The sequence below is a fragment of the Synchiropus splendidus genome, chromosome 1 (assembly GCF_027744825.2).
Source record: "Synchiropus splendidus isolate RoL2022-P1 chromosome 1, RoL_Sspl_1.0, whole genome shotgun sequence".
Classification (NCBI taxonomy): Eukaryota; Metazoa; Chordata; class Actinopteri; order Syngnathiformes; family Callionymidae; genus Synchiropus; species Synchiropus splendidus.
In genome coordinates this window covers 6278329-6416569 of record NC_071334.1, presented here as the reverse complement: position 1 = coordinate 6416569, position 138241 = coordinate 6278329, and the positions used below count along the sequence as shown (strand labels likewise).

At 44.9% G+C, this 138241-nt stretch overlaps 13 protein-coding genes across 24 annotated transcripts; 8 read left to right on the top strand and 5 right to left on the bottom strand.

Moving 5' to 3' along the window:
- Positions 1 to 11238: 11238 nt before the first annotated feature.
- LOC128748011 (ELAV-like protein 1) lies at positions 11239 to 18739 on the bottom strand. Of its 3 annotated transcripts, none has more exons than XM_053846362.1 (8): positions 18586 to 18739; positions 17927 to 17997; positions 17631 to 17699; positions 17380 to 17548; positions 13825 to 13928; positions 13205 to 13358; positions 12906 to 13137; positions 11239 to 12039 (listed from the first exon to the last, which is right to left on the bottom strand). In XM_053846362.1, the coding sequence occupies exons 2-8, from the start codon at positions 17972 to 17974 to the stop codon at positions 11712 to 11714; spliced, it is 1104 nt and encodes a 367-aa protein (XP_053702337.1). In that variant the 5' UTR covers positions 17975 to 17997; positions 18586 to 18739; the 3' UTR covers positions 11239 to 11711. The 3 variants fall into 3 exon arrangements, with proteins under 3 accessions (XP_053702337.1, XP_053702346.1, XP_053702356.1); XM_053846371.1 differs by having other exon boundaries at positions 17939 to 17997; XM_053846381.1 differs by lacking the exons at positions 13825 to 13928; positions 17631 to 17699; positions 17927 to 17997; positions 18586 to 18739 and having other exon boundaries at positions 17380 to 17522.
- Positions 18740 to 19476: 737 nt separating this feature from the next.
- On the top strand, positions 19477 to 24691 carry stx6 (syntaxin 6). The gene is made up of 8 exons (XM_053878266.1): positions 19477 to 19639; positions 21156 to 21325; positions 21493 to 21587; positions 21666 to 21716; positions 21909 to 22031; positions 22873 to 22979; positions 23158 to 23252; positions 24079 to 24691. The coding sequence occupies exons 1-8, from the start codon at positions 19605 to 19607 to the stop codon at positions 24153 to 24155; spliced, it is 753 nt and encodes a 250-aa protein (XP_053734241.1). The 5' UTR covers positions 19477 to 19604; the 3' UTR covers positions 24156 to 24691.
- Positions 24692 to 27154: 2463 nt separating this feature from the next.
- Positions 27155 to 42628, bottom strand: ccdc102a (coiled-coil domain containing 102A). Of its 2 annotated transcripts, none has more exons than XM_053876490.1 (10): positions 42437 to 42628; positions 36233 to 36633; positions 35720 to 36094; positions 33138 to 33361; positions 32699 to 32807; positions 31633 to 31749; positions 30978 to 31187; positions 29319 to 29489; positions 29138 to 29241; positions 27155 to 27829 (listed from the first exon to the last, which is right to left on the bottom strand). In XM_053876490.1, the coding sequence occupies exons 2-10, from the start codon at positions 36593 to 36595 to the stop codon at positions 27697 to 27699; spliced, it is 1806 nt and encodes a 601-aa protein (XP_053732465.1). In that variant the 5' UTR covers positions 36596 to 36633; positions 42437 to 42628; the 3' UTR covers positions 27155 to 27696. The 2 variants fall into 2 exon arrangements, with proteins under 2 accessions (XP_053732465.1, XP_053732475.1); XM_053876500.1 differs by having other exon boundaries at positions 33138 to 33253.
- A 197-nt stretch (positions 42629 to 42825) lies between these two features.
- txlng (taxilin gamma) lies at positions 42826 to 57876 on the top strand. Of its 4 annotated transcripts, none has more exons than XM_053844271.1 (11): positions 42826 to 42866; positions 48443 to 48551; positions 49502 to 49637; positions 49708 to 49799; positions 51277 to 51447; positions 51514 to 51708; positions 52550 to 52669; positions 52740 to 52814; positions 54654 to 54746; positions 54815 to 54910; positions 56365 to 57873. In XM_053844271.1, exons 2-11 carry the CDS (start codon positions 48459 to 48461, stop codon positions 56683 to 56685), a joined length of 1392 nt encoding a protein of 463 aa, XP_053700246.1. In that variant the 5' UTR covers positions 42826 to 42866; positions 48443 to 48458; the 3' UTR covers positions 56686 to 57873. The 4 variants fall into 4 exon arrangements, with proteins under 4 accessions (XP_053700246.1, XP_053700256.1, XP_053700236.1 ...); XM_053844281.1 differs by lacking the exon at positions 42826 to 42866 and adding an exon at positions 45435 to 45457; XM_053844261.1 differs by lacking the exon at positions 42826 to 42866 and adding an exon at positions 45453 to 45592 and having other exon boundaries at positions 56365 to 57869.
- Positions 57784 to 64715, bottom strand: hdgfl3 (HDGF like 3). Of its 2 annotated transcripts, none has more exons than XM_053844303.1 (6): positions 64409 to 64715; positions 63752 to 63828; positions 63074 to 63212; positions 62702 to 62857; positions 61561 to 61687; positions 57784 to 61352 (listed from the first exon to the last, which is right to left on the bottom strand). In XM_053844303.1, exons 1-6 carry the CDS (start codon positions 64490 to 64492, stop codon positions 61312 to 61314), a joined length of 624 nt encoding a protein of 207 aa, XP_053700278.1. In that variant the 5' UTR covers positions 64493 to 64715; the 3' UTR covers positions 57784 to 61311. The 2 variants fall into 2 exon arrangements, with proteins under 2 accessions (XP_053700278.1, XP_053700288.1); XM_053844313.1 differs by having other exon boundaries at positions 61556 to 61687; positions 64409 to 64709.
- A 1276-nt stretch (positions 64716 to 65991) lies between these two features.
- On the top strand, positions 65992 to 72199 carry dok4 (docking protein 4). Its single transcript, XM_053847602.1, has 8 exons — positions 65992 to 66486; positions 67563 to 67670; positions 68531 to 68645; positions 70488 to 70607; positions 70736 to 70925; positions 71075 to 71213; positions 71818 to 71917; positions 72060 to 72199. The coding sequence occupies exons 1-8, from the start codon at positions 66406 to 66408 to the stop codon at positions 72119 to 72121; spliced, it is 915 nt and encodes a 304-aa protein (XP_053703577.1). The 5' UTR covers positions 65992 to 66405; the 3' UTR covers positions 72122 to 72199.
- Positions 72200 to 73118: 919 nt separating this feature from the next.
- On the top strand, positions 73119 to 82725 carry nadsyn1 (NAD synthetase 1). Of its 2 annotated transcripts, none has more exons than XM_053854047.1 (22): positions 73119 to 73357; positions 74074 to 74134; positions 74265 to 74381; positions 74752 to 74805; positions 74874 to 74960; positions 76090 to 76141; positions 76216 to 76304; positions 76408 to 76525; positions 76597 to 76728; positions 76956 to 77027; positions 77153 to 77271; positions 77666 to 77714; positions 77982 to 78084; positions 78202 to 78370; positions 78509 to 78644; positions 78831 to 78937; positions 79874 to 80005; positions 80085 to 80154; positions 80518 to 80646; positions 80714 to 80890; positions 82449 to 82480; positions 82580 to 82725. In XM_053854047.1, exons 1-22 carry the CDS (start codon positions 73273 to 73275, stop codon positions 82593 to 82595), a joined length of 2106 nt encoding a protein of 701 aa, XP_053710022.1. In that variant the 5' UTR covers positions 73119 to 73272; the 3' UTR covers positions 82596 to 82725. The 2 variants fall into 2 exon arrangements, with proteins under 2 accessions (XP_053710022.1, XP_053710023.1); XM_053854048.1 differs by having other exon boundaries at positions 80714 to 80899; positions 82580 to 82692.
- Positions 82726 to 84331: 1606 nt separating this feature from the next.
- shcbp1 (SHC SH2-domain binding protein 1) lies at positions 84332 to 91134 on the top strand. Of its 2 annotated transcripts, XM_053854050.1 has the most exons (13): positions 84332 to 84478; positions 85225 to 85419; positions 85500 to 85615; positions 87110 to 87318; positions 87381 to 87476; positions 87541 to 87771; positions 87830 to 88007; positions 89346 to 89466; positions 89528 to 89659; positions 89728 to 89846; positions 90239 to 90325; positions 90399 to 90495; positions 90559 to 91134. In XM_053854050.1, exons 1-13 carry the CDS (start codon positions 84382 to 84384, stop codon positions 90816 to 90818), a joined length of 1938 nt encoding a protein of 645 aa, XP_053710025.1. In that variant the 5' UTR covers positions 84332 to 84381; the 3' UTR covers positions 90819 to 91134. The 2 variants fall into 2 exon arrangements, with proteins under 2 accessions (XP_053710025.1, XP_053710024.1); XM_053854049.1 differs by having other exon boundaries at positions 90399 to 91134.
- A 547-nt stretch (positions 91135 to 91681) lies between these two features.
- Positions 91682 to 97871, bottom strand: spg21 (SPG21 abhydrolase domain containing, maspardin). Of its 3 annotated transcripts, none has more exons than XM_053854256.1 (9): positions 97517 to 97871; positions 96459 to 96521; positions 95323 to 95484; positions 93822 to 93902; positions 93621 to 93766; positions 93454 to 93562; positions 93291 to 93398; positions 93083 to 93223; positions 91682 to 92170 (listed from the first exon to the last, which is right to left on the bottom strand). In XM_053854256.1, the coding sequence occupies exons 2-9, from the start codon at positions 96519 to 96521 to the stop codon at positions 92045 to 92047; spliced, it is 936 nt and encodes a 311-aa protein (XP_053710231.1). In that variant the 5' UTR covers positions 97517 to 97871; the 3' UTR covers positions 91682 to 92044. The 3 variants fall into 3 exon arrangements, with proteins under 3 accessions (XP_053710231.1, XP_053710230.1, XP_053710228.1); XM_053854255.1 differs by lacking the exon at positions 97517 to 97871 and adding an exon at positions 96785 to 97103; XM_053854253.1 differs by lacking the exon at positions 97517 to 97871 and adding an exon at positions 96749 to 97102.
- pdcd7 (programmed cell death 7) lies at positions 96394 to 99990 on the top strand. Its single transcript, XM_053854252.1, has 5 exons — positions 96394 to 98283; positions 98389 to 98527; positions 98858 to 99088; positions 99163 to 99250; positions 99802 to 99990. The coding sequence occupies exons 1-5, from the start codon at positions 97429 to 97431 to the stop codon at positions 99932 to 99934; spliced, it is 1446 nt and encodes a 481-aa protein (XP_053710227.1). The 5' UTR covers positions 96394 to 97428; the 3' UTR covers positions 99935 to 99990.
- Positions 99991 to 100599: 609 nt separating this feature from the next.
- Positions 100600 to 105306, top strand: LOC128751611 (uncharacterized). Its single transcript, XM_053852750.1, has 6 exons — positions 100600 to 100662; positions 103029 to 103134; positions 103271 to 103741; positions 103866 to 104015; positions 104840 to 104941; positions 105012 to 105306. The coding sequence occupies exons 2-6, from the start codon at positions 103030 to 103032 to the stop codon at positions 105144 to 105146; spliced, it is 963 nt and encodes a 320-aa protein (XP_053708725.1). The 5' UTR covers positions 100600 to 100662; position 103029; the 3' UTR covers positions 105147 to 105306.
- A 474-nt stretch (positions 105307 to 105780) lies between these two features.
- On the bottom strand, positions 105781 to 108124 carry LOC128771797 (cytochrome b-c1 complex subunit Rieske, mitochondrial). Its single transcript, XM_053887559.1, has 2 exons — positions 107836 to 108124; positions 105781 to 106585 (listed from the first exon to the last, which is right to left on the bottom strand). The coding sequence occupies exons 1-2, from the start codon at positions 108044 to 108046 to the stop codon at positions 105975 to 105977; spliced, it is 822 nt and encodes a 273-aa protein (XP_053743534.1). The 5' UTR covers positions 108047 to 108124; the 3' UTR covers positions 105781 to 105974.
- A 1064-nt stretch (positions 108125 to 109188) lies between these two features.
- vstm2b (V-set and transmembrane domain containing 2B) lies at positions 109189 to 113813 on the top strand. The gene is made up of 5 exons (XM_053881428.1): positions 109189 to 109675; positions 109782 to 109954; positions 110512 to 110541; positions 111368 to 111806; positions 112237 to 113813. Exons 1-5 carry the CDS (start codon positions 109609 to 109611, stop codon positions 112317 to 112319), a joined length of 792 nt encoding a protein of 263 aa, XP_053737403.1. The 5' UTR covers positions 109189 to 109608; the 3' UTR covers positions 112320 to 113813.
- The last annotated feature ends 24428 nt before the right edge of the window (positions 113814 to 138241 follow it).

Genomic DNA, 138241 nt, shown 5'->3' with positions numbered 1-138241 from the left:
AAACAAAGGAAAACGTTTTTTTAATATTGTTTTTTAAAAGCTATTTACATTGTCTCAAACTTTATTCCAGACTATTCCCGAGAAAAAAAAGGTGAAACATTTAAGAACCACATTTGATGTTCAGTATTCAGTCCGACGTTTCATCTACGTCTATGACGTCTACGTCCACAAATTTAATTTCACTGCATCGCTGATACTATAATATCAGCGGAGTAGAGACAATGTGGACGTGTTCCAGATCTACTTTTCATCCTGTTCAACAACAAAACATTGTTGACTTCGGTTTAGACTCTCTGCTAAGCTTTTCTATCTTGCCTGGGCCCCAAATTCCATGAAATGGCCCCCATCACTAGTACTGTTTTTTGTGCTTAGGTGTACAATAATTGTGTTTGATACAATGATCTTGCGTCACCAACCTGGCAACACTTCATCTAAGTATGTTATATGGAGCTGAATCAGGGTGAAATTGAAAATATTTACTCTCATATTTCATTAACAATTGTATGTAACAGAAAAGAAATGTTATTATTATGTTATTACTGTTTGTCAACATTAGTGTCACAACCTTTTACGTGTTTTGTTTTCACAACTCTGCTTAAAACTGAGCGTAATGAGAAGGTTTGAAGTGACATTACTCAGCTCTAGTAATTGAAATAGCCTGCGATTACATGTCAAACAGTGAACTACTGCTCTCCATCTCTGCTTCATAGAGATGTTGCATGGAAGGGTCAAAGATGTGGTGTCATTCCAGACAAAGAGAAAATGGAATTATCTCCGTCCTCTGAAGCCACAAGTGGCCGACTTTGTAGAAACGCTACTTTAAAAAATCAGCTCCATACAGAGATAAAAAAAAAGCTTCGTGTTTCCTACGAGCGGAGTCAAAGGTGACATGTTTAATATTTCTCGTGCAGCCAGAGAAAGAGCCGGAACCTTCAAGGCTGTGACAACAGCCGTTCACCAAACATCATTAAAAACCGTGCCGAAAAGCAGGCGCTGAATAATAACTCCATTTCCCGGAGCTGCGACCTTCACGATCAAACATGTCAATACGCTACAGAGAGTCAACGCGAGGCTGCGTGGGAAAATGACCAGGACCGTAATGAGCCGACAGACGGGTGAGCGGTCAGAAAGAGGCGTCAGACAGGTTTTCATTAGATTGTTTTGTGGCGGGGTTTATAATTAATCCTTCTGAGACCGGCGCCCGGCGCCGTCCTGACCGCCGGAGAGCCCGGCCTCCGCCGGCTGAATGCAGATGCCAGGCTTACCATGCTGCCGGGGTCCGGCGCTGCCTTCACACGCAGTTTGGAAGGGACACGTCCTGGACTGGACGCTGGACTCGGAGAGGATTGGGGCGCAGGGAAACGCTGGTGTGACAGAATAAGTGCTGATCCTGTGGATGTGGAAGGTCAGCGGTGGAGACAGAGGCTTGTCAAGCCAGTTGCCCTCCTGTCAGAGCGGCTGAATCTTCAGGGATGCAGACTGACAAAGACGTTCGGGAGTGACGTGTGACTCCATCCAGAGAGGAGGGAAGTAGCTGTTACATCTGTACATTACATCCTCAGCATGTCTGCTCATCTGAGCTCCACATGGAGAAATAAATGAGGACGTCGGTTCACAGACACACGAAGGAAGAACCTCAACGCCGGCTCACAGGCTGAAGTGGTTCGCTGAGTCGCACAGGGAGGTGGAGCTGACATCACGCTGACGTCGGATCCTGATGCAGGCGATGGGACGCGTATCTCAATAGTGGTGATGGGAAGGTGAGGCTTCATGAAACAGATGATTTACAGAGGCCACCAGAGGGCAGTGTCTGCTGCAAAATGCTTGGACTTGAACAGCTCATTCAGTGAAAGCTGCTAGTGGCCACACACAAAACACAAACGTATGCAAGTGCTTAATGACTATATATCGATACAGTGCACTTAAAGTGTTGATACACAATTGTGCCAGAGTGTCGCAGTATTTCAGTGTATCGATATTTTACGTTCAATGTTGAAAACATTTTCCTCAGATAACAAAATATTTCACCATTAATGCCGCTACTAAGGCAGTGCATTTTTTTGGTTGTTTTTTGTTTCCATTTGCTTGATTACTTTTTCTTAGATATTCACATTTTTTTGTTTGTTTGTTTTCAGATAAATGCAGTGAAATCATCTGCATGATTTTTTAAATACTTTTTGTTTGTATGTTTTTGTCTTTTTAAATGTATTGAGTAAAATTTTTGTCTTTATATTTTACTGCATTTTTATGTCATGTTTTTAAATTTTAAATTTTTTAAATTGTAATTTAAGTCTTGACTTGTTTTTGTTAATGAATTTTTTTATGATTTATTTTATCTAGTTCTACTTTTTCTAGAGCTCCCGATCAACACTCGAAAAAAGCCCTAAATACGTCTTAATTCAAAACTAGTATGAGTTTAAAAAAGACAAAAACAAAGACAAAAAGACCAAGCAAGACTCGGAAGAAAAACCCTGATCCGGACAGTGAAAACAACATGGCTGAACGGGATGAGTGCAACATGGAACCTGGATGTGGGGAGGTGGTGAGCGACATGCTTCACTCCGGTTTGAACTACATTAGCAAAGAAATTCAGACGTTTAAATCAAATTCAAAGATGTTTCAAAACGGAAATGCGGACAGAAGTCGAAACCTTCAAGTGTGACATAAATGGAAAACTGGACGAAACTTCCAGAGAGCTGACAAACCAAAAGGCTAGACTCGAGGAAGCAGAGCAGAGAATCGCGGAAACAGAAAGCTGGAACTCGGACGTGGAAGAGATGCTCCTCCACACTTTAAAATGGCAAAAGATTTTGCAAGAGCAGCTGGCGGACCAAGAGGGGAGAAACAGGCGACACAATATACGGATGTTTGGATTGAAAGAAGGAACCGAGGGAAACGTGATGCCGCAATTCATTGAGAACTTTTTACGTGCACACAGAGCTCTTGCTCCAAGACCGACCGACCGATGATAAACCTCCAAGGTCTGCTGTGGTGAACTTTCTACAATGTAAAACAAAAGAAATGATCCTGAAGACTGAGGCTTGGAAGTGAAAAAGTTATGCACCAAAGTGTTTTTTGACCACGATTACGCATCTGACGTGGTCCAGAGGAGTTCGACTTTTTCATTGATTTTTTTTTCTCCAGTTATTTCTTCAGAGGTGGGTTACAACAAAAGTCCTGCCTCTGACTCTCTCCGGAGGGCAGGTCTTCACACCTCTATTGGACTTTATTGGATTGACAGCAGTGAGGGGGCGGGACATATGGCAGTCGAGTTTGGTCACCATATCACCATCCAGTCATTTTGAAGGATTCGGTTAAAATGAGCTGGTGTTTTCATAGTATCGCAAGACATATTTGTGTGAGAGCGTTTGAAAAAAATGGCCTCTGGTTTTTGGTAAGCTAAAATGTTTCTCTTTGTTTTTGCCGTGGGGCACTTGTTTTTAGTTGAAGATTTTCCAAAAGCTTCCCCCTCATCCATGATGGTATTCCCTGTTATTTTCCAGTGGATGTTCATCTGGCTGGGGTCTTTGCCTCCCCGAGCTCCCTCCCCCTGCTCCCCTCCTCCTCCCCCTCCTCCTCCACTCTCTGAGACTTCCTGGACTGACTTCTTCAACTCTGGTTCTTATGTGCTGCTGGAGAAAACCGGACTCTCAGCAGCCTCCTGAATCCAGTGAAGCAACCTATCACGCGGCTCCCTGGGGTGCCGGCGGTGGAGGAATGAAAATAAGCTTCTGTTCCCCTCTAAACCTCATTAGAGGCGAACAACACAAGCCAGGTTCTACCTGCCTCACTGTATCGAACGTGGGCCGCACCTTCCCCTCCTGATGGTGCGCCGGCCCTCACACACACCTCAAACTTTAATCACCCAACTGTGTAGAAGGCTGTGTTTAATACCTGCAGCCTCCACCCTCCCGGACCTTCCCACACGGCTCCACCAGCCCACTGCTTTCATGCTCCTCTCTGCTTAATGTGATCACACCTGCAAAGGTCAGAGAGAGAAAGCAGCGCAGGATAAATGAAACATTTCACAGGCACAGACGGGAATACAGACGAGATGGAGAGGAAACGATCTTCCTCGGGTGATTGAAATATGTATTTTAGGCCAAGATATGAGACCGAGGTGAACATCGGATCGGGTGAATTTGAGGCTCGGAGAGGAACCTACACACTGTTAACAAAGAAACTCCCCTGTTGGTCACCTCTGCATCTGACGCTCACAAACTCACAGGACACAGATGGATGGGTGGATGGATGGATGGATGATGGGTGGATGGATGGATGGATGATGGGTGGATGGATGGATGGATGGATGGATGGATGATGGGTGGATGGATGGATGGATGGATGATGGGTGGATGGATGGATGATGGGTGGATGGATGGATGATGGATGGATGATGGGTGGATGGATTGATGGATGGGTGGATGGATGGATGATGGGTGGATGGATGGATGGATAGATGGATGGATGAGGGATAAATGGATGAATGATGAATGGATGTATGAGGGGATGATAGATGGATATGTGATGGATGGCTGGATGGATGATGGATGGATGGATGAGGGGATGATAAATGGATATGTAACATCGGCTCGGGTGAATTTGAGGCTCAGAGAGGAACCTACACGCTGTTGACAAAGAAACTCTCCTGTCGGTCACCTCTGCATCTGACGCACACAAACTCACAGGACACAGATGGATGGGTGGATGGATGGATGGATGGATGGATGGACGGATGGATGAGGGATAAATGGATGGATGATGAATGGATGGATGAGGGGATGGATAGATGGATATGTGATGGATGGATGGATGTGTAAATGATGGATGGATGGATGAGTGGGTAGATGGATTAATGGAGGGATAAATGGATGGATGAGGGGATGTATAGATGGATGAATCGGTGGAGGGCTAGCTGGGTGGATGATGGATGGATGATGCGGAAGCAACAGATACTTTATTGATGAGTGGCTGGATGGAGGGAGGGATAGATGGATGGATGAGGGGATGATAGATGATGGATGAAAGATGGATGGATGAGTAAATGATGGATGGATGAGGGGATGATAGATGGATGAATCGGTGGAGGGCTAGATAGATGGATGATGGATGGATGATGCGGAAGCAACAGATAGTTTATCGATGAGTGGCTGGATGGATGGAGGGATAGATGGATGGATGAGGGGATGAAAGATGGATGGATGAGTAAATGGATGGATGGATGAGGGGATGGATAGATGGATAAATGGGTGGAGGGCTAGATAGATGGATGGTGGATGGATGGAGACAAGCCGGTAACCAATGTGGTGTCATCCAGTGATTGTGTCCATCTTCAGCCAGAGGCAGTTTAATAAGGAGAGTGGTGCCTCCGTGTAATCGCTCTTCTCCTGTGGACGTGTCACCAGGAGCGAGTGGATCTGCTCCGGCTCCACTCCACTTTTCTTTGTGCCTCCCGCTGATAAAGGCAGACTCATACCTGCTAAACATCAGCCGATAATAAATGGGCCTCCCTCGGGACCTTTGTGAGAAGGTGGAGGTGAAGCCTGCGACGTCGTGAAGGCTGGAGAAAAGAGCGCACAGGAGAGAACACTCTCGCCAGCCCTTGTCCTGCACCTAAACCGGCGTTTAGAGCCTCAGCATCTGAGGAAATACGACGCTTCCACTGAAGGACTCGGGCTTTTGAATGCAGTGAGGGATGATGGGAGTGTGAAGGACAGAGAGAGACGTACTGTCACTTGGTTGGTGGCTATTTATAAATCCGCAGCTCTCCTTCTTAGTGACGGTACCGAAGGTCCTAGTGACCTTTGATGGACTTAAATACCAAATGACACGTTGCTACACGTAGAATGAATACAGCGCCATCCCATGGCTCACCTCACCCCAACCTCTGCTTTTTCTTCCACACTACTGATGCGTCAAGATGTGACGCTGAAGGCTGCCGTTGTCGTCGGTACAGGACGCAGAAGTCCACTTCCATCAGTGTATGAGGCCGTGGGAGGGAGGATGGGTCGCTGCATCTCGCGTCCGTCTTCATTGTGAAGTGTTCCTGAACTGTTGAGTCGCGAGGGTCCCAGAGCCTCAGCCATGACTCCCCTTGCTGTGGACAGCACAGAATGGAGTGATGATGTCACGACCAAGTGACTCGTATAGGGGTGAGCGACTCATTTAATGGAGGATTTTAGTTTAGTCATTGCAATCCCAATAGACATATTACGTTCTAGCGCTGGGAAATGCATGAAAAGTCTCTCACTTCAAAGACATAGGACTATGCTTTAAGACAATCAGATGAAGGAAGGCTGGAAGAAAGTCGTTGGCCATGACCAAAATCTACCATCGGGTTGGTTTGACTTAAAGTCCAAACTAACCCAAATGTCTGAGCTGACATTTCTCCCCCCCAACACGAGCACTTAACACTAGCACTTGGTTCTGAGCTCCCTCCATAATGAAGTGAAGTGAGTGACGTCCCTCAGAATTGGGACACACTTCATGACGTCACGTGTAAAGACAGCGTGTCATTGGCAGCCGTGCTGTGTCTTGTTTCCTTCATATCCAGTGTTGGAGACGGTTTGGAAATGACACCTCCAACGTTTCTGCAACCTCTTGCATCGGCGCTGATCATCTCACTTGGTTTGGTGAACCAACGGGGGAGAAATGGGCGGAGCCTATGTTGCGGTGATAGATGTGTTAGAGGTGTGAGGATGCTAACGTTAGCCTGGATGCTAGCCCACTGTTGTTTGTTCAGAAGAAGTCAAAACTCAGTGTTGTACATCCATGTTGTATTGTTCATGTTGTGGGACATGGTCAACCACCGTCCTTGTCCAACACTGTTTTGAAATCAAGTACTTTGGTCTCCTGGAAATCTCTCCACACTTCATATTCCCACTTGGTTTCAAGTCAGCTCCGCAGGTCCCTGGGTTTGAAGGGATCATTCCGAGTGGTGAACGGCGAGTGTCCTCAGTCTGAGGAGGACACACTACACTGACACGTGACGCGCAGAGCCCAGTGTTGGGGTGTGAAATGGGACGCAGCCTAGAGACAGTGATGTCACAAGCTTGGTCATCGATCAAGAAACAAAATGACAAAGTCAGGATTCTCTGAAAGTAAGAGAAAGATAACAAGGCCAACACAACCGAACAAAGCAGATGCTCATATGTCGAGCGGTTCGTCTGCGCTTCATCGTGACTCACTGGGAAACGTGGCGCGGGAAGCGGATTCTTTGTGATGTAATGAGGCAGCGACATACGGCAGTAACCTGTGGCTGGCTCCACCTAAAGACCTGTCTGCTCCCCTCTTGTCTTGAGGTGCAGCAAAGCCACCTGTGGGCTCCGGTCGACTTCAGCCCATCTGGCGGTCGGAGCTCCCGCCGCGCCGGGAGCACCGAGGTGTGTGAGCTCCACATAAATCACACCGACGCTTTAATCTTCATGCAAAGCTGATTGTGAGAGCACCTCGCTTCTGTGTGGACTCTCTCTCTCTCTCTCTCTCTCTCTCTCACACACACACACACACGGGTCGTGCACGTCCAGCTGCTCCACTTTATATTCTTGACATGTTTCACGTCCACCGTGGCCCAGAACTCTATATGTGAGCAGACAATTGATTTCATACAGTTTCTAAAGCCCCATGTGGCTAAATGGAGGTCAGAGTCTTCGTCCAAATATTCAGTGGCCGTTTCTTGCGAGTCATTGGCTGCTGCCGATGCTTTGGCTGAGGTTAGCACTCGCAACGTCTTTAGCCACAACCTTTTAGCCCAGTTTGTTGTTTTTAATATTGTCGAACTGAGCGAATCGGTGAGACCCTCAACCTTAATGTTTAATGTCCGGCTTTACGTGCACGGCCTTCTTTCCCTCTCTCCTACACTGTCTGTTAAAAAAAGAGTATATTGTATTTTACATTTTCATTTTCATATAAATCCATTATTGTTGCTGATCGAGCATGGTAAGTTACGAAGTCGGGATTTCCAAAGTATTTCTGATTTTCTATAGTGGCGATGTGTGACCTAAATGCCGTCACATCCTCAGACTGTAGGGGGCAGCACTGCGCAAAAGTGTGTCAATTCAGAAGAGGAAGACGAAGATTAACAAAAGATGGTAAAATAAAAGCAAATATCATGCAACAATGAGGTAAATGATCCATGAAATTGCATATTAAGTTTGATTTTTTCAGCTTCATTCTGTTGGCTTCATTTCTTTCCTTTTTTGGACGCCAAATTTTTGCTTGGCTAAAAACATGCAAAGCATTCTGGGTAGTCTGGGTATTCCTCAATTCTAAGGTTGGTGCTGGCGAATCCCAAAACTGAGGAAGATATTTTCCTCGGGGTTGAGGCAGGAAGTGGAAGACTTGAAATGTAGAATGCGAATTTTAAAAATGAAGCATCTTAAAGTGTCTGGAGAAAGCAGTTAAATATAGTTTTTTATTTTCAGTGAAGGACACAACTTCAAACTGAAACAACTTCTGGCCACTGAACGATTCAGTCTCCATCACGTACTGTTGGCAAAGTCAGAAATACGACCAAAAAAAAAAAAAAAGCCTGAGCTCTGAAAGAACTTTGTGACTTTCCAGACTTGGATAATTATCCGACGTTAATTTGAAAACTCAAACACAAGTTATTTTAAGCTTGTTAGAGAGTCGCCTCAACGGGAAGGGGAAAAAAAGAAAAGGAAAAACACCAGGGACGTCTGGCTGCGCAAGTCTCCCGAGAGTCTTAATCTCCCTGTTGGAAGCGCTTCACCAGACTCCTACTCAAACTTCTGGAAGCCATTGTTTGGAGTCTGTCAGAGGCAGGCGAGAGCAAGGTCGCTCCTCTGGAGCTGTGGTGCTCTTCCAGTCAGGCTGCGTGTTGGTCCTCAGCTGCAGATGCAGGCTGATACGCCACTGTGCTTCTGACACACGTGTGGAAAGTTCCTCTTGCTCTTCATTCTCAGTGCTTTAGCGACTGATCAGTCCCAAAGATGCCTGAGGGAACGTCTATATGTGCGTCTTTTTCCTGCCTTTTGTCCTGTCTTTAGTATCTTCAGTCTCTTGCGTGACTGTATAAGTGACTGAAAGGCACCATTTGATCAAAAATTGACAGAACGTATTGCCGACCCAATTCCAGTCGAGTGAGTTTCACTGGTCAATTTCATTACCTGTACAGGGCGCAACGAATGGACTGCAAACCGAGTGAGACGAGTGATGGGTCGGTGAGGCTTCATGAAACAGTACTGCAGGCCTTGTTTTCAGAGGCCACTAGATGGCGCTCTTGATTGAGAAATGTTGTGAGGTTTCATTGAATCAGTTGTTCAAGTCCAAAGATTTTACAGCAGACAGCGCCATCTGGAGGCCTCTGAAGATCAGGACGCTGTTTCATGAAACCTCATTGACCCTTCACTAGGTGAGACCTCTTTGAAGGCCAAACTGTGAAGCATAACCAATTCACATCCTCCATCTGCTGCTGCAAACATCCTAGTGACACAGTTGGAAAACACCGTCCATCCCTGAGGGACGCTGTGTGTGTACGGTACCAGTGGCACCAGTGGCACCAGTGGCAGAGTGCTCCACCTCCTATGTGTCAGGGACAGATCCCGCAGACAGATCCTTCCAGCTGCTGTTAAACTCAACATGTTCGGTTCTCGGTATATATATATATATATATATATATATATATATATATATATATATATATATATATATATATATATATATATATATATATATATGACGTGCACGTCTCAAACAAGTGGCACAAGTAGCTTGATCTACAGTGGCCTGAAGCGGACAAAAAGTCAGCCTCGGTAATTCAGGGATTCATGAGGAAGGATAGAAATTTACATAATTATCATATTTACATTTGACTGTAAAATAGAATGTGTCACAGATGCTTTAATTTGAGCCTAATATAAAATCAAACCTGTCACAATAATCCTCCCCACCACGTCTCAAAACTCACTTTTCTCTGCCCCACTTCTCAATACAAACACATCGATTTTGCTTGTGTGGTCCGGCTGAATAACTTAGACCTGATCATGAATCAGACGGAGAAGGGGCCCTGGTCTGAATGAGCCCGGCATAAATGGGCGTTTCTATTGCTCCACCAGCGCACAGGTGAACCGGGACGTATGAGGAAAAGTGGAGTCACAAAGCAGCAGAATTCATAGTGACGGTCGGTTCCATGCCGACCCAAGTGAACGAAGCAGAAGTCGTCACCTCACTTGATCCCCGGAGCCGACAGGCACATTTCACAGATGGTCGACCAGGTGAAGATGGAAGAGGAGCCTGCAGCGAACGCTCACGGGGAGCACGACATTTGAAAAGCTGCCACTTTGCTGACTTCTCACTTCTGCAGCAGGAAGAGTTGTTGGTGTTAAACTGCCCAGTTTAGCAGCTCCTGTGGAGCACGGGTGAGTCTCGCAGCACCTGCAGACACCTCTGCACTCGTGACATGATTAATTCAACCCGTGCGTCTGGAGACGGCGGCTGCAACCATCTGCTGCTAACACGCTGATGCCGGGGCCCCTCGCTCCTGATGGACCTCCTGTCTTCAACAGCAGAGAAAACACGGCTCAGGCGACAGGTCGGAGAACACACACCACGCCTTCACTACAAGAGACGCGTCACTCTTCTCTTCACTGTGACTGAAACACACAAGCCAGAGCGTCTCAAAACAAGCCCCATAACGCACTGCAATAGTCAAAGCATCCGGGAACGGGATTCAGTTCAACCACGTTTAGGGGTGGAACAGAACCTGAGTGACCCCGGGCCGCAGCACCGCCCACTCCGCCTCAAGCGGCACAGAGCAGCAACATACGTCCGTCACATTAAAGTTGACTGTTTCAGTGACAACGGACACAGCAACAACAATATGTATTGTACCGGTACCTCAGACGGCGCTGTCGGAGTCAGAAGTAAGGAAGCAAAATCGGGGCAACAGTGACACCCAGTGGGCAGACATGAAACTAACCCGCCACATCCACGAAAGAGAGCATCAGTACATACGCGTTCGCTCAGACCTTTGACCTTTCGATCAAACACGGACGAGGACTAGTTTCAGCATCAAAACCGGAAGCTATATTAAAATATATATGAAGTTATTTCATTAAAGCATGAGCTAAGGGTAAAAGCTATGGTCACATGACACCATCTTCACAGCGGCGGCGAAGTCATTTTCAGGATATGATCCATGACAGTGAGTGAAACAGCTTCCCATCCAGGGCACACACGCACGCCTCAACACAGTGGAACAGGAAACAAAAGTTTTCATGACTGGTTTATTGTGTTGACTATCACAAAGATGCTGCTACGAGACAGAAAAAAGCCAAGTGACAGAAAACAAACTGAAGGTCACCTTCCATGTCGCTCATCACATTTTGTCAGGAACCAACACTCGTAAACAAAAATAAAAACGTCCCACTCTGCAGTTTCCATACGCGGCAGACGTTCGTGAATTCATTTCCATTTCTTTCAAACACGGGGTTCGGTGGCAAATAAAAATATCTGTACACAAAAACACTTTCGACCTCAGTTTTCTGGCTGTTGTACTCGTGTCCTTCGTAATTAAGTTTATTCTCCCCATAAAAAGATCAAAAACCTCTAAAACTCTGTTAAATAAAACATTTAATGTTCCCCAAAAAAAGTATTCACAGAACTTAATAGAAAAGAAATTAAAACTGGGCATGCTGAGAATAAAAAAAAACAAAACAAAACAGGCGCGCCCCAGAGGAACGCCACTTCCTCTACTTGTGTCCCTTGTTGGTCTTGAAGGACACCTGCAGGACTTTGTCCCCCATGCGGTAGCCATTGAGGTTGTGGATGGCCATGGCCGCCTCCTCGTAGTTGTTCATGGTGACGAAGCCGAAGCCTTTGCACTTGTTGGTGTTGAAGTCTCGGATGACTTTCACGTTGACGACGGCACCGAAGGGCCCGAACATCTGCCACAGCATGGCCTCATCCGTCTCCGGGGCCAAGTTGTAGATGAAGATGCACCAGCCGTTGGCTGAATTCCCCCCGTTGCTCCCCCCGCTTCCTCCTCCACTCATGTGGTCCACGCTCATCGGAGAGAATCTGAAGGACACCGGAGAGACTTCAGGTCCAGAGCTTTGAATTACAGTCATCACCTGGGGAGCACTTCCAGCAATGAGTGGATGAATGAGAGTACGACTGAATGCAGCATGCTTTACTCCACTGTGTGCAACACAGCTACTTCATGGATGTTTCCAGGCTAAAGAGCCTCATTGAGCCTGGTCACATCAAACCCATAACATCACAGGCGTTTTATTGACCTTAAAGCGTTCAAAATGCACTGTTTTCACCCGCGTGTCCGCAGCTCCGCCCACAGAGCCAATCTCCTGGAGGAACGGAGACCAGAAGCAGCAGCTGAGACCAGCTGTGGTGTCGGAACTTGGGACACATTTTGAGCGCTTTAATGTCAATAAAAGATGTGAGGAGCTGATGATTCCAGTTCAGAACATTGGCCAGTTTGTTTCATGAGTCAGTCTCCATGCTGGAGCCCGTTTTCCAAACTAGTTCAGAAGTGATCCTCATGCATTTTTAAGCCTTTCTATGGCGCAGACAGCACCACTGCACCTGCGGCTTATAGAGCACTGCAGTTCATGTAGGAACAAGATCTATTTTGCTTCTCAAGTTTAGTGTGCGGGGCTAATATTCCAGTGCTCTCTAGTGCAGAAGTTACGGCAGGTATATGTTCGGTTAGGAGTCCTGGTTAAGGTTAGCCATTTATTGTGGGTGGTTAGCTTTAGGGTGAGATGCTCTAGAGAGCATTACAATATAATGATCGGTCCCCACAAGAACAGAGAAACAAACACGTGTGTGAGGATGTGCCAGTGGAATGTGAGTGCTCCTCAACTATCAGTGGCTGCGTTCTACTGTATGTGCATGTGTCTGATGTGCACCATGTCTCTGGCTGGTACCTGAAGCGCTGCTGCTGGTGGTGGACCGGGCCTCCATAGCGACGCGACTGGCCGTGACCATAGGCGTGTCCCGCACCACCCTGGGAATTCCGGTTCTGGTTCGGATTGCCAGCAAACTTGACCGTGATGGGCTCCGGGCCGCCGAATGGCGTGCTGCCGTTCAGCAGTTTGACAGCGTCTTCGGCCTCTGACCTTTTGTCGAAGCGGATGAAGGCAACTCCGCGAGACAAACCTGAACCACCGAAGCACAGACAGATGAGGGGACGCTCTCTTGAACGCCCAGAGCTGCAGGTGTTTACCAGAGGCCTGATCCACGAGGACACGGGAGTTGATGATGTTTCCGTAATGAGAGAACATGTCCTCCAGCTCCTGCTGACCCATGGTCCTCGGCAGCCCGCTGATGTACAGGTTAGCATCCTTGATAGTGTCAGAGCTCGGGCGGGCGAAAGACACCTGCCGGCGGAAACAAAGGCACATCAGCGCAGCACAACACCAGAGCATCACAAGAAAGACTGAACCCACAAACGTGTTTCAAGAGTTACATTCAGCTTAAAAAAAAATAAATAAATTCAATCGACTTAAGTATTGCTGAGCGTTTCAATGTTTAGCAAAAAAGAAAAGGTTTATCCATAATGTTACATAAAAAAAGAAACCAAAAGAAAAGAAAAACAACAGTTTTCGGCAGAGTAGCAGTTATTTCAAAATGAAAACATCAATTAGAAAAAAAGACACAATTTCACACTGAACAAAGAAAGTCGCAGATTCAGTGTCGAGTGTCTGATAAATTAACAAAAAAAAATTAACAAAAAAAAAGACAGTTTAAAATACCTTGAGCCGTCAGACAGAGAGTGGGAGAGCGCCCTCGGAGAACATACAGCAGATGAGACACGAAAATCAAAGAGCTCCTGGGGAACTTTACCTTGATAGTTTTAGACTGTAGCCTCAGGCCATTGAGGGTACTGATTGCCCTCTCTGCATCATTAGGGTTAACAAAGTTAACAAAGCCGTAACCTAAACTGTGGCCTAGAGAAACACAAAGGAAAACCAAATAAAACAGCAAAACTCGGCTGCCAGAGGTAGCACAACACAGTTTGCAGGGTCAACAGTTACATTTTCTGCTCTTCAACAAAGAAAAAGACAGCAGCAGCCTGACACTGGAAGATTCCTCAGATTGAGCTTCACCACTGAATAGAAGACGTGGGCACGGTGAATGTGACAAAGCACATCGAATTCCAGGCTGGGCTCTTAAGTCGCACAACAATTCTTAATACAACAGAAGGGAAACGCATGTTTGGGCGATCCTCAATAAAATGGCTTTTCTCTGTCCCTAGGGAATACTGCCGTAAATTACCGTAAATCCCAGACTATAGAGTGCGCCGGAATATTAGCCCCGCCCACTAAGCTTGATGCAGAAGCGAAAAGTTGCATGTCAGGGACCCCATTTCTATTCAACGATGGTCGCATCATCTAATGCAGTGGTACCTCAGTTCTCCACCACAATCCGTTCTAGACGGCCGTTCGAGAAGCGATTTGTTCTAAATCTGAACCGATTTTTCCCATTACAATGAATGGAAAAAGCAATAATGCGTTCCAAGCCTTAAAAGAGGCTTTTGTCGGAGTGAATGTAGAGTGTCTGCTGCAGGTGGCTGTTCCTCTATGTGTGTGGCCGCTGCATGTGGGAGGGGTTGCCGAGTGAGTGAGGTCTCTCCAGAAGTGAAGAGGTGCCCGGTGCGTGTCCAGCTCTGAATGTGCGCTTCTGTGCAGTTTGGCTGTGACAAAGTCATAAACCAAGTCACGCTCTGTCCCAGACTCTCCTCATCCCTGTCCCAGCTCCAGCCCACAACAGGACATCAAACCCTGGAGTGAGCGCTCCAGCCTCAGAGGTCTGGAGAGCGAGCACCTCCCCAGTGACATTCTACCACGGTCTATAACGGTGTACACGGTGTATAACTGCGTTATACACAATAACAATGTGCGTCGTGGGTCAGCTGATCGGTCCGCACACGTTAGGTTTTTTTACAGCTTTTTTTGGGGGCATTCGAGTTCTGGATTTTTGTTCGAAATCCAATTTGTTCAAATTCCGGGACGTTCGAAAACCAAGGTACCACTGTACTTTCAACCAAAACACGTGCAAGGGACGAAGGGATATGAGCGCTCAATATGAGGAATACTTGGTGAAACTGGTGAAAATCTCTTTGAACTCCATCAGTACAATGAAAAGTACATTTCATCACAGATTTAACAAAACCTGAAAAATAAAAGAAAACAGGTCAAAGACAGCCATTTCCATCAGTGCACATCAACTTTAGTCCAAAAATAAAATCAGATGATTATCATATGCAAATGTAGAAAAACATGCAAAATTAAAGGTGAAAAGAAAACAGTTATTCAGTAACTGAGATGTTTCTGTTGGTTGTGAAGTGACTCTTCAGAATAAATAGATGACAAGAAGAATTTCACAAACTTCAGATGGCAATGATGTCATCAATAAAGTCATGAAACATCACAGGCATACGTAAAAAAAAAGAAAGAAAAAGGTGTGCGGTTGTTCAGATTGTGAGGCAACTGAGAAAGTGAGGATTTAACAAAGCTAAATACAAGACTATATAATATTGAATTGCAACTATCTCTATGTAACTGTATAAACTAGGGATGCACCGAAATGAAAATTTATGGCCGAAGCGGAACACAAATTGAAGTGGTGGGCTGAATTCCAAATAATACCTTTTGCATTCACATTTTTTCAATATTCCAGCCTTTTCTTTAACAACATCCAATTATGTATAAGAGCAAAACATGCATTCCAAAAATTAATTTAAGTACATAAACCCACAACATGTTCGCTTAGCCACATTGAACAGGCTGATAAAAGCTGTAGTTTCTTGTTTGAACGCTCATTTCTATTCTTGCTCTCTAAAATATCTGAAAAGTTTAATGTGTAGACTGTGAATCACACTTTGCACTGAAGCGTCACCATGACGATGGTCGGAACCGGCCACGCTTAATCCTTTGACGCCAGGGACGACAAAGAAAAGATCCAAAAAGAGGAAGCACATGAGAAATGGGTCGGAAAGTCAAAATCGTTTCCACCTGTATTGAACCGCGACTGTCGGACACTAGCTGGCGGGGCAGTGAGCCGGTGTTGTCACCGCTGAATTGGGTTGCCAGACCTCTATAGCGGCACGTCTGAGATTCGTGGTGTGGGTTGCCAGAATTTTGTGCTGGTGAGTTCATTTCACCTCTGCCGCGCACTTTTGTGTTTGAAAACACATTTTACCACATTGTGTGGTTGATTTGAAGCGGAAATCATTGTGGTGCAACAGTGTTCGATCACGTCACACGCCACTATTAGACCGGTTACATTCGGTGCATCCTTAGGATAAACTGTTCCAGGCAGAAAACAGAAACCACCATGTATTTACAAACATACAGCAAGACCGTGCTGTTCCTTTGGCAAATGACCTATTATGAAAAATAAAGAAAAAGGGGAAAAAAAACATTGCTATCACAGAGCCAAAAAAACAACAGACATATCCTTAAAAGAAAAAGAATACATTAGTCAGCAGTGGCAATACATGACAAGATAAAAAAATAAAAAATCTGAGACGTACAGAGGAAATTATTATATACAAATTAACGTACTGATGTAAAAAAAAAAATCTCATGTCAGTCAATTCAACAAAAACGTTTTCAGTCACGTTTCACATAACTTTTACAACCGGAAAACAGACATCTAGGGTTTACACTACTTAATAGAACAGAATGAAGCACGACTTGCCGTTTACTTTGGAAGTGTCTTCTTGTGTCCTCCTGAGATATGAGGATAATATCTGGATTTCTGTGTACATGGTGAGACTGGCATCGACTGTGTCCGTAGACACTGTCGCAAACTGTAAACTTTTATCAGGAGCCATTTTACAATATCAAAATCCCCAGAATATAATCTTCAGGGTTTATTTAATAAAAGGAAGGTGTATGAGTGTAATAGTTACTACAGTGTGAAAAATTTATTGATCGAAATAGATCCACCATGACTAGTAAATGGGACCATAGGTGAAATAGTACTCCTAGTACTTTTGAGGACACAAAGTCAACAATTCTAATTACCACAACCATAAATAAAGGTTGAACAATTCTAATTCAGATACACTTACACCGGAAGCAATTTGAAATTCCATCCACATAGATGGTGAGGAAAATAAAAAAACAAGTATTTATAGATTGCCATATGGGGCAAAAAAAAACATTTTAGTAGGCTTGACATCTGTGTAAAAATATAACATCTGCGCAGTAGTTTTAAAAGAACAGAGTTGTTTAAAAAAAAACAAAAAAAAACAAGAGTACACGCACACGTGTCTATTTTTGTTGTGTATGCTTCACAGTGAACACTAGCTCTCAAAAACCTGAACTGAAGCTTGTGCACTAGTGCTGGACACGGTTTCTGGGAGCATAATTGTAATTAAAGTGAAATTACCTGCAACTTTGTCCCTTATCAGCTTGGCAGACTCCACTTCCCCCACGCTGCTGAACAGACTGCGCAGCTCATCCTGGTTCATGCTCTGAGGCAGGTAATTGACGATGAGATTGGTCCTGGAGTCGCCATCATCCATCATATGCTCATTGTAGCCGTTATCATAAAGATCCTGATGGAACCAAACACAATCTGGTCAAGGTCTCATTGGAGGGGCAGATGAAGAAAAACGCAAATCCAGGGGCAACACTCACATTATCACCAGAGGCTGCCTTATGCTGTCCATCTCTGCCATCATTCTGAGGTGACTGAACCTCGCAAACCTACAACAGAGGTCATTCAATCAGACATCCTTTTAAGAACACTGACCTACTTTGATGTGTGTAACCAGTGGGTTTCTATTTGAGAGAGAATGTGTGTCTGTGTGTGGTCATTTTATTTAAACACCCACGTGAGAGTAATGAGTGAGTGTCGATGAATGAGTTAACAGATATACGGACATGATAGTCATTCATTGTCAGCAACTCCTTAAGAAAAGTATGTTTCTTACTTCTGAAATTACCTTCAGGTACCGAATGTGTCCTCGTCTTGAAGCCATTGAGATGAACTGTGATCTTGTACCTATAGATATATAAAGAGAAATGATTCTTTTGATACACATCTCGCTCGGATTGCCCACAACACATAGCGTCATCCAAGTAACAGGAAAATATCCCAGCCTAACGCAGAAATGACTGGTTCCAGTGGATATACAGCATAGCCTATTGCTTTAGGGCTGCTTTTCAGCCAATGGACCAGTGGACCTTTACCGAAACAGCACCATGGAAAAGACAATCGGGTCCAGATTCTCGACATCATCATGTGGTGCAGGCTGTGGAGTAATAGCAGTTTGAAATGGTGTTGCACTGGAAGCAACGACAACCGATCTTAAAGACGAACACATTGTGCCTCTCCGTTTAAATGCACGTAGTTTTGCTCTTCCCGTGGAGAATAAAAATGCCAGTGGTCCGATGCGCCACTTCTTGATTAAACTAGTCGATTTAGGATGACGAAAGACTTGAGCTACGGATAAGAAGCGCCTGGCGAAGCATAACAAAATCGTCGCGGTAGCGTTAGCCGCATGCTATGCTAAGTGGCGCGAAACAAAGCGGCATCAGACGCAACGCGACGCTAAAACACAGGAGTTCACGTCGATTCAATTCTTCTTACCTCAAGTGTAGTTTCTGAAATCAACGGCGACACAATAACCCCAAATATAGGAAGCTACGGAGACAATGTCTTGAGTATTTTCTTATTTCCAGATTCGGCTCTTTATCGCTCGAGGAAACACACACACAAAACGAACAAGATCTCGCGATACTACGTTGATTCTTCTTCGTAGGATTTCTGTGATCTTCAAACTGCTCACCATTGCCACCTAGTGGGCTAGAAAAGCAAATCCAACGAGTTGACGTTCATTCATTACACTCGTCTTATTAAATACCTTTTATATGATTCTAAACAGCCGACAAAACCTTTAAATATATACAGCTGCTTCACAATTCAAATAAACACTAATGACATGCGATAATGACGGTATTTTAAGTTTTGACACACATGGAAATTATTAACATTGAAACATTGCCTGGGAACTTTCAAACTGAGGAGAGATTTTGTTTTGGCTCTGGCGACAAGTGTATTTAGATTATGGTCGACGCTAAGCTGATCTTCTGAGCCCGCTGAGTGCAACGCTTAAATTCAAGTAAATGTTCAGGATGTGATATTCTACACAAGATATCGGATGTGACATTGGCGCATAGAAAAAGATAGGTTTGACGCCAGTTTCATATCGTTAACAAAACTATTTATAGCCAAAGCAACTCAACAAGTTATTTCCATTCTGAACAATCCATTGCAAAATTAAGTCGACGCATTTCAACGTTCTATTTCAGCTACAATAAATGGAAACAAATATATATCATTCGTTCATTTTTCCCATTCTGTTTTTTTTTCTTGACTATCAAATCCCGTCATTGAACAATTTTAAAAGGTTAGTATCCACCGAGCGCTCGGATGAGCCGCATGGTCGTGACGTCAGTGGGTCGTTTCCGGTGCGGAAGCCCCTGCTGCATGTAAACAAAAGCAGGGACGCCGTCTGGTGGATCGCTCTTCTCTAACGGGAGCGAGCAGTCGTCCATCAGTTCCGCTTAGCGATGGAGGTCAGGTGTGACTAAACCAGAAGCCGCATCATGTCCATGGAAGACCCGTTTTTCGTCGTTAAGGGGTAAGAAGACTTCACAAAGCGTAGATGCTAGCCGTGTTAGCATGCGGGCGATTTGTGGCTAAATCCTTAAACACGAAGACAATGAGAAGCTGTATTGTAATTCTTAACTTCAGGCCTAGCGTTATGTGATCAGGCGAAGCGTATGTGGATCCTAAATGCATTTGTAAGTAGTTTAACTAGTTGGTTGTTTGAACTAATGGTAGTTGTGTAACGTTTTATTTGCACGTTGGGGACAGTAGCATTTATATGAAACCTGATATGAGATCACTGTATTTCAGAGATCAGGGCGAATACAAGTCCTAATTCAGTCTAAAATTTCAAGAGTCAAAACATTTTTTAAAAAGATTGCAATGAAACAATCTGCCCTCATTGAGTGCCACTCACATATCGAGAGTAATAATAGGCTAAATTACAATTACGGCGTCTGCTGAAGTGCGAATGCATGAGTGTAATAAATGTAGGTGCTGCTTCACTGGTGTGTGACCTTATAGTCAGAGGTTTGCTCTTCAGGGTGTTCTCCAGGTACTTGCCTCCCTCCCATCACCCTACACTGTGAATTGATGCTAATGTGTTTTCTCAATTGCTTAGCTTACGTGTGATTTCCTGTTTCCTCCTGCCTTGCTACTTATATCAGTCCCAACTTCTCCTTAAATCCCAGCAGAGCCGTAAGAAACAACATTACGATACACAATTGTTATGCATATTAAAAATTGTGTCCTTTTCCTGTGTGAACATGATGTACAATAGGTTATAAACAGTGGGAGTTTGGGACATTTATCTTTTCAATTCATCAGCGCCTGAGTCAGCTGGAATGCAAACAAGTGAGCGGCCGCTGGCGTGTTTTCTTTCCGAATAACGTCTCCTGTCACGAGCCAGTGACACCATTACTCACAGTACACAGAACTTCACCTTTAGAAGAATAGAGTTTTAATTTCAGTCCTCAGGTTTCTGTGGCATGTGAAACCATTGATGGGAATTCCTGAAGCACAATCATGGGCTGGATCTTTTTCATTTCCAGGATGTTGTGACTGCACAAATCACCAGCCAGTTTGCTCTACGTGTGCATGCAGGTTGGCCATGAAGCAGATGCTGGTGGTGTTATCTGCAAACATAATCATAGTTGCTGCTAAACACTTTTGGAAAATGGTGAATGAAAGCAAAATGAATTCCTGTGATGTTACAGGATACAAACATTATCATTTGTGTAATAAGATAATTGATGATGAAAAAACGTTATGGTTTAGTAGTTAACCAAAAACTGAGCGTAAAACTGTAAAACCGCCTTCAACAAGGCTATTCTTGCATGTATGGCTTAGATATAAAAAAAATCTTAGCATCTTCTATAACTGTGAAGTCATTGCAGCCATGATGGTAACTAAAGGAGCACGGTCGCTCCCAAGTGGGTTGAGTCTGCGGGTGATTCAGGTATCGACTCGGGGTCAAACATCCCTGTGGTCGGTTGAGTCTTTCAGGTTTCACGTTTAGTTCCTGACTGTGCCGTCCGATGTTTTAACAGGGAGGTGCAGAAGGCAGTGAACGCAGCGCAGAGCCTCCATCAGAGATGGAGCGAGCTGCTGCAGGAAGGGGCCAGAGCCTCCAAGGAGGAAATGGACTGGACGACCAATGAGTTGAGGAACAGTCTGCGCTCCATCGAGTGGGACCTGGAGGATTTGGATGAGACCATTAATATCCTTTCCATATTCTCAATTCCAGAAGAAACTGACTGTCAGTCAGCATCTTTGCATCAGTGTGAAAATAACATGAATAGGGCTCAGCCAGTTCTGCTCTTGAAAACTGTTTGACAAACTGTTGAAACTGTTTGACAACGGTATTGTTCTTAACCGTAATTGAACGCATCGTGGAGTCCAACCCGAAGAAGTTTAACTTGGACGCAGCAGAGATTTCCAAGAGAAAAGCCTTCATCACCAGTACTAGGAACACAGTGAAGGTGAGTATCTGTCCATCAAAGCTCAATACTTGAATTCCACCTGTCACCAGTAAAACTCTGTATCTTTACGTCTCCTAGGCCATGAAAGAGCAGATGTCCAGTCCAGCTGTTGTCTCCGTGAACAAGCCGGTAAGGACACTCTCACACATCACCACCATGAAATGAAAGAAGAAAATCCATCCAGCTAACAGTTCTAGCATGAAGATGTTGCTCAGCATCAACCGTTATATTCGGAAGCCTGACAACACAAGTGGGTCACCCAATATGAAATCAGAAGGTAGCGCTTATTAGCAGTGTCCATGTTTTGTGTGTTCACGCCAGGTGGGAGATGGTGGTGCTCAAGGTCCCATTTGGCAGCCCGCACCTGACAAGTACGCCCGTCTGGACCGCCAGCTCCAGAACGCCAACTCTCACTTCATCGAGGAGCAGCAGGTTCAACAACAGGTACTTCCTAACCTCCTCTGTTTGTCATTCACTGGCTCAAGTGGCTTAACTAGGGCTGTTGCTAGGTTGAAGTTTGAATCTTGATTAATGGCACAAAAGGTGAGTTACTGGCGATTAATGGCAAGAGTATCTGTTATGTTGGGTTCTTGGTGTAAATGGATGTTTGCATGAGGGAAAACAATAATGGCTGCTCTGGTGTGGAGAACATCTTCCTTTAAGTTACTTTTAGAACAGATATAAAATGTGGGAGTAATTTGCCTTTAATCGCAAGTTAACTCATCTTCAGTGCGATTCATTGAGATTAAAATTTTAAACTCCGCCATAGTCTTCGTTTACTTGGTTACCATGATGAGTGAGAGGTGGAGGAGCAGGAGGAGGCATGAACTGAGGAGGGCAGTCAGAACTGTGAATGATAGGGAGGCTGGTGTAAATGAATAAGTAAATACGTGTTTGGAGTCAGTCAAGCTGAGAGATGGGCAGGGATGACAAAGAGAGTGCAGGCTATGGGAAGTGGCAACAGGGAAGCAGAAGTAAGCAAGTGGGAAGTAGTAAGAAGAAGAGCCAGAGATGGAAATACTGAGGTCTGGACAGTGTAGAAATGGGTATATGAGAGGGACCAGCTCATGTGGAGGAGTTTGGCGGTGGAAGAAGGAGAAGGCAACAATGGGGCACATGGATGTGATCAAGGAGGACATGAAGATCATCACCATGGTGGGGAAGAATGTAAGGTGTCCAGCAAGCCTTGTAAAGCACGGTGAAATGACTGAGCAAGAGTTTGTTCAATACAGAGGGAGATTGAAGGATGTCTTTGGAAGGTGACTGTATTTCCTCTACTCTACAGCTGATAGCAGAGAAGCAGGATGAGCAGCTGGAGCTGGTGTCTGGGACCATTGGTGTTTTGAAGAACATGTCAGAGAGGATCGGCATGGAGCTGGACGAACAATCTGTGTAAGACTCTTGTAGTCTGGAGATGGGATGCCTCTCTGAGAGTGATGCCAGTTTGTCCTGACATGTATCACATTGTCAGGAGCTGCTACATGTCCTGTGCTTCCAGACTGAGATCAGTGTTGTTGTGCCATTTCTGGCGAGAATTGAGCTGAATTGATGTTTTTTCTCTTCTTTGCAGCATGCTGGACGACTTTGGACACGAGATGGACAACACCCAGTCCAGGCTGGACAACGTCATGAAGAAGCTGGCCAAGGTCTCCCACATGACCAGTGGTGCGTTGGATGAGGAGGCGTGAGCTTGAAGTAGTCTTGATGGTTTGAAATGACAGACTTGTGAAGATGTTGGTGCGGTTGCCATGAAGGTTAAGCTTGTTTAATAGTGTTTTAAAAGTGTTCAAGACCAATGAGAAGCTCCTATCATGATGTCTTTCTGAGCACTAAGAAAATGCTTCGTAAACAGAGACACTAAATGCCGTAATCGAGCTGAGTTAGCAAGCTTACTTGCTAATGATCATCCAGAACAGTGATAATATACTCCTTATCTCACAAGTCATGACACCTGATTCAAAGCTTTTTGCACTGTAATCACTGTAATGTCCGGACTATAAGCCGCTACTTTTTTCTCAGGGTCTGAACCCTGCCACCTGTATAGTGTCGCGGCTAGTATATGGATTTTTCCAGGCTACAGAGCCTCATGCTGCCAAAATGTTGAGCCTCCTCACATCAAACCCATGACATCACAGGCGTTTTATTGACCTTGAAGCGCTCAAAATGCACTGTTTTCGCCCGTGTGTCCGCAGCTCCGCCCACAGAGCCGATCTCCTGGAGGAGCGGAGACGAGAAGCAGCAGCTGAGACCGACTGTGGTGTCAGAACTTGGGACACATTTTGAGCGCTTTAATGTCAATAAAAGATGTGAGGAGCTGATGATTCCAGTTCAGAACATTGGCCAGTTTGTTTCATGAGTCAGTCTCCATGCTGGAGTCCAGTTTTTAGATTAGTGCATCATGACCAGGCTTCAGTTGTCTCTGTTACTATTGCGTCGTGCTTCAGGTCAACTGGCTGTGTTCTGAGAGCAGAACTGTTGCCGTGTGTTGCAGATCGCCGGCAGTGGTGCGCCATCGGTGTGTTGCTCGCCATCCTCTTCGTCGTCCTCCTCCTCCTCTTCATCCTCTGATCCAAGCCTGTGAACTGGCCCCCACAGATCTCGACTGGTCTCCATGTATTTTACTGTGCTCTACTCTGGACAAGTGAACTCTCCGCAGCCGACCTCTGCCGCAGAAGTGAGGCCATATTCACCGCTGTCATCGTGTGGACTGTACTGCTGTTCTGCTCCTCTCAAACCAAACTCTGTGGAATCATTCAGACGACACTCTCTGTCTGACCTCCACCAGACTGGACAGGAACCTTGGTTCTTCTTGGGGTCAAACCTGTTTGATGTCTTTGTGTTTTGTTGATGAGAGGTCAGCTAAAGGGCTTCAGAATCTAGAATCTAGAAGACGGTTTAATTTCACTTTGAAAAATACTTTTTAATCCATGTTCATTTATCAACATTGGAAGAATTCATCTTTGATCCCTCACTTTAATTTAATCCAGTAAACTCTAATCCCAGTTCAGAGCATGTAAACACCAGTACTCAGACGTCAGTTTAAGCCCAGGCAGCTTTAGTTCTTACGCATAATCGAAGGCCAGTAAACAAGTTGAGATCAAACTTCACACAAGTCAAATTCAGATGAACATGACCTCAGAGTTTGGGGGAAAAAAAGCTCCCGCTCCAGTTGTCTGCAGCCAGCAGCGACACCAGTTCAAGTTTGAACTGCCGTTGAGGTCAAGGCATCCAGGACGACTTCAAACTTGGTTGGACAGTTGAATTCTAGCCTGAACTCAGGTTGATTCCAGTTTATCAGAATTTTTTTTTTAACACAAGTTTGAGCTCAACTTACTTTTCCATTTGAACTCCAGCCTTACAAGTTGAGCCGCTCCATCTCCTTTTTAAACCCTGTTTTGAGTCTGGCTTAGTCTCACTTGGATCACAGACGCATTCATTCTCAGTCTCCTCTTCTGTCTGCGAGCTTAACTCGACACTTTCATATCCTGTAGACACTCCAGCAAATGCACCGCTGACTTCTGACTCTTGTGGGTGTTGAGCGAAGCCGATTAAAAACACTAATACTTCTGTTTACACGTTGAGTGTTGTTGACTGAATGGCTCCCTGTTGCCGTGTCTTGTTGCTGTCTAGTTTTATTTCTGTGTCTTCCATCCACTAATGTATTGATCAGGAGAGTGTTTGGCTAATATCCATCATCACACTCTTCCTGACTGGAAACATGAATCATTTACTGTCTTAGGACACAGCCAGTCACATCGCATCACCACTGAGCTGTCAATGACTTAACAAAGTGAAACTGATCCACACTCTAACATGGTTGAAAATAACTGACTGACACGCCGTGTTTAATGAAGAATATGATCATGTTCGTTCATGTTTGAAAAAAGCTGCTCTGTGAACAGTTTTCTAAGTTTACTATTACATATGTAGCTTCTAATATCGAGTACACACGTTTCACCACTACATTATTGACACGCAGGGCGAGTGTTTTATTCAAAACCACTGTTTTTGTTTGTTGTTATTAAGCCGTGTTACTGACTCCATATTTAGTCCAACCTTTCATGTGTGTGAAGGAGAAATGTTGAGATGATGTGTGTCCGACATCAGCGGCTGAGTTGTGTGAAGTGTTTGTTTCTGCAATAAACGGATTAGAAATTCAAACTGTTTTAGGGCAGTGTTTTTCAACCGATGAGCATTTATTTATTTGTATTATTATTAATATTATAGTGGTCAACCCCAAGTCTCAAACTAACTGCAGTTTGTTGTTGGCAAATGCTTGAATGAATCACAGTATTGGCGGAGCAGGGGAGAAGGCAGTGTGTAATGGCGGCCCTGAGGTGACGCATCACTACGCTATATGGACAAGGAACACAGGCATTTTGACAATGTGATGCCTAGTGACAGGTGAAACAGAAGCATTAGGAAGCTCCTCAGAAGTGATGCCATGTGACATCACAGTGTTATGCATCTAACCTGTGACTTTCTGCGATGTCCTAGAGTGAAAACTGTGGCTCTTTTCTCAGCTCACAACGGACAGCCAGCAGTGAAGGTCGAGCAGGAGCAGTCTTCATCACTGTCATCAAGCATGGGCCAGAGAAAAAGAAGTGCAGGAGTGCAGGACTTCCTGGTCCACTGACCACACTGATGCACAAGACACGTGGCAGCTAGGATGAGAGCAACAACAGCAAACATGGAGGAATCCCTGAACAAAAGCAAACAAAAGCATCTGTTTGCTTTTGTTCAGGGAGGTTTTTCATGATTTATTGTCTATATATATATATATATATATATATATATATATATATATATATATATATATACACACACAGTGGTACCTCGGTTTTCAAACGTCTCAGAATTCAAATAAAAATTTCTAGATTTTTTTGCTTCTGATTTCGAACGAAAATCCAGAACTCGAACGCCCCCGAAAAAAGCCGGAAAAAGCATAACATGCGCAGACCGATCAGCTGACCCACGACGCGCTTTGTTATTGTGTATAACGCAGCCTCTGTATGCAGACGTGTCCCGTTAGCTCCATTTACTGACTGTTTTTTCTTCATATTGAGGTGTAAAACCTTTCCTGTCTCCACACTGGACCGTGGTAGAGTGTCACAGGGGAGGTGCTGGAGCGCTCACTCCAGGGTTTGATGTCCTGTTGTGGGCTGGAGCTGGGACAGGGATGAGGCCAGTCTGGGACAGAGCGTGACTTGGTTTATGACTTTGTCACAGCCAAACTGCACAGAAGCGCACATTCAGAGCTGGACACGCACCGGGCACCTCTTCACTTCTGGAGAGACGTCACTCACTCGGCAACCCCTCCCACATGCAGCGGCCACACACATAGAGGAACAGCGCACCTGCAGCAGACACTCTTTTTTTTTTAAGGCTTGGAACGCATTATTTCTTTTTCCATTCATTGTAATGGGAAAAATCGATTCAGATTTCGAACAAAACGTTTCTCGAGCGGCCGTCTGGAACGGATTGTGGTCGAGAACTGAGGTACCACTGTATATATATATATATATATATATATATATAAATTGGTGTAAAAGACAAGGCAGAAACCATTGTTTATTTATGTAAATAACTTTTATTGTGATGGTACAAAAACTACTGAGATACATATCTTTCAAAAAGTAGAACAACAGCATAAACAGTCAAACAACATTAAAGTAATGGATGACAGGGCGACACTATGATGTCATACGAGATAAATGACAATTCATTCAAGAAACACTTGCTGGGGGCGACGCCCCCACACACCTGCTGGCAGTGAGACAGCTACTTAGCTTGTTGGGTGAATCTGTTGTTTTCCATTCCACTCATCGTTGAATTTCTGTTCAATCATGAAATTTCATACCAGACATTACAGTCAGCGTGGAGCCAGTTTCAGAGCTTCCGATTGTCTGTTATTCAAGGGAGGAGACGACTTCCAAGATGAACTTGAACTTGTCTGCCAGAGTCTTTAAAATCACGAAAAATATTCTCGAATACTGGCACTGCTCCAACTGTTTTCAATAAAAGCTTTAGTTTTTCTTTTGAAGTCCAAGATATTTGGTTTTTCTGTCCACAGCCAACCAAAGTGTACAAAAGAGCGTCCTCAAGTGTATCAGGTGATCTGCAACTGGAGTTCTTTCTGCTCGTCATCCATGTCACTGGTGGGACTGTCGGGATTCTCTGGACTGAACCGAGCGGATCTCATCTTCCCAAAAAGACCAGGGCTTTGATGCTGTCGCCGAAGTCTGACAAGAACACACACATGGGATGAGTCCTCAGGGCTTCCTAGTGGCCAAAATCACATCAGCTCCTTCTACATGAGACGGCCATGATCCTGGCCAACGGTGAGGGCTTCCCAGCAGGAATCAAGATTCACTGGCCTGTTGTCGCTAAGTTTATCATTCTCTATCAGTGATGAGAGGGTCCATCCCTAATGTGCTGTTAATCCCGGACTATAGAGTGCAGCGGAATACTGACCACACCCACTAAATTTAAGAAGGAAAACAGATCTTGTTTCTACATGAGCCGCAGCGGTCTATATGTGCCGTCTGCACAGAAAATGCATGAGGATCAGTTCTAAACTAGTTTGGAAAACGGGCTCCAGCATGGAGACTGACTCATGAAACAAACTGGCCAATGTTCTGAACTGGAATCATCAACTCCTCACATCTGTTATTGACATTAAAGCGCTCAAAATGTGTCCCAAGTTCCGACACCACAGCCGGTCTCAGCTGCTGCTTCTCGTCTCCGCTCCTCCAGGAGATCTGCTCTGTGGGCAGAGCAGCGGGCACGCAGGCGAAAACAGGGCATTTTGAGCGCTTTAAGGTCAATAAAACGCCTGTGATGTCATGGGTTTGATGTGAGGAGGCTCAACATTTTGGCAGCATGATGCTCTTTAGCCTGTAAAAATCCACACATTAGCCATGTTGCTGAATAAGCTGTAGGGTTCAAACCGTGAGAGAAAAGTAGTGGCTTATAGTCTGGACATTACGGTACTTATACAGCCCTTGCAACACTACAGTGACATTATTATTATTCAAGTCACCAGGCGTCCTCTTTTCCAGCGATGAGAATGAGTAATGAGTCCGCAAATGACGATGACAAAGGAAAGGAAATGACAGAACTCTGACCTGTCCATTCCTTAAACATGTTTACATCATCTTGACGCACTAGGCCTTTCTTTCTTCATGAGTCCTGCCTTATCCTGAGTCGTACTTCAAGTTTGCAGCTATAAACATGGTCACCACTCACAGAAACCTTCAGGTGCCCCAGGGAGCTACTGAGCCAGACCTGTCCACCACTAGGTGGCGCACACAGCTGCACTTTCATGGCGTGTCATGTCTACCGTAGGCCACTTGAAGGCAGCGCCAAGGCGTCCGGCTGAAACAAACGTGGCTAGTGCCCCCTACTGATGACGTTGCGTCACACAGTTTTTGTTGAATTTTTCATCATAAATGACACTTCAAAAAACTGTTTCACTAAACATGAAACCTGTATATCCACAACAGTAATAGCCTCTGATGAATGGACATACATGAACACACAAGTCCTACCTGGACTGCAAGTGTTCCAATTGCACCTGCAGGTTTTCTGCTTGCTCCACCTGCTCATCCAAAGACCGCTGCAACTTCCGAGTCTGGTTATGGGACTCGTCCAGCTGAAGACAATAGCACACACATTGACAGGTGTGAATGCAGGTGCACAGAGCTAATAAAGTAGGCCACAGACACAAACCTCATCCTCTGCTTGTCCCAGTTCTTTTTTCAGCTCGTCCACTCGCAGACGCAGCTTCTTGACTTCCGCCTCGTGACTCTCCACCCTGCGGTTGGCATGAAGCAGCTCGGCAGTCTTTTCCTGATGCTGCTTCTTCAGCTTGGCGTGGACATGACGAAGGTCAGCAAGCTCCTGAGGTCCAAACACATCGACTTGTGAGTTCAGGAGAAGCAGGCTCACCCCGCTGGACGGTGGCACGCTTGCCACGCAACACTTTTTTTTTTCAACCATCTGCCGAATAATTTCTATGTATGTACAAATATACTAGAGTCAATGCGTTTTCCGTGGGGAGTCATTTATTGTCCCACAACAGTCTACTTTTCGTGTAAGTTTAGGAACTTATCCAGTCAGTGTCTGTTGCTGACGTGCAAAGCACAAATACCAGCGCTGCATCTTCTTTCTCTTACCAGCTTCTCCATTCAGGGGTCACGGCAGACCATCTTCCTCCATCTCCCCCTGTCCTCTGCTTCCTCTTCTCTCAAACCTCCAAACCTCATGTCCTCCTTCACCACCTCCATCAATCTCCTCTTTGGCCTTCCTCTCCACCTTCTGCCTGGCAGTTCCAACCTCAACATCTTCATCTACCAATGTACTGGCTCTCTCTCTCTCCTCTGTACATGTCCAAACCATCTCCATCTAGCCTCTCTGACTTGGTCTCCTAAACACCTGAGCACATGTGCTGTCCCTCTGATCCTATCATCATCCTGCTCACTCCCAGAGAGAAGCTCAGCATCTTCATCTCTCCTCCTGTCTTTTCCTCAGTGCCACTGTTTCCAAACCATCCAACATTGCTGGCCTCACCACCTTTTTGGACACTTTCCCTTTCATCCTTGCCGACAGCCTTTTGTCACACATCACACCTGACACTTTTCTCCAATGATTCCATCCTGTCTGCAGCCGCTTCTTCACCTCTCTCTCACACTCTCCCTGGACAGTTGAGCCTCAGTACTTCAAACCCTCCACCTTCTTTATCTCTGCATCCTGTAACTTCACCTGTCCACTTGGCTCCCTCTCATTCACACACATGGATTCCCTCTTACTGCAGCTAACCTTCATTCCTCTCCTTTCTAAGACAAACCTCCACCTCTCTAGCTGATCTTCCACTTGCTCCCTGCTCTCACCACAGATCACAATACCAGCGCTGCATAATTAGAATAATTATTGGCATGAATATACATTACTTTTTATTCATAATAAAGTGTAATGCAGCTGTGAGGGGGTAGTGTGAAATGGGAGTACAGGTTTTTCTGACCCCAGCTAATTTGGGACATCTATCCACTTTGGGAAGGTGAGGTTTCATGAAACAGTGTCCTGATTTCCAGAGGCCACCACATGGTGCTGTCTGCTGTTTGGACTTGAACAACTCGTTCAATGACACCTCACATCATCTCTAAACCAAGAGCGCCATCTAGTGGCCTCTGAAAATTAGGACACTGTTTCATTATACCTCCTCGACCCATCAGTACTATCTTCCAAACTCCTGAGGTAAATGTAGAACGGGCAACACTTTTTAATCTAAAATTCACAGATGGTGTCAAAAGTCAAAACTAAAAAGCGATATTGAAATATCAATCAACAAGTTGGTCGCATTCATCCGTCCGTCTGTCTGTCTGTCCTCACCTTGTTCTTGTCAAAGAGCTCAGCCTGGATAGCTTTGAGGTCAGTGTCCAAGGCTGAGGTGGCCTGTCTGCGCTTCTTGGCCAGCTGCTCCTCCAGGTCTTCAGTCTGAGCCTTCAGCTTCTTGTTGTCTCGCTCCAGAGCCAGCTTCTCCGTCTCCAGCCGTTCCCTGCGGCCCCACTCCGCAGCGTTCTCCACCTGCAGCCGCTCCATCTGACACGGACGCAAACACACACCAAGACAAGCACGTCAGTGATCACATCATCACTCAAAAACACGTCATTACGGTGGCAAGATGACACTTAAAAAAAGGGGAATAATATCGTGCGTTAGACTCTAGAATGGGGAAGAAGTGCTACTTGCTTATTCAATGTTAATAATCAGGATGTATGGTGCCGTTTAGAGGGAACGTTCACTGACCAATCCAGGGTTAAACAGCAGTGATAAACTGTACTGTATTATGATTCATTACAGGTTAATATGTTGCTCAGACACAAGTGAATAAGTAGTTTATTAATGGGAATATATGTTCCCTAATCTAAAGTGTAACCTGTTATTAATGTAGGAGACAACAGCCGACCACAGACATGAACCATTTTAGCCCACATTCAGACTCTTCACACAAAACTCAACTCCAGTCTCAAGTCAGTCTTATCACCTCGGCCCGGAGCTCAGCCAGTTTCTTGTCCATGCTGGTGCGAGCTCCCAGTTCATTCTCCAGGTCGTCCGACATGCGACCCAGTTCGTCCTGGTGCATTTCCTTCAGCAGGTTAAGCTGGGTGAGGGAGGCACACAGGGACAAAGGTGGAGAGGTCAGAACTGCACTGTGCCTGCAGGTCAGAAAGCCTCAGCCAGGGAGGTTCAATGTGTCAGATGCCAGCTACGAACCTGGACGTTTAAAGCTTGGCATGTCTCGTCTGAAGAAAGGTCGTGCATGAGGATCTAAAAAGCTGTCATCAATAGAAGTTATCGGATCCTTTGTTCAAGTGGCAGCACGACTAACTACTTATTTGATGAAACCTGCTCACTATTTACACGTGTTTGTATCTATTCTGTATTGAATTCATTCAACCTGCTCTTGCTCTGCCAGAACAGTTTAAGGTCTTATTCACATGGCTAACAATAGTGGTGGGTAGATGAGGTGTCACCACACAGTATTGCAGGGTTTCCTCATTTTAAGACGCCACTAGATGGCGCTTTTGGTATAGAAATGATGTGGGGTTTCATTGAATCAGTCGTTCAAGCCCAAACATTTTACAGCAGACAGCGCCATCTGGTGGCCTCTAGAATTCAGCACACTGTTTCATGAAACCTCATCTACCGATCATGAGCACAATAATAATAACAATAATTTTCACCACAGTTCTTGTCTTTCACATTGAAGTGTTGCGATAAGTCAGCGGGACTTAAACGGTCACGACAACTCAAAGAGGAATATGAAAGGACTTGCATATTGCTCTGTCTCATTCCAGAATTTTAGGACATTTCAGCAACTAAGGCAGTCCTTCTCAAATACAAGTAACATCGAATGCCATTCAAAATAGTCGACATGAGGGGGGGGCAACAGAAAACAATTGAGAAGCACTGAACTAAAGCAAAGAAATATAAGTAGCATTATACAGTTGACGCAACATTTTGATAGAATGTGACTGGAATTCCAATTCCAAAACATGACACACGATCACAACCATATCTAAGGAAACAAAATGGCCTCATCATCTCACCTGCTTGAGGACTTCTTGCTTGCTCTTGCTGAGCTCCTCGTACTTCAGCTTCCTCTGACTGATATCAGATTCCAGCCTCTCGATGCTCTTGGTCAGAGCCAGCTTGTCCCTGGACGGAACATAATGCATAACAACTTTACACCGCGGCCATGTGAGGTAGACATGAGGAACAGTACACAAGTCACTAAATTAGACTGAGGGCGTGTCAGTTTTCTTCCCTTATATATCATAATATTTGCATACATATTTGTTTCTATGGGACCATAGTTAGAATGCTTGAAATATTTTGGATGTGTATCTTAAAATATGACTTCCATTTCTGGTTGAAACAAGCAATAAATTACGTCATTTCCCGCCAGGATGGAGAGAAGAGGTAGAGAACTACTGAATCATACAAATAAAATGTCACTTCAAGGCCCAACTAGTCAGGAGTTCTTACTCTCTCTCCTTCAGCAGAACCTTCTGGGACTCATCCAAGCGCAGCTGCAGGGCGTTGAGTTTACCCGAATCTTCTTCTACTGAGTTCATGTCGTCCAGAAGCGGCCTGCTCCGCACCTGCCAGATCAGACCTGATGATGAGTGTGACTTGCTCGGGTTTAGGCTACTGCTGCCAGTCTGAGCGTCGACGACAGACCACTGACAGACAGAGTCTGCCTCCCTGTCCTGCCAGAGGGAAAAAAAAAACTGTGACATGGAAAGGAACGTGTGAAACAGGCTGACAACACCAGTGAAAGTAAACTTTGGTGAGACGTCAACCAACTCTGTGTCCGCTCCACACTGCAGCGCCCTTCTGAATACAGCGACTGAGCACCATTATTTCACTTTCCCTCCTGAGGAAACTGGAAACATTGTTGCAGTGGGTTATTTGCAGTGGGCAGTAGCAGCGCTGGAAATCTTACAGAGGAGGAGTGGAGAGGGGAGGGGAGGGGAGGGGATCCTCATGGATGAAGTTAGCAGGCCACCAACTGCCACTACAGATCCAAACAGTGTGTATCTTCTGAGTATGACTTAACATTCAAATTTTGGCTTGTGTCTTCATTGCAGATTTAGATCCACAAAATGTAGTGTATTATGTTATGGTTGTTATTATTAGGGATGCTCCGAGCAGGGTTTCTGCTGATCAGCCAGAGTGCCGATCACCCCCGATCACATGGATTGACAGTGAATTTGTAATCCAAATGATGTGTACATGATGTGAAAACATGAACCATTAAATCATTAATTCAGACATGTTTTAATTAAAAAAACCTATTCTGTCTAAAGGACAACTGAAAAACACAGGACTCAGAGACAGAGTGCACAGCATTTATGTTGTTTTCAAAAGTTTGAGATTCAGGTGGCTAACAAACACTGCACCTGACTCCGGTCGTTTTCCGACACCAGAGAAAAGGCTGCTCATCTGGCTCGGTGAAATTAATAATTATTTCTTATCATTCCGAATGTCACACTCGGACCGGCGGGTGTTGCAAAGCATCAGCTGCGCTAACAGCCTGCTGCTGAGGAACCAGCGGGCTCACTTTCATGAGCCCAGAAAACTCTCCATGCTCTGTCAAGTGCTGAGCTTTAAATGGCGTGTTTAAATGGCAGGATGTTAACTTTACATGACAGATTGAAAGAAGCTCCACAGCAGACATGCTGCTGCTTAGTGAGCAGCATGTAGGGAGGAGCGAACGGGTCACAACCAGCGGGGCTCATCAGAGCGCCGGCTGTCACACGAGATCGGTTGTTGTAATCGGCAGTGACTGGTAGTGATCAACATTCACTGATCACGCTGATATCAGCCGATCACGATCGGTGACCGATCAATCGGAGCATCCCTAGTTATTATTGTTATAGCAGCCAATCTTACTTACTTGAACATTTGAAGTGTTTCGTCTGAACTTTGCCCGACACTAAATGATGGAGTCTAATCTTCACTCTTCACTATGGGCAGTGTTCGACGTAATGACAGGATGCTGCCATTAGATGTAGCCGAGTTACAGAGTTGCCCCGATTTTCAATAGTTCTGAACAACATTCCTAAATAACCTCTAGCCTACCCGAGGGAGCCTCACATAGTGACAACATTACCACAAATTCAATATGTATATTGCACAAAGTATCATCTCAGTAGTGAAGTATCATCTCAGTATCTTTTTCACAGAAATCGCCAAATCAAATTTTCTTTCACATTTTGCTTGACTTATTCTCTGCATTAATTCCAGACAGGACAACTGAACATTCATCACGACAGCCATATTTGTTTCTCCTAAATGGGCCCTATCTTGGCTAAGTTCCCCCCCCACCAGTTCAGATTGGTCAGAAGTTGAACCTACTATAACATGCAGGCTCAGCTGCCAAAATATTGAGCCTGGTCACATCAAACCCATGACATCACAGACGTTTTATTGACCTTAAAGCGCTCAAAATGCGCTGTTTTCACCCGTGTGTCCGCAGCTCCGCCCACAGAGCAGATCTCCTGGAGGAGCGGAGACGAGAAACAGCAGCTGAGACCGGCTGTGGTGTCGGAACTTGGGACACATTTTGAGCGCTTTAATGTCAATAAAAGATGTGAGGAGTTGATGATTCCAGTTCAGAACATTGGCCAGTTTGTTTCATGAGTCAGTCTCCATGCTGGAGCCCGTTTTCCAAACTAGTTTAGAAGTGATCATCATGCATTTTAAGCCTTTCTACGGTGCAGACGACACCACTGCACCCGCGGCTTATAGACCACTGCATCTTATGTAGGAACAAGATCTATTTTTATTTCAGTTTTAACAAGATCTTTTCATTTATTTAAATGAAAGACAATGATGGAGGAGCCCACAGTCAGGGTGGTCTGACTATGTACAGTATGCACTTGAAGGGTTTGTTTATTTCATCCGTCATTTTAGTATCTACTCTGACAGTGAAAACTAAATTAAAATACTAATAGCTTAAAAACAGAGCATCTTCCATCTCAACCTTAAAGTTGGAAACAGAATGTGAACAGTGGAAGGGACGACCCTGCAGCAGCGTGAGTGACTACAGCTTCCCAACTCACCTTGTGCTGAACTGTCTTTTCTACATCAAAGTCCATGTCCCTTTCAGGTTCTGGAGATCCATGCCGTCTCTCCTCTGCAGGGTTTGAGTGGACATCTGAGGAAGAGGCCGGAGAACAGCACACCACGGGTGGAGAGGGTGAGGAAGGTGCAGCACAAGGCACATGTGAAGGTGAGGAGGAGGAGGAAGACGTCGTGGCTGCAGGAAGAGCTGCAGTTTCACCACGGAGAAGCAGCGCCTCCTGTCGTAGCATCTCGTTCTCTGAAGCTAGTTCTTGTCGTTCTCTACGAACACTGCTGAGCTCCTTGGTCAGGCTGTCCAGTCTCTGCCTCAGTTGCCGGATATCATCCCGGGCACGGTTCCGTTCCGCACGAACCTGGCAATCGTTTTATAAATACATGACATCACATATACGATGTAAGGAAGCTGAAAGGTGCAGGTGATGCCATGGTGGGGTGCGTCGTGAAAGGCACCTCACTACATGGATTCATTGGTTTCAGAGGCAGTAGCTCACCTTGCTCCACTTCTCTCTCCAGTTGGCAGTGCAATCGGACCACCACCTCATGGTCTTCTCCATCTGCGTGGCTCTGGCTCGGGCTTCCTCCAGTTCCCTGAGCCTGAGCTCCTCCCTGCTCTCCCAGTCAGCCCCTGCACCCTCACCCATGACCCCCAGGGATCCCAATCCAAAACCTCCAATACCAGGTGACAGCAACAGAGGTGGACTTGGGCTCGGGGTATCTCCAGTTGGACTGGGAGCATAAGTGAGACTGTCTGGAGAGCAGATCTTCCTGTCTGGCCCCAGGCCCATGCTGCACAGGAGGCTACCTGAGCCGGACTTGCCCACCTCCGACAGGTGAGAGCTGGGGTTGTGGTTCATGCTGCACAAGTGAAGACCAGACAGGAGATAGACAGTGCCTAGAGAGGAAACAGGAGAGAAACCAGTTTAACTCAGAATATGAACACAGTTTAGAAGCAGTGGTCCGACCATGCAAGTATTCAACATACAAATGGTCCAAGTGCAGTAAATGGTCATTTAAATCCCACTGATCTAAACATGGTGTCCCTGTTTCTGAACCAGCCATTAGGCCATGAGTATATGGTGATATTATTCTTTTCAAAATAAACTGACATTATCAGCACAAAGTACACCGTGGTTGTTTTATACTGCTCCTCTCTCAGTTTTTCATTTCTCCCAAAGGAGATCAATGATTTCAGACATAAATGTCAGGGTTTCCATCAGGATTTTTATGAAACTGTGGCAGACCCACCTCCCATTCCCCCCACCTCCTAAAAAAAAAAACTGAAAGGAACGCAGTCAGTCAAGAAGCAATGGAGAAACAAGAAAGCAGATAGGATTCTTTCAATGTTTCCATTTTGTTTAAATAAGTTTAATACAACCAATATACTTTTTAGGGCTCATGTAAATATCTGTAGGCTTTGGAAAATATATAACCAATATTAGGCCGATGTTCTGGGCTGATATTTGTCAGATGTGGCTTTGGTATTAAGAGAATTACATTGTGGAAACATATTTATTTGTTTGCAAACCTTCCATGAGAAAAGAGACTGTTACACAGAATGGTTTTATTGCTGTACATGTAATAATAGTAGTAAATAAAAGTAATAATCAGTGGCCTAACCAACATATACTGTAGAGGGAGACAAGTAGAAATGAATCACTGATGAAAACATGAATTCACAAAAACATTTGAGAGAAAAAAAAACAGTTACCACAGTTAAACATGTCCGACCAAACCACATAAGGCTAAATTGTAAGTTTTGTATGGTATCTTTATCATGGCAAAATCTGTGGGCATCTAATCTAATTTAATCTAAAAATCGAAGGCATTAAAAATGGCAGTGAATTTCACTTACTCTTTACCAAAGGCTGGGAAGAGCGGCAGGCTATCTTCTAAACACAAGAGGGCGCAATTGGACAACTATCAGCGGGGACGATCTGATGGAGGCCGATAGTGATGTGGACCGATAAATGAAAAATGGCCCCAAAACAACCTCTAGATTGAGCATGTGAGATCTTTAAAAAGAGACAATTTTTCTGAAGAGGTGGCAGCTCTCATTTAGGCTGCCATGATTGTGTACATGTAGAAGAAATGAATGTACAGACTTGACAATTAGACTAAGAAAATATTCGCACGCAATGACTGCTGCCACACTTCTTTACGGACATCGTTCACATCAGAGCTCACTGGCAATCGACCAAGACCACACACACATATCAGTAACAGTACCACTTGATGAGGTAATAACCTGGCCATCTAGGGAGTGAGTTCTTTCTTCAGTGCTCAAACTGCCTGGGGTGTACTAAAAACACTGTAATATCTAATGTGAAAAGGCCACCTAAGCATGTGGTGCAAGCCCTCGTGACAAAAGCTGCCAAGGTTTGAGGCTGAAACCTCCCACTGGAATGGTGGGTGACAGCTAGGAAGAATGACCAGATACAGAAGAAACACAGTGGGGAGGGAAAGTCAAACCCTTGAGGCAACGAACACACAGCAGCTGATCAAATATTACATTTTGCAACCAAGTGACAAAATTGCTGTTGACTGATACTCACGATTCTTTGAGTGAGAATGTGTTGCATAATACACACTTAAGCACCGTTTACTCAGCAACAGAAACTGTGTAATCTGTCATCATTTTCTGTCAGGTGCACCGAACCATTTGTAAACACCAGGCATGAACAGCTGTAGCAGGAGTGTTTGACATGAGCGCCCACTCCTCTCACATACTGAGCTAGCATCAGGAGCGCTCAGCAACTAGATACCTTAACTGCTGCGATATGCGCACTCTGAGGGTATGTAGAAAATAGCAAAAGATTTTGACATGACATGAGTGTAAAAACATCAGCATCATTGTTGAATTAGCTGTTGTTGTTGAATTGTTGTATCAGTCAGGAGATAAAAGTGTGTGGCTCTGATATTTACATCTCACCAAACAATTTTCATTCAACATTTGTCAGGCAGCAGCAAGGTGTGTCATGTAGAGGTACAAGCTCCCATGAATTCAGTCTTTTGACAATAAATATAATGTAGTGCACAAAAGGTTCAGTTCAGATCGTAATAACAAGAAGGTCTAAAGTGACGTGTGTTCTGGTCACAGTTTGATCAGAAAACAAGAAGGTTTAAGGAATGTGCGTTCATCACCCGGAACTGATCAAAGTTTGATGACACGTTAGATAACTCATCTGCGCAGATGTAGAGGTCCATCTTGGGATTTGAACCTTTCTGAAGTGAAAATCAAGCCCCTTCAAGACGTATCTTTTCTAGCACCATTGATCATTGGAAAATTATATTTGAATTAGGGCTGCACCAACGGATCAGCTGGCCCATTTATCGGTGCCGATATGGGCATTTATGGCATCATCATGATTGGCCGAGGACTTTTATAAAAAAATAAGATGGCACTTTTATTCATATATGATGAATGATATCATTGCTCTTATAAATTTTACATCACAGCATCAAATCGTAAAATCACACTTCTAGTACACTTCAGAGACCTGCGAGAACTTCAGACATTGGCGTTCGCCAGCCACGATAGATCGCGTTTTCTCCCTCCAGGAAAGTGAAAACCAAACTGCCATTCGCAATATGTGCACACAGAAAGTCAGCCACTGAGTTAAAACACCAAAATCCTTTGGCACCATGAATTTGATGACACACATCACCACACCGAATATGCGCACTACCAAGATGCTAACTGAGCAAAAGCTAACCGGAGTGAACTACAGGTGAAACCAATGCTAATGGAGTTTATGTTTTGGATGAGGAGCTGTGTTCTGTTGTGGAAGACCGGAGCTTTGAGCAGCTCATAGCAGACCCAGAGCCCAGATCCTCATTCCCAGGACATGTACTGGATGAAAAGAGGAGCAGTCTGTCAGGTTATAAAGCAACAGTGAAGTTTACATTGTGGGTTTGATCACTTCATTGATAATTGAATGGGAATCTTTTATTTTATATTAAGCACTCTTGTACTGTTTATTTCTATTCATTTCGCTTGTAGTTGTAATGTTTTAAATACAGTGTCGTTCAGTATTTTGTGGGTTTGTCTAAAAGTTCAAAATAAAAAGTCAGTCCGGAGAAGACCTTACACTCACACAATGGAGTCATTAGTATTTTCCTACGTCAATGCGATGTCATAATCACAGTTATTCCAGTCAACTGAAACATATAGCTCAGTATTTAGTAGTTTCTCATTCATCACTTTGCAGCATTGGCATGTTCTAGTTTGTCCAGTGAATAAACCTAGAACTACTACAGTGTGAAAGCCAGTGACTAATTTTGTGCAGCAACACTCGTATTTGCAGGTTTGCTACAATCCATATTCCACGTCTCCCAGCCACCATTCATCAAAAAGCATGTTTGCATCTGCCACACAGCGCCATTGACTGACAGGTCTGTGTCCCACCACAGCACAGCAGACTGGACATGCGCGAGAGGGTGTGGAATTTCCTCGTGCACTGCCTGAAATTTACTTAGTCGCACATGAGTGAGTAGGCCAGAAATATACCCCTGTTGTCTCCAAACCTGGCTGGAAAATGTAAGCATCTGGTTGCAGACCGCCCTGTTTTAAACAACCAACGGTTACTTGGACTGCTGTGAGTCATCAGGCAGAATATCATGGGCTGAGAAAACACCTGACCTCCTCGGGTGTTTAATGATCTGATCCACTGCAGCTCAACGGCGTACCTTGCTTTCTTACTTTACAATCTGAGTTATCAGTCAAACCACTGCTACATGACCACTGCAGGAGACTTCCTTTTGTGATGACAATAAACAGCAAGAGGCCCACCCTGCTTTATAACAGGCAGCAATGCTAACAGATGGAGTCTCTGTTAGGGATGGTACAGCGTCTTACAGAATTTTGTCTGTACCGATTCACCCGAAATCAAACGGTTCCATGTTTTGGTACTTGAACGCAACCTTCTGACTGAGAGGGAGTGAAAGTTAGACAATTTTCCAAGCCGGACCGGAACATACTATTGCACGCAATAGAGCATAATGACTTCAGTAGCCACAGTGCTTGTCCTTTCCACAGCATGTATTACAAGCATGTCAGCAATAAGTAGCAAAACTTCTTTTTACAAACACATGGGCACGCGTCGTCCAATCAAATGTGAGATGTGTATAACCGTGAGATTTCACAAGAAAACAAATATGGCACACACAATCGCAAAGCAACAGCTCAATGTCATGTGAATCTACGTATTTCTATGAAATACAGCAAAATTACGGAGAAACACCCTTTTCTTGATCGAAATTTAGGGCGTCCGACGGAAAAAAAAAAACAGGGTCAAGATTTAACTCCTATTAATTCATCGTACTTTGCAATGGTAATGTAAGTCCACATTTTCTTTTACAGTTCGGCCAGACCCATGGTCGACCCGCCCTAAAGTTAAAGTGAGGCCTGCAACAGTGACACTGTTTACAAAAGTCAAGGAGACAGTCTGTCACAGCGCCACGATAGCATTTGTGGTGAAAGAAATGGAGCTTGGTCTCATTTGTGCATTAGTTTAGAAAAAAAACAAAGCATCGTGGTAGTTAAGGATTCAATGTTGAGGAAATTTGTGAAACAACTGCGATCCTGTGATGAAATAATACAACCAGTCGGGTGTGATATACTAGTTGACCTTCATATAATGAGAAAGTAATGTTTATTTAAAAAGAATGTGGTTTTATTATTAAACCAATTCACATTTAGTAGTACTAATAGTGATGAGTACAGATACCAACTCCCAAGTAGCAGGTATTGGTTCACATGTGACACGTACCCACTCTGCGTATCAGGTCAAAATCTTCAGTAAACTAATGGATTGAACTTTACAGTTACAGTCCGTCTGGTCATGGCCTCGATCTTCATCTTCAATAATAAGCAATCAAAATTACTTCACAAAAATATTCACTCATCCACCAGATTGAGATGATAAAAATGCTGTTTGTTGTCACCATGATAATTAAAAACAAACGTAAAATACACTCCTATTGCTTTTATTGACCGCTTGGACAGCGTTTAAGTGGGTTCCACTTTTAAATAATCTGAAGGGAAGATGGGCCCTTTTACAGTTGCTTAATTCAGTCATCCACATACAGCAGGTCTGAAACAAGTGAATCGACTGTATGTCAGTCAATGTTGAGTGAATGAGTCTTAATCTCTTCACAAGCTTCCAAGTAACCAGCAACACTGATATTCAATATCCCTCGAAATGAGCAGGATGCGGACCCTCCCTAGCCAACCGATTCAATATCACAGGGTTCCCAGACGTTACACACCGCAAACACGATGCATGAAAACTTGGGGCCAATGACAAAGTCCTCAGTTTACCAGTGCCGGCCAATACTTCACAACTGTGAAACCTGTAATATCTATTGCTCGCCAATGACACAGTAAGGTGCAGTCAAAATACTTTTACGGAGGTTTAAAACCAAATAATCTAGAAGTAACTGTGGAGACTCGGGCGCTGTGTCCTGAAACAGCCTAAAAGCTCATTTGCGTTCATGTGTTGAAACTCAACGCAAATAAACGCTACGACAAAAAGTACTTCTTGACACACTCGCTCAACTATGCGGTCCAGTCATCTCATACAGTACAACAAGGGAAGGAAGGAAAGGATATGTGTGCGTGCGTGCGTGCGCGCGTGCGCGCGTGAGTGTGCCTTAAACTATCAACCATTCCAACAACAAAAGCAATGGGAACGTACCGAGAGGAAGCCCGGTGTGCAGACCGTTATCCCTTCCTGTGGCGCGAGCGAGTGTCCCCGGGAGCACGAGTGACACCGTGACTCCCTTAATTCCAGTCAGTACGTCCGTTGATATTGATATATCGCAGCTATTTTCTCTCCGAACTCCCCCGAAATCATCACCCAAGCTGAGGGGGGACGGTAGGAAGCTGGAACACGTCTGGGCGAAGCCTTCTGACCAATCAGCCGGACTGATGCCAAGACCCCTCTCACTCTGGCCAATGGGCGCGGGGGATATTCAAGCAGGCCTGCCCGGATTGGCTGCCCAAATTTGGACTTCCCTGCCAGGGCTCGACTCCTGAGGTGGAATGTGATGCCTTCAAACTATCTTCCTTGATGGCAGAAACAATGTTATGCCTGTAAGAACCGAATGCCGCCGACTGAAAACGTTGTAAGTTTGTGCATTATAATATTCATGTTAGAACGGCATGGTTTTCGGTGGCGGAAAGACGTGCACACGTAATCTCCGGTTGAACTTGTGGGCAAACACGACCCGGTGTTGCGACTCGAACAACTCACATTTATATTGAGTGGTTGATTGACCATCATTATTATTATTTTAGCAGTTGTAGAAATAGTATTCGCCTTTAGGAAATATGAGCTAAATTTCCAAATCACACTGAGAACATTACTGAAGAGGTTACGTTTTATGAATCAGAAATCAGAATCAGAAAACGTTATTAATCCCAAGGGAAATTGTGTTCGTAACATGCTCTGTGCACAACATATCAAAATAAATTAAAAATAAATCATATTATGAAGTGCAAAAAAGCTATACAAAAGAGCTTAGAAAACAATGTGCAAGAAAATGCGGTTCAAGAACAGAAAAGCGTGCCAAAGAATCCTTCATTGTCGTTTTGTCAGGGATGAATTGTATGTTTTTATTGCCACAGGAAGAAAGGACCTCCTGTGGCGCTCGGTCTTTGAGTTGGGTAGTCTCAGTCTATTAGTCCATGTGCTTTTGTATAGGACCAGGAGCTCATGGAGGGGGTGGGTGATGTTGTCCAGGATGCTCCTGAAACTAAGGAAAATCCTTCTCCGTATAACCGTCTCCAAGAAGTCCAGTTTCACCCCCACCACATCACCAGCTTTGCGGATGAGTCTGTTAGTGTCCGCCACCGTTAATCTGCTGCAAACCACAGCGAACAGAATTGCGTTGGACACCACTGACTCATAAAACATTCTCAGCATCGTCCCGCACATGTTGAAGGACCTGAGCCTCCTCAAGAAGAAGAGACAACGCTGACCTTTTTTTGTAAAGGGCCTCAGTGTTCCGAGCCCAGTCCAGTTTATTGTCTATGTGGACCCCAAGATATTTATAGTCCTCAGCCATATCCACATCGACCCTCCGGATGGAAACGGGGGTCACAGGAGACTTGGTCCTTCGTAGGTCCACCACCAGTTCTTTGGACTTTGCCACATTGAGCTGCAGATGGTTCAGCTCACACCAAGCAACAAAGTCCTCCACCACAGCCCTGTACTCAGTCTCCTCACCTTTGCTGATACATCCAACTATGGCAGAGTCGTCAGAGAACTTCTGAAGGTGGCAAGTCTCCGACCGATAGCTAAAGTCTGTTCTGTAAATAGTGATGAGGCGTGGAGAGAGAACAGTCCCCTGTGGTGCCCCGGTATTACTACAGCCCTGCAGGTGCACGTACTGTGGTCTTCCAGTCAGGTAGTCCATAATCCAGGACACACGGAGGGCATCGACCAGCATCTCCGTCAGTTTCACTCCCAGCAGAGTTGGCCTGATGGTGTCAAAGGATCTGGAGAAATCAAAGGACATGATTCTCACCGAGTTTGCAGGCTGGCCCAGGTGAGTGTAGACCTAGTTCAGCAGATAAATGATGGCATCATCTACTCCCAGGTGGGGCTGGTAGGCCAACTGGAGGGGGTCCAGAGATGTTGTGACTATGGGCCGGAGCTGATTGAGAATCAGTCGCTCCAGGGTCTTCATGACATGTGATGTCAAAGCCACCGGTCTATAGTCCTTACAGGTACTTCCCCTGGGATGGGGCGTCTTCAATGAAAAAACTACATGTCAGCTTTATAGTGTTTATACAGTACAGGCCAAAAGTTTGGACCCGCTTTCTGATTCAATGTTTTTTTTCTTGATTTTTACTACTTGCTGCACTGTAGATACATACCGAAGACATCAAATATATAACGGATATATAAAAAAGAAGAAAATGTTAAATAGTAAGTAAACTCAAAGTAGCCATCTTTTGCTTTGTTGGCAGTGCAGCAAACCCTGGCACTGAGTACATTATTATTTTCTTCTTGTATTTGCGAGGTAATGATGAAAGCACTGTGGCCACCAAAGTAAAAAATGCCAGGACTCTTTTATAGTCTCTGACCAGTCCTGTCTGTATTCATCCATAAAACAAGCAGCAGCTAGTACTACCTTGTGACCAGAGTCTGAGCGAAGCAGCTTCTATTTGCAACTATTTGATTTGGTTCCTTGTTCCATATGGTGAGGTGTGAACGCATACTGAAATTATTTAATCCGTGAAATTGTTAACTCATGTTCCTCCAGTGCAAAATATTTTTGTTTGTCATGTGGTGCTATTTATCCATTGAAGGGGCTTTTGTGTGTTTGTGAGTGGGCGTGTTCAGCCATCGGATCAATAAAAGTTAGTGAGCGAGCCTGTTCTTCAAAAGCTCCCAGACAAAAATACAGTGAGAGAATGTGAGTTTACGTTTATTCATGGAATAATAATAATAAGAAAACATATTTATTCATTCTAACAACAATAATAAACGGTGAGATAAATAGGCAGCAATCGTCATTACTTATTAAAAATCTGATCGCAGCCACAGCGTCATTTGACGGGAATGATGCGATGCTGTCGGCGGCTGGAGAGCACAACACCGGAAGCAGATGTATATTTTTCACAATTAAATAACCAAGAAGTCCTAAAGCACAATTCAAACCGCTCTCCGACGACACATTATTCTAGGAAACAAGCCGTCATTACTGAGGTACGTTTGAAAGGCTCCCTGATTACAGAGAGTTGGACACCTCATGCGGAAGTTATATTTTGAAAACCGGAGCTCGCTGTTATTTCCTTGACAGACAGCAATTGTGCCCTTCCCTGTCTACTAAGAAAAACACAGGTAAATTCTTCAACGACTTTATAACTGTGTGTATCTGTAACACAACAGAGGATTGTTTGTAAGTGTTGGAAATGGCGTTTGTGTTTTTTCTTTCTTGCGTAACAAGCTTCCTTCCAGTGAGAGCTAGCAGTTAGCCAACAACAAACTAGCGCCACTTAGCTTTTTAGCATGTCAAGCTAAGACTGCTAACACTAGCAAACTCCTGACAAAATTAATGAAAAGGAATCATCCAGTGGCTGAGCATTTTGCCATGAGACACGGAACTATGACGAGAACGTATGTACGCAAATGTGCCACTGACATTCAAGAGTCCAGTCTGGGGGGTCGCTGTGTGTTTTGCTAGCATGAACGAGGAACGCGCTGTTCTTCCTTGAGTGGAACGTCAGAACCGGATTACCATTAAAACGTTAAAGTTGACAAATAAATAAGGTCGAATCGGCTCACAAACTGCTATTCTGCCTTCAGAATGTATGAAGTGAGCGGACATGTTTTCTTTGCGTAGAGATGTGACATTTTTTTTAAGTTTGTTATTGCACTAGACGTGAGCTAGAGAGACTTCTCTTTAACCCGTCCTCTACCTGCGTCAACAGCAGTGGTCCTCACACAACACATCACTGCCCTTATCGTGGCGGGGCTCTTCCTCAGCCAAAGACATGACGGTACGGCATCGTGTCGACAAACACAGGTCAGGCTGTCACTTTTGACAGGCTGCTGTATAGTCCCTGCTATACTGGATAGGACATGCTGTTACCCCAGAACCACAGGTTGAATACTCTAAATCTGAATTCACTGTGTTTTCCCTACAGTCATCTTTGGTAGTCCTGCTATTCTGCTCACCTATAATGCATTTTATAGTGTGTGTGTCTATAAGCAAAGTTATAAGTACATAATAATATCAAAGCATATTGAAATATGTTAGGTAATTAACCAAAACGCTAGTGTTGTCAATCAATTATAAAATGTATAAATATATATGTATAAATATATTCGCAGCAATCTAATCTAATTTAAAATGTTTTTGTTTGTAGATGATTTTCTTGTACATGTCTAATTATGAGATAAATAACGTCATGACAAAATGGCTCAGGCAAGACATATTTGTTAGTTTTATTGTCTCAACTATTAAATATTCGTTTGGAGACCGTGGCTTACTCTTGTCATCGATTACTTATGGTTGGTGAGTGAGTCCAGTTGTCACTAGTCGGCGCTACAAAACTACCTTCAGCTAACTGCCTTAACTAGCTTATTCAGCTGACTATTGGTATGATAGAAGAGGTTTCTAATATCTTCCGAGATGAATGTATGAAGAACATCTCAAGGTTGAAATAAGCATCTTATGGTAGTATTATAAAGTGCAATATTCAGTAGCTCTACATGACATTAGTAAATGATACACATAGCACTGTGGTTGGTGTTCACAGAATAACACACTGGCAGTGACTACTCAGTTCTTAAAGACAGCTGCTGATGTGTTTAAGAGAAAAACAGTTTTCTTTAATTATGAACTTTTCCGAGAAGAAAAGTGTCTCTTAGGCCCATCTGCATTCACATGTAAGTGAATGTTCATTTAACAAAGGTTTTTTACGCTCAATAGTATGTGGTCCATGGTTGGTTGTCAGTATATTTGGACACTTGCCGATATTATCCTTTTACTCACTGAAGTTCTTTGAGCGGTCCTTTTTTCCACCCGCTGTGTGAGTTAATAAAATGTGCAATCTTTTGTTTCTCACATAGCTTGACAAAAACATTACTCCGCCATGCTTTTGTTTCCAAAATATGCATGCAATAATGCGTCATCACTGTTTACAAACTCTGAACGGATCTATATCCGAGTGAGTGAATGAGAAATCCGCTATTAAAATGGAATCCACTGTTGCAGATTTGGACATAGCGAGGCTGATAAACTGTTCTTCCAGTTGAAGACTGAGCCCCTTGCTTGTCAAAATGTAACTGTATTGATGTGATAATACTTGTCTGAAACCACAGCTTACTACGTCACAACTGCTTGATGTTGGTGAATGACAACCAACTTGTGTCAGCAGAGAGTGTTGATTTCTATATGAGCCCATGTGTCAGGTGAACTCTGAAACGTAGAGTGGATCAGAAAGACTAACTAGTCTTAAAGCTTAAATAAGTTACTTATTTTTTGGCTGTTGTTGGTGTACTGCATAAGACATTATTGAGAAAAACGTTTATTCTCAACTCAATAAATTTAAGTTGATTTCTATTTGATTTGTATGCATTTCAGTTCTTAACTGTTTTTGCCACTGAAATAATTATGAAATAAAATTTAGGATTCAGAGTTGGCAAAACAGGATTCCCACAAATCATAGCGAAATTCCCAAAAATAAACCAGAAAGCAGTGTTTGTGAAAAAATGAAATAGATTTTATAGGGCCTTTGTAACTACACACACAAGTTCAAATCACAAACGTCTTTGTCGCGGCTCGGTCTAGTAAGCGGTGTGGGGTGTTCTGAGGGGCAGAATCAATCCCAATGTGGCGTCAGATTGCATTGGACTCATGGACGTAACATTGAGCTTGACTCACGAAAGCGCTCGAGATGTCAGATGGGGAGAACTTACTTCATAAAGCAATGACTTTGAAACGGAGTCCTTCATCACGAGGAGGGCTTTATCATTCAGAGGAACACTTCAACATTTGAAACATATGCATAAGGATAGTTGGATCTGTACAGTAACCAAGCACTTCATTACACTCTCTTCCTCTGCCCAATTACCCTAGTATTTGGAAAGTTTGACAAAGCAATATTTTATTGAATAATGCTACATAGAGTTTATCACTAAACATAAATGCCACTTCAGACAATTTCTTTTGATTTCTCATGCCAGCATGTTTTGAGGAACGATGGAGCCACCACCCGTGTGTGAGATTGATGTGGAGAGCAGAATAATGATCGATGGCAGTGATTCACCAACAGACCCGGACAGTCCTTGTCAGGTAATGACTTGGAGTGTGTCCTTCGATGCTTTTGTATGAGCGTTTATTACCATGGATGTTAATAGAAACCAGGAAATTCCCTAAGAAACTGAGATACAAGCCATCAAGTTTGTCAATGTCAAGTGATGCCGAGAAACTTTAACAGCCAAATCAGTATTTATTGAATATTGCTAATGTCTTACATGTATGTGGAACACTTCACAGGAACCATTATTCAATCATACTACATTCTTGACGGTGGCGATAAGCTACATCCTTGGCCACAGCTGCCCTGAGTGCCCACACACACTATGACAGCCCGTGGGACTTCTTGTGTGTGTACGCTTAGGTGGCACGCGCATGTTGCGTCTCTCACTTTCAGCACATGGGCAGACCTGAAAAACAACACAACCAGCCTTTGTAGGAAAGCCTTTTGATTTATTGATACGCCATTTTCAAAGGTCAAAAGGTTATGGTCTTCTCAAAAGGTCAGTGGTCAAATTTATATCTCAAAGTATAACTTCACAATCAACGGGGACAACCAGTTGATTCTGGCAGTCGAGCACTGATGGTGAAAATTTGCTAATGGAATGCTTGTCATTGGCGACCAACTGGGTGATGGAAAGACTGTTGGCTTTAATTTCTGTTACTAGGTTTTCCTGTGTTCTCTTCCAAGATTTGTCTCTGTTTAAGATGGCAGCTTGTTAAAAATGTGGCTGACTTCTGAGGCACTGCAACGTGTTGCGTCACCACCCTAGGTCATACCACAGATGCCTGAAACAAATATAAGCTTACTGATGGGGCGAGCGCATTTTCCTATCATGCATTTCCTTACTCCACCTTGTCAGATTTTTACCATTCTATATAATGTCTCTAATACTTGAGACGAACGGGTGCACATGACATCCTCTACAGATCTTGCGAAGGATGGAAATTAAAATATGGAAACTTAATTCATGTTTTGTGAACAGGTGGAGGTTGCTGAGTTTGGTCTGAGTTTTGCTGAGAAGAAGCAAGAAGAGACGAGAGAGGGCAGTCCCACTGATCTAAGGCTGGCAGATCATGACCCTGGAGGCGACTCGAAGACAGCAGATGAGAAGGAACTTGGTATGTTTATTATACAACCAGTTTCTGGGTAGACTTTCACGTTATGAATGTTCATAAATTTGTGTTCCAGGAAAAGAAGTTCTTCTCCTGATGGATGCATTGAATTCCTTGACCACACCGGAGGAGAAGCTGGCAGCTCTGTGCAAGAAGTATGCAGACCTGGTAAGAGAACCTGTGTCAACCTAGCAAGGTCGGACATCATCATCTGTAATTCTCACCCTTGCCTTTTAATGTCATCTGTGTTGGTCCCTGACTGAGCCACAGTTGGAACTTGGAACCGTCACATCATAGATGTGCTTTTCCTCTTTCTATAACACGTTTGAACCTCAACTCTAATGAAAGAATTATCAGTGAGGCTGCAGCTACAGTGGGTGAAGTCTCCTGCATACTATAGATTCAGTTGGGGTTAAGAAATGCATCTTGTATCAGATGGATGCAGCGATTGTTGTACTATATTCTCAGTGTGTGTGTGGCACACTGTCATAGTCGATATTTTGTAATGGCGCCATCTACTGGACTATACCGTCTTAAATTGTATTTAAATTAAAGTCACTGCATTTGAGCTGCACTGCATGAAGCGTGGCGTTAGACTTTAACAATAAGTGCTCTTGAAGATCAATTTTATTTTTTTTTGGTCTGCGGTGATTTATTATAAATATATTTTATGTACCTCTCTGATTGGCATGAAACATGAGGCCTCTAGATGAGCAGGTGGCTCAACTTTCTGACCCTCTCGTCCTCCGCGATGCTCAGCAGTTGATAGTCTTATAAGGTATCAGGTTGGGTACCTGATCCACAGCATGCCCTCTTGACATTTGGTGTCTGAAACGTGAAGTGATTTTATCAATGAATCTACTACTGAAGTTACACATTGAAAGATTGTGTGATGATGGGTTCGTCATAGATGTATTCTCAGGTGTGTCTGGATGTGGTTACTTTTTTTTACTCTCTCTCTTGAAGTTGACAACTGCATAGACATGAGTAGAGCTGGAGCAAACTACAATTTTGATAGTCGACTTGTCACCAACTACCGAAGCAATTTGTCGACTAGTCTGAATATGGCATGTATGGATTGATAAATATGCCATGTCTAATTGTAGTGCTGCAAGTAGTGGCAAATGCATGTAAAGTATTGTTAACATTTGTATTGCGCTGATGTTGTTTTAAAACGTTTAATTTGAATTTAATTGCTCAAAATGTGGTGTGAAATGTATATATCCTTTGTTGAAATGGTGCGGCACTTTGGAAATGTTGAGTCGCGATGGTCCCGTAGCCTCAGTTTACTGTGATGACATCACGACTAGTGACTCATGAATCAGTCGGCATCTAATTTACTGTAATAGTCGGAGTATGTCAAGCAGTGGTTGGAACCCAAGTCCATCACTTACAATGGCAGGTCATGTAGATATCACTGTGCTTTGTCTCGGAACTTTGTCTCATTGTTGGTAAAGATGGATTTAAAAGTGACTCATGAAAAATATAATTCAATTCTTGTACACAATGAACATTTTTGTTTCAAATGTATATTGATACTTTTGAACAGGAACTTCTTCCTCTCCATATTAAAAGCCACTGAGTCTTAGGTGCCTCTTGATAATCAGGAGGTTTAATCGTTTGGGGAAAATGTCTTCTTGTGCAGTTGGAGGAGACGCGCGGCATGCAGAAGAATCTGAAAACCATGCAGAAAAAGCAGTCTCAGATTGTAAAGGAGAAGGTCCACCTTCAGGGCGAGCACAGCCGAGCAATCCTCGCCCGGAGTAAGTTGGAGAGTCTCTGTAGAGAGCTGCAGAGACACAACAAGACTTTGAAGGTGAGTGTGATCACACACGTTCACTTTCTCCGGAGTCTAAGCACTGTCGTGACTTGTCTCCTGCAGGAGGAGAACGCCCAGCGTGCCAGGGAGTATGAGGAACAACAGAAGGAGGCCCTGCAGCACTTCCAGATGACATTGAGTGATATTGAGCAGCAGCTGGAGGAGCATGCCTCCCGCAACGCCAAGCTCCGGCAGGAAAACTTGGAACTGACTGACAAGCTGAAGAAGCTCACAGAGGAGTACAAGCTGCGAGAGGAAGTGAGGGGATCTCTAGCTTATCATTCATTCACCAGCCAGTTATCTGACGCCAGGTTGTTCAATTGAGAGTTGCGTTTCACACCCAGCCATATACTATAATTTCCAGACTATAAGCCGCTACTTTTTTCTCGCGGTCTGAGCCCTGCGGCTTATACAACAGGGCGGCTAATATACGGATTGTTACTGGCTGAAATCAGATTAAATCAGGGGCGATGAAATCACAGGCTTTTTATTTACCCTTAAAGCACAGAAAATGCACTGTTTTCGCCCACGTATCCACGGTTCCATCAACAAAGCCGATCTCCTGGAGGTTTGGAATCAAGAAGCTGCAGCTGAGACCGGCAGAACTTTGGGCACCCGGGCGATAACGGCGCATTTTCAGGGTTTTAATGTGAATAAAAAATGTGAGACACTGTCTTGAGACAAAGTGCGTTCAGCTCAAAAATCCAAGGTGAACACAAGCGAGTTGGGAGTTGGCCGCTGTCTTGGTCCCGGCTGGCGAGCTGCATCTTGTCTATTGTGAGAGCAGCGTGGATCAATCAAAACGCTCTGTATTACGCAGCTTGTTTCCGCTATCACTCTCGATACTGGAGCCATTTTCAAAACTAGTTTTGTAAAGTGCAGACAGCACCACTGAACCTTTGTAGGAACAAGATCTGTTTTCTTTCTTAATTTCAGTGGGTGCGGCTAATATTCCAGTGTGCACTATAGTCTGGAAATTACAGTAGTTATTTTTGTTGTTTTTGGGGCTTTGGCTTTGTTCATATTGTTGTGTGCTGTGCTGCTTCTCTCTTCAGCCATGATTACGGTTTATATATAAACTCCTCCTTCTGTCTTGTAGAACATAGAGAAGATGTTCAAACACAAGGACCTGCAGCAGCAACTGATGGATGCTAAGTTGCTGAAAATTACTGAGATGATCAAAGAGGTGGAGGAGAAGCAGCAGAGGGAGAGAGACTTTGTGAGTAGATGTGCATTTGGACGTCCGTGCTGGTCGGAACTCTCTGCTGACTGCTGTGTTGATGCTGCAGCTGCTGAAAGATGCTTCAGACTCCAGACACCAGTGTGACATGATGAAGGAGCAGGAGACTCAGCTGAAGCAGCAGGTAACGGCTCCGTTGTACTGTACCTGGCTGGTTACTTCACAGTGTTTGAAAACCATTTTATCATCGTTCTTCAATAATCAATGACAAGCAACTCTTGTAAACAAAATTCCACGGTGCAAGCTCATGTTGCCTTAAAAAAACAAACACACCCTGATCATGTTTTCCATTCAGTGAATGACTGCACTCGCGTGTTCATTGTGCAGGTCACTGAGAAATGAGCACTTGAATCCAAATATGATTTTGTTTGTCACAACAGTGATTGTCACATTGTGAAAAGATTTTATTTACTGCTGTGGTTGCGCTGTGACAGGGTCTCCAAAAATGTATTTAGCTCTCGGTCTGTCATTCGTTTTGTGGGAGGCAGAGAGAGGGAATCGTCTTAGTCTGGCTTTGTGGAACAACATGTTGGAACGTGAGCTCAGCGGTCACTGGAGAGGCAAGCCAAAGCAGGCGTGAACACAGGCCGTCACAAGTGTTGGACCTGTTACTGTGCTTGTTGAAAGAGACGTGGACAGGGGCCACAGTCGGGCTGTGTTTGGGAAGGTGTTTTGTGATAGGTATCCCAATACAGGAGTGGTGTTATATTGCCATACTGTAGGTTCAGCAATGTATTTTTATATTTGTTAAGAAGCATGAGCTAAGCCTTGCATTCAAGCCGTGGAGAGTCGTGGTCCTCTTGGATCAATGTAAGAGCCACCGTCAACACGAGTTTAAGTTTAAGTTCATCAGTGTTTCACGTGTCCTGGCCTAAATGTTGCTATTATTTAGCCAGTGTCAAACGCAAAATCACGCTATATTGTGTTGCTTCAGTTGTGTTGGTCTCTTTAAATGCATCATCGCTGTGTTGCAAATCTATCACACTTCAGTGATTGGATGCCGCGTCCTCCGGGCGCATGAAACACCGCGGCAGAGAGCAGAGAGCAGAGAGCTCCAGTTCTTTAAAATGGAGGTCTTTATTGGTCATTGAGAAGAATTTAAAATCATCACTACATGTGTCCCATATAAAATATGTGATCAACATCCACATCAGAAGGTCTTATTTGAATGGTAATCTAAAACAATGTGTTCAGTGTAGCTCCCTAGTTCAGTTCTGGTTATTATTAGGAGGAGAGACATTGAGGACACCTCACTACATTTACAACTGACAACAATTTAGCTCCGTGCTAACCGACATGCTCGCTGTTAGCTGGAGGGTGTGTGGAGTCACAGACCAAACACGGAACTCTCTTTCATCATTCTACCATGGTGTCGAAGGGGTTTGCTCATCCTCAAGACACATTATCTTCGCTAACAAAACGAAGCCACACTTTAGAACACTACGACCCGACACCACTCGAACTCCTCCGGTCTGTCAGAGGTGCTGACCCAGAGCCTGGGGCGCGCAGCGATGGTGGCCGGTTGGAGTTGGACCTCAGTCAGGATCCAATTAAAGGAACAGAAAGTAACATACATCTTAATGATTCCAGAGTATGTGATATTTTCTCACTGCTTCTCAATAACCACCAGTTCTCGATGGCCATCCTGCGGCCCGTGTGTGTTTACACCAACAGCAACACGATGCATGATGCACAAATTTTGACGTGACAAAGTTTTGTTGTCGACGTTATCGATGACGTCAACTAATCGTTGCAGCCCTAAACCTCGGTCTGAAGAAAAAAATGATATTAGTGTTACATACATCCCACATGCATGGCATCTGAGCTAATATCTAAGTATCTAGGTAATACATATCCAAATAGCCGACTGAAACTATTAAGTTAAAGTATGGTGATATTTGAGTATACGGATCTGTTCTTGCTCCCTGAAGCCTCACTAAGGTTGTCGTGTGCTGCTCCCCAGCTGTCCCTGTACATGGATAAGTTTGAGGAGTTCCAGAGCACCCTGGCTAAAAGCAATGAGGTGTTCACCACATTCAGAGAGGAGATGGAGAAGGTGAGTGCATACTGTGCTGTGGGTCAGTTCTGTGTCGTCAGCTATGACCGTCCGTCCCTCCGCTCCAGATGACCAAGAAGATCAAGAAGCTGGAGAAGGAAACCACACAGTGGAGGACCAAATGGGAGAGCAACAACCAGGCGCTGTTGCAAATGGCTGAGGAGGTGAGTCACCGATGACATGCAGTTATCATCTGAAAAATCCATTCTTTTATGTTGTATACATTGTTGAGCAGCAAATTCCAACAGCTGAAGCGGGCCAGTTCTATGGCACTGCCCTTGACCTTCATGGTCACAGTTGTGCTTTCATTGTTGGTGATGTTTCGAACCAGGGATTGGTGGAAGCTATTTTTTAATCATTCATGTTTGGTGCGCTGGTTTGTATTGTACCAATTTGTCTTCAATTTTTAAAGAAGTTTTTGGAGCCAGCGCTGCTCTTCGAACTTTCAATCTCCTCAGATGAATGGTAGACTGCATTGCGGCCCGACTTGAAGCCTCTGCAAAACATCTGTGAATGGCCAGTTTGTGGTTTGGCAGACTGTCTCTGGTGCACGCCTGTGACAAATGTTCAAATATAGCGGACCCAAAATCTCAGGGCCGAACTAGGACAGAAGAGGCTGAGAGCTGTCGGAGGCACGGGTGGAAAACTGTGGCTGTGCTGAACTTTGGACTGCGCATGGCCTCTTCCCACGTTCCAGCAGCAGCATTTCAGGATTCCGACAAGTCTGCGAGCCTCCCAGAGCAAATCAGAAGACAGTGGAACTAACTTAAGGGAATTTACTGTTTAGACTCATATGTGGGCAAAAGGGAGGTGGAGTCAAGACGTGAAAAGTTTGCTTCGACAGAGTGTCTGACTTGGAGCTGCAGCGTGTTCTTCTTAGCTCCTGCTGTGTGTACAGTAGTGTGTGTGTGTAGCTCAGTAATGGGTCGATGAGGTTTCATGAACCAGTGCCCTGATTTTCAGAGGCCACCAGATGGCGCTGTCTGCTGTGAAATGTTTTGACTTAAGCAACTACTTCAATGAAACCTCACATCATTTCAAAACCAAGAGCACCATCTAGTGGCCTCTGAAAATGAGGACACTGGTTCATCAGCCCTGCAATACTGTTTCATGAAGCTTCAGCCACCCATCACTAGTGCTGTGTGTCTAAATGAAGTGAATATAAGCCAATAATGAGTTAGGAGAAACCACTGAATGAGCAGCTGGACAAATGTCTGTGCTCTTTTTTGTGGTTGTTTTCTGCAATGATTTAAGTCTGAAATGAAAAGTATCATTGATAACTGAATGAGTCAAACATCTGTTTTGACTCACCAGAAACAAACCTTGTTTATGCTCAGCCCGCAGTTGTTTACTGTTTGCTGTCGTACTTCAACTGACTCTTTTATTATAACTGTATATATAAGTATTACAAACTATTGAGCCATGTGACGGCACGTATTCTGGCAAGAGGATAGTGGTTATGATGAATCGAGGAGGAAGAAAATACTGGTATGCTCAAATATCAGGATCCTTTGTTACACAATACTATATCAGTAGCAATCGTGTCGACCTTTGAACAGGAGCTCCAGGTTTTTCCAAATGAAAACAACAAATGGTGTGTCTGTCTTGTGTCCTGCAGAAGACTCTGCGTGACGGCCACTTCAAGGCTCTGCAGGGGAAGCTGGAGCTGTTGGAGCGTTTGTGCCGAGCGCTGCAGAAGGAGAGGAATGACCTGAATAACCGACTGAGCCTCCTGCAGGAGCAGGAGCAGGGGAACGTGGATCCCCCAGAGCTCCAACTGCAGCAGCTCTCAGTCAGGGATGAGGAGGAGTCTGGAGGCTCAGCCCCAAGTGATGGCTTGGAGACGGAGGGGATCCACCAAGCTCCAAGACCCCCTGAAGAGGCTTCCACGGTGGACGGGCCACACGCAGGAACACAAGCAACCACTGTACATAACTGAAGCCGAAGCACGAACCTTGGAACCTGACGTCCCGTGCTGATTCTGACACATAAGACTGAGGACTTGGATGAAGCCTTTGACCTTTGGTCTTCATATCAAAGTGCAGTGGTGTTCAGGCCCCTCTACAGAGGCTCGCTGACTACGAAATGACCTCTGCTTGGAAGGAAAGTTTGAATCCATAAAGACAGCATTTTGAATGTGAAGGAAGTCAGAATGTTGCTTGATCTATGCTGCTCTGAGATTTTCTCCTCCTCATGCTTCGCCGCCTCCATTCCTGCTGAGCTCCTCCGTCACAGTGCCTCTTCCTGTGGACCATGACGGAGGTTTAACCCAAGTTGGACCTTCACTCTCACCTTTCTTTTCACGTTACTCCACTTTAGTTTGTGCTTCGAGCAGCACCAATTGATGAGTTCATCTCAGAAATCATGGCTTTGGAACAGTAGATTGAACAGTAGGTTCACGAGCTCAAATAAAGAATAATGGGAGAACATTTTGACAGCACAACTGAGACTGCTAACATCAGTGTCGCACAAAGATCTAATCTTTGAGAAGAAGAAGAAGAAGAAGAAGAAGAAGGAAAAAAAACAAGGTATCTGACGCCAAAGCTCCCAAAAATCCTCTCAATCCTTTTGTATGACCTTCGCCTCTTCTGGATCTACCTCTCTGGATGAGACCGACTCACCTGAGGTTCTGGGAGCTGTTTTTAACCAAAAGACAGACACCCACTTTCCCATTGATGATTGTACCACGTTCTTATTGTCTCACTTTTCAATAAACATTTTGTAGAATTTGCCATCTGCTGCTTCTCCTTCCGCATCAGCAGACTCTTGTGTGCAAGTATTTCTCAGTACATTTCAGGCCTCCCTCTAGTTCTGTGAAATTTTGACTTGGATTTGTTTAGGCATCTCAATGCAATTGATGTTTTATCAGTTTGTCGTTCATAGAAAAAAAAAAAGAAAAAAATTCAAGAGTTCAAAATGTATCATTTGGCTGGATGAAGAGGTTGCGTTGCGGTATGAATTATAACTTGTGATGCCTGAATAGAGACACGGTCATTGCGAGCCTTCAAACACATGGTCATCATGACATAAACACAAATGTATTGTCAATCTCTTTATTTCACTTGACACGTCCAGAACTTGACCAGACTAACTTGGCGTTACATGACCGACAGTGACGAACAGGAAGAGACAGTGGGACTGTTGGCATGCAGTGTTTGGACGAAGGCTCCATTAATATACATCCGTTGAATACTAGTATAAGTAAACAGTATAAAACCATTTCTGTTTTAACTAATAATAACAATGTTATTTTCTTGGAGGCCTACTCATTGAGTCTTTACAGCTACTGAAACTATCTGAAGTTATATTACAGACCGATGGAATAGAGCGGAAAACTAGATATTAAATCCGAGGAAAGTAGAGGTGGGAACTATTGTTTCATGAAACCTCGTCACTGACAGAGAATATACAGACACATATTTCGAAGAAGGCGTCCAATAAGAACAGAGCTGGTGCGAGCATTTGAACCAGAAACCAGAAATGTATGGTGAGCAACGGTGATCCGGCCCAGACCAACCACCGTCCAGAGGGGAAACTTTGAGACAGAGGTCCCACGGGAGAGGAGAATGAGAGCTTCCCTCCCACCACAGAAGGTCATGCTGCTGTCATGTGACCACCCATCAGGGAACAAAAAAGTAGCCCAGCCATTCTAAACACAGTTTCACTGATGTAGTAGTGAAATAAAACTCCACACTGAACACACCCCTGTAAGCTGGAGACACAGTCCCAGATGTAGAGTATGTAAAGCAGGGGAAGGTGCCAAAGGTCGTAATGGATGTCGGAAATATGAGCTAATGGGTGTATTTTTCTGCCTGTGTTTACAGCTCAAGCTAAAGTTAGCAACACCACAGCCTCATACAGACGAGTCAGGGCTGAGTCTCCGAATATAAGAGCGTATCGGGGGGGAAACCTGTGGCTATGTGTCGTTGCTCTCTCCATCGTCTTTCAGGTTTCATATCAGCCACGTGTTTGTGCACCTCAAGGTTTGCATTAAAGGCATGAGTCTCAGGGAGCGCCCAATCACATCCTCTGCTGCATATCGGCTGCGTTTTATCTCCACGTCGCTCTTTATTTAAAGAGCCACAGAATGGATTGTATCTTGTTTCCTGTTGGTCTGCTGCAGTTGGTCGACACATACAAGAGCGCAGCCGTCACCAAAGTCGGGACTTATGACTGAACAACAGCATCAAACATCTGGATGGAGCTTTTCTTCATCATCAACACTTTTAGAAACAAACAAAAGTATCAACATCATTGGCCACTGTTGACCCAAACAAAGTAGCTCATGGTGAAAAGCACTTTAGCATCAGTCGTCTAAAATAAAAAATAAAAAAACTCATAAGTTTTACATTGCAATACTCAACATAACACACAGACAATATGACAGCATCAATACTTTCTCGGGACACAAGCATTTCCTGTACAAGGAGTGTTTCTGTCTTTTAAAAGAGGCGAGGCTGTGTTGTGATGTTGAGTCCTGACCAGTTACCTCCACACTCCCTGCCCCTCACAGACAGAACACAGTGGCTAAAGTGAACTTCCGCAACAGCCAGCAGTAGTTCTCAACTCGACTCAGATTGGACAGAATAATACTTCGCTACAATGAAACCACATTATCGTCTGCTCAGGAAAAGGTCACTATCACGATCACTGTTGTCACAAAATTAGGACGGGTTTTTAAGTACAGTGGTACCTTGGTTTTCGAACGTCTCGGACTTCGAACAAATCGGAGTTTGAACAAAAATTTTGATATTTTTTTGCTTCGGATTTTTTATGAAAATCCAGAACTTGAATGCCGCCGGAAAAACCATAACGTGCGCGGACCGATCAGCTGACCCACGACGCGCTTTGTTACTGTGTATAACGCAGCCTATGCAGACGTGTCCCGTTAGCTCCATTTACAGACTGTTTTTTCTTCGTATTGAGGTGTAAAACCTTTCCTGTCTCCACACTGGACCGTGGTAGAGTGTCACAGGGGAGGTGCTGGAGCGCTCACTCCAGGGTTTGATGTCCTGTTGTGGGCTGGAGCTGGGACAGGGATGAGGCCAGTCTGGGACAGAGCGTGACTTGGTTTATGACTTTGTCACAGCCAAACTGCACAGAAGCGCACATTCAGAGCTGGACACGCACCGGGCACCTCTTCACTTCTGGAGAGACGTCACTCACTCGGCAACCCCTCCCACATGCAGCGGCCACACACATAGAGGAACAGCCACCTGCAGCAGACACTCTACATTCATTCCTACAAAAGACTATTTTAAGGCTTGGAACGCATTATTTCTTTTTCCATTCATTATAATGGGAAAAATCGATTCAGATTTTGAACGACCGTCTGGAAGGGATTGTGGTCGAGAACCGAGGTACCACTGTATATGAATGCATTTCTATTACATTTTAATTTTGAATTTTCGCTGGCCATTAAACACATTTCACGAATAACGAACCGTTTTTCGGTTTTGTTTCATGTATTTTACGCTTCATACCAGGGGTGGGCGACTTTGCGTCTTTCTTCACCTGCTGTGCCTCTAACTCGACCACTCGCCGTCACTGCAGAACCACGTGAGTGTTCCAAGTTTGACCCGCGACGTTAAAGACTGCGCTTCGATGCTAACGGCTAAGGTGACGTCTCACCTCAAACCGTTATCGACACTGGTGGAGTCTCTGAGCTAATTCATGTTGGAGATTTATCAGTGAACTCCACTGAACTAGAATGAAATGTTGGAAAAGAAGGTAAGTAAGGAACTGTATGACAACCTTTACACAGTCCAAGTCAGATAAAGTGAACAAAGTGGTTTTCCAGGCTCATAATCTGTGATAGGAATCTGTCGTGTAGAAGATTAAACTGGATGGAAGATGAAGATGTTCTGAAGCTGCTGATCCTTTAATAATCACGCTCAATAACCAGACATCGTCGTTTGATCTGTTCTGTTCAAAATAGTTACTTTACTTCAAACCATGTTCAGAAAAAGCTATTGGTGCACTTGAATCCTGTTAAAACGGCATGTCGATGAAAGCAAATAGTCTTCACTGATGTTTTATGAGGTTACGTGTTTATTGACTTTGATGTTGCTGTCTTTATCAGTGTGTTGTTGTTTACCTTTTGTTATATTTAGGTTCTTTGCATACACTCACAAAAATATGTGCTTATTCCTAAATAGACTTCTTTTTCTAGTTTCAGAAACTAGTCTCAAAAATACTCGTGACACAATAGTGATTAGATAATTTTTAAAAATCGTGATATGATATTGTTGCCGTATCGCCCACCCCTACTCCCTACATGACATTACATTGCATGACGGCTTGTTCCCATTCTAAATGTATTTTTTTGGTCTTTTGGTGAAAACTCACCGTGGTGCTTCGGGACTGTGTTTTGGACTTTCGATGCAACTCACTTCTCTACTTCCTTTGTATGTACAGGTACACGGTTTTACAACAAATACATGTCGATAATTACCCAATATGTGTCAGTATAAAAGTGCGCGTCTTCCATACAAACACAAACCGAAGAGAGGAGGCGGCCACAAACTCCTCGTGTTAAATTCACACAACAAAAAGGTGAGGCTTTTCAGGAGTCTGCACTCAGTGGTCTTCCTTGAAAAGCTGGTTCTGTGGGACACCAGGGCAGACAGACGGATGGAGGGGGGTCAGGCAGTGGAATCACGGGAAACAAGGCCCCATAGATACACTTATATAGGACAACATGATTCTCATTCATTTGAGTAGAAAATATTATAGGCGCCAAATGTATGGCTCCCTCTGCTGGAAGGGATATGTAATTACAGCACACAAAAGCGTTACATGGGGCCCACCTTACTGTCTGTGGTGTTCTGGAGACTGTCGTCAGGGTCCGCTGCCTCTGAGCTGCACCTCTGGTCCTCCTCCTTCCCATCTTTCTCCAGAGTCTCTTCTCTAGATGAAATCCTTGATAACTTGGAGGACATCTGTCACACACAAACACATCCCTCAGAAGGTGAGTCAGAGGGCAGAGTTCATGGGGAGTTCACAGCCACTTGAATGTATCCTTCGTTTTTGCAGTCATCAACGTACAAGGTTCTGGTTCAAGGAATGCAAAGAATCCAGCAGGTAGAGACGCTCCTCAATCTTGAGCACAACGGCTCTCAGTCTCTTTTGAGAAGTTATAATGGGTTTCACTTTCGATTAGGCTGCTCTGAAAGCATCTGTGACACAGGCTTCGGCCCCATCCCACAGCTCACCCTTAACACTAGCACTTGGTCCACAGTGCCCTCCACTATGAAGTGCCCTCCGATGACAAAGCGAGAAGTGACAGACGTTCCTAAGAACTGGGACGGCACTTCACGACGTTCTGCTTTACTGACGTCACATGTCATTGGCTGTTTTGTTTAGTTTTGTTTTTGAGTGTTGGGCATGTAGCAAATACAACCTCTTTTCAGCGCTGATGATCTTACTTTGTTTGGTGAACCAACGGAGGAGAAGTGGGCGGAGCCAAACCCGGCTTTGCCGCTAACGTTAGCCTAGATGATAGCCGAATGTTGTTTGTTGTTCTGTCAGACACGGTCGACCCTTCAGGTCACTGATGTGTGATGGTGAAAGTAAACAATCAGAAGAGTCGTCCTTGTCGCTAAGATGTCCGATCCCACATTGTTTTTAGGTCGTGTTATTCAATTCATAGTTCGGTGTCCTGGGAATCTACCCCCACTTCATCAGGTCGGAAGCCTTGGCTTGATGGGATCATTTCAAGTGGTGAACGGCGAGTGTCCTCGGTCTGAGGAGAATTGAGAAACACGACACTCACAAAGGCCAGTGTTAGGGCCAAGACTGAGTGTTAGGGCGAGAATAGGGACGTACGTAAGTACATGGCTACTCTGTAAATATTATCAGACCATCCTCAGTCTACAAGCAGCTGATGGGTCCAACTGTGTGCTATGAACAAATGCTACAGTCAGAGGACAACGTGATGGTGTTGTGGGAAGTACCTTGGAGACTGATGTTTTTTTCCTCTTGAATCCAGTGTTCTCTCCTTTCTGCTTGTCTTCTCCCTCCTCCACCGAGTCCCCCTCCTCACCCTCTCCGCTGCCATCAGCGGCGTTGCCCCCCTCCTCTGCCTCAGATGAAGCCTGGGGCTGCGCTGCCTGTCAAAGGCACATTTCAATTTCACATAAATGAATAGAAATAAGATGTGAAGTCAATGTGTAGTTCCATTGTCGATACTTGTGTGACGCAACCAACACTTGCAGAAGAAGACAGGAGCCAGGCAGAAACAAATCCCTCCCTGAACAAGTTATGTTTTGTAGTAGATAATATTATTCCCGTGATCAAAATGAAGACATCTCAAGTGAGTTACTCACCTTGTAGCCAGTGAACTTGACACCAGGGTTGTTCTCAATCTCCCACAGGCCTTCGTTGAAGCCTTTCCTTTTGCTCGATTTCCCAAATTTGTCCTTGTATTCATTGTAGGGTATCAGATCCTTGGTTCCTAGAAAAGCGCTGGAGGGGAAGACAGAGTTATTTGGCACCACTGCTAGTCTGCATTTAACTTAGTTACACATTTACAGGAGGTGTGTAGTCGCCCTTGGTAAACTGCTATATATACTGTATGTATATATATATATATATATATATATATATATATATATATATATATATATATATATATATATATATATATATATATATATACTGTGCCAAATGTTTACTTTGGTCACAGCATCTATTAATGTGTGTTTTTTGTGTCTATTTTGGAACAGAAACACCAGAACAGCTTGTGGTTTACCAGGGTGCAACCATCGCTGGCAGTCACCAATTTGTAACATATCAACTGTCAAAAAAATAATCTGAAAATTTCAGATAACTTGGAAACACACCAACGAAGAGATAACGGTGTGGCACATGGCGAAACGTTGTAAAAGAATTCCGAACATTTAAATGCAGCATTGGCCCCCTTCAATGCTCGGACTGCACAACACAGCAAATAGTTCAAACCGCTCCCACGAAAAGTTCGTCATAGTCTCAGGAAATATTCTCACGTCTCATGGGTCCCAAAGAAGAAGATGGGGTACTTGTTGGCAGGTGGCTTGACGGCTCCCTCTGGAAGCTCATCGATCTGGAGGAAAACATCAGAATCCATGCATCAATAAATACATAACATTGCATTCTACCTGTGTATAACTTTAATGTGCATGATTTAGGGCTGCAGCTCGCGGCACAAAACATGAAAATGAAAGTGATCTATCAGCTTGGTGCATGTGAGCGCGAATGTCGACAGCTAAACTGTTAGCATAGCAGAAGCCCTGCGGTCACATCAGGCCGCCTGTGCAGCTGCTTAGTTCGCCTAATTGAAGGGCCGCCTGGGCAAGCAGCTAGTTAGCAGCGAGAGGAGGCTCCCAGGGATGAAACCGTGGTTCGGTCTAGTGTGAACAATAATCTTCATAATTCCAGATGAGTCTGGACATAGGCGCGCCGGTGCTGAGCGCGTCATCGTTCACACAAAATACATGGCACGTGTTGAACTAGGAGGAGAAAAATAAAGGCACGGAAAATGTCGACCAGTCTTCCGCATTGTGAGTCTTTTGTCCGCCTTCCCACGACGACTTCTCCACTGGAGCGACCGGGCGAGGACGCGGCGGCGCTGCGGACTGGACCCCGCCTCCGCGCGCGTGCAGCCCGGCCACATGCCGACTCACCCTCGCCGGCCAGTGCGGGTAGCCCTTCATCTTAGCGAAGACCAGCTCTCCTGCCTTGTACTCCCGCGGCCGTGGTCGAGCCATGTCGCTGGGTTGGAACCGACGCGTGGTGCTGGTCCGCCGAGGTGCTCAGAACACGACGAGGTTATCGACCCCGAATGTGTTCATAAAGACACGGAAATAAATGATTTTAAAAAAAAGGCTTAAAACGTCGCCAGAACGGGCTTCTCTTCCCACGTATGTAATCGCACGTAACTGTAATCGAGAATGTCTGAAGTTGGAGTAAGGCACCTGAGAGACAACGCAAACGACGCACCGCTGCCGCATTCGATTCTCATTCTCGAATAATTGCCACGCCATATTAACGGAGGAAAACGGTCGACGTGAATCTATGAATCTCAGCGGTATAAAATTGAGCAAGATGGACCGCCTATTTATCTGATATCAACCTTTGCAAGAGAAAACATCTTGAGCAAATGTCTCGTCTGAAAACTTGAAAAATATAAGTGTAAAATGTTGGCTTTGAACCTGCAAATACTGACAGGTATTATTCCGATCTATCCATCATCTGCCATCTATCTATGTCTATAAAATATAATAAAAAAATACTCTTTTATTATTAAAACCATTGTGGGTCACCTCACCAAATGGGACAACACAATCACTGGCAGGAGGTTTAGCAGCATTTTAACCATCATGGCGGCCGATGCAGCAACTTATTTATGTTAAATATATTGATATACATGAGTAATTTAAGGTATAGTTCAGAAGTGTTGTTGATATTTATGGATAGCCTTAATACATTTGCCACATATGGTGGCAGCAGTGTGTCATTGAATTGACTTGAAAACGTGAAATTTGAGATAGAAGTTGAAGAGAAAAAAATTATGAAGACCGTGATGCCGCCCCAACAGTAAAAACATTTTATGGGGATATTTTTATTTACACTTCACTTATATCTTCTTTATAGTTTATAAAACAATACATATCATTTTATTTTATGCCATTTAGCCATTGTTTTGTTATGTTAATTTTATTTTTTATGTTAATTTTATTTTTTTATAGTTTTCTCGGTTTGGATTAACTGTAAATATGATGAATATGCGCCTGGTCCTGCTGCTGGTTGGACTTTTCTATAACAAATAAATGTATTGGATGGGTCCATTTGTTCTGAAAAAGGTGGACCCTGAGATCAAAAAGGTTAAGAACCCCTGAGCTAGAACAAACTCTGCCGCTGATCACCGTTGACCCTTCCATTGTCCTGCATTAGGTCCCGTTGTATTTTCCATCTCTCTTTCACCGCTAGATCAAATGATGTTGTGATGCAGACGATACACAGACTTACCTTTCAGTTCGGGATTCTCCTGCTGCTGCAGCAGTTCGAGCCAGATGGCAAATGCCATCTTGTCCTCCACGATCCTGAGGTCCTGACTGGTTGTTGAGACTGAATCTAAGGGCACCTGAACTTCCGGGCCCCTAGACTGTGAAGTAATCTGTCGGTGTGCAGCTACACTTTTAATAGTCTTGTTTACGTTCATGTGATGTGTACAGGCTCGCAGGTGTGTCCTTTCTTGTGTGTTCCATTTCTGTCTCGGTGCTCTTAAAATTATTATTATACCAGTGTATATACACACATGCTGGTACACACTCACTCAAACTTAGTCACTTGTAGACACACACACATAAAGGCAGCGCCACCCAAACACTTCCAGCTTTCCCATCTACTTATCAGTGCGTGTGCTACACAATGAATAATAAATGATAATGTTGTGCTTCCCACTCAACAATGAATAATATATGCTTATATATATAATCCTCCATTACCATTCCTCTTCTCATTTCCCTGACTCTTGTGAAAGGCATTTCTGACCATCTCAATGAAAGGCATGCCGGCGGGGAGAGCGCGGCGCTCCATGGTGCACACCCGCGGCAGCCACTCCGTTCTTGGGCGCTCAGCGGAGGCGCAATAGAAGAAAGCTGGACGGTCTTGAGATGGAATGCTGGCTTTGGAAATGGCCTCCAACTTCAATGACGTTGTCAAGCAAGGATACGTCCGCCTGCGCAGCCGCAAGCTCGGGGTGAGTCAATGTTCTATCTGGGGTGTTGAATCTGTGGCGACCGTATTCAGAGGTCAAAGGGCAATACTACCGAGGGTTGAGGGCGTCATTCACCGCCTCTTGAGCTGACCAGCTTTATTTACTCTGCCATGAGGCCAAACTTTTTCACCCATATCCTCAGACTGCAACATGACGAATTGGTTCTGCAGATGGTGGCCACAGACCGCTTCTCTGTCCTCGTCCCTTCCGGTCCGTTTCACGGCCAATACCCATCAGGAAGCTGTGGTTTCTGCAGGCCACAGAAGTTGCTCAGATGTAGCGTCTCACCCAGTATGGCTGGTCAATGTACGCTCTCCCAGCCCAGTTTAGGGCCACACAAATAACAGCCACCTTGTGTCAGCGATTCCTGCATGAAGACGCTATTGATGTGGTGTATCCACCTGCCCGCTCCCCTGTCCTGAGTCCACCTAACACCCCTGGGATATCACATACTGTTCCATCCCACCACTCGTCTCTGTCCTGCAGCCACAGAAGCCCTGTCAACACTGGCAAAATGCAAAAGTTGCCTAGAAATGGGCTGAAAACATGTGGCCACCACCTGCAGCACCATTCTGTTGTAGCTGCCCTGAGTCCGTTACATATTTTGATACTGGTATGATGGTATTATGAAACAGTATTGCGGGGTGGATGAAACAGTGTCCTGATTTTTGGAGGCCACCAGATGGCGCTGTAGGTTTTAAAATGATGTGAGGTTTCATTGAAATGGTTGTTCAAGTCCAAACATTTTACAGCAAACAGCGCCATCTGGTGGCCTCTGATGAGCAGGACACTGTTTCATGAAACCTCATCAAGCCGTTGCCAGTAAATACATAGTATTTACTAAGTAAATCAATTTAAATAAAATTTGTTATATAAAATCTGTCCTACACACGAAAGTCTGGCGGGACATTTCTTATTATTATTATTATTATTATTATTATTATTATTATTATTATTATTATTATTATTATTATGATTATTATGCTTTTCTAGGCGACTCAAAGACACTTTACAAAAATGAAAATGATTCCTAATTCATTTTCCCCCTGCCCTTCCAGATCTATCGACGTTGCTGGCTGGTTTTCAAGAAATCATCCAGCAAAGGACCACATCGACTGGAGAAACACCAGGATGAGAAGTCGTCATACAGTCGAACCTGTCTTAAGGTGTGTCTTCTGCTGTACGCTGACTGGATTATTTTGTTTAGTTTTTTTCCTTTTGCGGGAGGGGTAGATCCATGTACAGCAGGGGTCACCAGCTGTTTAGCAACAGCACGCTACTCCACAAGCAGTGTGTGACCTGAAAGGCTGCCATCAGTTCAGTACACACTTCTGAAGTCACGCTATATGATGGATGATAAAAGATATTTATCAGGTTTCACAATAATTCCCAGTGGTGCAACAAAAAAAGGAATCTCAAAATCAAACATAATACGATGGTTATTACTTGAAAATGTAAATTATTATTATTACTATTTTATTTTTGCATGGCCTGTGGGAAACTCCCTTGGTCTCTGTGCATACAGGTGTCTCCTCCCACCATCATGTGCAAATGATGTGTGGAGTGTGTTACTCTGCCGTTCCTGAAATGGAACCTTTGAAAAAATTGTTATGACGCTGAAATATTAAAAACCATAATAAAAAAAGTTTGTCTTCGTTTTCTATTGCTGACTACCTGTCCCTTGTCTGGTTCCGTAATGAAGTGGCCTCCGTTGCCTGTGTTTGTTCATTTCAAACCAGGTGTCTGTTCTCCTGTAGTGTCTGAGATCACTGAGGTGTTTTGTCCACGTAACTGACCCTCACTCCTTTTCAAACCGCTCTCTGTCAACGCTGGAGATGCTAGTGCTTGCAGTGAACCAGCACTTGTGTAAACACTCAACCAACAGCAGCATCCTACAGCTTCCTCATTCTGATGCTTCTCCAAGCCATTATTATAGAGCTTGTTCTCACATGTTTGTGCAGGCTGCACAGTGAATCTTAATCTTACTATACAATTTATCTATTGTTTCCATCCAACTCTTGTCTAGGTGATTGAGCTCAGCAATGTCAAGACTGTCACACGGTTGCTGAGGGACACCAAGCGACATGCTGTGACTGTCGTCTTCGCGGATGACACATCACGCACCTTCACCTGTGATTCAGGTAAAAGAGAAGCACTTTATCACAAGCAAACGATGTATAGTTTGTGGGGTTTTTTTACACCACGAAATGTGCTCCAAAAAGTTACTTTTCCATTCTGGTTTATCTCTTAGTGAAGGGCCTTTTCTCGTCTACATACAAGATAAGTTCCTTCCTTTAGAAGACATTTGCATCTGTTAGATAGAACCATTCTTCATGCATCCATTTTATAGAGGTAACACTGTAACGCACGTCTTCCTTTGTTTCTTGCTATGATCTCATAATAAAGCATTAGAATCTCAAGTTGAGGAGACCAGACTCCAATGATTTAGACCAGTGTTTTTCAACCTTATTTAAGCTACCATACACTTCTGGTAATGAAAAAAATAGCAAGGCACACTGCTGAAGGTACATAGGTCAAAGCACAATTGTACTTAGTTCGAAGTCCTGTGGAAAATCATTTTTAATTTGTACAATTGTATTGTTATTTGCCATACCAATTGTTATTTATTTGCTGAAACAAATACAGTGGTACCTTGGTTCTCGACCACAATTCGTTCCAGACGGCCGTTCTTGAAGCAATTTGTTCGAAATCCGAATCGATTCTTCCCATTACAATGAATGGAAAAAGAACTAATGCGTTCCAAGCCTTAAAATAGTCTTTTGTAGGAGTGAATGTAGAGTGTCTGCTGCAGGTGCGCTGTTCCTCTATGTGTGTGGCCGCTGCATGTGGGAGGGGTTGCCGAGTGAGTGAGGTCTCTCCAGAAGTGAAGAGGTGCCCGGTGCGTGTCCAGCTCTGAATGTGCGCTTCTGTGCAGTTTGGCTGTGACAAAGTCATAAACCAAGTCACGCTCTGTCCCAGACTGGCCTCATCCCTGTCCCAGCTCCAGCCCACAACAGGACATCAAACCCTGGAGTGAGCGCTCCAGCACCTCCCCTGTGACACTCTACCACGGTCCAGTGCGGAGACAGGAAAGGTTTTACACCTCAATATGAAGAAAAAACAGCCAGTAACTGTAGTTAACGGGACACGTCTGCATACAGAGGCTGCGTTATACACAATAACAAAGCACGTCGTTTTTTCGGGGGCGTTCAAGTTCTGCATTTTCATTCGAAATCAGTAGCAAAAAGTCCAGGACGTTCGAAAACCGAGGTACCACTGTAGCAGAAAATGGCTGTATAAAAATGTCTCCAGAAAAGGGTGGGCAATGTGGCATAAATATATAATGATTTATTTATTTATTTTAAATGAATGTCTTCATCCCCATCTCTTTTGCATGAGTTTATTCTAGTTTTCGACAATTTTTGACATTCTTTGCCTCCGCTTCATAACATAATATATCCTTCTCTTGTCACATTTTGGAGAGCATTGATTTGGTTCTCCATTTAGATTTTAGCCAACCTTTAAACCACAGAGCAAACTTTGCTGGTCTACGAGTGTCAATAAAGTTTTGATGTGAGACGTTAGCTCTGTTAGCTCTGCGGTGAAGACAGTCTGTGGCGTCGCGCGTCAGTCAAGGAACACTCCATCATTCTGTGGTGAAGATGTGTGGTCACGTTAGAGGCGCATCAGTGAACTGGTGAATTTGTCTGGCGTCCAGTTGAAAAAAGCTTATTTAGACACATGAAGAGGAGAGACAAGGAACATGCTGGACACCAGGTAGAAGAAGACGAGGAAGATTGGGCTGCAATGGTGAGATGAAGGACGAGATGGACTAGGTGTGAGCGACTACAGAGGATGCACAACATACACTGTGTTAAGGTGGAGGAGACTGACTAGCTCTGGCAACCTCTTGGGGGAAATGCACAACAATGAAAAATAATAACAATAATAATAACAGCATATGTTTTCTTTCATCTCTCCAGAACTGGAGGCAGAAGACTGGTTCAAGACGTTACACATAGAGTGTGTGGGAAGTCGACTGAATGACATCAGTTTGGGGGAGCCGGACCTTCTGGCCGCTGGCGTGCAGTGTGAATGCACAGGTGCCACACATGCTCATGCTGGAATACAAACACGGGTGGTGATGCTCTGCTAGAACAGACTCACAAGTGACGGTATACGACATTGAAGTTGTTGCTCCTCAATCCCACGATGTTCTGTTCTTGTCCAGAACGCTTCGATGTCTTTCTCCTTCCCCACCCCAACCTGGACATCTATGGCGAGTGTATGATGCAGATAACTCAGGAGAACATCTACCTATGGGATGTCAACAACCCCAGCACCAGGCTGGTCACATGGCCCCTCAGCTCGCTGCGTCGCTATGGCCGTGATGCCACACGCTTCACCTTTGAGGCGGGAAGGTGAGGAGTGTGAGCGTGTGAGCATGTCTATCCTAGTGAGGTCCAATTTCGGGGGAAAACACCTCCTTGTGGGGCCCTTAAAATTCCAGTTACCGCAGTGTTGTACTAGCACTCTGCTTCCGACGATAAGGTGACAATGGTGTGTGCAGCAAATGCGACAGTGGAGAAGGACTCTACACTTTCCAGACGAGAGAAGGAGAACAAATCTACCAGAGGGTCCACTCCTCCACCCTGGCCATCGCGGAGCGCCACAAGAGGGCGCTGATGGAGCTGGACAGGAACAGCAGGGTGATGTGCCTCATAACTCAACAGTCCACAGAGTGTCCTATTCATATCATGGGCTTTTACATGCAGTTGAGGGAACACAGACAACACAGGCTTTGGTCCCATACTTCTGTCTGTCTGGAGAGGTGGTTTTGTCCCGAACCTCTCTGGCATCAGGAGTGTAATATTTTGCCTCAGGCAAATCAGCACACGATGAGAAAAATGACAGAACTGGCGAAAAAAGATCTGTGACTAGAATTTTGTTCAAAGCTCTTAATGCCAAGAAATCACTTAGACGTACTCATAGAGCTGGAGTTACATCCAGGTAGCTAGTATTTATCTCACTTTAACTTGGACTGTGACATTTGTGGAACATAATTCTTAGATCTCTGTACCATATGCTAGAGTCTGTCCAAGTCAGGGGTCAGCTTAAAAGATGCCACTGTCTTCCCACCGTCTAGAATAAGCAGTACACAAATCAAAATGTGTATTTATACATTTATATTTACAGATGAATAAACACAGGGGTCATTTTGAAGCCCCTGGACAAAGCAGGATAGGGCCCCTTTTTGAATGTTCCATTTTTGTCATGTGTAGTTCTTAACCTTCTCATTATTTGTTCCTTTAGTGGCTGACAAAACGGTCGGAGCTGAGCTCCCACCCCTGTACTCCCACTGACATCCTGCCTCGGTCTGCTTACTGGCATCACATCACTGGAAACCGGACTGGTAGGTCTCAATTACGGCTCAAACCCACAGAGAAATTGGATTTATCACCTCAGTCAGACTGAGCTCAGCAACCTAATGTCTGTGACCACAGTTATTTTTTCTTGGTAGCAAGTCCTGTGAGTCCTGTCTCTTCTTCTCTCAGCAGCGCCCTTTGGAAGCTCCGGCGCTCCTCCGTCACCCATGCAGTGCAGTTCGGGACGATGAGGATTTGTAAGCCTCACAATTGCGCCAATGCAGCAGCTCAAAACTCCACCCAGTTTTTAAGTTTCTACAAGTCTTTCATGTTTTTTTTTTATGCAACAAACATGGCATGGTAGCCTCATCCATCAAAATGTGTTGTGCCACCACTTACTGTCACGTACAACAACAATAAAGGTTTATTTGAATGCATTCTCCCGAGCCACAGATTTCTTCTGCCACATTGATGTTATCTTATCAAGTCTGGTTATCAAGCGTTAGAGATTTAAAAATAGAACCATAGGCACGGTACACACATTTTGAAATGAATTCCTCTGTTGTTATATATATATATATATATATATATATATATATATATATATATATATATATATATATATATATATATATATATATATATATATATATATATATATATATATATATATATATATATATATATATGTTTTAAATATGTTGTTGTTCTAAACACCCAACTTTTGTCTTCATTGATGGCTTCCAACACAACAATAACTACTGGCTGTTAAATGTGAATCGAAGCCAAGTGACACATTTTATCACAGGGAAATGCAATGACTGTTGCATACTTTTTAAAAACAAGCATTTCAGTGACATTATAAACGATTATCATAGAAAAGAATACAATGATAATACAAAAATATCAATGTTTCAATTTTTTAGTCACACAGAGTTACATCACTAAAAGGCGTAAATACGTTACGTCTAATGCTGAAAAATGTTGAAAAAAAAATTGGAAATTCACTTCAATTCAACATAATATTGCTAAATAACAAGTTGTGTGGAAAATATAGCGATCGTTGTTAATCACACCCAGCACTCAAACACAGAGGACAAATAAGTAGCGCGTGAGAGGAACGTTACCATTATTCTAACTGAATAATAATAATTACAACGGACCGAGCGTAAAGCGGTCTATCGTGGGTTTTTTTTTTGTCCCCGTGGAGCAGCTGTAGTGACGTCATCTAGCGCCTGACTCTCGCAGGTCTGTCTCTGCTGCAGCGGCAGTTGCGGTTTGACAGCTTCAACTAAACTCACGTCAACTTCACTTAGACTCTCATTTAGTTCGTGTTTTTTAAAGTGTTGCCACTGGAACGAGTCCTACTCGGCGCTGACTCGGCATCAACACTTGGAGCAGAATGGGTCGGAAGGTGACTTTAGCGACCTGCTCCCTGGACCAGTGGGCTTTGGACTTCGATGGAAACCTGCTCAGGATCTTGCACAGTAGGTCACGCGCGCGTCTGCCACAGAGTCGGGTTTTGCTTCAGTCGCACATTAGTTCTCGACCTCTATTGAAATCATCTGTTTACATTGCTTTACGACGTCTGACTCTTGCTTTAGTCCGAAGTAGTTGCAGAACTACTGAGCCTTTACTGTTACACTGGCACGACAGTAGGTGAATGTATGCTGGGACAAGTCCACTGTGGTGGACAGGTAAAGGTAAACAGGCAAACTGGCTCAGGCAAATAAGTGCCTCATACAAAGAAGTGACTTCCTTCACTTCCTTCACCTGAAACTCCTCTGCCTTTAGTTAAAGTTGGTCTCAAAAGTTGGTATCAAGTGACTTGTAGAGCGTAGCAGAGCTGTATGTATATATATATATATATATATATATATATATATATATATATATATATATATATATAGATAGATAGATAGCAGTGACATAGCAGTGACACGTTGACAGTATTCGATTATTGTTTCCACCTGACGTGCAGAAGTAATGCTTTTGAATTGTGACATTATAAGAGTGACTTGTTATGTACAGTGTGCTGGAACATGGCTCTGTTGGCAATAAAGATAAATGCATTAGAAACAAAACAGGTTTCATACAAAAATAGATGTGAAGATGTTAATTTCAAAATGTATATTATTCTACTGAAGTACACACTTTTTTTTCCAGCGTTTTGACTCGCATCAGTATCTGCTTTTTTCTTCAGGTATCAAACTTGCTAAATCTCGAGGGGCCAAGTACCGACTGGGTCCGGAGCTGGACATCTGGTAATGACGCCATACACTGGTGAATCAGTACCACAGTAGTTGCAAACAATCTCCACATGAGGGGTTCAGTGATACTGAGAATATTCCAGCAGAAACGTCAAGTTTAACATTTGGTTTCTCATGTGTTCAGCGGCTATGGCTGTGCAGACCACTTCCACGAGTCGGACACCCAACTCCACTGCTTTGAAGTGTTGCAGAAGCTCCTGGAATCTCCTGAGACTCAGGACATCATCTGCGATGTGGGCATGTCAGTATCCACCCAGACGGTCAGATTGTTGATGGTGTTGATGTGGTCCAGGCCAGTTTCTCAGCGTTTCTGCTGATTTTAGCTATCATTTTTATCTATGAAAACCAGGACGGGTCTGTTTCTTTTGTGAAGATCAGATGAAAGTGAAGAGTCAAATGGGACACAGAGGTTTTGGGGCGTATATTTTGGATTAGACCAGTGAGGAGGGTTTAATGAGGGAACCCTTGTGTTCTCAAGTGGGACATTTTGGGGACCCAGTTGGTGACATCATCAAAACAGGCTAACTACAGAATCCATCATGGGTTGGTGAATCATTGCAGCTCAGACTTTAGACCTTCACAATGACCCATTTGATTTTCCTTCTCCACAGGCCTGTCATGCATCACAACGTACGCTACAACTGTCGAGTCCTGTTCCTCAACAAGTGAGCTAGTATTGCAGCCTCGGAACCACAAGACTGTCTCATCTCTGACTTCCCTCCGCTCTCCTCAGGAAGATTCTGCTGATCAGGCCGAAGGTGGTGATGGCCCAGTCAGGCAACTACAGGGAGATGCGCTGGTTCTCACCGTGGAAAGAAAGGTTGGCTTGGCCGATCCCGTTTTGTGATTCTCGTTGCTGTGCTCAGTTATGTTTTTCATCAGTTTGTCTGTTTGTAAATAAATCTGGGAAGTTATAGACGGATTTCAATAAAATTTCCCCGAAATACTCGGGATGCACTGAAATGAAAATGTGGCCGAACACGTATTGAATAGCCAAGAATACATGTTTTTCAAAGAAAGTAAATGTTCAGATGATTCGTTTTCACATTTAAAAATATGTTTCTGCCTTTGCTTTCCAGAAAAAAAGCGCAACAAAGTGTTTCATTTATATTAGTCCTTCAAATGAAACATGCTTTACAAAAATGCACTAAAGTAGATGAACCCATCACAAATGAATGATTGTCCTTTTGCTGCTTCTATTCTCGCTCACTTTGAAATATCCAAAAACTTCAACACTCCGCTGCTTAATAACTGACACTGACATGTAGTGATGGGTCCCGCTATAGTGATGTGCTTTATTTCTACCTTTACCCAGACTCGTCTTCTTCCATTTTAATTCAAATTAATTTCAAGTTGTAATTCAATTTACAAAATTTATAAGCCTTGGAAAAACATTTTTTCTGAATAAAAATGTGTAAAAAAAAAAAAAAAAAAAAAAGAGTTCGCAAGGATCCATATTCACATCGTTTTCACGTTTTTCACATCATGATACATGTTGTTTATTTTAAGAATTTGAAATAATAATCAATGCAAAGACTTAAATGATATTATTATTATTTACAGTAGGTCTGTCAGCTCAGTCTGTCGTCGGTTGCCTGCAGGGATTTTTAATGTCCAGCAGGTGTCAGTATTCAGTGACACAGTATCAACACAGTATCGGCACAGTGTGTTATTGTGTCAAAACTCCTCATTTTTATTTAAAGAAATGATCAACTGAAGAGTGTTGAACCGCTCCTGCATGATCCATCACTGTTGCTTTTGTGCACTACATATTCGGCCACCCAATGTTTGGTGTATCCCTGGAAATATTCATCATGCATCAGTTAGAAGTAAACACTTGCTTGCTTCTGATTTTCAAAGATGTCAGTGACTCTTCAGGAATTTTGCCTTGCAGCCTATGTATTGTTTATAATTGCCATTGACGCTTGTGTGTGTTGAATTTTTGAAAGGAGAGTGGATGAATATTTTCTACCTCGAATGATTCAGCAGGTGACCGGACAGGTATGAAGTACTAATAAACGTATCCACCTTGCACTCAGTTCACTTGTGGAACAAGGATTTTTTTTTCCCATTAGGTGACAGTACCTTTTGGAGACTGTGTGTTGTCCACCAACGACACCTGCATTGGCACTGAGATGTGTGAGGAGCTGTGGAACTCTCACAGGTAAAGCTTTGACTGGAGAGAACAGGAAACTCTTTTGCTCTTTACGAGAGTCTAGAATCAAAACAACTGACAGCTGTGTTTAATGTTGTTGTTTTATGTTCAGTCCTCACATATCGATGTCCTTGGACGGCATTGAAATCTTCACTAATTCGTCCGCCAGTCACCATGCGCTGCGAAAAGCCGACGACAGAATCAACCTGCTGAAGTCCGCCACCATCAAGGTAGAAGTCTGTGAACCTATCTGAAACCTGCTTACTCGGTAGTCTCAGCTTTGCTGGTTGTGTCTTCCCAGTGTGGCGGCATTTACCTGTATTCAAACCAGAGGGGCTGCGATGGAGACCGCCTCTATTACGACGGGTGTCCCATGGTGGCCATTAATGGTGAAGTCGTGGCCCAGGGAGCTCAGTTCTCCTTGGATGATGTGGTGAGTTTGGCTTTGTGCCCTGCTTGACGACCGATGACCAGGTTGTGAGTCATGAGAGGCTCGACAAAAACAGCAGAAGAGCTGAGATTTTCATGGCGTCGGGGGGCAAACTCAGTGGTGGGATCCTGAACTCACCCAATCACAATCACAACTCACAATTATTAATAATAAGTGAATTGGTCCAGCCATGAACTTGATTCATTGCCATGTGTACGTTCGTTCCACAGGAGGTGGTAACAGCTACTCTTGACCTGGAGGATGTCCGCAGCTACCGAGGGGCAATGCATCATACAAGCCAGGTAAGATGCTGCTGCCGCTGCTGCCGCTGCTGCCACTCAAACACCACGTGGTCTCTCTGAACTTTAGTGGCTACACTACTGTGACGGTGGAAGCAGTGTCTCAATGTGTCTTTTTTTTTCTCCAGGATTCAGAGCCTTACCACCGAGTCAGAGTGGACTTTGCTTTAAGCAGCCACGATGACATCATCATCCCAACGCATGAGCCCATCACGTGTCACCATTACTCAGCCGAGGAAGAGATCAGGTATACGGCAAGAATTTTGTTTCCCCTCAAAATGAAAACTTAGCTTTTCATTTTGTGATTTCTATCCTTGACTAATATTTAAATTTGTTAAATGATTTGAAACATTTGTGTGTGACAAACATGGAAACAATGTTTTTCTTAACTTATTCAAAACTAATAGAAAATCAAGTAATGCACTATTACTTGTGGGGTTGGAAAAAATAAACTGTGTGAGAGCTGCGTAGAGGTTTTACACTGGTGGATTGGTTGGAAGCTGTCTGTCCACTGAAGCCAAGTGAAAGGAAGCCCATCTCTTCACTTTCATCTCCTCCTACACAATACTCTGCATTCATCACATGTAAAAAGACACTCATCACCAATGTGAGTTTTTTTTTGTCCCTTTTTTTGTTGGCAGCCTGGGGCCGGCGTGCTGGCTGTGGGACTACCTGAGGAGGAGTGGGCAGGTGAGGAGTACTGAAAACAGTATAACCATTATAAAGGCCATCTATCTGTCTATCTGTCTATCTGTCTATCTGTCTGTCTGTCTGTCTGTCTGTCTGTCTGTCTGTCTGTCTGTCTGTCTGTCTGTCTGTCTGTCTGTCTGTCTGTCTGTCTGTCTGTCTGAGGATGAGCTACTGAGACTAGTGCGTAAACTGAAATCTTTACAAGGTCTCAATGTTACTCGATAAGAATGTAGCTGTGGGTTTGTGAAACCTGGACTTCTCTTCCAGGGAGGCTTCCTGCTGCCCCTCAGTGGAGGTGTGGATAGCTCCTCCACCGCTTGCATCGTCTACTCTATGTGTGTCCTGGTCTGCCGTGCCGTTCAAGACGGGGGTAAGTACTGAAACATTACAAATCTGCCCCACTGGCTGCTGTGTTCACCCCACATCCCTCTCTTGAGAGAACAGCTGTTCATGTTCACGGGTATGTGATGAGCATGTTTCTTCTCAGACCAACAGGTCCTGAAGGACGTCCGCAGGATAGTTGGGGATGAGTCTTACTATCCTCAGGAGCCGAACGAGCTGTGCGCTCACATCTTCACTACGTGCTACATGGCCAGTGAAAACAGCTCTGAAGAGACTCGGAATCGAGCCAAAGACCTTGCAGCTCAAATCGGCAGGTGAGGTGGAGGTGGATAGTAGCTGCTTCTTGTGGCTTGTTTGAGTGAGTTAACAAACAAGATGAGACTTGATGAAGAACGGCTGACTGAGCCTGGAGATGATGTTGATGTTCATGATGCGGTGTTTGTCTGCTGCAGTTACCACCTGAACATCAACATTGACGCGGCAGTGACAGGAATCCTGGGTATATTCTCCCTGGTGACAAAGAGCTCCCCCCGCTTCACTGTGAATGGAGGCAGTCGCAGAGAGAACCTGGCACTGCAGAACCTACAGGTGAGCTCTGCCTCAGCTCAGAACTGAGCATCACATGTCTGTAAACAGAATTGGGAATCAGTGGCTGCTGAGGTTTGTGGGTTTGTGGGAATCCACTTGACCTCCCTTCGACCACCTCTCTCTCCCGCCTCTCTTTCATGTTCACTTAGTACTTGTACTCTGCTAATCTCTCCTGCATGGTTCCAGGCTCGGGTCAGGATGGTCCTCGCCTACCTGTTTGCCCAGCTCAGTCTGTGGTCCAGGGGAAGACCCGGCGGCTTGTTGGTGCTGGGCTCTGCCAATGTGGATGAGAGGTAAAAGTCTCCTCTAATACCATTTTTCTGGAGTAGAATATAGATTTTTGGAAACCACTGTCAGCCCTCAGAGCAGACCTGTACGAAACATGGCGTGGGGTCCCATGTGATGCTTTGCCTGTCGTCATGTGACCCTCTTGAAGTGAACTGTAAATCTGATCATTACTTTTTTCTGATTACTTATTACCATTTCCATTGAAAAATAAATGAATAATAAAATAATAATAGAAAATTGGATTGCTAAAACTTGAATTCCATTAATAATAATCATCATAATAACAATAATAATAATAATAATAAATAGATTTGATGGTCTTTAACAACAACAACAACATAATTCAATGGGCTTTATTAGTCATGACTATTATTGAGTAAATTCATTCAATAAAACAGAATTAAAGTCAACACTTGGCACAAAACAACCAGGCATGGTACACAGAAGACATACAAACAGTGGGCGACACATAACAACAGGGCAAGTGCACAGAGGTGAGCAAAACATTCCTGAAGTACTGAAGTGCAGCACGGCAGTAAAGAAGAAGAAATGTACTTGTTACACCAATATTTCTTGCTTCTCAAATATGTATAAAGACTCTAGAGAATTTAGATGCCTATTTGTTTAGATAAAATTGAAATACATTGAAATAATACATTGTAAAAAAATGTAGTATCACGGTTGCTTATCGTGCTTGATTTCTTATTCTAGTTTTCCCATATTGCTTTAATAGTTTCTTATACTTTCCCATCTTATTAAAGCTTCATTCAATTCATTCCATCAGTTTTTTTGGCCCCTCATCGCGCACACAGCCAAGTGGCCCCTAAAAAATGTAATTGTTTCTCCTAGAAAACAGTTAATGCTGGTTGGTTTTTCAGTCTTGATAAGTTTGAAAACAACACAGTAACTGTAAGATCCATGTTGCTTTGCTTTTCCTCCAGTTTGACAGGCTACTTCACCAAGTATGACTGCTCCAGTGCCGACATCAACCCCATAGGAGGCATCAGCAAGACGGACCTGAAGAGCTTCCTGCAGTACTGTGTGGGGAGGTTCCAGCTCAGCGCGCTCTCAGGGTGGGTCGCCATAATAACGTTTGAGTCAGTAAAGTCACTCAGTAAAATGAGCCCTGGTCATGTGTCCTACGCCCCGCAGCATTCTGGCGGCGCCCCCTACTGCAGAACTGGAGCCTCTGAAGGACGGACAGGTGGCTCAGACCGATGAGGTACATGCATGGTAAAGTGCAAGTTACGAGTCTGTTCAGGTTGCCATTCATCTTCATGGGTCCTGAAGGTGACCCGTGGCAAATGTAGACCAGAACTCAGGGAGGCAACCTGGACAGGATCAGGGAAGTGAGCTGGATAATCAGACAGAGGCGGCCATGCTGGTGCAACCCTGACCTTTGTTGCCAGTGTCAGGTGGTTTGGGCCTGGCTAACTTGCTGATATGACACACGAAAACCCCCCATATCAAGATGGATTCACAGGGTTCAAGCCCATGCTCTGCTTCCCTCTGATTTCCTGTTGTGTGGCTTCACCAGAAGATACTGCCGTGTGACAAATTCAGGAGCTGTAAACCCTGTTCTCAGGCGGACATGGGCATCACCTACTCGGAGCTGTCAGTGATCGGCCGCCTGAGGAAGATCTACAAGTGCGGCCCATACTCCATGTTCTGTAAACTCATCCACCTGTGGAGGGATGTGCTCTCAGTGGCAGAGGTGAGTCGCCGGCGGCAACACTAGAAAGACCCGTGCCTTCTTCCATCGTGCCACCCTCCCCCTGCAGGTGGGGCAGAAGGTGAAGCACTTCTTCAGGATGTACTCTGTCAACCGTCACAAGATGACCACGGTGACCCCGTCCTACCACGCCGAAAGCTACAGTCCTGATGACAACCGCTTTGACCTGCGGCCCTTCCTCTACAACGCCTCCTGGAGTTGGCAGTTCCGATCCATCGACAGAGAGGTGAAGTAGGTGCGTGTATCGAGAGAGATTCTACATGGTAATGGGTAGATGAGGTGTCCTTGGTGTCCTTGGGTGTGTTTTCAGAGGCCACCAGGTGGCGCTGTCTGCTGTAAAATCTTTGGACTTGAACAACTAAGTCAATGAAACCTCACATCATTTCTAAACCAAGAGCGCCACCTAGTTTCATCAACTCTGCAATACTTTCATGATGCTTCATCCAACCATCACTAGCTAAGGGTAACACATGTTGGTATTGTGACAGGATCAGTGTGAATTTAAGCTTTGTTATTCATGTGCATTATACATGTCAGCAGTCATCCAAAAAAGGGTGTTGTGAGTCAAAGATATGTGGTGTAGGACATGGGTTCTGAACCTTTTGGATCTCGGGGCCCACCTTTCACAGAAGAAATGGGCCCAGGGCCCATTGAATAGATCTGATTCATCACTCTTGATTTCATTTGTGATTAATAACCATATTTAATCTACTGACATGTAAACAAACCAAAACCTTGTGGAATGACATGAAACCATGTGATCATTGACAAATCTATTTATTTGTCATCGAAAAGAGAAACAGGTGCAAGTCATGTTCATCAAATTTACTAAAAAAGAAAAAAAAATGCACTTGATGCAAACTGTTGAGAAAATTGGAAAAACGTAATAAATTCAGAATAAATATAAATAAAATATATATATATATATATAATAAAACCATGTCTAAACATCATGAAATAAAAAAATATATATATGTTATTTAAACTCCAAAGAAGATATAAATAAAGTATAAATGAAAGTATTGCAATAAGTTTTTCTAATTAATTTTCAAATCTACTTCAACAGTTGCTTTCATGAACAGTTTTTACTGCTGGAGGAAAGCAGCATCACTTTGTTTATAATTTTTTTCTTTTCAAGAACTTCTTCATAGTTGGTAACTGCCACAGATTTGCAGCTGTCAAGTCAATTCAGTGACACACTACTGTATTGCCACCATACGTGCCTCATGTATTAAAACTGAGCATCTCACGGCCCAAAGGAGTAAAACAAAAAAATACTTCTAGCGGCCCTCTAGGAGGCGCTCACGGCCCAACTATGGTTAAGAATCACTGGTATAGGTGAAGTTATTTTTTTCATATGTTTAAAATGAAAGGGCAAACTGATACTGCATTCTGATGCATTTTGTTTGGTTGCTCACTAAGGCGTATTTGTTGGGCAATATGTCCATTCATGTTAATAAAAGTCATGTACTGTTGCTTCAGTAAAGGTTCCCCCAGTTCCGTGTTTTATGGAGTTTAAGTTTGATTTTAGGGAGCTACCCCTCAATGAAACACCAAGGCAAAGGTGAGGTGTAGCATGGTGCAAAAAGAGTGGTTTACTGAATTATAAAATAAGTAGTAAACTGCTATGCTCTGAACCATAGCAATGCATTATAGACTGCACAAACAAACACAACATCCTACTCACTGATGCTCCCATCTTGAATAAAATGATTATTATCATTATATAAAACACTGACTGCTGTAGATGTTTTGGAGTCTAACATTTGTGTCTGTCTTCTCAGATATCTGGGATTTCTGCGAGCAAACCAGAGCAGTAAGAACCTTCTCCTCTGTTTTTCCTCATCAACAGTAATGAAACAAGTCCATGTTTTTAATATATATAATGCCTCATGGTCTGGTTTTGTCTCCACAGGGAGGCGGCTTCCTGACCTTTCACTTATGACGACCCCGGGACAAATGCTCCTGCAACTTTCCTCCACAAACTCAGTACTTGATTGTAAACTTTCCTCAGGTTCTTGTTACACGATATTCATTAAAGTACATTGAACAGTGAGTCACAAAGCAGGTAGAAGTCACATGTCTGAAGAGAACAAGCGCTTTGTTCTGAGCAAATCACTTCAGGTGACAGAAGAGGTGCAATGCTGTGCACGCAGACAGCTTGTTTTTTACTCACTGACTCATGTATAGATCCTAAGCAACAGAGATTTGCATAGAACATACCTGCAGATCAGGTTCTGCAAGCGCCTGGGACACGTATATCTGACTCGCACCTGCAGATATAAACATTCCTGTTTAGTAACTCTCTTGTGAATTCAACAATTAGAATTGTCTTTTCTTTTTTTAATTTTATTTCCACACTCTTCCATTACACTTGGTATTTTCAGGTTACAGGTCCGATTTGCGGTTCCACCCGTGCATTTTCTGTATAGATATAAATCTTGTGTGAGAGAGTGGCTGTTAGCTATGTTCAGAAGTTTTGTAAAAAAAAAAAAAAAAGTTGCAAGAAGCAAGCTTGGTGACGAGATTTTGAGATGTGCAGGAAATGGCCTGGTTTATGTCAGATCAGTGTCACATGTATCTGATCTCAGTGAAAAAGTGTGAAACCAACCGGTGAGTTTTCTGTCAGCGGAGCGTCTCGACTTCGAGCACAGCCAAGAGAAGGCTGGGGCGAAATCTTGAATCTTCTATAAGAGCCTCTGAATGCTGTTTTCTATTTCTCGTATTATGAAGTTTTTCATTTTTCAACTTTTATTTTTACTTCTGCCCACTTGCCTGTCGCCCTTCTTTCTGTCCTCTAGAGAAGAAAGGGAAACAAGATATTTTTTCTGATGACCAGGTTTATGACCACAATGTCATTTGGCAATTTAATATCTCTCACATTTTTCATCTTTGCCATTTATTACGGTAAAATATTCCATTAAAGCATTTGGTTATTGTTTTTAGAATGTTTGACAACAGTTTCATGAAAATTATACGACCAAACAGAACGTTTAGTGCTTGGTAAATGACCAATATGCTGCACTATAATAATAATTTGATCAGCTACTGTTCACTTGTTCCCACAGTGTGGAAATTCAACATGTCACACCATCAGTAAAGACATTAAACACACGCATTTGGGACGGCACTGGCAGGAAAGAATGACTCTGGCATGTAGCGAGGGTGGATAAATGTGCCACTGACAAGCTGCTCAGCGTAATGGTAATGAGTAATATGAATAATAAATATCCACAAATACCGAAGAACGTGCATGTATTTTAGACCCTATGACTTGTAGAGTGCAGTGAGCGGACACCACCACTAGGGGTCTTACTTTCTCACCCTCGAATGTTGGCAAACCGCCATCGTAACCAAAATTCACCAAGAATAAAGGCAGTCTAGTCTTAAATGATACATTTGGAATATATTCTCATCTCTATTGTTTGTATCTCTAGCTCTAAAAAATAAGTTGTCAATAAAGTTATAGTCAAAACCAAGTGGCTCGCGAGTCGGGACACTCCAGTCCAGTAGGTGGCGCTAATAAAGCGGAAGCGTTGTCAGACGCAGCGTTCCGCGATGTCATTGGTCAGTTATCCATTAACCGGGGAAAGTTTGAAAATGCTGGGGCGTGTTCCACTGTTTACGGTCGGTGAAGTGGCAGTTTCACCTCGGTTGTCAAGGCCTACACTCGTTTCGTTCTGCTGACGCGACGCTCCAAGAACAGTCGAGGTCTTTATGGAAGCAGCGCACGATGAAAGCCCCGGTGACATGGAGTCGTTCGTTCATGTCGAGCTGGAGCTGGAGGAGACGAGCCCGCAGAGCTCAGCGGCAGGTCGGCCTCGCCTCGTTTCTGTGTCCCGTGGGGACGTTTCTTGCTTGCTATGTTCGCGACTAAACCAGTTACATTAGGCTGCTTATTCTGGTCGGCATGCTGACAGTGCTGGGCCACAGCGTTCTCGCTCTTACACGCTACAAAATGTCGCTCAAATCAGAAAGTATCGTTGTGTGTTTTAGGTCCCGATTCACCTAGTATCGACAGTATCGAATAATAGTAATTTCCATTATTTACAAGTCCTTTGTTTGTACTGGAGTGAAGTATGAGGGAATAGTACTGGTGACTTAAAAGCTACTGCATAAAAATTACATTAATAAACAAGTACGAGTCAAGAACCAGCAAAAAAACAACCAGTTGAAGAACCTTGAAAATATACATTTAGCGTTCATAAGTGCTGAAACAGAGCTGCCAACTGACATTTATATTCCTTGTATATACACATTCATTATGTCCGCTCATAATATCACTCAACCATAAAGGTCCGGACGCTGACCTAAAACCTCAAACTGCTCTAGTTGGAGGTCCAGATCAAGGAAAGTAGCTTTGAGTCCTGAAGAATGTTTGTGTTGTGAGTTTGTGTCCCAGTGGTCTGCAACCTTGTGGCAAGGTGATGATTGACTGGCTTGTCTCACGTGATTCACCTGTTTGGTTTGATGGTTTGACTCAGTTTTGTTTTCCTCCTTCGTCCTAGTGCTTCACATCTATCGTGTTTCGTACATAACTGTTGATGTAACTCCAAACAGCTCTGTTTCGCGGAGAGGAGGACGATGAGAGTGGAGAGGACAGCGGCACAGAGCACTTCAGCATGGTCAAACCCGGGACTCGGCTGCAGAGACAAGAGCGCCACCCAGGGGTGACGTCAGGGCTTCCTGACACCTTCCAAACATCTCACCTGCTTTTCTACGAGCGGTTCAAAGCCTACCAGGACTACATGCTGGGTAAACGTGCTCACGCAATGGTGGACCAATGGTTTCCCTCCTGAATCTCACACGCGCGCGACTTCTGCATCCAACTACAGGAGACTGTAAACCATCAGAAATAAAACCGTTCATCGCGGACTACCTGAGGAACGTGGTGGAGCCGCGCGACTGGCAAGCTCTGTGGTGTACTGACGTCTTCGATGTTCTGCTGGAGGTGAGACTTGAAATGTGTGTTGTGTGTTTCTCAAGACTTGATGAACTGCAAGTCAGTTTTCTGCACTGATCCACTATGATTTCTGTATGTGACACTGGGGAGTCTGCCATGCTTGAGACCTTCTAAAGGTCTCAAGCATGGCAGGTCCTTCTAAACACCAACTGGCATGTGAAAGGATCACTTCACTCGGCCGAGGGAGTCTGGGCCTCTTGCTACTTAGTATTGGTGGTGGAAGGTCAGAAAACAATGCATCAGCACACTGAGATTGCTTCACTGGAACTGATGTGAAGCTGTGGACTAGGTCTGCAGCGACTAGTCCACACAGGTTGTGGACTATAATCGACTATTAATTGAGTTGGCAGTGACTTCAGGAGTCGAATAGTTGTGACATCATTGTTCCCTTAGCACAGACCTGGACCTGGACCTTTGCCAGTGTTTTGGGGCCCTTATGAGGTCAGACTAAAACTATATAACTGATACAGTAAGTTGTCATTTTCCGTCATTTTTTGAAATCCTGTTTCCGTTTTATCCAGTACTAGTTCAACAGTAAATACAACCCATTCATGACTAAATTTTTGTTTGTTCTTTTTGTTTGCCATTTTAGCATTTTCCTCAAAATTAGTTGAAAGAAAATTCAAAATTTATTTTGAAATAATTGCCTTTTCATCTTCGATGTTTGTAAAATGTAAAATTATTTTTTTTATAGGGTTCATGCCATATTTACACTTCTTAATATCCTTGCTTCCATTGAACCTTTTATGGTTTATTTCGTTTTTGTTACTGAAGATTTTTTTTCGTAGTCATTGCCACCTTTATTTTGGCATGATGGCCCCTCACAACAGTCACAGTTTATAATGTAACTGCCCACCTCTCCCTTAGCACAGTTGACAAGAAATGGCTGGGGCTATGTGACCATTGCAACCTGAGCGTATAGGAAGGACACATCAAAGGACACCTGCCTTTCACTCCACCTGCCGCCACATATAAAGTTTAAAAACCTAAAACAATATAGAAGTGTTTACAATGCTTGAAACACATTTTTATTTATACATATTATATTTACAGCACTGCAATCAGACATGTTGCGATGTTCATCAACCCATACACGTCATATGCTGAGTAGTCAACTAGTCGTTGAGGTCGTCTGTGACGAGACTATTGTTAACTTTAAACTGACGAAATCCAGCATGAGTGGAGCCATAAACAACACCTACAAACAAACACTATTAAGCGAGTGGAACAAATTCACTCGGAATCAGATAAAGCTTTATTGTCAGTGAGGATCCCACCAACAAGTGCTCTGGTACCATAATGAACAAAATAAACAATAAATAAATAATCTCAGTGTCAGGCAGCCAATGAGAGCTCACCCCTGTGACTGAATAGATCAACACAGACACCTCTGGTGGTCAAGGAGAAGAGGTGAATCCAAGTAACAGTGGAGCTTGAGCAGAAATCTTCCTTGGATGAATGACTGGATGCTGCTCTCTCCAGGTGACCGACGTGGACTTCAGCGACCTGAAGGCCAGCGTGAGCCTGGTGCTGCCGCTGCAGTGTGAGACCAGAGGCTGCGAACTGGACGAGGAGTCCATGAAGAGCCTGCTGGAGGCCACGCGGCACCGAGTCTCACTTCTGGAGCTGCAGGTGGTTTTTGAGGAGTCTGGGACGTTTGACATGACAGCCCTTGCCGTCGAGCACCTCAGGTGGGACCTCGTGTGGCTCGGCAGGTCTCCTGTGGCTCCTCTGACGGATCTTCTCGTCGCAGGTTTTTCTACAAGCACATCTGGAGGCCGTGGGATGAAGAAGACGAGGACGATGACTTTGACTACTTTGTCCGCTGTGTGGAACCTCGCCTGAGGCTGTGAGTACCAGCTGCCCTCCTGCGTGGTCGGCCTGCGCCGGTGTCATGAACCTTTTGTCTTCAGCTACTACGACATCCTGGAGGACCGGGTCCCGGCCGGCCTGGTGTCCGAGTACCAGCTGCTGCTGAGCGACTGCACCCGGTGCTTCCAGCAGTTCTCTGTGCTGCGCAGCGGCCTCAGCAGTGACTCCGAGTCGGAGCTGGACAACGTGTCCATGGTGGAGGGTCTGGAGCTGTTCAACCAGCATGAGACCCTCAAGAGGAAGCTCTACATCATCGAGAACCCACTTCTGAGGTGCGACGAAAACTGGCTTGCCTTGTCCGCAACTTCCACTCACTCCCTCACTCCCCAGGTACGTTCTCGCGTACAAGGGCAACTCTCCGTCACTGTGCGTCCAGAGTCGGGGGAAGAGAGAGTCCGGCGTCAGGATGGTCCACGTGGTCTGCGACTCCTGCAACCCCCAGCAGCTCCAGTCGCTGCTCAACGACCGGCTGCTTCCTGACTGCTCGGCAGACGACACGGAGATCCAGGTGATGCTGCTAGATCCCCAGGGTGGGGTGGGAAAAATGCGTGTGATAGATAGACTTAAATTTAGATTTAAAGTAGGGGTGGGGATTTGATTAAAAATATTAATCTAGAAGTTGTGATGAATTCATCTCAATTAATCACAGTTTAATGGTATCAAAATATTTGCCACAAGAAGCCACATTTTTCAATTTGAATGAATTTGTTATATTACTAAATCAAATGATGGACCCATACGTACATTTTAAGAACAAAATATTGTTTATTTTGCATCAGTTTGACACAATAAATCAGGATGGTGTCTATATTCAAGTTTTTATATCACCTTATTTCAACTGAAGCTCTTTTAATGTCTTGAAAATATTTGTAGAAGAATTTCAAGTCCATCCAGAGCAGTGGAAACCCTGGACATTGTGTAGTGAAAAACCTCCCTGAAGAAAAGCAAACAGATGCTTTTGTTTGCTTCTGTTCAGGGATGATTCCTCCATGTTTGTTGTTGTTGTCCTCATCCTAGCTGCCACCTGTCTTGTGCATCAGTGTGGTCAGTGGAGCAGGAACTCCTGCACTGACAAAGGTTCCGTTACAGTGCCTCTGCTGTCCTGGCATATGTACTACATGCTTCCAAATGGCTTCCAGTGAAAGCATGTGGGAGGCAGAGAGCACCAATGTGAGACTGTTAGTGGGTGGAGCTTAGCTCCCTGTGCTGTCTGGAACATTTTCACCGGTGGGAGTGTATTTGACTACTGTACAGTACTGCTACTGTAATGAAAGGACTGGTGATAAAGCCAAAATGGAGAAAACTCTATTGGACTCTAACGTCTGAATTGCACAGGATTAAGCATTCAGTCTTTTATTTTTTACTTTTGACTCGGGTCCTTCCCAGTGCAGCACAGTGCATTAGTTGAGCTACTTTGTTGATGTTCTCAAAGAAGCGTTGCCTGCTTTCATGAAATATGACGGACTAAACTGTTGAAATTAAGATTTGAAATTAAGATGCGGCTCATGCAGGAACAAGATCTGTTTACCTTCTTAAAGTTAGTGGGCGGGGCTAATATTCCAGTGCGCACTATAGTCCGGGATTTACGGTAGTTCTTGAATTATTAACTGCGCTGCATGTAATACACGAGTCCACAAGAGTATGAATCACATTAAATGAATAATAATCGTGGTCCAAAACCATAAGTCGATCAAAATCCTGAGCTAAAAGTGAGGTGTGTTTTCTTCCTCCATGTTGGTGGAGTTTTGTTCTGGAACTTTTCGATGACATCTGACTTGTTTCCATTCACAACAGCAGCTGGCGTTTGGTCCCATCCATGCCTGGCTCATGACTCTGTCTGATCCAGTTCCACAGAGACCCAGTGTCTGCTGTGGATTCCTGCCATGAAGGCGACATGGTCCTCGTCCTCCCCGGAGTCTACCGTGTGACCAGCTCCATGTTTCTGCCGGACTCCATCACCGTGGAAGGTGGGTGTCACATGCGGAGGCTTGAGGATGTCTGGTCTGACCCCACTGTGTCTTGCGCCAGGCTTCGGTCTCCCCGACGATGTGGTCATCGAGAAAAAGAGCAAAGGGGATTCCTTTGTGGAGTCGACCGGCGCTGATGTGAGACTGTCCAACATCAAGTTCATCCAGCACGACGCCATCGAAGGCATCCTCAGTGAGTTGCGACCGCGCCGGCAGCACCTCGCGCCGCACCTCCTCATCGCAGCCCTGTCTGCTCCCTAGATGTGCGGCAGGGAGCCCTGAGTCTGGAGAACTGTGTCCTGCAGTGCAACACCACTGGAGTCGTCCTCCGCTCCTCTGCTCACCTCTCCATGCACATGTGCGACCTCTATGGCTCCAAGGTTAGTTTCCATGGGAGGACATTGAGAAAAGTGCTTGGTCAAACACACCACTACGACCAGGGGTTTCATGAAACAGTGTCCTGGTTTTCAGAGGCCACCAGGTGGCACTGTCTGCTGTAAAATGTTTGGACTTGAAAAACTCAGTCGATGAAACCTCACGTCATTTCTAATCCAAGAGTGCCATCTAGTGGCCACTGAACAATAGGACACTTTCATCCACCCTGCAATACTGTTTCATGAAGCCTCATCTGCTGCCAGTCTTGGAGCTCAGGTCCCAGAGTAGATTTGAGTGATAGTCCTCGTGTGGACAGGACCTGCTGGGGTGGATGAGGAGCTCAGCTGCCTGTGTCTGACTCACTGAGGTCCAGAGTGAGATGTTTTGTCTTGGGCAGGGAGCTGGTGTGGAGATCTACCCGGGCAGCAGGTGCAAGCTGGTGGGGAACGGCATCCACCACTGCAAGGACGGGATCCTCATCAAGGTCCAAGAGAACGCCATCATCACATTCTAAGCTAGAAAGAGGCTGACGTGTATGTCTGTGTGTGTGGGTCCAGGACTTTGCTAAGGACGTGATGCCTTCCATCATCATGGAGAACAACGTCATCCACAACAATGAAGGTTACGGGGTGATTTTAGTCAAAGGAAGCAGTGGTGAGGAACAGGTGTCTGGTGGGAACCATGCTGAGCAAGTGACTGACGTGTGTTTGTCTGCAGAGGAGTCGAGCAAAGACGGCGTGGAGGCGGAGCCGGCTAGGGGTGGCACCGCTCCCACCCCTGAGCCTCCTCCAGCCGAGGCCGACGAGGACGGAGCCCCCAGCCTCAAGGTCCATTTCTGTCGGCAGCTGAGCAAGAGCAAGGAAGCCACGTGCAGTCGGCCGGTGGAGGACCTGATGGAGCACGAGATCTTCACCGCCATCCATGGGAACCAGTTCCGGCGCAATGGAGCCGGCGACTGGGGGACCTTCTTCTACTGAGGGGAAACTCCAGTGCTTTTGTCAGGTCGTACTCGAGTCGGGGGGGATTTTAGAGGAAGTATTGAGGAGCATTTTTATCCTTTATTTATTTTTCTTCCTTTTGGCTGAGCGTGAATTTTAACCGTTTTAACTCTGTTTTGGTCAAATCACTCGTCACTTTTCTTCAATAAAGTAGCTGATGTCGGAGGCGTGGTTCTCGCAGAGGCGTGTTGTGTTCCACAAAAGCTGTACTAAGCTGTTCTTGTTCTATTTGGATGGCGGGCGTTGGTGTGAAGCACAGTGGTGCAAATGTTGACTTCACGCATTATTAAAGAAAATCTGGAAAACTCCACTGTCTGTCTGCTCTGTGCTGGATAAGAAGAAGAAGAAGGTGGGGCCACTGAACTTGCTCACTGCGGGTTCCAGTAGTGATGGGTAGATGAGGCATCATGAAACAGTACTGCAGGGTGGATGAAACGGGGTCCCACTTTTCAGTGGCCACTAGATGCAAACAAACGCAAACATTTTACAGCAGGCAGCACCATCTGGCTTCTGAAAACCAGGACACTATTTCATGAAGCATCATTGACCCATCAGTGGTGGAGCTCTTTGAGGGGAAGTCAAATTTGACCTTGAACTTGTATTTCAGTCTTGTGAACAACAGCGAGACGCTGCCATATGAAGCTATATGTAACTAGCCATTACCACCTTGACCTTTGACCCTTGGTTTTATGCACATTTTTAAAAGAACCCTATTAAGGACAAGTGGCATCACATACACACCTCGGTCAATGTTTGGAGTGTATATATATATATATAGTGAAAGAGGAGGTGAGAATGTGCTGGCGGGGAACAAAGGAACAAGCGAGGCTCCAGTGCTTCATGACATTGGCGACTTTATTTGAAAATCAGTGCAAAATAAGACTCAGGAACTCTTGAAGGCACAGGCACCATTTTGAGCGTGGGAGCAGTCACAGGCTGGGCTGGAGTCATGGCAACCGGCTCCATGACGCGATGAAAAGAAGGGACTGAAAGGTGAGGCGGAACAAACGCACCCCTGACTCGCCCCCCCCCCGGGCCACCAGGGGAGCCACAACAGAAACGACATAAGGCAAAGTGTCTGAAGAGCAGAGCAGTAAAATGTATCTACAAGTCCTTATCAAAATATTGCTGCTTCTTCTGTCCAACCAAAGCAGACGCTGCTTGATAAAAACTTCTTGGGAGTGGGAATCAATGGGGTCGGGCTCTCACGGATCCTCCTCGGAATTCTGGCTCCGGCTCAGCTGGCTCTCCTGGACCTCCAACTCCTCGGCGCTGACCATTGCCGGGTTGATGGCAGCGTAGCGCGTCCCATGAAACTGACGCAGGTGAATCTGCAGACAGACCATTCACATGTTCAGTGATCACCGTCCTTCTACTCTGTGGCTCCAAGGTCAGCGGCATCAGAGAGTTTTCTTGTGAGGACGGTGGTAAAAGTCAAACCGCCTTCCCCCTCACTCATGTGCCTGTCGTGTGACTAAACCGACAGTCAATTCCCATGTGGTCACACTTTTTTTAAACATGCAACCACATCCTCACTTCCTCCTCTGTCAGCCGCACAGTGTGTGTGTGTGTGTGTGTGTGTGTGTGTGTGTGTGTGTGTGTGTGTGTGTGTGTGTGTGTGTGTGTGTGTCTTGCATCGCTATACTTGTGAGGGCGTTTTGCTATGTGGGGACCTTTCTCACGGTTTTAGCCTCAATTTGAAGATTATAACATCTAAATAACTGGGTCCTTATAGTTAGGTTCCAGTTTGGTTCAGAGTCCTGGTTAAGGTGAGCCATTTGTTTACGTTTAGGGCGAGAAGCTGGGGAAAGGGTTATGGCAATGAGAGGTCCTCACAAATATATATAGAGACAATTATGTGTGTGTGAGTGAAATGGTGAAGCTATCCTTGAAGTGACTAATGTTCGGAAACACACCTACTTGTGGGGACATTTTGCTTGGTGGGGACATTTTTTCCGGTCCCCACAAGTCCAAGCCTCAATTTGAGGATGAAAACGTCAAAATAACTGGGTCATTATAACTGGGTTTCAGACTGGTTCAGAGTCCTGGTTCAGGTGAGCCATGTGTGTTGGATGGTTAGGTTTAGGGTGAGAGGCTGGGGAAAGGGTTATGACAATGAGAAACCTCACAATGTCCCCACAGGGGGAGCAATGCAGCTGTGAGGGACCAAGCTTGCAGCACCAGAAGTTCAGATCAGATTAACCTGGCCCCAGGTCTGCCCCGCCCCGCCCCCCCAGCATCACCTGGATGTAGAGGTTGACCTCTGCGCTGCGACACAGGTACGGAAAGTTCCCTCCGGTCTTCAGATGGGCTCGTCTGCCGTGAGGATACAGCTTGTACATTTCTTCTTTCGCTTCCAGTGACAGCGCGCTCTGGTCGAACACCTGAGCACAGACGTTTCCATCTTCATCCTCCTCCTCCTCCTCACAGTGTAAACAAGCGCCCACTCACGTCTATGATGGTCACCGCGACTTCCTTGATCTTGTGCGGCTCCACGTAGGAGTTCTGGCAGTTCAGCGTGAGCCGCGACGCCAGCTCGCTCTGGTTCAAGGTCTCCAGCTGCCGGTGGAGAAGTGGTCACCAACGTTCACGCGAGCACTTCATGGAAACCTACCCTGTCCACCATGAAGTCAATGGCGTCGGCCATTTTGGGGTCAACCGGTCCTTTGGCAAAGTTCCCCAGCACGATTTTCTTCAGCATGAAGGCCGGCATCAGCCAGAAGCTGGAGGACGGTGAGCCACCATCAGTGGGCGGAGCCACAAGAGGAAGAGGAAGGCTACCTGTTGGCCGTCCACGTCTGGTTGAAGATGGACGTGTCGCTGAAGGAGTTGCACAGGATCAGCGACTGCACCCGCGGGGACTTGTGCGTGTGTTCGGCAAACTTCTGCGCCAGGAAGCCGCCCAGAGAGGCGCCGAAGAGATGCACCTGCAGGAGAGGATGCTCAGCCACCGCTGGGACCAGAACCCACGCCAACACTCACCTTGTCCAACTGCAGGTGGTCCAGAAGCTTGCGGAAGCCGTCGCAGAACTCCATGAGGTCCCAGTAGACGGGGTACTGCAGCTGCAGGGGAGGAAATAGGAGCAACCGCCAACACATTACATGAGGAACTAGGAGAGGAACTACACAGGATCACCTTCGCTCCAACACCAGGCGGAGGCAAAACACCAGAACATAGAAGAAACTGTGAGGAACAATGTGGGCGTCAACCATTCAGCACTTGGAATATCATTGATAGCAATGAGCAAAAATGGACAACAGGTGGCAGCAGCGTAACCGAACTCAACACACACCACCATCACCGCAACATTCCCGGGAATCTTCATCTGTTTTTGAGTGATATGCCGACAGAAACTCGGTGGTGGCAACAAAAAAAAATGAAAATTCTATGAAGCAAGTACTTTAGATCAGCGGATGAACAGGTGAAGTATTCGTGTAGTAGCATGTAGAAAAACGGCTCATTTCACGTAACTTTCTGAAACACTTGATGACTCCAGAGTGAGGTCGACTAGGATTCCAACTTCATTACAGAGTAGCAACAGGTCGAGCGCGGCACCCTGTGAACGCCGGTCTGTAGCGCAGCAGGTGAGGAATGAAGACACACCTTCCACAATACACAGGAGTGAAAAGTAGCTCTGTCTAGCGCCAGATCAGCAACACACACACGCTTGGATTCAGATCCTGTTCAGTTAAAACTTCCCAGTCTAAAGGAACGTAAACACAGCAACATGCGTCGGGAGTGAGCGCTGGCATGCAGTTGACTGAAAAGTCCACAATGCATTACAGTTTTTCCACTTTGTGACATCACTCTTTCCAGCCCTATTGTTGTCATATCATGTTTTCCAGGTTTGACTGTAATACGTACAGCATGGTGAAATACTGTCAAAGGTGTTTGATAAAAGCGTTTTGAGTTTTTTCTTTGCCAGTTTTATCACGCGTAACTCTCCCTGGGTTTCCTGTTGCGTGGAGGTGATAAACCCCGTGGCTGACAGATTCTCTGGCAGGAAGTCTGTGGCTTGATTAATAACAACATAATAACTTATTTTGATCGTTTTGGAAGGATGTTGGTTTATATGAAGGGCATTTACCTCCATTTTATTTTAGCAACAATTTCATTATGATCTCCACCAAGTTCCACATCCATACATGTAAATACGCTCTCAGATCCCCTTCCTCAATTGGTTTCTTTGTTGAAACACAACAATATTTCAGTTCCATCAAACACTCCACCAAACAAAAAAATGAAAGGATTGCTCTCAATTTAAAATCTTCATTTAAATCATTTACACCCAAGTGTTAATATGCATAATTCATTTTACATTCTATTTATTTATTTATTCATTTATTGTCATTTTCACTTCTACGATTCTGATACATATACCAGTGATTCGACATTGTAATGGGTGTGTCCATGATATATATATATATATATATATATCTGCGATAATCTAATCTAAGACAGAGATTCATGGGACACACTCACCGAGATGACTCTGTATCCCCAGCCAGTCAAAGCCAGAACCTGCTGGAAGAAAACCTCGGCTGTCCCACTGACGGGGGGCAGGAAGACGATGGGACACCTGATGCTCTTGGGGCCGGCGTCGTACAGGGACCACACCTTGCTGTCGTCATCGTCCACAATGATCTGGAGAGGAGAGCAGACACCGGGGTTCCAGTAAACTGCAGTAGACTTGGAAAACAACACAAATCCCTGGCTGCCTTTGAGAGGGGGTGGAACATTGGAACTGAGGGAGGGACACACATGACCTCGACAACAATGGAATTACCACACATCCTTAATAACAACAGAACATTCACACTTGTATGGGAAAATCTGGAAGGAGCAGCGAGTCGTGGTCACCGCAGGGAAACACCGACAGACAAGTGGAAAGTCGAGCACCAAGCATTTCTTGGTATCAAGGCACTAAGCCACAGGTTTAGTGAGGTTTAACGCCTGAACACATGAAGCGTGTCTTTGTTTTCAAGGTCCCACACTCATAAACCTCGAGAGAGAGAAAGAAAAAGAGAAGGCAGAGGTGAGCTGGCACATGACTGTGGCGACGCTAAATAAAGACCCGGCTGATGGAGCGACTTGTTCCTCGGTCGATTGTTTACACTCACAAACTTGGCTTCACTCTGCAGACTGAGCAGAGCAGCTACACACGTCTGAGCTATTCCACCTCCTATTCAAGTCAGTGTCATCATGACAGGAGTGTTGCGCACCATACTCCTGACGTTCCATGACGTCATGACAAGGCGACAAGTCACTCTACTTTAATGCCTTTACAGGAGGGACGGAGCAATAACTAGCCCCTTCTTTTAACTCAGACATTTAGCTTAGGGTCACAGACAAACTATGGCAACAGCAAAACAAAACAAAAAAAACAGTGAATAAAATGAACTGAGGTTAAAGAAGTTCGTTTTTTGGTACTAGCTTTATCTCGCTAAGAAATCTGTATAAAAGCCCTTGAAATGTGAATAATTCGGGACATTCAGGTTCCCACCAAAGAACGAATGAAGCGGCTGGAGCTCTGTGAGGACCACACCAGTCGACACCTTCGCGTCAGAGGCAGACGAGCGGCGTGAGACGCCACCGGATCGCTGGGTTCATCTACTCACCCTCTTCAGGGGAACCGTGCTTCTGAACCAGTTGTAGTCCGGAGACACTTTGATTTCCTCCATCTGTAACAAGAGAGGGAAACGCCTGAGACACAAGGCGCGTCTGCACAAGTCTTAAACGCCAAACCAACACAGAGACACGTCTGAAAAGCCTCCATCTACGCGACGTATGGAAAACACACGCTTGACTGCAGGTGACACAGACGTGCGGTGGAAACAGGTTATTTAGAGAAGCCGAGCGGAAACTGGTGACACGCAGCACATGAACGCGCTGGCAGAGAAACACTCACTGTGAATGTGGCGTATACCGAACACGCTACATTTACCGTCTCGGCGCTGGCGGCGGTCACCGTGAGGGGTGAATTTTATCCATAACTCGGCGGCATGTCGCCCGGCGGCTGGTCATATGACTCGCTGTCAGCCACTTCCGCCAACGCTGACGCGGCTACGTCGCTCCAGCTAACTGTAGCTTCAACCTCGAGCCTGCTCAATTAGAGACTGTCGCACAAAAGAATGGATGGCAGCGCAGTAATAATGCATTATAATTCATAACTACTTAAAATGTGTTGTAGTTTATCGCCTTCAGGTGTAAATCTGGCGTGCTGTAACCCCCGGCCTCATGGGGGCAGTAGAGAGTTTCCTGAACTTCTGAACACCGAAAGCGGAAGTCTACTCGGAAAACATGGCGCCTACAGACGTCTGTGTTTTGGTGTTGATGTTTCTTTAGTCAAACATGAATCCAATGTTTCACCACGTCTCATCGGAAGACACATACACGCCCCTCTACTGCTTAAAACTATTTAAATTATCACGTTCAGGGGGAAATCTAACGCGTTGTATCCCCCGGCCTCATGGGGGCAGTAGAGAGTTTCCTGACCTTCTGGAATTACAGGAAGCGGATTCGTCTACTAGGAAAACATGGCGCCTACAGACGTGTTGTGTTGTGGTGCGGATTGATCTTTAGTCAAACATGAATCAAAGGTTTCACCGTGTCTCATCGGAAGACACCTACCCGCCGCTCTATCAGGACGGCTTCCACGGGGCAGCATCGAACTCACCGGCCCTTGATTCTAAAGCCGCTAACGCCGCCCATGACCAGTGGACGCGCCGTCTGGCCCCGGACTTCTCCTTTGGGAGCCCCTTTCCTCCGCCTGGTCCCCAGGGCTTTGGAGCTCAGCAGCTTGCACCGCCGTTTGGCTTCGACTTCTCCGTGCCGCCGCCTCCTCTCGGCTATGCGCCACCCGGACACTTCAGCCTCCCCGCTTCTGTCCCAGCGAACACGGGACAGTCGGCGTTTCCTGCATTCGGGTTTGGACGTAGTTGTAGATCGGCGGTGCAAGAAGAGAAAGCAAATGAGGCGGAAGTGCAAAGGACGCAGGATCTTCAGTGGGTCAAACAGTTCCTGCTGGCGAGGAATAAAAGCGCGTGTAGTTCAAAGGGGTCGGTGGGGCAACGTCAGGTCAACGTGTCCGAGGTACGAGAGCGCGTGAGCCGCGCAGCTCAGCTGGTCTCCGGACTGATGGAGACCTGCGAGAGCCTGAAGCTCCTTCAGGAGCACCAGGACCAATGGGAGCAGGTTTACCGTGAGGCTCTGGCGATGAGAGCAGAAGTGGAAGAGAACCTTTCTCGACTCACCGAAGGAGACTTTCTGGACAGAGTGAAGAACAAACTCACACGAATATCTAAAAGGAGACAGCAGATTCACAGACGCAGGGAGGTTCTGGACCTGGAGGCCAGACAGAGAAACCAGGCAGTTGCTGAGAAAGAAAGCGATATTGACAAGTGGAGAGCTGAGCGGATACTTGAGGTGGAGGAGAAGAAAAAGGTGAGCAGCAGGACATGTCCGCTCCAATGAAGGACGTCCGTCTGTCTGTCCGAACAACAGTTTCACAGGTTAAGTGTCTTCATTCTTTGTCGTCGTTGCATCCAGGAACAGGAGGTCAAGCTGGCTGCCGACTCAGTCCTGTGTGAGGTGCGGAAAAAGCAGGCGGACAGCAAAAGGATGCAGGATGTTCTCAGGTCTCTGGAGAAACTGCATAAACTGAGGAAGGAGGCGGCATCGAGAAAAGGTGATTCATGTTGTCAGCAGGACGTCGGCAGTTCAGTCTATGCAGCGAAGGCTATACAGTCATTCATATTAGTTAGAATCTCCATCATGACATGAATAGCTTTCTCTTGATGGCCACCAAAGACAGCATCCTAAACTCCTCCATTTTGGACGAAGGTCTTTCACTTCAGTTTCATTTTACACCTGTGATCACTGTCACGTTTAATCTCTGCCCTGTCAGTTTACACCGCTTCAGGGCCTTACAAACCTTTGTGGACGTTGAAAGAGAACGTTTCACTGACGTCGCTGACTGTGGTTTTGTTGTCATCTTCGCGCTTGTGCTGCGTGTCAGGGATCCTCACGGACGCCGACAGCGAAGAGTCCTTCCACAGTCAGCTGGAGAGACTGAGGAGCGTGCTGAAGGAGAGGTCAGCCATCTACTCCAGGGAGGAGAACGCTCTGAAGGTGATGCTGGAGGGGGAGCAGGAGGAGGAGCGCAGGAGAGACTTGGAGCTCAGCCTCAGGAAGGAGCGAGAGAGACAGCTGCACTGGAAGCAGAAAGTAGGCGCCATGTTGTTTGGAGGTAAAGAGCCGACTTCTCCTCTCTTCCCTGATCATTCTGGTGAGTCGTGGTGTGAACGTTTATTGTCTCCGCAGATGAGCTCCCTGCTGACCCGGCGCTGCTGCCCTACAGGGACTACTACCTTCAGGCCGAGCACTCGCTGCATGCTCTGGTCCAGATTCGGTAATCATCCCCAGATCTTTGCTTGATAATCGTATCAAAGCTTAACACGCTCTGAGTGTCATATCATGTGCACAGTTTTGCGGGTTTGACTGTTACATAGTGAATCACTGTTTGATAAAAGAGTTTTCATTTGTTGTGCAACCTGATTCGACTCCTTCACATTGAGATCCCGGACTGAAATGTGCGACTCACTCACAGGGTCTCCTTCACTAAGATCAACACTCGGAAAAAAGTGCACCAAACCAAACCTATAGCAACTTGTAGGCATAAATGTGAGGTGTTCAGAAGTACAAATGAAATTGAAGAAAGTATCCCAATTTTCTCAAAAAGACGAGTTTAAATCTTTGAGTGACAAACCATTCTGAACACCTCAGATATACGGCTACAAGTCACAATTGGTTTGTTTTTGTGAGTGTTGACTTCAGTTAAGGAGACCTGTGCACTCACGAGACGCAGTCGACTCCTGGCTAAAATCATATTTGTCTCCATCTAGTGGTGGTTTGTGGTTTCGCATAGACTCGAGTGTTGATTCCAAGTCTTGTCTCTTTCAGGAGGGAGTGGGATGTTTTCCTGGTGGCAGCTGATCACGCAGAGGCTTCGGCAATCCCTCAGAACTGGGTTTTACCTGAAGCCCCTTCTGACCAGCTGTGGGCCTCTGCTCTGCTCACATCTGAATCTCAATGAATATCAACTTGTTTTTTTCTGTATTGTTTGATAAAATAAAGTTTTTTGTCCTAGAAGTCTTTGATCTAATTGGTTTGATCTAATATATATATAATTTAGTATATATATATATATATATATTTAATTTAATGTAATTTAATTGTACAGTTTTTTTATCTCACTGATGCACAAGACACGTGGCAGCTAGGATGATGACAACAACAACTACAAACATGGAGGAATCATCCCTGAACAAAAGCAAACAGATGCTTTTGTTTGTTTGATGTTTTTCGCCACACAATGACCAAGGTTTCCACTACTCTGAATGGACTTGAAATTATTATAAAATTAAAGTTCTTATACAAATATTTTCTAGACGTTAAAAGAGCTTTAGTTTAAATAAGGTGATATAAAAACTTGAATAAAGCCACCATCCTGATTTATTGTGCTATGGTCAAACTGATGCAAAATAAACAATATTTTGTTGTTTAACTATATATATATCACTCACTGGAGGAAGCATGTGTGTGAGGAACAAAAGAAGTAAACAAGAGTGTTGACACTGGAGCTCCAGCGACTGGTGTGAGTGTGACGCAGTGCTGCTGATGTAAGTCAGTAGCTTAGTGTTCCAGGTGGGTCGTATAAGCTCTGAGAGCCTGCTGCACTCACACACCAGAACTCTCACCTCACAGCCACGTCCACCACCGAGCGACTGCCTCAGCTGCTCCGTCCTGCCGCAAGAATCACAGGTACATTTGTTTGTTTTCATGTCCACGGAAGCTGAATTCTCTCCAGCTTGTTCATATCAATCTAGTGTCTTCCTAAAATGATATTCCTAATCTGACTTGTGAACTCACGGAATAAAGTAGTAGTAGTGTGGTGTTTTAAAGCTAGTGCTCAGCTCTCTGGAGATGCTTGTAAATAAAGGAAAGTGATGGCTGTAGTTGGAAGTCGCCAGCCACCTGACCCAGCACAGCGATCTTCACATGGTTTCTCAAGATCTTCCCATTGTTTTGGTCCAACGTTTAGGCTTCCAGTGTCAGCTCTCAGTTTATCCAGCATCTGCTGCCTTAAGTCCTGTGCCATCTGCTGTGCATATGCTCCCAGCCGTGTGGAGGATGGAGAGTGAGCGACCCAGGTGACCTGCTCCGTGCCGGTCCCTGCCGATCACCTCTGCTCACCCCTCAGTTTCTGAGCTCCACCGTGGTGTTGGCCAACCCCAGTGTTGTGGTGCCGGTGACGGCGTACGCGGCTAATCCCCACACAGCACATGCTGCCTCGGCTAATTCAGTGCACATGGGAGCAAAACTATTCCTGGCAAGGCGACGCTAATTTGGTCCGAGAGCTCTCTCTCTCTCTCAATTTTTGCTTTACTGGAAAACACATCTATAGTCAGCCACAGTCTGGCTTCAGCAGCACGCCACCTACAGGTCCACTGAGCAGCTGCCCTCCAGACCTACTGTCCACTCACCCACTGCTCTTGTCTCTGACCAGGTGCTTTGACTCGAGCACAGTGATTCTTAACCACAGGGCCGAGGTCCATGGTTGGGCCGCGAGCGCCCCCTAGAGGGGCACTTAAAGTTTTTTGTTTTACACCTCTGTACTGTACGGGGCCCGTTTTAACACACTTGACACGTATGGTGGCAGGAGTGAGTCACTGAATTGACCTGACAGCTGCAAATCTGTGAGAGTTACCAACTATGGAGAAGTTCTTGAAAAGAAGAAATGACTAAGAAAGTGACGGCGCCTCAACAGAAAAAAAACTGTTCCTGAAAGCACCTTGGAGCGTTTTTTAAAATGAAAATGAATTAGAAAACGTCATGGCGACACTTTCATTTACACTTTTATTTATTATTTAGTTTATTTATGAAAAATAAAATATTTAGGAAGTGTCTTATAATATTTATTTTATTCAAAATGTTTATTCAAGTTTGCATCACATTTTTTTTCTTTAGTAAATTTGATGAACATGACTTGCACCTGCTTCTGCTGCTGGTTGGACGTTTCCATGACAAATATCTTAGCGCTGATCACATGGTTTCATGTCATCTCACAAGGTCTTGGTTTGTTTACATGGACATTGTTTACGTGTTGCTCTCGCAAACTTTATATTCAGGCATATTAAATCATGTGATCCCAAGCTGGGAGTGAGACTCACCATAACATAAACAAATGCAGTACAAAATAATGTGAAACAGGCCACTAATTTGCTACTTACTTTGCTGGAAAAAAAATAAAAAAACATCAGTGAAAGTGATTTCCAGCACCTGAACAGGAAGTAGTTTGCCCTGGTTTTGCAAGTCGAGACAATCGTGTTTACTGCTGTATTCATTTCAAATCTGGTGTTTTCAACCACTGGATATGCTTTTCCATGCGGACGGTGGATATGGAAGATTTTCCTTTTGAACGACGACCTATCGTCTTTCTTCCCAACCGCAGCAACAATGCAAACAAGAGAGTAGTGGTTCACATTCGGCCACGAAATCTTCAACTACTTCGTATCTACTTGCTACTTACTGTTTGTGATGAGCAGCATGCGATCATTGCCATGCAGTTTGGGGATTTAAATGCTTCATTTGCTGTGGACATTGGTTTTAAATTGTAAAACTGAAGTCCATTAGTAGTAGTAGTTCATTAAATGAAATGAACACTCTTATAACATTGACATTTTCTGGCTTTTTGCACATATAACTAACTGCTAAAAGGAAGAAAACTTAAATCCCAGAAGATTCACGTGTCATTAGAATCAAGTTTTCACTAGACTCAAACCTTTGGTTGGATTGTTGATCACATGAGACATAAATTTAGTGAATAATTCTCACAGTTTCATGAAGCGTAGATGAGGTTTCATGTGTCCTGATTTCCAGAGGCCACCAGGTGGCGCTGTCTTCTGTAAAATGTTGGGACTTCAACAACTGATTCAATGAAACTTCACATCATTTCTAAACCAAGAGCGCCATCTAGCGGCCTCTGAACATGAGGACACTGTTTCATCCACCCTGTGATACTGTTTCATGAAGCCTCACTGACCCACCACTGCTACGATATCTTTACTGAATGTCAGCAAATATCCAATGCCTCTTGGAAGAGTGCTAACATCATGGCTATTTTTCAGAATGGATCATGTTCCTCTGAAAATCCCCCCCGCAGTCTCGCTGGAGGTCACACCCGACGTGGACGTTGTTCTCCCAGACTACCTGCTGATACTTCAGGAGACGCAGGTATCTGGTTAGGAACCATGATGGACCATGGTGGACTTGAGTGCAGTGTGATAGATGCAACACTCGTGACTGGACAGACAGAATATGCACGAAGTTCTGTGTGAGAAATGTCAGATGTTCTTCTCCTTTGCTTCAGTACGACTTTGCTCTGGAGAAGTGGGTGCTGACAGGTTTGCAGAAGGCCTCTTCCCACCCGCCCCAGCCTGTGAGGACCTCTCAGCCAGGCGTGCCGGTGTCATGCCCTCCGTACTGGATGATGCTCAGCAGCCTGCAGCAGAGCCGCCCAAGCTCGGACTCCAGCCCCCAGCAGCGCTCCCGCAGCCTGAGCCCTGAACTTGGACGCAGTGACTCAAAGAAGGAAGTGGAGTCCCGCAATCATGCCCGGAGGAAAGCCCAGAAAGCCTTCGTCCCTGACCTGCACAATCCGCCCAGCTGCCTCAGCAGCCTGCCTCACCAGCGCAGGAAGAACCTGCGCCAGTATTCCCTGGTTCTGGTCACACCAGGAGGCCTTGACCCGAGCAGCCAGACCTGTCATCGAGGCCCCAACATCCGGTCCAAAACATTCGACAGAACCTCCAGCATGGAGGAGCAGAAGCTGAACCCCTGGGTGAGAACTGCCACCGTCTAGTCTCTAGTTTGAAGCTCATGAAACAGTGTCCAGACGAGCTGACACCATTGAAAACACAACCTCCTTGGTGGAGGCAGTAAACACTGGATGCTTTTCTTTATAGATACCTGGGGCCTCTGATTCAACAGTGGACCTCATCTCAGCTCTTAGTCCGGAAGAGAGGGATCTGGTGGGGGCCATCACCAGCAGTGGATACCCGCTCCACACGGCTATCGCCGCCCTGCAGAAACCAGGCTGGCAGACTCCAGAGCAGGTCAGTCCACCACTGTGGTGAGCACAGTACCAGTGCTGGGTCAGTGAGGCTTCATGAAACAGTATCACCAGGTCGACGAAACTAATTTTCAGAGGCCGCTAGATGGCGCTCTTGGTTTAGAAATGATGTGAGGTTTCATTCAATGAGTTGTTCAAGTCCAAACATTTCACAGCAGACAGCGCCATCTGGTGGCCTCTGAAAATCAGGACACTGTTTCATGAAACCTCATCTACAGTACCATCACCAGTGTGTACTGAGAATTCAGGTCAGCCATTGCTGTTGCTGTGCACTCAGACTGTGCCTGTGCATCAACGTTCAAATAATGATTCCGTTATTATTAATAAAATTTTATTTTGTATGTATATTTTAGCTCTTTGACAAAAACACACTGTTAAAGTTTGCTAATAATTATTTAAAACTCCACGGAAGACCAATAAGGTATGAGGTACTACTGTAGTATAGCATTGTGGCCCTCATTCGGTCAAAACAAAACTGCAATTTCCCTTTAAAACTCTGGTTTTCATCATCCATCACCAGTTGAAATAGTGTTAAATACGATTCTCTTCATCAAGAATCCCTATTTTAACAATATATCTTCAAAATATTTATTGAGAAAATACCTTTCAACAAAGTGTCCCTAGTTTTATCATATTTTAGAAGCCAGTTTAAAGTCTGTGCATTGGCCCTTCACAACAGTCACAATATGGACGTTGAATTGCCTAGCTGCGGTGTAAGTATACAGTACCTTCACATTACTGTCGGTTGTGGTACTGTATGTGTGTGTATAAATACATGGACCCACACCTCTCACTCTCTGTTCTCAGATCTTGAGTTATGTCGTGGCTTGTGAGCATCTGTGTCAGCTGGGCCATGACATGGCTCTGGTGGAGGAGGCGCTGGAGATGTTCCAGAACTGCGAGGCCAAGGTCAGTGGAGCTCATGACGACGCGTTCTTCAGCTTCAGAAGTGTCTTCATAAGTGTCTTCTGCTCTTCAGGCGCGGGAGTTTCTCCAGCTGCTGAGTCAGTTCAATGAAATGGGCTTCCACCAGAGCGCCATTAAGGAGGTTCTGCTGGTGAACGGGAATCACCGGGAGAGAGCGCTGGAGGAGCTGATGATGCGAGTGGCGTGACGTCGCTCTACGGACCTGAGACTTGAGCGCTCATACTCGTCTGTTTCTAGACCAGATGCTATTCATGCCACTTGCTGGGAGCAGGTCTGCGTCACGGTTGAAACCTGCTTGTACTTTTGAAGAATTTCTGTTGCTTTGTACTTTTACAATATTGGAGCACCTGATGTTTTTTTTTTAAGATTGTTGTCCATGTCTTGCTTGCTGAAATGTGAATAAACTGCAGAGCAGACGATTCAGAAGATTGACAAAGGATTGTAAAGTAAATGTCGTGCAACGAGGTAAAAAATTCCATAAATGGGCCCAGATAATACCATGGTTTTCTTCATATTTTTATCTCCATTAACAACAAAAAAGAATTTGTAGCTCACTTTCTTTGCCGCTGCTGACACCATTTTCTACTGTCTGACAATGTGTAAAGCGTTCTGGGTATTTCTCAGTCCTGAGGCAGGTGCCGACAAATCTCAAAACTGAGGAAGATACTCCATCTTGTTCCTCAACTTAGCTATCTGAGAATCTGGACAGCCCTTGGCAAAAAAAAAAAAAAAAAAAGTAGTGATTTATATTATACTGATGTAAAAAAGGTCACGACTTACATTAATAGTACACTTAAGTGAAGGCAGGAAACTAATGTGCAATCTTTTTTTAAAGTTATTTTTATTCATATCCATGTCAGACAAACAGTTCTGGAGGAAGTTAAATATCAGCCGTGTCCAGTTGATCGATGTGAATAAAAGGACACACGAGTCTGAGGCAGAAACACAGCAGCGTCAGTGCTTCTGAGCTTCAGACTTCATTCTACAGCTGAGACTCAGTCTGGAGGTTGGTCATTCACCCGACAATCACAGTGTCGTCATCAGGAAACTCGTAGTAAGGGACCTCCAGGTTCAGCGGGGCGGGTCCTTTGCGGATCCGTCCAGAAGCATCGTAGTGGGAGCCGTGGCAGGGGCAGTAGTAGCCTCCGTAGTCGCCGGCGTTGGCGATGGGCACGCAGCCGAGGTGGGTGCAGACGCCCAGAACGATGACCCAGCTGGGGTTGACCACGCGGTCCTTGTCGTGCTGGGGGTCTCGCAACTCGGCGAGGTTGACTGCCTCCTCCGCAGCGATCTCCTTCTCTGTGCGATGGCGGACGAACAGCGGCTTCCCTCTCCATTTGAAGGTCATGTTTTTGCCCTCGGGGATGTCGCTCAGCTTGATCTCGATCTTGGACAGAGCCAGGACGTCGGCCGAAGCGCTCATGGAGGACAGAAACTGAGTGACCACCGTCTTGGCGGCGTACACTCCCACCACTGTCGTGGCGCCTGTGAGGAGGTACGAGAAAGTCCGTCTGGCCTCGCTGCTGTCCTGCGAGGACTTGTTTGCATCCTGAACATCCGGACGTCGGTAGTCGGAAAAGTCTGGCACTTTGATGTCCGTGTGGGCGAAACGCACTCCTGCAGCCACTGCACACACAGGAGACACGACAGGTTCGACTCTTAGATCTAAACAGCTGACAAGAGTTCTGGCACAACAATACACAAACACCCACAGAGCCTCATTAAAAACAATAATCACATAGCCACAAAACTAAAACCGAATAATAATAATAAAGCATTATTTATTTAGCACTTTTTAGGACACTGTTTACAAAGAACAGTGACGGACCACTAAGAAAACAGAAAATATTAGATAAATGAGAGTCTGTAAAAGTGACTTTTTAGCAGGGACAACTAGCAAAGACCCACCCAAGGGTCCTGGCTGGCTGCTAGAGGGTCAGCAGTTCTACCATGCTGTCAGGGACCAGGCCAAGACATGCTTTCAAAGTCATTCATATGACCTTAAGAGGGATTCTACAGTGGAGACAGTGCAGAGAAACTGACACAAGAGTGACGTGCTGCTGTCTGTTAGTGCCAGCTAGAGTTAAAAAAATATCCACATGTCAATTCTTATTACTTTCTCACACAGTCACACGGGTCCTGGAGACCAGCGGAGGTGAAGCCCTCCCTGGACACCTGCCCGACAGAATACTTCCCTTTGCTTTTCTGATGATTTTTTATATTATTTTCCACAATTGTCACAGTAAACATGGACACTACAATTTATATCCCCTCCGCATCCATAATTTTCACAGGACACGTGAAATTTTGACGGCAAAATGTAGCAAATACTTCAGAAATAATTGAATATTAAACAGACAAAATGTCATTTGACACCTACATGAGCGAAAAAGAACCTTGCAATGGCCTGTGAATATCCTGCCAGAAGTACGTTTAATAAAGCAGTTAACTCGAACAACTGTGATCGTAAATTCGAGTTTGAATTTTTGTCGAGTTTGTTTTGAACTGCACTACTGTAACGTGCGTCATCACATCGGCACCATGAATCGAAACTTCATCCGGTCCCATAGACGGACTCCCTTTAAAACTAAGGGCAGAAATATATGTCTACATGGATATAAAATAAATATATGTTTGTATGTTTAAATTAGGTATGAATTCAAACGGATTTCTTCTGACTGAGAGCATTTAACAGCGGTCGGGTTGACCTTACTGACTTGTTAGCATTACGTTAGCATGTTGTTGCTAACGAATCGATACAGCTGCTTCGTCTTTGTTGACGCAAACCAGAGACTCACTGGACCATATGCCTCGCCGTGGTCGAACACAGAAAACGGACACACAGTCACACTTTCTGCTCGGGACAACAGGCTCACCGTTAATGCCCACAGTCACCGCAGGCCCGGTCCTCGGGCTCTGGCCGCTCAGGGACTCGCGACACAAGATCGGCGTCTTCGGGCTTAACACGATCTTTTCCCCCTTGACGACGACACCGGGCACCAGAGCTTTCAGCGGACCGGCGACGGTATACGCCGTGGCCTGAAGATACGGGGAGAAAGCCCCCGACCTCGCAGCGAGGGACATCATTTCGTCGGCTTCACCGGCTCGACCTTGCGTTCCGACCGTCTTCGGAGCGGGTGTTTCGCTTTCTGGGTCTCTGTCGCCCCCTGAGGACTCGGAGGATTCTTCCTGAGGAATTTGGTTTACAACCAACTTGAAGGTGCACTAGCGCCATCTACTGGATTGGAGAACGACTCAGTTGCTAGTACAGAAAATACAATAATAATTTCATAGTAATAAAATCCCTCTTAGTGTTATATTATTAGGTGTTTCATGTGCATTCCTGTCCTGTCTATTTTCAATAAACTAGATTTATCCTGTGGCAATAACCGCCTCCGTGATTTCGGTCTGCAGTGAACTGTATTTGTCAGTTGCACTGTATTTCTGACGATGGTGCAGAGTGCAACTGTTCAGTTGTCTGTGTCTTCACTTCCTGTTGCACCTGCTTGAAGCAAAAGGAACTATAATTTGATAAATCATGGCATCCAGTCCTTATGATTGTTTGTCCAAACTTCCTGACACAATGGTATAAATATCATTGATCTTTTCAGTTTTAAAACTGATATATATTGGACAATATCTGTCTCGACTTGTCTGGAAGATGGTCAGTAGTACATATATATATACATATATATATACATATATATATATATATATATATATATATATATATATATATATATATATATATATATATATATATACATATATACATATATATATATATATATATATATATATATATATATATATATATATATATATATATATATATATATATATATATATATATATATATATATATATATATATACCAGTCTATATATATATATATATATATATATATATAGACTGGTCCCCAGTCTATATATATATAGACTGGTCCCCATCTTCTCTCACAGACTGGAGTCTTCAACTGTAGCTGTGCTGTTAACTGTTCCATGACACAAACTTGTTGTGACTTGTGTTTCACAAAAGGTCAATACCAGAATATGTGTGTCTGATTTCTACGGAGAGTTGCTCCATTTTTCACGTGCACTTGCGCGATCTCATCAGCCCCATACAGGCTTCCGTATGTGAGAGTGAGAGGTCGTGCGTAATGAGACGATGCGCGTGCCCCCCCTCGCCCCCGCCCGCGTGCGCCCGCAGCTGACTGACAGCAGGAGGAGAAGCGGGAAGACTCGGACGCGGCTCTGACTCCAGCATCTGTTTTTTTTTTTTTTTTTTTTTTTACGCTCGCAAGGATTCTTTCTCCGTCTTCTCCCTCTTCACCGTGGCTTTGTGCGAACAGAAGAGCGGTTATATAATGGGTCCTGAAGCGCAGTCAGCGAGTGCGTCCGTGCGCTGCCCGACTGGGTTGATAACAACAAAGAGCAGGTTGTTTCCGCTTCACTCAAAGTTCGCGCTGGAAGTGTTCAAGTCACCGGAATATTCCGTCTGAGGCTCCGGATATTGTGGCAAACCTGTTGGATTCGAGGGGATGGGGATCAGTGCTGGACTCTTCGTGTTGCCTCGCCGCTCCTCGGGATTTAACTTGACGCTCTCCATCTAGGTCAAATGTCCCGCGCGTGAGAAGCCTTTGCTGTGACATGGAGAAAGCGGCTCTCTACTGCCTCTTGAACAACTTGACTCTGCACGTCATCTTGTCAATGGCCGGTGAGTGAATGTGGGGTCCATCCTCCCCGCACTCATGTGTGTATTATTGTCAGGACTGCCATTCTCCATGGACCCATGTGACCTCCCTGTTTTTCCACCTGCGAAGCCGTGTTCACTGAGATCCCTAAAGACGTGAGTGTTGGCGAGGGAGAGGATGTGGAGATGCCCTGTGCATTCCAGGCCTCCAGCGCTGCGCACGTGTCTCTGGAGATCCAGTGGTGGTACCTGAAGGATGAAGTGGCTGAGCAGCAGATCAGCTCCCCTGACCACGGGACCCAGGTACCAACAAGGCTGGATGCTGAAGGCTTGACAGATTTTTATGTTTAGGGAACATAGTACATTTTCTTTGACTGGTCACAGCGTGTTAAGAGCGTTTTTATCATGTGTTTTTGAAAGGACTTGCCGCTCCACACACTTCTGGCATCAGCGTCCCTTTCTCTTCTGTAGCGGCAGAAGCAGGTGTTGCACTAAGATTAGGAGGCTGTGACTCCCAGATGCAGATCAGCCTGCCGTCCCACGCTGGGATGTTGTGATGGGATACAGCAGGACTTACTTTAACCTTCAGCGCGACTAATCTGTGTCCCTTCCAGCCGCCAGAGCGATCAGGGACAATCACATCTGCAGCTCTCTGCCGTCTATAAGCGCATTTCAACGTCCGGCCGGGTTTAGAGTGCACAGGGGTGAGACGAGAAGCACATGTATGGCTGATGTTCTTATGTTCTTATGGCAGCTGCGAGCGATACCTCCCACCACACCCAGTTGACTGCGCTCATCATCTTGACGTATTCACTCCCTATGAAGTCATTGATGACTATTCCCCCACTTTTCTTTTGCAGATTATTCCAAGAGAAGCCACAAAAATAAGCGTAAGTATCTTGACACACACACATAACATAAATAATAATAAATAAAGTTGGCACAAAATAAATAAATAATATATATATATAATTTTATTACTCAATATAATTTGTTTGTGCCAATATTATTTCTTTTTTTCAGTGTGGTAGAAGCCTTTATATCCGTATCGCTCTCTCTCTCTCTCTCTCTCTCTCTCAAGCAAACAGATGCTTTTGTTCAGGGATTCCTCCATGTTTGTTGTTGTAAATTAAATATATTTTTTCTTTTTCTTTCTAATTCATCGTAATAATGTTAGTAGTGTACTTAATTAATTATAATTACTCATTTAAGTCCCACCACTAATAACAATGAAAATACAAATATTTTCAGTCCTTCTTGACTTGGTGGGTCAGATTCAGCCCATGATGTTGTGTTCTCCTGTGCAGGGCTAACACACACACACACACACACACACACACACACACACACACACACACACGCAGACATGTAAATGAAGCGAGTGACTCACTGGTCAAAACTGTTCAACTCAAACCAGATGTGACAAAATGCCAAAACAGATTTGTTAGTCAGATCACGTCTTGACTTCAAATCACAAACAACTTCTGTGCTAATAAAAGACGCTACCTTGTCACTGACTCACTTCCAGGACCAGAACGTGAGTCTGTTTACAGAGCGTGAAACTGCTCAACGTCATGAAACTAAATGCACAACAATGAACTCTGTGATCCTGAGCGATTCCCCTTGCTCATGCTAAGTCATCTGATTTGATCTGTGTCCATCCAACAATAATTCAAAGATGACTGGCTTCCATATGCTCCCCCCATCCCCCTGCAGACGGTGCGGGTGCAGGGCAACGCCATCTCTCACCGCCTGAGCCTGTCCAGAGTGAAGAAAGAGGACGAGGGGGTGTATGAATGCAGGGTGTCCGACCTGTGGGCCAGCGAGACTCAGGAATTCACCGTCCACGCGGCGCTGCACGTCTCTGCGGGCAAGGACATGGTGGCTGAGGAGGCCGTCTCGCACATCCAGAACCGCTGGCCTTCGAGGAACGCCAACACAGTGCCTGGGAGCGCCGGGGCGGGGAGGGGGACGTCGGAGCCGTGCCAGGCCCTGGCAGACGGTCAGAGGTCAGGACAAGGGAAGTATCTGGTCCCGCGACTGACGCAGCCAGGCCTCCTCGCCTCAGGCTTATCCTCCACAGCCTGGGTTGCAAAGTCCTCCGCACCATCACCAACGGGGACCTCAGCCATCCTTCAGTGGCACCACACAGCTGGTAAGATGAGCAGTGATCCCTGGTGGGGACAGCCATCCCTGCTGCTGCTGTGTTTTTGTCTCCAGGCCGGGACTCCAAACCCCCGCAATTTTGACTAGTGGTTCCTAGAGCTTCAGTTTATTTTCAGTTTGACTTTCTTTTTCATGCTGCACAGCCTGTTGTCTAAGCAAGCTACTGCCACCTACTGTCCCACTGAGCTCATTGCCATCAAAGATATTTAAAGTATTAAAAGTGGAGTTGAACTATGCAGGATAAATGTAGGGCAATAATATCAGGATAAAGGTTGGAAATGAGCGGCGTGGTGGAGGAAAGCCATTTTAAACAGAAGAGCAGATTTAAGCAAAGGTCGTGAGGGACACTTGAAGAAGGTTGTGATGATGATGAAGGATGCAGCCTCACTAACTCTGACTCCTCTGTCCCGGTCTTCAAGGTAGCAAAGCAGTCCACTGGCCTGTCCTCTGCGTCACGCTCCTGGTCCAGTACGAGGTCCTGTCCTCGCTGTTGGCCCACTGAAGACACTGAAGACCTCCAAGCCCAGTCCACACCTCCTCACTCACTACACCAGACACACAGACCTGAGACAGATGCAACAGTTCGGCTGAGGAGGGCGGGTGGAGGACAAGTCGCTGGGATGAAGATAGCAAGCCACCGACAGTCCTGACCCCTCCCTTCATGCAGAGAACACCCACCTGCTGTTGTCCATTCGTACTGTGCTTCCATCAGATGATCACTGAGGCTGGGACTGAGGCTCCTGGTCAACCAAGCTTCCATCAGCACGTTCTCTCCAACCGTCTTTTTCTTGCTGTGTAAACAGTTTGCTGAGTTCTTTTGCATCTGTTCCACACTGGTGAAATTGCAGCTCCGTGATGTGACAGTGGAAAGATACGTGCCGGAGGTGCCAGATGATTTTTGACTGAAGCACGGCTGCACTTTGACAAGTAGAAGAAGAAGAAGAAGAAGATGATGAAGAAGAAGCTCAGTCTTCAGTCACTGAGCTGTTGCTGAGTCAGCACACGTTCATGGAAGAGGAGCAGATGAGAACCTCATGGTTTGTTTGATTCATGTGTTTTATTGGACAAAATTGTTACTATCGTTGCTGGGAGATGAATAGTGGCAGCTCTTTTTCAGTTGTGACATCCGTTTCTGTCTCTCACTGTGGAACGTCTTCATCTGAATGTCTGTCTTGGTTTTAACTGTCGTCTAATGCAACACCGTGTGTATAACGTTTCATTCTGACAAAGTCACAGTGCACTCCCAGCTTGTTTTGTGGCACAGTTTTCAGTTGGTATATCACAAGACTGACCTGTTGTGGACGCACATCGAGGGAGGGTGAAGGCAGGTCGGACCAGGTGGAGGCCACTGTCAGGGGTGACAGAAGGGTACTAGCTAGCGTGAAAGGGAAGCTCCCGAGGACAGTAGTGTGGCTCGCCGTGGTGTATAGGGTGTCAAACGTGGGTTGAAGAGTTGATGAAACAGTGTCTTGGTTTTCAGAGGCCACCAGGTAGCGCTGTCTTCTGTAGAATGTTTGGACTTGAACCACTCATTCAATGAAACCTCACATCATTTCTAAACCAAGAGCGCCACCTAGTGGCCTCTGAACATGAGGACGCTGTTTCATCAACCCTGCCATACTGTTTCATGAAGCCTCAGCTGCCATTACTAGGGACCAGGGAGCTCAAAGTTGGGGACAAAAGGAGGAGGAGACAGAGATGAGCAGTAACATGATCTGTCATTGTGGAATTTTATGTAAAAGTGTCGCATCTTGACATAATAAAAGACACAATTCTTGGATTACAAGCCTGAAATTGTTGGCACATGCATGTTTGACTGGGGACACAAGTGTGACCTCACTGCTCAGTTCACTGAAGCACTTTGGCCTGCAACTGACTCTCAGCACAACAGCAGGTTTGCATTTTGTCAGACATTACTGAGTCTCCCGTAGTTACAAAAAATAAAAATTGAAACAGTGGAAATCCAGGCCAGACCATTAGTACTATGGGGGGTTATATACAGGCGTATATAGGTTGTTCTGGATGAATTTTGGTGTTTAGTTTTCCCAGAGACAATGAGGCTGAAGGATGGAGTGATTCATCCTCTTTTCAGGGGAAATCCAGACTGTAAAGTCAGAGTGAAATGCTGACTGGCAAATGATTTCTTTGTGTGTTTGTCAGTCAAACAGAATCCCTGTCTATTGCAGAGGGGATAATGCTCCAGAGAGAGAGAGAGAGAGAGAGAGAGAGTTTAGGAGGCAGATGGCATTATGGACATCTGGCAGTGGAGTCAGTATTGAGCCGAAGCTGACATAACTGACAGGCCTTCCAGTCGGTGCACAAATCTGATTGGATTTCAGGTTAAGCAAGGTCAGGAGGGATAAAACATGACATAAACACACACACGCACGCACACACACACGCCAGCAGCCACATCTGAATCTGTTGAAGGCGCTTAAAGATGCAACAGCACAACATCAGTCATCAGTATAAATTCAGAGAATATGCCCGGCATAATACGCAAAACCTCTGTGGTCATGTGATCATGAAGCACATTCAAAATGGGGATATTCAATGGTAATCATCTGCCCACAGTGCCCAAAATAAGGAGCGCACAAGGCCACGTTGGCTAAATCCAGCCACCACCAGGTTTTGGCCTCTGAGACCTTTGAATATCTCTAGGTTGCTTCAAAACAAACAAACAAACAGCTTGAATTTAGAGCTCAACAGATCGGGTTCACTACTAATCCACTGATCTGCAAAACTGGAGGGAAACCTTCGAAAGCAGATGGACGTTCACACGTTGATGCTAACAACATTAGCCCCTTGTCATTGTAGAATGTAACAGCTCCGTCTGTTCTGACGCAAGTTTCCTGTTTGTGACTCGGCAATATTGGGATGTGTTTCAAAATTAGTTTTTTTAAAAAAGTAGATCAACCAAAACAAAGCGCTCAACACACAAAAAGGCAACATAAAAAGTTTGAAAACCAATCAATCCCAAAAAAACTTCAAGGTGTGTTGAGCCGAGTTCACCGGAGGGGGGCAGCAAAGTCCTGCGCAGGGAGTGAGGCCTCCAGCATCTAGTTTTCACTGCAACTGTTCATGAATACATTTCTATTAAACCTGCTAAATACATTAATATTTACGCAAGACATAGAAAAAGAAAAAAAGATGTCTGCTGGAGACAAACATATGAAGCGATCTGTTCACACTTGAAGCACTAGCGACCCCTGGTGGCCATTAAGCAGAACGAGCGGAGGACGGGCAACGTGAGGAAGAGGCCGCATGTTCAGTTCATTCAGTTGACTGGCTGTGAATGAAGCAGATGTAAATTCTAGAGACGCCATCTCCGAGTCTTTGCACCAGTTAAGCTTCACACTGGACATGTGTGTTTGTTGAATTTTAACACGCAAATGACATCACTTCCAAAGTGTGTTTCTGTCCACACATAAACTAAACACGTTAAAAACAAACTAAAGTTGTAACAAATGATCAAACTTTATATTTTATCTTAAGACTTGCTTCTCGCTCAGAGCAAGTTAGCAAGACAGCAGTCACCGCCAACACAGATCTTACGTGAGCTCTGACTTTAGTGCAACGTTCAAGGAGAGAATAAAAACACCAGAAACATGTTTCAAGTCTGTTCAACTAACCCCAGCACTGCAGTGACATGAGGCAGCCATTAGCTTAGCTTAGCGTGGGAGCGATGTGCGCGTCGAGTCCACAGTAAAGAATCACTTGCTGTGGATTCCTGTGGAACCGGCTCAGCCCCAAAATTGAACCGCTTGTTCCTTATCATATCATCAAGTTTTTGAGCGTGGGTGGAGGGAGCGAGCTGATGAACTTAAGACTCCAGCAGTTGAAGGCCTGACGTGTGAAATCAAAGATAAAATGTCATAAAACTACCATAAACACACAAGTGAAAATAGGACAACAGAACAGTGTGGTGAACTAGGACACGCAAGAAACGCATCATAAGAGTAAGCATCGAATCAAAAGTCATTCTGAAAACCTCTGACAATCGCACAGCTAGTGGCATAGCTAGTGGCATAGCTAGTCTAGTCCAATGGTCAGTCCTTCTAGTGCGCCACCTAGTTCACTATTTCAACTCAAGTCAGCAGGAGAGTTCCATGTCTGTTGCAGCGTGATGTCGCAAGGAAACTGTCTCAATCTAGAGTCCAGCACGTGGTTTAGCTGTCCATCGCTGGTCAGTGTGGCCCCATATTTCACTCTGAAACTCCAGCGTTACCCAACATAATGGTGGGTTTTATTGCTTTTTTCCAATTACTGATACAACAGATTAGCTTCTCGCCATTGACAGATCCAACCACTATGTCCAGTGCACTGTGCCGAGTGGAGTCGGGCAAAATATCACACCCCAGAATCCAAAATGGCTTAAGTCCAGGGCCAAAACCTCATTTATTTCTGTTCAGATCCAAGGCGTCTGAGCAAAATGGATCCTGCTCTCAGTCTGAAAGGCTCAAGGTGGTGTCTATGGTTTCGACCTACAGGCAAAGAATGTTTTCAACCAGCACTTCCGAACAAATTCAGTTGGGTCAGGTTGTGATGTCACACTAACTTGTGGCTGTTGGACCGTAACATGAACGTGAAGGACCAATCACGGGCCAGCGTGTCGTCAGTAAGCACGGCTAAGTGGATTTAACAGGGATGATGTTTTTGTTGGCACATTTGTGGTCATCCTGCTGAAGCAGGGATTACTGTCATTGCGCAGAACACCTTTAAGACCGAAGTCCGACCCAGATCTGCGCTAATGCTGGTCTTTGCTAGTCATCCCAGCTAAGCTAAGCTAGAGAAAGCTCATTATCTCAGGACAGTCTGGACCAGCGCTTGGGCCTTAGCTGAACCTCAGAGGTCAGGGGTCCACGTCCCGGAGTCAAGAGAGGGGGTTGGTAGTTATGGGGGTGCTGACCAGAGTTTATGCAGGGACTGCGACATGATGAACAGACGCTCGTCTCCGTCGCTGGCTAAAGGGGAGGAAGGGTTGAAGATGTGGTGGTGGAAAGGTTTGGGTCCTGAAAAGCGTACACCAGCAGGGATGACCCCGGGACTGTGAGGTCAAATTGTGCATGTCGCGATCTAGTTTCATTCACGTCCTTTCGACTGACTAGAAGGAACGTCGATAAATGGAAGAAGCAATACTGGTTCCAGGCTGTTGGTGAGATTGGACGGACAGATTCCATAGGCAATGGACAAGAGGAGGAAGTGACATCATCGAGGAGATGTGACATTGGAGCTGTGTAAATGTACAGTTATTATATTTAGTCATTGGACCCTGAATCACACAAAAAACATCAATTTGTGTTTGGAATGTGCAATGAAGTATTTTGATAAAATTTAAAGCAAATATAAAGCGTACTTTTCTCAGGCAAAAGTAAAGTAAAACAACGCAAATAAAATGCAGGGAAAGACTTTTTGAATAACTGTGTGGTAAACGTGACAATCAGTTGGTAGAAATGACTTGAGCCACAGTCTCACTCCGACACATGAAACGGCTGAAGTCAGCCGAACAATTGAGATGATGAAAAGTCTGTGCCGTATCATGGATCACCAAGAACGCGTGCCATTTCTGAACCCAGCCCCAGGTAGCGCAGTGGAATGGACACAGGAAGAAGGAAGAAGTAAAATCAACCTCACTGACCCAACATAGACTGGTTTCTCATAGAAGAGCCGAGAGGCAAAAAAGCAGAATCCAACACAGGGCTTCAGGAGGTGAAGCCTGAGCTCTGGGGCAAAACAGTTCCCTGTTCGACGTCATCCATCAAACCCAGAAACGGTAGTTTTACCTTTCTCTCAAAGAGTATCAACAAACAGAAGGCTGCTCTAACTGACCAGTCTTTTCACACACACCCATATGCATGCACGCACATGTGCATGCTCTCTCTCTGTCACACCATCTTTGTGGGGACCTCTCATTGCCATAGTGCCTTCCCCAGCCTCCAAAACCATCCAAAACAATTGGTTGACCTTAACTAGGTGCTAAACCAAACATAAATGTACTCAGTATGACTCAGTTATTTTCAAGTTTCAATCCCTAAATTGAATCTTAACCTTGTGGGGTCCAGCAAATTGTATAGCAATACAAGGACCACACACACACTCACACATGCAGATTAGTTGCTATTTTTGTGGGCACCTCTCATTGCCATAACCCTTTCCCCAGTCTCTCACCATAAACATAACCATCCAAAACACATGGCTCACCTGAACCAGGACTCTGACCCAAACTTCCAAACTTATATAAGCTACTTTTTACTGATGTTCTATCCCTCTAATTTTGTGAGGACAGTCCAAAATGTCCTCACAAAGCAAAATGTCCTCACGAGAAGGTGGCTCTCCAACACTCACGAGTTTGGCAAAGCATGGCCACACACACACACACACAAACCACGTATGACCTCTGTGGTCCCTGTAACCACAGGCATGACACTGAGACAGGCATAAATAAACACCAGTGGCCCCTTTCACTAAAACACACACACACACAGGAACACACAGGTAAGTGGTTTCCGCTCCTTGTGGTTTCCTTCAGTTGCAGCTGGGGTCACAGGAGTCAGAGGGGCAGGAGATTCTCTTCCCAGCCTTCAGCAGTGCCGCAGTAAGACATGATATGTACAGATAGTGATAGAAATGTGTGACACAAGGAATGTGATTCTTCCAACTGAGACGTCGATACATAAAAGCAGCAACAGGCTATTTGCCATATGTCCAACCATGTAAGTGTAAATTGTTTGTTTGTTGTTTGGGGCTCAGGGGTTGCCACAGCAAGCGTGTCCAACATAATCCCAGTCTCTCCTTCCCATGAGTCTGGCCAACACGGCAGCCTAATCTGGTGCTTCCTAGTCTTTCACAATGGAAACCACAGCCTCTTCCACTCTGACTCTCCAGCTCCGCCTCCTGCCTAGGTGTCAGAGCTACTGTCTCTGAACCAAACATGGCAGGTCTCACCACTGTCCGACACAGTCGTCTCCATCTGCTCCACCTCGCCTGCACTCTCCTCTTCACCTAGTTTAGTCTCTGGCCAAAAGACTTCACACACAACTCAACACCCTGCATCTTCTCTTATTCCCCTGCCTCCCTGAGTCCTCTGCTATCCAGGGAAGAATCCCGAGTGGAAATATGGCTGGACATTCTGTAGTCATTTCCTGTAGTAAGGTTTGTCCATCTTCACCAGATAATTTGGATAAAAAAGCAATTCATGTACAGATCATTTTTATAAAATAAATAAAGATAGCCAAAGACTCCACAAAAATTATTTGATTCTGGAACATTCTGTTCCGCACATCACCCGGTCCCATCATAGTCCAGCTACTGGCTACATGCTAGCTTAGTCCAGCTACTGGCTACATGCTAGCTTAGTCCAGCTACTGGCTACATGCTAGCTGAGTCCAGCTACTGGCTACATGCTAGCTTAGTCCAGCTACTGGCTACATGCTAGCTTAGTCCAGCTACTGGCTACATGCTAGCTTAGTCCAGCTACTGGCTACATGCTAGCTGAGTCCAGCTACTGGCTACATGCTAGCTGAGTCCAGCTATTAACCCCATCATCCTGGTCGTGGAGTCCGACTAAGAGGAATTCCAATTTCTCTCCAGTAGTCATCGGACTAAGCTGTTTACATGCATTTTAAAAGTTCGAACTTAGCCGGACTAACGCAATAATTTGTGTTTACTGGGCCGTCATGTGCTCGTGCTTACAGGGTCACTTGGGTGGACATGTCTCTATCGAACCATCTATCCCATCAGAACGGCAAGAACAGGTCCTCACAAGTCTAAACCTCAGTTTGAGGATGAAGACTTCAAAATAACTGGTCATTTTAGTTGGGTTTCAGTTTGGTTCAGAGTCCTGGTTCAGGTGAGCCATGTGTTTTGGATGGTTAGGTTTAGGGGGAGAGGCTGGGGAAAGCCATTTCCAACGTGTCTTGATAAAAGCACACCATGATCTTACTCTTAGCTGACACAAAACAAAAACAAATAGAAAAAGAGCAGTAATTCAGAGCTCAAACAGCAGTGCAGGAAGGATGTGCAACCAGCTGCTTGTATCTGAGGCAACTACCACTCTTCCCTCTCAGCGTGCCTCTCTGAGTTGGGGGAGAACTTCCGTTCTTTAAGACAATCTCTGTCTAGATAATCTCCATTGATGCAGGGCTCAAGGCCTTTTTATTTATTTATTGTCTTTTTTTAAAGAATTTTAGAAGGATCTTCATCATCACAGATTTGGGTACTGTACCGTCTAATCCTACCCTTCAGATTCACTTTGACCTTATGCCATAATTCAGTTTGGTGTCAGCGGCACCATCAGTCAGTCTGGACTGGTTTTCCAGGAAGTCCATTTTGGATGTTGTTGTTATTGGTAATCAAATGAAAGAGTGACATTGCTCTGCTCGTCCTGGGTGATACATTTAAAATAATCACTATATCTCAGTTTAGAATCAAAAGTCTTCACATCATGACACAAAAGACTCTCACTTTGTTCCATCAAATCCTCAGGCGTGATACACTGTGGTACGTGAGACGCACATCTGCATTGACTTTAATGTAATTCACTCTATTCTGGACCCATAAATGACCTCACGTTTGAAACCAGCTCTGGACATTCAGCCTCAACCTTCACAGAGCGACACTAGGTGGAGTGGAAGAGTGGCACAGTGGACCTAACCAGAGGTGTCGATGACTCCGGGGCCTCTCCTGGCGGACGCCAGCAGGAATTTCGGCCCGGCCGAGGCTGCGTCCCGGGGCTTTGACCTTCAGGAGTTTTGTGAAAACTGTTGAGGGTCGTGCGTCGGACCAAGTGCGAGGGTCTGCAGATGAAGTCACTGTTCACTGTGTACACTGCCACTGTCTAAATGTGACGTCAAGCTGTGGTATTTATGAGTGCTTTTCCCTTTTTGCAGCCTATTCTGCTTTGCCAAGACACTTCGCCCGCACACCCGACCGACCACCTACATCACAGTACAGTAGAGGGCAGAAGGAGATGTGAAGCGATAGCCCCCTTTTTTTTCCGAGGAGGAAAAAGACCCCAATTGTGTCTGATCACCCTCCTCTCCCTCGCCTTGCATGCCTCTGGAAGAAAAGAGAGAAAGAGATTTAGAGAAAGGGAGGGGGGAAGAGGGAAGGCTGGTTCGCTGTGCAGCTGCTCCTGCAGAGGACTTTGGATTACATCAGAGAGGATGAGAAGAAAGGAATGAGTGAGGAGAGGTGGGGGGAGGTGGAGAGGCGGGATGCACCTAAAGTAGTAGGGGCACCCACATGAGGGTTTGAGGCACACTCCACAAATCAGGCCTCTTTTTTCCATGCGCACTCTCTGGCTCGCTTTCCAGCGGGATCTCTCGTTTCGAGCTTGTCGAAGAGCATCCCTCCACAGAGCAAGCATTGTTGTCGCACGGCACACACACACTCACACACACACAGTCGGAAAGTAGCACATCACTTGTTTGGACAGTCGAACAACAATTATTGCGCTTGCTTTATATCCACTTTTGTATGTGAAGTCAATTTCGCCATGAAATACTTTCTTTTGAACCTCAGTGCTATTCCAAGGGGCCAATCTCTTTTTTTTTCTGAATGATATTGGAGCCCAGTACAGCTTCCGCTGATAAACACTGCGTACATCACAAAAGAGATGCCACCAGTCCAAGTATATCATCCGGTTACGAACACAAACAAGTGCCAACAGAGATTCTTTTACATGAGTCTAATACACTACTATTCTAAATGATCAAACAGGTTTTTTTCGCCCAGTGAAACAGTGCAATTTATAATAATAATATTAAGAAGAAGAAGATTAGATAGAAGAAGAAGAAGAGGGAGAAGAAGAAGATGATGAAGAAGAAGAAGATGAAGAAAAAGAGGAAGAAGAAGAGAGAGAAGAAGAAGAGGGAGAAGGATAAAATGAAGAAGAGGAAGAAGAGGGAGAAAAAGATGATGATGAATAAGAAGAAGATGAAGAAGAAGAAGAGAGAGGAGAAAAAGAAGAGGGAGAAGGACAAAATGAAGAAGAAGAAGGAGAGGGAGAAGAAGATGATGATGAAAAAGAAGAAGATGAAGAAGAGGATGAAGAAGACGAAGAAGAAGAAGAAGAGGGAGAAGAAGGAGAAGAAGAAGATTAAGAAAAACAAGAGGGAGAAGAAGAAGATGATGAAGAAGAAGAAGATGAATAAAAAGGGGAAAAAGAAGAAGAAGAAGAGGGAGAAGAAGAGAGAGAAGAAGAAGAAGAGGGAGAAGGAGAGAGAGAGAGAAGAAGAAGAGGGAGAAGGAGAAGAAGCAGAAGAAGGAGAAGAAGATGAAGAAGAAAAGGGAGAAGAAGAGAGAGAAGAAGAGGGAGAGGAAGGAGAAGAAGATGATGAAGAAGAAGAAGATGAAGAAGAGGGAGAAGAAGATAAAGAAGGAGAAAAAGAGGGAGAAGAAGAAGAAGAAGAAGAAGAAGAAGAGGGAGAAGAAGGAGAAGAAGATTAAGAAGAAGAAGAGGGAGAAGAAGAGAGAGAAGAAGAAGAAGAGGGAGAGGAAGGAGAAGAAGAAAAAGAAGAGGAGAAGAAGATGATGATGAAGAAGAAGATGAAGAAGAGGGAGAAGAAGATGAAGAAGAAGAAAAAGAGGGAGAAGAAGAAGAAGATGAAGAAGAAGAAGAAGAAGAGGGAGAAGAAGGAGAAGAAGAAAAAGAAGAGGAGAAGAAGATGATGATGAAGAAGAAGATGAAGAAGAGGGAGAAGAAGATTAAGAAGAACAAGAGGGAGAAGAAGAAGATGAAGAAGAAGAAGAAGAAGAAGATGAAGAAGAAGGAGAAAAAGAAGAAGAAGAAGAGGGAGAAGTTATTTTGCAGACAGAGAGAATGAGACATATAGTAAGACATATAGACATATAATAATTTCCTTGACAAATCACACTATTTTAGGGTTAAAAAAAACAACCAAATATCACCAACGAAGAACTAAGCACATGAGTGACATGAGCCTCAAATAACATCAGAATTGATGTACAATCTTCTAATATTAGTCAGCATGTACAAAACGCAACTTCACTAAAGCTCATCAACATTAGGCGCTAACATGGCCAAAAGGGCTAACAATCTGCTGTGTAGCGACAGCTCTGAAAAGCTTTACAGTGTTGGGTTGATGCTTTAACAATAAATAATCAATATGAAGTATAGAGAATGAAGAAAGTGAAACAATTGTTTGATGGTGCATTTACGTGTCACCACACTCTGATGATCACTCCGTTTATGGTGTTGCATTACGACATGCAGTGAACTGAATATTTGTTAGTCAAAGTAAAACAACTTCTTATTTCGTAACTATTTACCCAGGGGTGGAAAATGTTTTCGGACCCCCTTGAAATTCAACACAATCTCAAATATGACCATGAAAACTCTTGACAAAATCCTTGGCTGCATTATACAGACAGTTTTTTTCAGTTTATTGTTTAAGTCTAGACAGTTTCTCAACATTGCCATTATCAAAATCAACAAATGACAGTGTGTATGTTCAAAACTCATCAAATTCATATTTCCTCACATTAGCAACCATTAGCCATGGTTGCTAAGCTAGTCAGGGCTCACTCTGGTGAATGCTTTAGTCACTCCACATCTTTCATTCTTGTGACACAGTCTCCAGTCTGAAACGGCTCCTCGCTACCTGTTAGCTTTGCCTGTTCTTCTTCTACTGATGGCAGAACTGGAAGGACTGAAAAGTTCCTGGCGCCACCCCTAGTGATGGAGGGGAACTACTCTTAGTTGGATTTTAAATACACGGCATGTAAACCATGAAACATAACACAATCAGGTGGCTTAAACTGAGCTATTGCCTTAGTTGATCTACTCTCTGCAGGTAACCTCAGTCACTGTTAATACGAAAGGTGAAGACAAATTTGAAAGACATCATGACTAAAGTTGCAAAAACTGGACCTGCTTACGCTTCAATTCCACGTCACTTTCATCAGCGTCGCCTACAAGTATGAATGAAAAGAAACCCTCAATGGGACAAGAATCCTGTTGGAACTTCTCTCACTCCTCCTGGGTTTAGCGCCATTAGCGCTAGCTATTAGCATTAATGAGCATGGTAATCTGTAGCTGCAGGGAAGGAAATTCACTTTCAAAGGGCTGAGGCCATTCGACTTGCCCCGCTGTCAGCTCCACCTCCTCCTACGCTCCCTCCCCCTCCACTGGGCTCAGGGCCTTTATGTTGACAGCTGTCCACCACATTCCAAACACATCTCCTCATTTATACCGGTTAAACACTCACAAGAAGCTAATTATTTGAATGCGGGGCAGTTCTCGCTCCACCTGACATTCTTTAGAGGTAACTGACCACACAGCGTTGCGTGATACACGTCCTGAGTTTCAAACTTCTCATGTGACAACATCACTGCATATTGCACGATGCGCTGGAAAGCCTTTTCAGAAAACCCAAATGCGAAAGCTTGCAGTCACCTGCACTGAGTTCTACACTCAGTACTGACTTCGGCAAAACTAGTGTCGAGTTAGGAAATGGTCCACAGTTGAACTAAACGCACACATTGCTTGATAATAATTCATTTGATGAATTACAATGTAATTAGTTATTTATTTCATATAATAGATGAATGAAAATACACGCTTCATTCTGTTGTCCGTTGGAGAAAAAAGGTGTTAAAACTCATTTTCAAGATGTTCCAACGTCATCGTAAACCCAACCCTTTTTAGCCACTTTGACCAAGAACCAAGACGATTTCTCGAGTCTGCAATGCCCCACGTGGAACTAGGATCTCACATATAAATTCAAAACTCTCCTTTTAAAACCAGATTTTAATTAATCTCCTCATTAAAATTATGCATTTCCATACATGTTTTTAATGGTATAGTACATTTTGTCCATAAAAATTACAAAAAATGAGAATAAAAAAATGTATACATTTTATTTATAAAAAATAAAAGTGATTATTTTACAAAGACAGAGGACGAGGCCTTAAGCTCAGCCTTACCGTTTCCTAACGTTGAGTGAACTACAAGTCATCAGAGGCGCGAGAGAGTCCGACCACTTTCGTCTCCGTGTGGACGGGCTCTTGGGGAGTTTTGTTTTGTGTCCATTTTATTGTCTACACACAGGAGCTCAGCACGGACAGGGAGGGTTTGAAGACATATAGGTAGGAATCATATGATGCTTCAGAGAGTGTCCTTCAAAAATAGGCAGCACAATGTGGTCACTCAAGACGCATCATGAAGCTTTGGGTGACGGGGCGCCTACCAGGCCAACCTGGTCAAACTAGGGACAGAAAAACTTCACAAACTTGACCTACAGGGGACAATGGTGGAAGCACGAGCATCTCCTGAACAGGTGGCCAAATGGTTCACGGCATTTTTCTGCCACGGTCAGTGGTTCTCAACTGGTCTGCGATTTAAAAGTCCAAGCCTTTCTTCAGACTCTTCCATCCAGAGCTGCAGAAGAAGTCATCTGGCTAGACAGAACTGCTGATAACAGTGAGACTGAGATAGAGGGGAGACGGGTGGGTGTGGGACTCATGACTGTTGGGTGTCACCATTTCGATGGTGCTTTTACTGTACTGTAGTGTACATTCCCCAGGAGACGGTAAAAGTTTTAGAATCTTCATGTAGCTGGTTGCAAGAAACCTCCATTTAGATGTTGACCTCTAGAATTCCCCAACTGTATTCTCCTTTGCAAGGCAACATGGGAAAAACCATCTGGAATGTCAGCGGTGTCCTGCCTTACAGTTTTCGTCCATGGCTTGAACACACATGCTCAAACCAAAGCGACATTATCATTGGGGACAGTGTGCTGAGGGTGTCCTCCTTCAAGGGGGTGCAGACATCTCAAGAGCTTTCCTGACTGCCCACTGCCCTCCCTGGATGTTAGCTCCCGCTGCCTCAGTACAGCTAGGTCCATCCTGAAGTACTCCTAACATCTGGCCTGCTACCTGTTTAGCCTCTGGCCATCAGGGCAGTGGTACAGCTCCCTAAGAGCCCCGCACCACCAGGACGTCCAACACCCTTTCCCCTGGGCCAAACAAACACTGAATGGACAATAATGCACACAATCTACACTGGTTAACTGAAAACACTTCCTGAACCAACTGAACACTGATCGGCCAGCAACGAAAAGACCTCACTGTGAGATCCTTGCTAGCAGGAAGTTAGAGCCAGAGGAAGACAGAGAGACTGACGTGGTCCTAGAGGCCATTCGAGGACCATTATTTCAGATGACTTAAGATGTCATAAACCATACCTTGGCGATGAGGAAGGCTGGGCGGTGTGTCCACCTGAATCTGAGCCGTGACCATGTAGCAGTTGTACAGGTAAGAAGGACGGTCCTTGACCTTTACAATACAGAATGTTTCAGAAGCACATAGCTACAAATTGGACTTCCTGTGACAGAGAATCATGGACATGGATGGAGCTGCCCAGTCTCATGACTGGACTTACATTGAGGCTGGATTCAACCTCAGCAAAGGTTTGGGGTCATGATATTATGGATATAGAGTGTGATATACGGCGATTTTGCACACCCTGTTGCAGCGTGGAGGATATGTCACATTGTGTGCCGCAAAGATCTGGATACTGTCTGTTCTACGCCTTCATTTCCTCTGTATTTTCCTCTTTATTTCTGCACGTTTCCACGAAGCTGACAGATACAGACGAAACGGAGCAGTTCCACTGGAAACCATGGGGGGCAGTGTTGCTGTTACTGCCCGATACGTAGCTCTAATGAGACTCAAAGAAGACATAACAATGGTGGAAATTCTCCGTCGTGATCAATACTCCTCCACAGTTGCCATGTTGGTTTTGGAGTTTGTTGTTGTCATAAACCTTTGACTCTGGGCTGCTCCCCCTGGTGGATATATTGGTGAACAGCAACACCAAGGTAAAGCATGCGTGGAAGCATGTGATCAGTGACGGTAACGTTTGAAACGGAAGAGTAAAATGTGGCACGTAATGGGAGCGTGATGGGCCTTAAATCTGCCAGGGCCCTTGCGTCGTCATGCCAACATGGGTCCCTATATTGCACAACTAGATCCTCTTCATGAGGCAGGTGTACAGGACAGACCAGTGCAGCCCAGGTTCACTGCTTTCTGGGAAACTGTTAGTTGTGAGGACTCATTTTTGGAAACACACCTACTAATGAGGACGTTTTTTGCTGGTCCTCAGAAGTCCAAACCTCGACTTGAGGATGAAAACATCAAAATAACCGAGTCATTATAACTGGGTTTAAGTTAGTCCCGGTTAAAGGTTAGCCATTTGTTTTTTCATGGTTGAGTTTAGAGTGAGATGCTGGGGAAGGCATTATGGCAATGAGTGGTCCCCACAAGCACATAGATCCAAACATGGGTGTGTGTGTGTGTGGCGCGCTGCCCGGCACATGTCTGAACAGATGTGAGTCCAACAATCCTTGCATTCCCGCCAAACTGACCCACAGGATGAGCTTTCCCACCCCCCGCATGCACACAGCTTATGCGCACAGCACCCCCCCAATCTCTCCTCCACTCATGCCCATAATACACTCCCCTTGCCCCCCCCGCCCGACCGCCCGCCCGCCTTACAGCAGAGTAAGGTGTCACACACAGTAGCCTTGTGTCAGGCGCATGGCTGACCAGTGTGTGTGTGTGCGTATGTTTGTGTGTCAGGCAGGTGCTTCTTTTGTCTCAGGGACAGTCGACTCCTCCAGACAATAGTTAAAATGGACAGTTGCCCTGGGCACAATATCGTGACCCACAAGCCTCGCAGTCTGCAGCTTGCTGTCTTGCCACATTGTCAAAGCCTCAGCTGGAGAGTGTCTGTGACCCTGGCCCTGACACACACACACACACACACACACACACACACACACACGTATGGACAAAGGACTCTGAGGGCCCAAGATTAACAGGTGGCCGACAGACAGCAATACAGTAATACTGATATTATTATTCATCTAAGTATCTAAGTCTGAAGACCATGTTCATGATCAGAACCGAGTGCTTCAATAGGCCAAGCAGTGAAAGAGGCTCTAGCAGAACATCTCCAACTGCAGCTGCTGCGTTCTCTGGATGCTAAAGACAATGATATCGAGTTCAGGACACATTGTTTACGCACAAAGGTTTAAAAATGCACTTTTCAGAGAGCAATTCTGAAAATACTTTTTGGGATTGTATTGTAACCTGGTTGAGTGTCTGCACACCAGGTGGTTGTGTTGAAGCAGTTATTTCAGTGTTGTTTTTTGAAAATCAGGGTTTAAAAATGACTTTGTGATAGAACTCGCGTTCATGCTCGAGCAAATCCTGGCTGATGTTTGCCTCCATCATTGTTTGGTTGCGCTAACTGTGCCGTACTTTTGAATTTGGAATGGACGACCGCGACGCACGGTTGCAGTTAGCGCCCCCCCCAGCAAGAAGGTTGCAGATCTGCTTCCAGCAAGGGGCAACTCTATGGGTGTGTTTACTCTGAGCACTCCGGTTTCCTCCCAAGGTCCAAATACATACGGAGGCCCAAAGTAGCTCCAGCCCCCAACAACCCCCCCCATAAGGAAATAAATAAATGAAAAGACATATCTTGATAAAACTTTCTGGGTTGGCACTTTTGCGTCCTATACGCCCTCGGCAGCCTTAAGTGTTGCATGTTGACGCATAGGCCTTCCAGTGGGCTAGAGGAGCGCTTTCCTTCCCGTGTAGCGCTCCGCGTCAGGGATGGGGGAGGGGCAGGGTTTGGCGGGGGCGCATGCAGCATCACGCATGGAGAGAGAAAAACAAAACAAAACATGTCTTACTTCCATATAGCGTTACAGGCGGGGGTGCGGATCACGCGTCGCAGATCCCTGGAATGCACAGGGCATCAAGAGGGGGTCACGGCACCGAAAGTAACTGTGACTAAAACACAAGGCTGTTTGACGGTCTTCGAATAGCAATTAAACGTTACACGTAGCATGACTGGAGCGCCACCCTACGTTTTCCCTCACCCTAACCTCCGTCGCTGAACATAGAACGAAAGCAGCGCCATCCAATGCCCTACCTAAACCCAACTTTCTATCTTTGTCTGCTGCACAAGGCGGAAAGTGTGCTTCCAATTGAAACCCTACAACACGCAATGCTGAAGGCTGCCTTTCTCTTCAGTATAGGACGCAAAAGTCCACTTTCCCAACGTCACTGTTTATTATGTCATGAAAGTGAGTGAACGTAGAAGAGATGCTCCTTTGGCTCATTTCAGTTGAGGACTCCTCTTTAAAAAACAGTATAAAAGTATAGAAAAACAATGTACCATTGAAGGACTGAATTGTGACAATGGTGACATTTTTTTTGTCAAGACTCAGAATGGGCGATAACTTATTGTAACCCGCCAAACACAATCTCCATGACGACAATTCTGCATCTCATCATAAATCCGATAAACATGCAGCTCACTCGCTCGACAGTTGTGGAGAGTGTGGTGGAGTTTGGTTCACCATCGTAGTTTTAAACTTATTTTTAATCCAGGGAACCTTTGATCATGACACTGGTCGACTCTGAGTCTCTGGATCCCTGTTTATTTGATGAGATGGAGTGGTCCTCATAGGTTCTCTGATGCGCTCGTCTGCCTTGGTTCACATCAACACATGCAGGTCTCCCGCTGCCAAGGTGAAAATAGTTGGATATTGGCGGCGGCGTCCTCTTCCACGTCCCCATTAGGGTTCACTGATCGTGGACACACTCTCACAGGCAGCGCTAATGCTACGAGCCGCCATCAGTTAGGGACCATCAACAAATTCTTAAGTCAATAAGGCCATGGAAAACAAGCATTTTAGGAGAGAGAATTGTGACAAGGTTTTCCATCACACAAGACAAAGGACTGACAGTTTGTATCATGATCTGGAGAATAGAATATGACTAGATGATCATTTCTTCACATGGTTTCTAATGTTTCTTCAGTAGCATCTAGGAAATGTGTCCAGACTGCTCCATAGTTCAAGTCAACTGTTCAGAGACATGAGATACAGCAGACAGACGGCTCCATTTAACCCCTAAATAAAGCTGGCAGAGCAGCCTGTCAGACACCAGCGGCTTCTACCAGAGACCTGAAACATTGAGTTTCTCATCTCTACACTTGGTTCACTATTCTATTGAAACAGAAACAGATCATGATGTTGGAGACAAACTCCACTCATAAGTTTCAACATAAAACAGTCTCAAGAGACACTGTAGTGTCCAACACATGGAATGGAATAAAAATGGATTTATCGTGATAATTATTGTTATCGCCGAAATGACAACATATTTTTTGTCCATATCGCCCATCCCTAGTCGAGACCGTTGAGAAAACTGTCAAGTAAACAGCCACTTTGATGCAGCTGTTGTGGGGTTTATTTCTAGCAGAGAACACAGAAGTATTTTTTTAATTTTAACATCATTGTTTAGTCATGGAATGCTATGACATGATGACAGTACACGCCGCCTCAGCTACAGATGAGCACCAAACTCTCCTTCAGTTCAAGCATGCATCACTATTGTAGCACTATTGCAATGATCTAAATATATCAAGATGTATGCAATAATAAGTAGAAATCTGCATGAAAAAAACCCATCTCTGTTCACACATTTATATTTTTATTGTTTATATCAGACTCTCATGTCTTCTAAATGGGAGAAACTGTTCTTGAATTTCTGGAGGTCAGTTCAGTCTGCGCTTAATTCATGTGAATATTGGGGTAAAACATCCTGCTAATATTGATTTTATGTAATATTCAAATGAATTTGGGATTTTCTATAGCAATAATTATATAATAATGACATAAATGTGGGTTTTATTCAAGAGTAAAAACAACAACAAAACTGCCCTATGAGTCTGTCTCTGCCACCGGAGGAACTAACGTCCACGTGTCCACTCTGCGGCCACCGACGGCCGGCAGCATGGATCCAGGGAGAAACTAAGGTAGCCTCTCCCGCCCGTGTGGCCTCGGGTTCTCACGCCACTCTTGTCTCCCACATACCTCCTTGACCTCATTGCATACACTTGATCAACTTCCTTGTGTGTGTCTGTTTGTCTCCTGAAGCGTGGCCACAGCGAAGTGGTGACCACTCCTCACCAGGAGGCCTCCATCTCCTCCTGAGATGACCCGCTTCTCATCTCATTAGTGAAGTCTGCTCGCACACACACACACGCACACACACACACACGCTTCCAATCATTTCACAGCTATAGTTTATCACCAGCTACTCGCAAAAAACAAAGCTCTGCTGATGGAAAATAATGACATCTAGTGGGAAGTTGAGCTGGGAAACACGGACGTAACACGGCTTGCATGTCTGTGCCCTGCTGGACAGCAAGAGCCAGTGGCGTTTGACTATCCTCAAGTCCATGCTAGTAACTAACAGCATGGATATACTGGAACGTATGAAGGGAGAACAAGGCAGCGACTCGGGCTGTAGTTTCTCAAACTGGCGGGCCATTTGAGGCCCGCAGGATGCAGTTCCACGGCCAGCCACTGCACGTCCAGCTTTAGCAAGGGTGCGACACATTTCTAGAGCAGATCAAGATAGGGCCCCAGACTGGGTTGCAAGTTCGGCAACCGCTTGTGTTCCTTTGTGTTGTGTTGGCAGAAGCTCTGAACCCCTTCATGTTTAACATTAAAACTGTTTTCACTAATTCATATCAGAGGGGTCAATTACAGCGCAAATACAAAACACTTTCATGTTCACCTCACTCACTCACCACCTACCCACTCACTCACACACACACACATATTCATGTACTCACACACTCACTTGCTCACTCACTCATTCATGCTCTAACTCACTCAACCACTTACTCACTCGCTCACTTGCTCACTCACTCACTCTTTCATGTACTCACTCACACTCACTCATTCATGCTATAACTCACCGATCCACTCACTGACTCACTGACTCACTCACTTGCCCACTCACTCATTCATGCTCTAACTCACTCACCCACTCACGCACCCACTCACTCTTTCATGTACTCACTCACTCTTTCATGTACTCACTCACACTCACTCATTCATGCTCTAACTCACCGACCCACTCACTCACTTGCCCACTCACTCATTCATGCTCTAACTCACTCACCCACTCATTCACCCACTCACTCTTTCATGTACTCACTCACACGCACTCATTCATGTACTCAATCACTCACTCATTCATGTTCTAACTCACTCACTCACTCGTTCAAGTAATCACTCACACACTCACTCATTCATGTACTCACTCACCCACTCACTAAGTCACTCACTCACATATAGAAAAGACGATATTCAAATTCTGGCAGTTGCTCCAGGTCAAGAGTGCAACTTTCGCGTTTGAGCCAGCCTATGCAAATCTATGCAAACTGTCAGGTAAGTCCTGCCTCCACCCCCACACTTCTTCAAGTCTTTGGTGAATTTGTGGAAGTAGATCTTCTGCTCGGTCTGGATTTGATGTGGACCTTTGTTTCATATCCCCCGTGTAAAACCTGCCACAGGCCCGGGTCCGTCGGAGAGGTGTGTCCACTGTCGTCCAGTCTGGGCTCCTCTCTTTAAACTGCTGCCTACGTATAATTGCCATACTACTTTGGGTTTTCGGTTCCGGCCAAGATTTTCATTTCGGTTCATCCCAACTTGAAATGTTCAGTTTACGTTGAGTCGCCGTCAAGGACTACAAAGGACTACAAAAATGGACGACGCCTATTCCAGTTTCTACGGATCACAAATATCAATCCCCCAAAGCAGCTCAAACAAACAAGTCGGCTATTTCTGCATTTTGCCCTCCTCAGTCGTGTAATGTGGTTAGTGTAACACCAGGTGACATCACACACTCCCGACGGAGACGCCGATTTGAGCAGCGCTGTCACTGTTTATGTGCCAAGACCTTTCCTTCCACCCTCAGTTCAAATGTTTGCCCTCATATTTGTCGTGGGCCCAGTTTTAGACTCACACTTTTTAGTCGACAACACACGCAAATCCTGTAAGGCATTGTAACCCCGGTCAGTTTCAACAGTATAGAAAATTCTGGCGCGCCAAAACACACCATCTGCACTTGTCCAAAATACCAGTATCTCGAAGAGAGTGAAGGAAATGAAGTAAACCAGCAAAAGGACACGGGCGAAGTTGTGAATCCCAGGACGGTAGAGGAAGTTAGCGCCTTTCTCGACCTGTCTTTAGCTAGAATAGCTCTCCTCTGATAAGCTATTTCATCTCACGTTCATCGCAGGCTATGGACATGAGAACAACTGGGCTAAGTATCTGAGAAGAGGCAGATGTTTTAAGATACGTTGTTAATTGTTTGACTCTTTAAAAACTGACTCTTGTTATGAACCGGTTTCAAGTTCTCTTGTAAACGGAATCGCTGAAATCTGAAATGATACCCAAATCTATTGATACAAATTGACCTGCTTCTCTTTGTTTTTTTCTCATTGAGAATCAACCGAATCATTGAAGCGATATCGATGATGGAAATGTGAAAGTCGTTTCCAAGTCAATCCCCGTCCGATAGTCGTAGTTTCAGACTGGCTATTGGTAGTTTTCAGATTGGCTTGACACTCATAACACATATAAAACAAATACAAGAACAAAGTTTGCAGACGAGTACAGGACGGGTTAATGTTTAACTGCATGTGAAAAACCAGTATCTTCACTGAAGACGCATGCGAGAGCTGTGTGTACATGCATGTGGTTACAGACTCAGATGTCAGAAAACGCACCTACAGCCGTGTGTAAAAGGGGCCAGTGGAATCAGAATGGCAGCTAGTACGCGGACTGGGTGGCCCTTAGATCCGAGACAGAGCAGCAGCCCCCACGCGAACCCCCGGGAGTGGAAGCCTGTGTGTGTGTGTGGTGTGTGCGTCTGTGAGTGTGTAGAAGATCAAGGGTAACCCTGGCCATAGAGGAGGTCAGCATTGTGACAGCAAGGCTCTCCTAGCGACAGAACCAGGAATGTTCTCAGGGCCTGGGCCAGGGGAAGTCGGCTGCCCAGGAACAATCAAACAAGAGTTAATATTGGCCCTGCGGGTCAAAGGTTAAATGCCTGTAGGTCACAGGATGGAGGAGGGTTGCGAGCAGACAGAGGGCAGGCAGGCAGGCAGGAATGGTGCTGCTTGTAATTTACTGAGAGTGTGAAAGAAAGGGTTTGTCGTGGAAGCCGGCGGAGAGCAGTTTCCTCAGCAGCGCTCACCTGCATAAGCTGCTGCGACTCTGTTCACGTAGTGAGAAGTCTGAAAAACTGCGGCGACAGAGAAGAGAATCACGCAGTTAAAAACGCCATTTTTCTCTGACTCACCTACAGACAAAGGTGGTCATGAGAAGTTATGAGTGCATACGGATGGAATGAATTACTAGTTTAAACATCACCTGCAAACCATGACCAACAAAGACTAGTGTTCACTCCTGCGACAGGGTTCAGTTTGGCTGCAAGCGGTGTCGCTCTCTTCAACGAAAACAAAATGCTGTCAACAACTTTGTGAGGAAAGCGAAGCAAAAAGAAAATGCTGTGCAAGTGATAATATACTGAATATACAATATAATTGTAAAAATATATAAATGAGATGGATAAAATGACAAATAGAAATGAGACTAAATGTGGTTTAAAAAATAAGATCTATGATACGTCAAATGTTTTTGTGGGGGACCGAAACAATGAAATTCATCTCCTTGTGTGTTGTTTACTCGCTTGTTATTAAAGGACTCTGACTGTAATTTTGTGCTGCGTCTGTGTTTATTTACATGGTTGCCAAGTGTTGACCTCGCCTTGAATTTCCACCAGGTGGTGGAGGGAACATGGGGTCTAACAAAAATGCTGGTTACTCACATAACCTAGGTTCTATGAATATGTGCGTAGCACCTCGGTGTGGTTTAACCAATAGCAAACATAGAGCATATATGAAATAGAACCACAGCAGTTTTTAATTTCCACCTGGAACGGGAAAGCGGAGCGGAGTAGTTGTTATTAAGGCTGTCACGCGAGGATCATCTTTACAGATTGAAAGGGGCGATGTCTTAATAGTTTATGGCGAGGGTCATAAAGAATGGTCTGACACTCCAAAATGAACGACTCATTATCCATGTTGTCACAAGAGAAGCACGCCGTTGACTGCTCTAGAGTCGTGACATGATGTTTACACTGCTCTCTTACAGTAAATGCGAATGACCTCTACACAATAGTGCTTTTCACTAGCTTCACGAACTTCACCCACGGAGCGGAAGTAAACAAAGACGTAGGCACCGCCATCTCTATTAACTCCCAATTTCCACTGAGTCCGCTGTGGAGGCGGAGCTCTACAGAGGTTTTTCAAAAAGAAAAAATATTTTCAATTATTCAATTTCCACTGACTGAGCCTCAACTAACTTAGCAACAATGCTAATGGTCACTAACATGGAGTTAAGCTGAAGCTGAAGACAAATCTCCACATCTGCAGATCACGGTTGTGGCAAGTTCCAAAACACAGCTGATATCAGGTTTGTCATGTGATCACCGCAGACATGGACTCAGACTGAGGAACACACACACACTGCATCAGTATAGGAGTGTGTTTACGTCCGCTGCGTAGCTGACAGTCTTGCTTTTCAAACAATGAGCACAAGACGCATTGATGGTGACGTTTGTATTTTTGTAGAAGTGTGACTTCTAGATGAGACGAGACTCATCCTCGTGTTCTGTGGGCGAGTCATTTAAAAGCAGGGCTCTCCCCAACTTGAGCTGCCCTCATCTCCCATGAGCTTTGCAGCAGTGACAGGGTGGTCTGTTCATGCTGTTATCAACGCTGGCGTGTTCATGTGACGCATCAAACGAGGTCTCATTTCAGCGTCATTCTGGATCCGGCCCACTGGTTTAATGCTTAACCATCCGACTTCGTTGAAGTGCTTCATTTACAGGAATTGGAAAGTGAAACTATCATTGCGTCTGTGACCTTTAGTCTGAGCGGTCATGTGATCTGCCCCATAGGCTCCTCATAGACAGGAAATGTGTGTGTTGTCAAGTCTGTGAAGTTGAAATTGAGAGACTACTGTACGGGGAGAAAAGCAGCGTGAGAGGAGGAAACCCAGACTGAGGCAGGCGCATGCTAACTAGCAGCACTAGCCGCGGCTGCTGTCATACTGCAGTCACCTCCTTGGTCCTGATATACGTCATCCCTCTTCTAAGAAATGAGTTGCTGTGATTTTTTCATAAATTAGGTTTCACTGACTGTGTTTACATGATGCCTCAGAAAACCAAATTATTGCGTTAGTTCAAAGTCCAAACTTAGTTATTCACATAAGCTCGTGAACAGCCGACTACTGGAGAGGAATGGAATTTCTCTTAGTCGGACAAGACCTCGATAATGGGGTTAATAGTGGGACTAATCTAGCATGTAGCCAGTAGCTGGACTAAGCTAGCATGTAGCCAGTAGATGAACTAAGCTAGCATGTAGCCAGTAGCTGGACTAAGCTAACATGTAGCCAGTAGCTGGACTAAGCTAGCATGTAGTCAGTAGCTGGACTAAGCTAACATGTAGCCAGTAGCTGGACTAAGCTAACATGTAGCCAGTAGCTGGACTAAGCTAGCATGTAGTCAGTAGCTGGACTAAGCTAGCATGTAGTCAGTAGCTGGACTAAGCTAACATGTAGCCAGTAGCTGGACTAAGATAACATGTAGCCAGTAGCTGGACTAAACTAGCATGTAGTCAGTAGCTGGACTAAACTAGCATGTAGCCAGTAGCTGGACTAAGCTAGCATGTAGCCAGTAGCTGAACTAAGCTAGCATGTAGCCAGTAGCTGGACTAAGCTAACATGTAGCCAGTAGCTGGATTAAGCTAGCATGTTGCCAGTAGGTGGACTATGATGGGACTGGGTGATGTGCGACTGCACCAGCTTCAGCTACGGAGCGGCAATAAACTGCTCCTTAATCGTGATGACGGTCTAATAACATTATATACAATTGAGAAGCTCAACTGTGTGTAACTTTCTAACTAACTTAACTTTCTTCCTCTACTGTCAGTAGAACCACAAGGACTGGAGAGCTCACAGCACCACCCCTTGTCACAGAAGTCAATTACAGTAGAGCAGCACAGCAACAAGGTGAACGCGAAAGTGCAAACAAACAAAGAAACGAAACATTCGGACAGTAAAGAAGAAGCTACCCAGCAGCACAGGGCGCTTGGATGACACGTTCCTTCAGAATTTTGTTCCCACACACGGGACAAGTGCAGCGGTGGAGAGATTAGTGTTATCTTATCTGAGTGTGCAAACGTGGAGGTTCTTGTGTTGCAGCATGTCTGTCTGCATTGTCTCCATCACTGCTGGTGGTGTGGATCAGGGGGTCAAAACAGCAGGCTGAAGATGAGGTTTGACTCAGATGTTTCCACAGAAGGAGGCACGCTTCTGAGTGAAGTGTATCAGCGCACAATATGGAGACAAAGTGTGGGAGGCCTGCTGGTTTGGACCTGTGGAAGGGAGAGACAGTGATGGAGATTCTAGGAAGAAGCAAAAGCAGAAGGCAGCAGGTAGTGAAGTTCATGGCTGTGGTAAATGAGGTCATTCGAGTTAAGTTTAGGTGAAGGAAAGGTGAATACAAACAGAAAAGAAATGGAAAATGGGGAAAGGAAGTCAATCAAAAAAATCAAAAAGAAACCACTTGTTGTTTGGTTTAAAACCCTGATAGAAGTCCATTACCTGTTTTAAGCAGAACATTTTGTCTGTTTTTTAACCCATTTTCTTTTATACTTTTTGACATTTTTCATAAAAAAAGACATTTAACTTTTCCCATTTTATTGAACAGTTTAAGTTGCAGCTCTTGTGGTGCTGCACACTCATACCCAGATGTGACTTTTTTTAAGAGTGAAAAATCAAAATTAGGTTTCCACCGCTGACTAAACAAACTCAGGAGTTTGTTTTTTACTTTAAATTTCTTCAGGCTCAAGAAAAGCCCCTGGTTGATTCTTGATTCTGTTGTTACAACATGTCCATCTGTCAGCAAAGTTGCTAATAGCTGACAGATCATTTTCATTTAACAGTGAGTAACTCAAGAAGCAGAAAAGTCGGGAAGTTTCCACATGTAGGTTTCAGCTGCGGAACCCTAGTACTGCACATTAGTCTCACACTGAAGACCGGTGTCAAGACTGCACTGTCAAGGTCTTGACTCTGAACAGACTGCATTTTTACTTGGATCTCAGTCGAGCTGGACTTATCTTTTGTCAAGACCAGTCAGTTTTCTTCAGTCACAAATGAAAGAAATTCCCTTGTTAAAATGTCTTAACCAAGTCTTTTGTTTACAAAAAAAGTCACCCAACTGCCCCCTGCATGTCAACATTGCATGCTGTCTGTATGAATCTTATTTACATCATAGGTTCATCTGTGTGGGTCGGGCGAGCATTGTCATCAACAACTACTTCATGTGTGTTTTGATAAACCTTCATCGAATTATAAACCAAAACATTTTCCAACAACTTCAGTCATGGGGTCAGATGGTTGACTATGAGATTTTTCTACCTCAGTCTTCACTGATCTGAAGAAAGCGACTGAAGACTGC

Excerpts from the sequence above, each read along its gene's own strand:
- LOC128748011 (XM_053846362.1), bottom strand. The coding sequence starts at position 17,974 with ATGGCTTCAAGACGAGGACACATTCGGTACCTGAAGGTAATTTCAGAA. Across the intron at positions 13,929-17,379 it reads GATAAGGGACAAAGTTGCAG|GCCACAGTTTAGGTTACGGC; the intron begins GTAATTTCACTT and ends GTGTTTCTCTAG. Across the intron at positions 13,359-13,824 it reads TACAGTCTAAAACTATCAAG|GTGTCTTTCGCCCGCCCGAG; the intron begins GTAAAGTTCCCC and ends TTCCGCCGGCAG.
- stx6 (XM_053878266.1), top strand. The coding sequence starts at position 19,605 with ATGTCCATGGAAGACCCGTTTTTCGTCGTTAAGGG. Across the intron at positions 21,326-21,492 it reads GGATTTGGATGAGACCATTA|GCATCGTGGAGTCCAACCCG; the intron begins ATATCCTTTCCA and ends CCGTAATTGAAC. Across the intron at positions 21,588-21,665 it reads GTACTAGGAACACAGTGAAG|GCCATGAAAGAGCAGATGTC; the intron begins GTGAGTATCTGT and ends TACGTCTCCTAG.
- ccdc102a (XM_053876490.1), bottom strand. The coding sequence starts at position 36,595 with ATGAACCACAACCCCAGCTCTCACCTGTCGGAGGTGGGCAAGTCCGGC. Across the intron at positions 32,808-33,137 it reads GTTCTGCTGAAGGAGAGAGA|GGACAAGCTGGCTCTGACCA; the intron begins GTAAGAACTCCT and ends TGTTCCGTCCAG. Across the intron at positions 31,750-32,698 it reads AGCAAGAAGTCCTCAAGCAG|CTTAACCTGCTGAAGGAAAT; the intron begins GTGAGATGATGA and ends TCCCTCACCCAG.
- txlng (XM_053844271.1), top strand. The coding sequence starts at position 48,459 with ATGGAGCCACCACCCGTGTGTGAGATTGATGTGGAGAGCAGAATAATG. Across the intron at positions 54,747-54,814 it reads TCAGAGAGGAGATGGAGAAG|ATGACCAAGAAGATCAAGAA; the intron begins GTGAGTGCATAC and ends CCTCCGCTCCAG. Across the intron at positions 54,911-56,364 it reads TGTTGCAAATGGCTGAGGAG|AAGACTCTGCGTGACGGCCA; the intron begins GTGAGTCACCGA and ends TGTGTCCTGCAG.
- hdgfl3 (XM_053844303.1), bottom strand. The coding sequence starts at position 64,492 with ATGGCTCGACCACGGCCGCGGGAGTACAAGGCAGGAGAGCTGGTCTTC. Across the intron at positions 63,829-64,408 it reads ACCCGCACTGGCCGGCGAGG|ATCGATGAGCTTCCAGAGGG; the intron begins GTGAGTCGGCAT and ends GTTTTCCTCCAG. Across the intron at positions 62,858-63,073 it reads TCAAGTTCACTGGCTACAAG|GCAGCGCAGCCCCAGGCTTC; the intron begins GTGAGTAACTCA and ends TGCCTTTGACAG.
- dok4 (XM_053847602.1), top strand. The coding sequence starts at position 66,406 with ATGCTGGCTTTGGAAATGGCCTCCAACTTCAATGACGTTGTCAAGCAA. Across the intron at positions 67,671-68,530 it reads ACAGTCGAACCTGTCTTAAG|GTGATTGAGCTCAGCAATGT; the intron begins GTGTGTCTTCTG and ends ACTCTTGTCTAG. Across the intron at positions 71,214-71,817 it reads AGCTGGACAGGAACAGCAGG|TGGCTGACAAAACGGTCGGA; the intron begins GTGATGTGCCTC and ends TTGTTCCTTTAG.
- nadsyn1 (XM_053854047.1), top strand. The coding sequence starts at position 73,273 with ATGGGTCGGAAGGTGACTTTAGCGACCTGCTCCCTGGACCAGTGGGCT. Across the intron at positions 76,142-76,215 it reads TTCAGCAGGTGACCGGACAG|GTGACAGTACCTTTTGGAGA; the intron begins GTATGAAGTACT and ends TTTTCCCATTAG. Across the intron at positions 76,729-76,955 it reads AGTTCTCCTTGGATGATGTG|GAGGTGGTAACAGCTACTCT; the intron begins GTGAGTTTGGCT and ends TTCGTTCCACAG.
- shcbp1 (XM_053854049.1), top strand. The coding sequence starts at position 84,382 with ATGGAAGCAGCGCACGATGAAAGCCCCGGTGACATGGAGTCGTTCGTT. Across the intron at positions 85,616-87,109 it reads TCTTCGATGTTCTGCTGGAG|GTGACCGACGTGGACTTCAG; the intron begins GTGAGACTTGAA and ends TGCTCTCTCCAG. Across the intron at positions 89,847-90,238 it reads GCGACCTCTATGGCTCCAAG|GGAGCTGGTGTGGAGATCTA; the intron begins GTTAGTTTCCAT and ends TGTCTTGGGCAG.
- spg21 (XM_053854256.1), bottom strand. The coding sequence starts at position 96,521 with ATGGAGGAAATCAAAGTGTCTCCGGACTACAACTGGTTCAGAAGCACG. Across the intron at positions 93,903-95,322 it reads GGGGATACAGAGTCATCTCG|CTGCAGTACCCCGTCTACTG; the intron begins GTGAGTGTGTCC and ends CCTCCCCTGCAG. Across the intron at positions 93,399-93,453 it reads TTGACTTCATGGTGGACAGG|CTGGAGACCTTGAACCAGAG; the intron begins GTAGGTTTCCAT and ends CTCCACCGGCAG.
- pdcd7 (XM_053854252.1), top strand. The coding sequence starts at position 97,429 with ATGAATCAAAGGTTTCACCGTGTCTCATCGGAAGACACCTACCCGCCG. Across the intron at positions 98,284-98,388 it reads AGGTGGAGGAGAAGAAAAAG|GAACAGGAGGTCAAGCTGGC; the intron begins GTGAGCAGCAGG and ends CGTTGCATCCAG. Across the intron at positions 98,528-98,857 it reads GGAGGCGGCATCGAGAAAAG|GGATCCTCACGGACGCCGAC; the intron begins GTGATTCATGTT and ends GCTGCGTGTCAG.
- LOC128751611 (XM_053852750.1), top strand. The coding sequence starts at position 103,030 with ATGGATCATGTTCCTCTGAAAATCCCCCCCGCAGTCTCGCTGGAGGTC. Across the intron at positions 103,742-103,865 it reads AGCAGAAGCTGAACCCCTGG|ATACCTGGGGCCTCTGATTC; the intron begins GTGAGAACTGCC and ends TTTTCTTTATAG. Across the intron at positions 104,016-104,839 it reads GCTGGCAGACTCCAGAGCAG|ATCTTGAGTTATGTCGTGGC; the intron begins GTCAGTCCACCA and ends CTCTGTTCTCAG.
- LOC128771797 (XM_053887559.1), bottom strand. The coding sequence starts at position 108,046 with ATGATGTCCCTCGCTGCGAGGTCGGGGGCTTTCTCCCCGTATCTTCAG. Across the intron at positions 106,586-107,835 it reads GGTGACTGTGGGCATTAACG|TGGCTGCAGGAGTGCGTTTC; the intron begins GTGAGCCTGTTG and ends CTGTGTGTGCAG.
- vstm2b (XM_053881428.1), top strand. The coding sequence starts at position 109,609 with ATGGAGAAAGCGGCTCTCTACTGCCTCTTGAACAACTTGACTCTGCAC. Across the intron at positions 109,955-110,511 it reads CCCCTGACCACGGGACCCAG|ATTATTCCAAGAGAAGCCAC; the intron begins GTACCAACAAGG and ends TTTCTTTTGCAG. Across the intron at positions 110,542-111,367 it reads GAGAAGCCACAAAAATAAGC|ACGGTGCGGGTGCAGGGCAA; the intron begins GTAAGTATCTTG and ends ATCCCCCTGCAG.